The sequence below is a fragment of the Felis catus genome, chromosome B2 (genome assembly GCF_018350175.1).
Source record: "Felis catus isolate Fca126 chromosome B2, F.catus_Fca126_mat1.0, whole genome shotgun sequence".
NCBI classification, from domain to species: domain Eukaryota; kingdom Metazoa; phylum Chordata; class Mammalia; order Carnivora; family Felidae; genus Felis; species Felis catus.
The window spans coordinates 114,300,600-114,444,778 of NC_058372.1; the positions used below are offsets into that span (position 1 = coordinate 114,300,600).

Below are 144,179 nucleotides of genomic sequence, written 5' to 3' on the forward strand. Positions count from 1 at the left end.
CTCTCTCTCTTTCAAACGTAAATAATCATTAAAACAATTTTTTTGAAAGAAAAATAACAGGACAATCTTAGAGAACAAGGAAGATAATAAAACTAGAATCAATTTGTGTAAGAAAAAAAGATACAAACCAGAGAATCAAGTAAACCAAAAAAATCTTTTTGAAAAAGATTGGTGGGAGAGACAGAGGAAGAGAGAGAAAAAGGGAGGGGAGGATGAGGAGAGAAAGAGTGTTGTGGTAAATCAGCTCTCTCTGGAATGGGGGTAGGCCCCAGTTTGTGAGATTTCTGATTTCCATAGTGTAAATATTGACACTATTGCTGATTTTAATCTACCAACACAATGTCACTGTACACAGATTGGGAAAAGATGCATAGAGTTGGCTCTGGAGAACTACTACAAGCCAGCTCTAGCACACCACTAGAGAGAAGTCACAAACAAATAATATTAGGACTGGAAAATAGGACACAATGCAGGAAAATTTTTAAATATTATAAGAGAACGTCTTGAATAATTCTTTCAACATTAATGAAAACTTGGAAAAAATAGATAATTTCTTAAAGAGCTATCCCTTTCCAAATAGACCTAAAAGCAAACTAGACGAGAACTAGGGCATGAAGATCGTGAATTGATAGTTTAAAATTTATCCATTAGTTAAGAAAACAAAAGAAACAACTTGGCTTATCAGGCTTTATAAATAAGATTTACCAACTATATAGACCAGTGCTCCTTAAAGTCTAGCCCTCAGAACAAAAGCATCAGCATCATCTGGGAACCTGTCAGAAATGCACATTCTCACGTTTCTCTTCCTACTTCCTAAATTAGAAATTCTGGGTGTGAGGTCACTGAATCTGTATAGTGATGCATGCTGAAGTTTGAGAATGATTGTTTTAGGGAAAAGATCAACCTAAAGTACTACAAACTTTTTCAGAGGATAGAAAAAGAAATTCCTGTAGAGGCTGATATAGCCTTCAGTCCAGGATCAGGCATAAATACTATAAGAAAAAATATGAGCTGATGTCACAGGGAATATAAACCTTCTAGCCAAGGTATTAACAATGGAATCCACTAGCGCTTGTGTGTGTTTGTCTCTGTCTGTATGGCCATGACTAAGTTGGGAATATTCCAGGAACCAAAAGATGTTTTTGTATCTGGAAATCGGTTACTGTATTTGCCACGTTAATAAATTAAAGGAGAAAAGCCATATGATGATCTGTATTGGTACAAAAAGTATTTTTGGTAAGTTTAAGTAACCACTCATGATAATATTTTATTATGATTATTAACTCTTAGCAAACTAGAAATAGTAAAAGTTTAACCTGATCAAAACTATCATTAAAACCTTTAACAACCATACTATGCTGATAAAATAATAGATCTATTCCTTGGAACAAGACAAAGATACCTGCTATTACCACTTCTGTTCAGCCTTGTATTGGGAGCCCCAGTCTGTGCAGTAAAAAATAAAAGAAGTAAAAGGGTATCAGTCAGAAGAAAGAAAGTTCATTCTTTTCTCAGTGATATTGTGAAGAAATATACAGAAATTCAAGACACTTTATAGACAAATTAATAAAGTTCAAGAAGATTGTTCAATAGGAGATCACTGTATAAACATCAGTGGGATTCCTCTGCAATAACAGTAGATCTCATTCACAATAACCTTAAAATTTTTAAGTCACTTAGGAATAAATCTAACAAAATAAGCAGGATATACAACCCTAATTACTTAGTGATATAAATGCTAACTAGATGGAGACTACAGAGTGTTTGTGAAAAGGGTGACTCGGTATTTTAAAGATATTTCTTCCTAAATCAGGGTTGCCAGATTTCGCAAATAAAAAATAGAGAATACTCAGAATAATTCTTATGTATAAGTATCTCTCAAATATTATATGGGACATACTTACAGTAAAAAACGTATTGCATGCAGCGCCTGGTGTCAGACAGTTAAGCGTTGGATGTTGGAGTTAGCCTCGGGTTATGATCGCACAGTTTGTGAGATCCAGCCCCACATCAGTCTCTGCACTGACAGCATGGAGCTTGCTTGAGATTTTCTCTCTTCCTCTCTTTCTCTTTCTGCCTCTCCCCCACTCACACGCACTCCTTTGCCATTATCCCCTTCAGTTTCAATTAATTTGCTAGAGTAGCTCACAGAACTCAGGAAAACAGTTTACTTGTTTACCCATTTATTATAAAAGGATATGATAACGAATACAAATGAACATCCAGATGTGAAAGATGCATAAGGGAAGTTATATGGGAGGGGCACTGAGACCCTATGCCCGCTCCAGGTATGCCACTTTTCCGACACTTCAGTGTGTTCAACGGCCCGGAAGCTCTCTGAACCTGATACCTTTGGGACTCTTATAGAGGCTTCATCATGTAGGCGTGATCATAATTTACTCCATTTCCAACTCCCTCCCCCCTTCCTGAAGGATAGGTGATGGGGCTGAAAGTTCCAAGCTTCTAATTATGTCTTGGTCTTTCTGGTGACCAGTCCCCATCCTGGAGTCCACTATGAAACACCTCATTACAACAAAAAACAGTGCTATCACCCAAGAAATTCCAAGGGATTTAGAAACTCTGTGTCAGGAACAAGGGCCAAATATAAAATATTAGAACAAAAGATGTTCCTAGTGTTCTTATCACTTAGGATATTACAAGGATTTTAGGAGCTTTGTACCAGGTGTGTGTGTGTGTGTATATATATATATATGTGTGTGTGTATATATATATATATGTATATGTATATATATATGTATATATGTATATATATATATATATACACACACATACACACATATATATACATGTATATATATGTATATATGTATATATGTATATATGTATATATGTATATATATGTATATATATATATATTGTGTGTATATATATGTATATATATATTCATTCACAGGTTTTTGCCTTAGATCTATATGATTAAAGAGACATTTTTAAGAAGTCTGATAGAAAACAAGGGAATGTCTTCCTCAAAGATAAATTCAGTCTTTTTACCCCAAAACTCAGAAACCTCAGCCTCAATTATACCTGCATTGGCCTATTCACTCCTTCCCGGTGGCAACAAGAGGGGAAAGGAGAACCCCCCACATCACTGTCATTGCTTTCATTTATTCTCTTCTCTTCCCATCAGGAATTCAAAGACTGCTTTTGATTTGTAGCAATAAAAAGCAAAAATGAAAGTATTATAATTAGAGAGTAAGTCATGACAGTCATTTGACCTCAATAACCATATTACAGGTGCGATCTGATCTTAGCCCCATTTTGTGAATAGATCCAGCAACTCAAGAGAAAAGTAGACCAGATGGAAGAATGGTGTCAGTAAGATCAATTTGGAATTCTCCTCATAGATAGATGCACCCAAGTAACAGGAAATTTGGAGAAAAATCATACTTACATAAAAATGCAACCATGAATAGAACTTGTATCATTTGGGATTCTTTAAGTACAAGAAACAAAAATCAATGCAGCCTAAGAAGCACAGGGGAATATATGGAGGATTGAAGACTATGGGACATCTTTACACAATCTCAGAGTCACTCTTGGAAAAGTGAGGAGTCAAAGTATCTATGGGGAAATAGACAGGAACAGCCAGTCACAGCCAGATGGGATTGATCATCCCTTACTGCTTTTTCCACCTTTCTCCACATTCCATGTGAGCTTCAAATTCCAAGGAGAGGAAAGAATCTGACTGGTATAGCTTGGGTCACATGTCCATCCCTTGGCCAGGGGAAATGGGGACATCTTGATCGATAACTCCATGGTTGTATCTAATAGTGAAGGAGTGGTTTTCCCAATGTAAGTTCAGGGCACCATTTCAAAAGAAGAGGAAATGGATTTTTGGCAGCCATGAACACCAGATGTCCACTGCATGACCAAATAACACAGGTTTTGGGAAATGTACCAATGTAAAACAATGACATTGTAATTGTCAGTTGAAACTTGGTGCAAGACTGTGGTTTTTTTTTATATATATAAGAGAAAGGATTTTTCTCAAGATTACCCATTCTAGGCAGTGGTTAATAGGAGAGTAGAAAATGAGTAGGACCCCTGTCTAGGAAAGGAAGGGAACCTTCTTCACTCTCCAGGGCTGGAGGAATTATGCTGACCCCAAGGTTAGAACTACACCCGCCTATGGTGGCTGCTGGGAATCTCTGTTTGCTTTGTGAAATGAAACAGCAACAACAATGAAGAAAGGTAAGCTACCAGTATCCATGATGGTAGATGTAGAAACATCCCATGTCAAGGAAGGTACCTCTGAGTGAGTGGTCGATAACTGGTACATGGTGAAAACAAAACAAAACAAAACAAACAAACAAAAAGATGCCCTCTCCAGCAACAAAACAAAACACTCCAGTTATTTGGACCGCATGAGGTTTCTTTGCCTAAAATCAGGATGGAGTTTCCTCAGTGGCGATCTGTAGATGGTCTGTGGCCAGCAGAGAAACAGTCGAAAGATTCAGCAGCAGCAACACAGCATAGAAGCAAGATGAGCACGCCAGAGTGAAAGAATTTGCTTAGTGAAAGAATCTGCTTACTGCAGAGCAAGCATGTGTATCTACCCATCTAGTGAAAATCCATGTAACCATTCTTGCATAATAAGGTAACATAGAAAAAGATAAGAAAACAGAAACACATGCACATATATATAAATATGTACATATGTGTACATATGTATATGTAATAAACATAATGTATATTTCACTTAGGAAATAATTGCTACTAATATTTCCAACACTTTTTCATTCTTTATTTAATTTGTTTAAGGTATTTTTGCTGTACAGAATTTTCCTATTTTTTGTGTATTTTTTTTATTTTTTTATTTTTTTTTCAGAAGTTTCCCATTTTGATGGCAGCAAATACTGTTCTTTTCCTCTATAATTTCTTCTATTTCTTTCATCCTTGGAAAGTCCTTCCCTGCAAAAGACCAATATTATGTGTCTATAATTCACATTAAAAGATACTGGCTTAAGGTGCCTGGGTGGCTCAGTCAGTTGAGCGACTGACTCTTGATTAAAGTTTAGGTCATAATCCCAGGGTCATAGGATCAAGCCCTGAGTCAGGCTCTGCACCTGAGCGTGGAGCCTTGCTTAAGATTCTCTTTCTTAAAAAAATTAAAAAAAAATAAAAATAATAAAAAATAAGTAAAAGATGCTGACATGGACATACCTGATGCTATCAGGTATGTGCTAACTTGCTTTAGGCTACATATTATGAGTAGTCACTTGCTGTAATCAGAATTTCCCATCTAAAGGGTGATCAGCTAGCATTCGGTCAGAAAGGCCACTCCCCTAAGACTATGTATGAGTGCTTCAGCTAGTTTCTGATCACCACCAGGAATTTTGCTAATCAACATACGAATGATAGACAAGGGTATCTGTTGGTGAGATGGATTCTTATTGATGAAATTAATGGCATTTAAGATAGGTACATGGGATAAAAATTTCAGAGACACCTTCTGCTCTTGGTTGAGCAGTATACAAAAATCAAGGGAAACCCTATATCTGTTTGCTCAGGGATGGCACTAAGACTTGACCCCTAAAAAGGTGATTTGCCTACTAATAACAATCTGATCAATGGCTGCATGTGTGGAAGAATCTGAACTGAAAATTGCATTCTTTATAAACTGAGAGAGGTTGTTGAGGAAGTAATTAATCTTCACCCGCCTCTAGCCCTTGGAGACTACTATTAGCTAACAAAAATAACTGAAGAGTTGTACAAAATCACAAGAACCAGTTCAATACCTGTGTTTTCTTCTAATTTATTTCAAGATTTTATCTTTTATATCTAACACTTGACCCATCTGGAGTTTTTAATTTCAAATGCCTGCAGGACTGGAGCCATTCATATAGATTCATGAGACAAACTGGCATAAAACAGGAGGTAGAAAGAATTGTGCCAAATTGCAAGGCACCAGGGGGCCATTACTCTGTTCGTGCCAATTGCTGCCATCTGGGGATGTGAGTCCAGTAGTGCTAAATTTTCTCATTTACTTTTTCTTCGTGGCTTTTTTTTTAAAAACATTTATATTTTGTTGAAAAATTTTCTGGTTTTTAAAATACCATGCAACAAACAGTATAGTTTGTGGTCCAGTTACAGTACAAGGGTAGCCAGTTTGCAATATTTACTTTATCATATAAGAGTTGAATGTAATATATTTTTTCCTCCAGGTAGGCAATTTTCCCACAAAAGTGTTGAAAACATAGCTTTTCTTATTAAGTTCTTATTCTTCCTTTATCAAACCCTATACACTTGTATACTAGCAGCTGTCTATTATTTCCCACATTATTTGGGTAAATTTAAGAGTAACATCCACCTCCAATAACATCCAGATTCTGATCTGGAATTTTAATTACAAATTGAGTACTTTTTATTTCAAATAATTTTTAAAACAATATTAATATTTAATACAATATTTACTTTAATACTTTAATAAAAATATTTAAATTTTTATATATTTGTTTTGTTTCTAAATATTTCGCTTAAGGTTTTTCTAGTTGTAAGAATTTTAAAATTTATTCTTTTGGGTGTTTTAAATATGTAATTGAATAATTGGTCATCACTTTCTGGGCTAGCAAACATGTTATGTAACATGGAGAGTTTTTATTTATGAAAGTTTGCAAGGGCTCAACAGTAAAACTGTCATTTTTTTGAACTATTTTTTGAAGTAATTTCATGATTATTGGATAGGCCTTGTGATTCTAGTCATTTTTATTTTCCTAAAAAATTACTTTATTTGTTAAAAGTTTTCAATGGAGCTATTTTTTACTTTTCTAGTAATTCACTTTTGATTTTTATTTGGATATTTCATAATACTACATTTTCTGTAGAGAATAAGTAAGACTTTCATTGATATCAACTATGTACCTCTGTTCTATGAGCCATGGGCTGTAAAGATGTTCAAGGCCCCTATTTTCTTTTTTTTTTTTTTTTTTTTTTTTTTTTTAAATTTTTTTTTCAACGTTTATTTATTTTTTGGGGGACAGAGAGAGACAGAGCATGAACGGGGGAGGGGCAGCGAGAGAGGGAGACACAGAATCAGAAACAGGCTCCAGGCTCTGAGCCATCAGCCCAGAGCCTGACGCGGGGCTCGAACTCACGGACCGCGAGATCGTGACCTGGCTGAAGTCGGACGCTTAACCGACTGCGCCACCCAGGCGCCCCTCATGGCCCCTATTTTCAAGAAACTTACATTCTCAGAAGTAAAGACAGATAATAAACCAAGAAATAAATTTTTACATTATCAACTAATAAAAAATATTCTGGTGACATTAAGAGTGTGATATGGTAGGGGCACCTGGGTGGTTCAGTCAGTTAAGTATCTGACTTTGGCTCAGGTCATGATCTCACAGCTTGTGGGTTCGAGCCCCACGTCCAGCTCTGTGCTGATAGCTGGGAGCCTGGAGCCTGCTTCACATTCTGTGTCTCCCTCTCTCTCTCTCTGCCCCTCTCCCGCTCACACTCTGTCTCTCTCTCTCTCTCTCTGTCTCTCTCTCTCAAAAAATAAATAAACATTAAAAAAAATTCTTTTTACAAGAGTGTGATATGGTAGGGAGTAACAGGCTGAGGGATGTTGAGGAATTATCGACAGCCAGGAAAAAAAAAAAAATCTGAGGAAGTAACCTTTAAGCTGAGACATCATCGACAAGAAGGAACCACCACAGATCCAGGGAGACTTGTCTTAGTCCACTGGGGCTGCTATAACAAAATACCACAGATGGGTAGCTCAGAAATTTAATACAGTTCTGGAGGCTGTAAGGCAAGATCAGGATACTGGCATGGTTCGGTGAGAACCTCTTCCAAGTCTCAGATCTCTCCACAAGCAAAAGGGCTGGGGAGTCCTGTGGGAATCTTTTACCAGAGCACTAATCCCATTCATGAGGGCTCTCCCCTCATGACCTAATCTTCTCCAAAGTCCCCACCTCCTAATACCATCACCTTTGGGAATTTAGGATTTCAACTTGAATCTTGCAGGGACACAAACCATAGCAGGTTCCCATGTAGAAGGCACAGTTAGTCCAAAGTATATGAAAAATTTATGTTCAAAGATTAGTATGTTCCAGGTTACTCATGTCACTGGAATTTTTTTTTTAATTTATTAGTATAGTGTTACTTAGTAATGTTATCTTCCTCTACATCCATGGCTGTTTTTCTTTTTCATTTTTAATATATATCTTTAGTTTATATCTTTTGTTAAAATTTGCCCAAGATTTATCTGTTCGATTGTGTATTTGTTTTTAAATCAAACAAAACTTTTGGATTATCAATTCTACTTTGATTATATTTAGGATTTTATTCCTCTACCCGTGTCCTTTTTAAAGATTCTGTATTTTTAGTAATAGAAAATTATAAGACTAAGAAATTTTCTCTGGTAAGTTTTGCCCACATTCAAAAAAAAAAAATGCTTATACATTGTGTTCTTGTTATTCTTGTTTTAAGATCATCTCAAATTAGGGGTGCCTGGGTGGCTCGGTTGGTTAAGTGTCCTACTTCAGCTCAGGTCATGATCTTGCAGTTTGTGAGTCTGAGCCCCACATTGGGCTCCGTGCCGACAGTTCAGAACCTGGAGCCTGCTTTGAATTCTGTGTCTCCCTCTCTCCGTCCCTCGCCAACTTGTGCTCTCTCTCAGAAATAATAAACTTAAAAAAAAAAAAAAAAGGTTGTCTCAAATTATAATACTGGTTTTATTGTTGGCCCAAGATTTAGAGACTTTAAACTTTGAAATGATAGGTAATTTTTTCCCATTTAAGATTTTATTAATACCCAGTTTCACTACATTAACAGCAAAAATATGACCTGAGAAATTTATTGAAATATTCTTTGTAGTCTAAGTACTTGAGTTTCTTTTTTTTCCTGTTTGGTAATGATTATATGGGCCCTTGAATATAAGGTATATTCTTCTCTTGTGGATATAAAGTTTATTGTATATCTATTGATCAACCTTAAAATATCATGCAATTTCTCCTTGTTCTCATTACCTTTTTAAACAATCTATGTACTTTATCAAAGCTTGAAAGATATCAGTTGTGCAAAACAGGTACTTTTTTTCAGGCCACCTATTTCTAATGGCTTAGCGTAGATAAGGAAGTGTGAGAGCCAGAAATACAAGTTTGTAGCTAAAGTATGGGACTGTTCATTGCCAGATCTAGGAACTGTATCATGTACCAGGATGTTTCTTACTGAAAATACTGCCCAAAAGTGAACTCAAGCTGACTAAAACAATAAAGGGGCCATATGAGCTTACATAATTGAGAAGTTCAGAGAAAAGGCAGCCTTTAAGTGCTTCAGTGAGGCCTCGGTCATTTTCTCAGCCCAGTTGTTCTCTCCCCATCAGTTTCATCCTCAGGCTGGTTTTCCTCAGAGTAACAATATGGATGAGGCAGCCGAAGGTGTGACCTCTGCACTTCATGCTATCCAAAAGAGGAGAGGGTCTGTGTCCCAAAGCTCTCTGCAAAAGTCCCAGAATTCCACACAGTAGTACTGTCTTAGGCAATAGCCTGGGGTTAGTATATACTCACCAACTTAGTCCAGTTTCATGCTCCATTTACAAGAATAGTGTAGTGTTTTCCAGAATCTCATGGACCTCTTATGGAAGGTTCATAGGACAATGAGGAAGAACAAGAGGGGAAACTCAATACTAGGTAGAGTGGAAGCAAATACCTTGTCTGTTGATGCCCAGCCTCACACTGGCACTTTTATATTCTGCTTGATATCTAAGGGGGCTGGAAAAAATAATTTTCCAGAATCCACTGACTGTTAGTTTCCTGGGTAATTGTACCAATGGAAGGCACTCAAATGCAAATAGGAGATGGAAGGGAGGTGATTCTGTCCTTGTTCCTGTCTCAGCAGTGGCAGGGGTAGGTAGGTAAGTCCTGGTGGTGATGAGTTCCTGGATCCCTGCAGCCTCGGTGAGCTTATGAGCTCCTGGCTTGCTATTGCAGCACTTCAGACAGACGTGCCCCAGCAGACTTGGGGAACATGTGAGTAGGTCTTGGGAACACCAGGAAGCCCTTTACTCCTTCGACCTTAGGAGAGCTAGCAACTTTCTAGTTACTGATTTCATCGTATCCTTATCTTCCTTCTTTCGCTCCTCCAGTTTTCTAAAACTTGCAACCAATTCACTGCATTATGTTCCCTTCCTTTGAAATATGTAATGTGGTTTCTATTTTACAAACAAGACCCTGACTGATATAGTGCTATGAAAAATATTTCAAGGTTCTAGGTTATAATTTTATTAAACTGATAATTGATATAATTCCATAAACAAACAAAATCCCAAATATGCATGATTATAAAACCATTTAACATTGATTTCCTAAACCCTAGCCATTCTGAGGAATATATGATATTGCAAAATATATTTGCTGCCTATATGACTATAAACTATTTCCTCTTATATAATAGGGCATATTGTTTAAGTTTCAGTTTTATTAAAATAATCATCTAGCTTTAAAATAATAAGTGATTCTGTCAAAAAATAAGAGCACTTATTCTTATTTTTTAATATTATCTTCAATGAGTGGTCATGTCATCCAATGAAACAAGCATGGACTTTGGAGATAATAGCTAATATTGTCAATATAAGACATCTAAAAATGAATACATACATCATGTGTACATACAACCAGAGTTAGGAAAGCCATGCCTCACTTTACAATCAAACTGTAAAATTGTGACTCAATGGCTATTTTGTGTTGTGTTATTTCCCAGGAATACAATTGTCATAATTCAGTTGTAACTTCTGGGGCTGCAGGAGGAACACGGAGAACTAGTCAAAGAGCAAGCACTGATTATCACATTAGGTAAAAGAAAAACACAAGTAAAACTGTCTACTATACTATTACTTACAAAGGAATTTCTACTGGGAGAGTATATATTATTTGATTACTGTAAGTAGGAACAACATCAAATGGTAGGACAGAGACCAAGCTATGTATCAGCTCTTGGAGCAAAATCTCCAATTGAGATGGAAAAGTTTGTGTTCCAAAACTTCCCCTTGGCTTTATTTGTATTCATCTGCTAGCTGTAATGCTGCGTTTCTGAATCTGGTTTGTCCTGTTTCCAGACATATGAAAGTTGCGTCCACAGATGATTGCTGGCATGTAGGAAGAAATCTAGCTTAGAGTGGGGAATTGGGCAATGAAATTGCCCGAGACCAGTGTTCTCAAACTTTTTGGTCTTAGGATCCTTTTATACTCTTAAAAATTATAGAAGACTCAAAATTAGCTGTTGTTTATATATGTTCCTTAGAAACTAAAATTGACAACTGTTTAAAATATTTATTGATTCATTTAAAAATAATAACCCTCTTAAGTATAAACATAACACATAAATATTTTCTGAAAAAACAAAAAAACAAAAACCCTCTATTTTCCCAGAAAAGGCTTAGGGCATTATCTTATGTTTTGCAAATCTCTTTTAGCCTGGCTTAATTGTTATAGTCAAATTCTAATATTTCCTTCTACATTTAATCTGTTGCTACATCACATATTATGTAACCTCTGGAAAACTTCACTGTACAAGGGGCCAGGGGTATGGGTTGGGGGGCGACTGAGTGAACCAGGAAGCTAGAGTCTTAGTATTATTATCAAAATAATTTTCACCTCTGGAACCCTCTGAGATCTCAAGGGGCCCCAGAGAATACTAGAAGACACTTTGAAAACCACTACCTTAGACTAGTTACATCAATGGTTTTCAACAAATTTTTCATTGTAACACATAATTTTCCCATGTGTGTTTTCATGGATGTCTTTAGATATTAACTAAACAAAATGAGTATTTTTATTATTAAACAAAGCAAATAACATCCAACAACTTTGAGTGTTGGGGCAATACTATGGGATGCCTATGGGGTGCCTGGTATTCATAAAAGTATTTTCTGCGCTCGTGGGAAACAGATAATGCATTAGGAATAATGAGCACTTCCTAACAGTCTGTTGCAACTCCTTTATCTCTGATTCAATGAAGCAAAATAGAATGCTAGTGACAGTAACATTATTACAGAGATACCCTGTATCTGTTAGGCTCTGATTTATTTCTTTAAATCACTTGAAAGTTTGGGTATTTTAACAAATACTGGAAACCAGTCACTTTCAAAACATTTCTGACCTCGGTAAGAGGTGCTGTACTGTATTATTCATAGATAGAAACCCACCACTATCTTTCAGGTGGCTGGTGGAAACTGGGTGAATAGTATTGTACACATCCAATTCTCTTTATATGCAATTGCTGACAAATAACAAGTTTGTATTCATTTATATATTATTTGAGATATAAATGTGTATCACATATTCATTCCTTCAACATATATTTAGAGAGAGTTTCTCTAATGTGTTAGGCTCTATTTTTAGCAGTTAGGATACAAAAGAAAACACAAATTCCTGCCCTGGAGAAATTTATTATCTAGTGTGCAGAGACACACAATAAAGATGAGTAAGCCAACTAAATCAGACTTTAAGTATTAGAAGGAAAAAAGTAAAGGAGGAGAATAAGAAATACTGGGAATGGGGGTGCCATGATTTAAAATAGGACAAATAAGAGAGAGGCAAACCATAAGAGACTCTTAAATACAGAGAACAAACTAAGGGTTGAGGGGGGTAGAGGCTGGGTTAAATGGGTGATGGGGATTAAGGAGAGCACTTGTTGGGATGAGCACTGGGTGTTATACGTAAGTGACGAATCACTGGGTTCTATTCCTGAAGCCAAGACTACAATGTACGTTAACTATTTTGAGAATAAAAAAAATAAAATAGGGTGGCAAGTAGAGGAGTGACTGAAAGGATGGCTTTGGGGAACAGAGAGAGGAAGGAGCACAAACGGGGGAGGGCTAGAGAGAGAGGGAGACACAGAATCCGAAGCAGGCTCCAGGCTCTGAGCTGTCAGCACAGAGCCCAACGCGGGGCTCGAACTCACGGACCGCGAGATCATGACCGAAGTCGGCCGCTTAACCGACTGAGGCACCCAGGCGCCCCTAGTTTTAGATTCTTACGCTGCTTAATCTCTCCCTCCAGCTCCCCTATGCTCTAATCTAAGAAAAGTGGGTCCAAAAGGAAATTAAGATCTATTTTTTTCTGATTAAATTGCTCAACCCTTCAGATGGTGAATAAAATAGAACATCTTAGAAGGCCCTTTTTGTTGTTATTGTTAAGAGAACAAGTAGTACTTTGCCAAATACTCTGTACCCCCAAATCCAGCTAGGCGCTCAACCGCTTTTTCTGGATCTTGCAGCGGGGTTTCAGAAAAGCACCACCTGCTGGTCCTACATGCGTCTTACTTCCTCGGCGCCAAACTCGTGGGCCTGCATTCTTTCAATCTTCAGCACCTAATTACAAGTAAAGTACAATACAAAGCAGTTAGAATGGCCAGGGCAGTGAAACTACAGGTCTCCAAAGGCAAGAAAAAGCAGGTATCTAACAGCTCGCTCCACGGTTGGGTCGTGGGGAAACAGGACGCAGAGGGGGTTGACACAGGCTCCCCGGTGCAAGGCGCTACTTCCGCCCCGCGCGGCCCCGCCCCCGCGACGCGACGGGAGGTCACGTGACAGCCGCGCGCGTTCCCGGCCGCTGCGGGCTCCGAGGCCGAAGAGAAAAGACTGCGAGACGGCCGCGGTTGTGGCTAGAGAGGTGGGAGTCGGGGTGAAGTCCTGGCGGGGAAGGGTGAAAGTCAGCCATTCCGGGATCCTAACCCGAGGAAAGGCATAAAGGCTTGCGGCGTCACCTCCAGCCGCGACGCTGTCCGGGTCGGCCCTTCGCTCCGGACCTGAGAGGGGCGGCGGCGGCGGGGTCAGGGGCCGGTACGTAGGTGGACGCCCTTGGGCCAGCGCGGCCGCGGGTCTCTGCACCCAGGCGAGATGGAGCAGTTCAGCCTTTCCCGCCGCCCCCACCTTGGCTGCTGTCACAGGCAAGAAGACTGTGACGGGCGCTGCGTAGTCCGCGGCCGTCGCAGCCCCTGCCCAGGGCGACGGCCCAGAGCTGGTCACGGTCCGGGTGCGAGAGGCGGAGCAGCGGCCATTACTGCGCAGCCTCTTCCGCCGGGGTCCTCTTCTCCGCCTTTGGTGGCAGCCAGGTTTCTCTTCTCTCCCCTTGGCGGTGGTGTCAGGCCTCTACGGGGGACCTTTTGGCCTCAAGATTTAGGGGCGGCGATGGTTTGAAGGGTTTCCTGCTCCCTGTTTCCCGTGTGGAGGCCTCTACCCTGGCCCTGGGTCAGATCGCAGCCAGGGCGTAGAGTCCCTGCATTTTGTCTTTTTCCGGAGTGTGTTTTGCGGCTTCCTTCTCTTCCCTCTCTCCTCCTCCTGCTCAGTGTCTGGGTCTTGCCTAATAGGAAGAGCATTCCCTCCACCTTGCCTTGGTTAAACCCAGCGCTGCATAGTTTTCGTTGTTTTGATGGTTATTAAAGCATCAGAACAATGAAGAGATCTCTTGATACCCGTGAAGCCAAAACAATAACAACAACAACAACAACAACAACAACAACAGAAAACCTCAGGGCATCTTAAAAGCGGAGGCTGTTGGCTTTGTTCTGGTTGGTGGGTGCGAGTTCTCTCTCTATCCCCCAACCCGTCTAAGAATAGGGGTCTTCCATTGTTGTCGCTATTTTATTTGCCGTAGGCGTCTAGAGAAGGTTGCAAAATTGTTTTCAGTTTACACATACATTTTGGCAACTAAAGCTTTCTCTTGTTAACCATTTCGTATATGGTTTTTTTTCCCTTCCCTGCGTGCCATTTTAGTGACAGTCTTCAACTTTCGAAAGTACTTACATTTTTAAATAATATTTTTGTAGTGTTGGAACAGGGTGGAATTGACGGAAGAAGAAAGCCAAGAAATGATAGAAAAAGCGTTGTCTTTGTAGCTTGACATTTCAGGTGCATCGCCACACTCCTTCCCCTCCAGTGTGTATACTTTTTAAATAGGATGTGAAAGTATAACATTGGCATTGAAAGCAGTGTATAATTACAGAAATTGGAGGAGTTAGGATTTTTGTCTTTTGAGAAATGAATCTATATTTAGACTCTTAAAAAGACGTGGAATATAGGACACCTGAAGAAAATGACTCGCAGAAATAACAGGACTTGTAATGTTGGCTTTGCTGTTTTCATGACCAGCAAATATTTTCTTGAGTGTCCGAGTTTCTAAAAACACATGAAAACAGGTCAAGTAATTCTCTTTTTAAAGAGAAAACCAGGAAAGTGAAAGCCATACTAGAAATAGATTTTGGATGTGTTTGTTTTAGCCTTGTGTATCTTAAACTGGAGCATTTTGTTAAGCCTGCTCTTTGATTTAGAATTTATGTTTCAAATGGGCCAATATTAGTTGTGGGCAAAATGAAAATAATAGTAAACATTTGAAGGTTTTTGTTATTTACTGGTTGTTAAAAACTTGGTAGATTATAATAACCAAGGAAACTATCTTTCCAAATAGCTGGTCATTATTAGAAGGAAGAAAAAGGAAATGGCGTTTTTTCTTTTAGGAGACAAGTATTAACTGGTAAGGTATTTTTCAGTTTCCACCAATTTGAATGGTCAGAAGAATAGGAAAGATTTTTTTAAAGGATCCAGAAATTATTTTTTGACTGAGTATAAAAGAAAAAGGTTGTATTCCATGTTTGTTTGTTTGTTTTGCAAATACTAATGTATTTAGAGAATATTATTTTATGTATTAGCACTTGACTAGCATGAAATGCCTTGACACACTGTCAGGTGGATATTTGAATTTTTTTTTTTTCCAGTGTCAGTAACAGAGGGTGCTGACCCTTCTTTCCATTCCCCCTGCTTGGTACCTGGTTGTGTCTAAGGAACCTGCATGTGTGAAACAACAGGCTGGATTAGGAATAATCTTTGTGGGTATGAAAACCATTTTACTAACATTCTACTGCAGCCACCTGTGCTTATTTATGGACTATTGAGTGTGGCTTATTACCTTTTGGATTAATTAAAATAAAACCCGTTAAATGCCTGTTAATTATTTAGAATTACAAAAAAAAAAAGATTAGGGTGAAATAACTAAAACAATGGAGTTATGACTTGACCAAGGTCACGCGTATAATTAGCAACAGTGCCTTTCTCATTTACAAAATGGCTGCAGGCTATGAAGCTTCTGTTTGATAAGATTAAAAGAACATATTTGTTCACATTCATATTTCATGTTTTGTTTAAATTAAAATGCAAAGCTCACATTTGGCTGGGGAGGAATATAAAAATTGAATGCTTGACTGTGAAGATTGTGAAGGTCATAGGTTGCCATACAGAGATGTTTTAAGGGAAGTGCTTAACAATAAGGGAAATGATTCTTTAAAATAGTGTAGAGTCAAGTATTAGCCCCCATTTGGTAGAAATGAGTTTTGACTGAAGACTTTTGTTTCCCAGTATGACCTGTGCTTTCTGTAAGCTCAGTTTTAGCAGGCCGATGAGAGGGAAAGCTAAAAATGGAAACATTAGGGCATTTAGTTACCTCTCTCAATTTGAGACTCTTAAATATGAAGATGTAGCTGCTAAATTTCCACACTATTCCTTCTTTTACTGGTTTTTGCTTTTCCTTGCTTTTTTTTAAATTTGTATACCAAAAGTTGGGAGGTTTGAAGTATTTTTTTCTGTCACTGTTAGCTTTTATATAGAACATTTCCTGTTTTGTGTATTTTGCATAAAAAGGAGTAAAAATATTTTATTAAACATTAGCTCTTAGTAATTGGAAAAATACAGGAAGTCTTCAAATCTTTGGTTAAAATACCAAATACAGTTAATGTGCTTATCTTTTTCTTTGATTAGTTATTTAAAAAGACAGTCATTTATTTGAATCTATTATGTGGGGGGAAAAATGTGTTTTTTTGACTTTGTGACTGACTTGAGAAAATGGAATTGTAATCCTAAAATATTTTCAGAGAAGATAACCGCATATGCAAATAAGGAGTGTGAATTTGTTGAGTGGTCACAAATTATAAATAGTATGGTATTACTTCATTTTCAGTTATACTTATTTACTATCTGGTTGAGTGGGTAAATAATTTAAATTCACTGACAATCCTAAATTCTTACATATTTTTAAATTTAGTGTGTCACCTTTTTTTTTCCAGAATTGTTAAGAGATGGGAATATGTAACATAGTTTCAAATCTTTTCTTTCTTTATGTTTCCTTTCTAATAATTCTTTTCTGTATAAATTTTCACCTAGAGAAAGAACCTTAACCCATTAACTAATTGGTATTTGCATATTAGAATACTGTGGTAAATTTTACTGTAGTAATTCATAAATTATATTGAGTTTGGCATATAATTTACAAATCATTCATTGCAGTGAGATTTATGTATGTTTGAATTATTTATGTTTGCCAAATTAATTCTGGCGTATAGTTAGAATTACACTATTCAATCTTACATGTTTAACTGAAAGTAAAATCCTCCCCCGCCCCTCATTTAAAAAAAGTCTTTGGTTTCAAATGTAGAAGTTTTCTGAGGACTACTACACATGACTATTCTGAATATTACATGCTGTGCCCTATGTTGTGCCCATTTGGCATTATAATTCTGAGGTTATAGTGGATGGATCAGTTTGGCAGAATTATTGTCACTGAAACCAGTCAATTTTGATTACAACAAACTATGCAATTTTCTTTTTTATCTGTACCAGCAGAGGTGTGGGTAAACTAATATGGAGTTATTTTCTTTATTCAATGATTCTGATAGTAAATTACCAGTTTTGTATTTTTAAAAATTGTTAAAAAGCAAAACATTCTAAATCGGCATTGCCTAGTTATGGTACCCACTAGCCCCATGGAGCTGTTGAGCACTAGATACATGATTAGTTTGAGTTGTGCTAGAATTTTAAAATATGCACCAAATTACAAAGAATATACACACACATAACAATGTAAAAAACACATGAATAACTTCTTTATATTGAATACATGTGGAAATGGTAATGTTTTAAATATATTGAGTTAAATAAAATATATTATTTAAATGAATTTTACTTGTTTCCTTTTTCTGTCCTTAATGTAGCTAATAGAAAATTTGTAATCACACAAATGTGGCTTGCATCATATTGTTATCTAACAGCATTATCTAATGCTATTCTAGACCTTTTCTCTGAGATATAGTACACTGAAGAAAAGATTTTTTTAAAGGTACCCTTGGGAATGAATTGCAGCTCCCCAGTATTGATAGCTTTGTGATTTGGGATTAATCCTTACGTGCTTGGGTTTCCTCATGTATAAAATGTGTATAGTCCTATCTCACAGTTGTTTTGAGGATATCTAGAGCTTCATGAACTTTAGTATGCATATGAGCCACCTGGAGATCTGATTCTGTAGGTATGGAATGGGGCTCCAGATTTTTCATTTTAAGGGACTCCCAGGTAAATGCTAGTATCGTTGGTTGGGAACACAGTTTGCATAGCTAGGATCTAGAATACTACATAGATTTTAGTTTATTTCCCTTCTCCCAAGCATTATTATCCATTTAGAGTCCACCTGGAAAATTATCCATGGGATATAGGAATTGGAAAAGTCACTGTAGCTTGCAAGATTTACTTAAACTGGTTTTATTCTTGGGTTTTTATCTGCATTCTGGAGATTCATTGACAGTGAACAAAGCCTAGGTAAACGGTGTGCTTGGCAAAAGATATAAAGATGATTCTAATCTTAAATTTGTAAATGTAACTTCCCTGTGTTATGTTTTAAGTTCTTGAAAGAAATGATTAGAACTTGGGTATCTTTATATTTTTTGTGGCTGGATGCCTTGTTCACAGAATTGAAATGTTGTGCTACGTGAATTAATTTAGTTTTTCAATATTTTATTTCTCTCAGTGGTTGTTTTAGGAAGTTTTTCCTTCATCCAAGAAATAATCACTTCAAGTCAACAAAAACTGATTGGCAGATTACTAGCCATTCAGAGATAGAAAACAGTCTTTATCATTAGGGGGCTCATGGTTTAATAGAACAGTCGAAAGCAAACAAATAATTTCAGTGTATATATGAAAAGTTTGGTAATAGAAGAATGTACAAAATATCGTGGAGGGAACCATTTTGGGGACATAGTCAGAAAAAATGGTAGTAGCATTCATAAGCTATAAAAGAGATAGATTATACCAGAGGAGGAAGTACACAACTACAAAGGGAGGTTTAGAGAAATATGAATAATTTGGTGTAACTATATTATTAATCTGTGAGAGTGGTGGTGAGAGAGACGACTAAAGAGAGATTGAGGTTTCAGGTCATTAAAGCCTTTGAATGCCGTTCTTAGGAGCTTTGCCTTTATGGTATAGGCTGGAGAGCTAGTATAGGGTTTTGTGTATGGGAGGCCCATTTTGCCTTTTTAGTATATCAATCAGAGGCTTAGTGAATACATTTGAGGGGTTTTACTGAAGCAAAATAATCAGGCTGAACAGTCGTTCAAGTAAGAGATGATATATGTCTAAACCAGGGCACTAGCAATGGCAAGAGAGTAGAGGATTCCGAAGGTGTTTGGGATAGAAGTTGACAGAATTTGGTGCAGTTAGTTGGATAGAGGATGAGGAAAAGAATTTTCTGTTTTTCTTCCTCCCGTCAGCATTTGTTGGTTAAACCATGGAAGCTGAGATGTCACTTTAAGATTCATTCAGAAAAGGGGTTTGTAGAGAATGTGCAGATGAGAGATGTGAGAGAGCCAAGGATTCTGTTAATAAGTTAAAATGGTGGAGCTCCAGAATGGGCAGGAAAGGAATTGAGACTGGCACCTGGATAAAGAAAAGGAGGCTGGCAAGAAACTGGAGGTCCTTGTGAAATTAAAGAACAGGTGTGGGAATGAGAGCATAAGTTAGCTGGGAACACGTGAGTTTCTGATCCAAGAGTGAGATTAAGATTTTAGAGAGGCAGCAGTTTAGGTGGCATCCAGTTCCAAATGTTACACATCATACTTCGTCGCTGGAGGGACAAGGAGGTGAAGTTCATTGAATGTAAGATTTTAGGATTTGAAAACAGAACAGTGTTTCTCACTGTTCTACCTGTATTCGAGGGACTACCTGCATCACTGTCACTTGACATGGGATTCTTGGGCTTAAACCCTTCCATGTCTACTGGCAAAGAGGATGATGAACAGTGAAAATTAAGTCAGTGCCTTAAAGGTTAAGGAGAACTGCTGTTAGGGGATTGTATAGTCAGTGGTAGAGACTTCAAAGAGATAATGTTTTCATTAAGAGTGATGATGATAGAATGTTAGAATGTTTCTTCCTGTCCTGTGTGTGCAAATGGGCAGTTTCTGTTTTTAGTAGCCTGCAAGAGAGACACGGAGTCTCCTGTGGTGCCATGAAAGTTGTAGGCACCTAGAAAGTAAAGTGAAAGGGTTGGGGGGTAGGAGTGGTGATCAGGACAATGGAGTCCATTTAATTTAAAGACTCAGTTTCCAAAGTCTGTAAAACAAAAAGTCAGGTAATTTAGGAACTATTTTTTAACAGTTGAAAATCCTCTGGTTCTGAAAAGATTATTGTTCTGTTAAACATTTGGTGGGACAAGCTGGCTTGTATTTAAAGGCTATGTATTAAAAATATTTGTCTTCAAACACTTAAACTCCTCTGTACTATGAAAGGCACATGGAACTGAAAGAATTCAATTCTTCATTGTGAGGTTTACCTAACTCTTTCGTCATCATGTATACTTGATTTTGAGTTCTGTGTAGTATGATGTGCCTCCTGCACTGGGTATTGTGAAGTGGAATGAGCACTTACTAAATGAGAAGGAAGAGGATTAATAGCTGAGATGATGTTTTGTTTGTTTCTTCTGGATTCCCTGCATAAGTTTGGCTTAATGTTTGTAAAGTTGGATATACGTAGAAGCAGCAGGAGGTCCTGGTTAATGTGATGGCCTAGTCTCTTCACACATGACTTCCTTGGAAAAAGGCAATGGCTATGGAATAAATTCCATATGGACTTTTTTGTCCATATAGAACTTGTCTCCCTTTAAAAATTTTTTTATTGTGGTAAAATATAAATAACGTATACAAGTCAGTACACTTTTAAGTGTACAAGTCAGTGCCATTAATTACATTTACAGTGTTGTACAACCATGACCACTGTATATTTCCACAACTTTGTCATCATTTCAAACAAATTCTGTATCTATTAAGCAATAACTCTCCCATTTGTAGCCCCTGGTAACTTCTCTACTGTCTGTGTCTGACTAATTTCAATATTTCATGTTAGTGGAATCACAGCATTTGTCCTTTTGTGTCTGGCTTATTTCACTTAACATAATATTTTCAAGGCTTATCCATATTATAGTATGTATGAGAACTTCATTTCTTTCTGTAGTTGAATAATATTCCATTGTATTTGTACCACATTTTGTTTATCCATTCTTCTGTTGTTGGGCACTTGGGTTGTTTCCAGCTTTTAACTTTTGTGAGTAATTCTGCAGTGAACGTTGGTGTACAAGTATGTGTTTCAGTCCCTGTTTTCAATTATTTGGGGTATATACCTGGGAGTGGAATTGCTGAATTATATGGTAGTTCTGTTATATGGTAAAACTTTTTTGAGGAACCAGCAAACTTCACAGTGGCTCCACTATTTCCCATTCCCATCAACAGTGTACAAGGGTTCCAGTTTCTTCATATTCTCACCAATGTTTATTTCCTTTTTTTTAAATTTGTAGCCATCCTCATGCATGTGAAGTGGCAATACTTGTGGTTTTGATTTACATTTCCCTAATAACTAATGCTGAGCATCTTTTCATGTATTTATTGGCCATTTTGATATCTTCTTTGATGAAATGTCTGTTCAAGTCTTTTGTCCATTAAAAATATTTTTTTCTTTGTTGAGTTGTAGGCATTTTTTTTTATATATTGCGGATATTAAACCCTTATCAGTATATGATTTGTAAAGATTCTCTCCCATTCTGTAGGTTGAATTTTAACTTGCTTGACAATGTCCTTGTATGCCCCAAAGTTTTAATTTTGATGAGGTCCACAATTTATCTTTCATTTATGTATCTGTTTTTTTTTTATTGCTCATGCTTTTGGTGTCATTCATATCTAGGGATCCATTATTAAACCCCAGGTCATAGATATATATCACTCTATTTTCTTCTAAGGGTTGTATGGTTTCACCTCGTATATTTAGATTGTTGGTCCATTTTGAGTCAGTTTGTGTATATGGTATGAAGTAGGGGTCCAACTTCCTTCTTTTGCATGTGGTAAATCACTTGTCCTAGCATGTGTTAAAGAGACCATTCTTTCCCCCTTGAATGGACTTGGCACCTCTTTAAAAATCAGTTAGGCATAGGTGTGCCTGGGTGGCTCAATCAGTTAAGGGTCTGACTTCAGCTCAGGTCATGATCTCACAGTCTGAGTTTGAGCCCCACATCAGGCTCTGTGCTGACAGCTCAGAGCCTGGAGCCTGCTTCAGATTCTGTGTCTTCCTCTCTCTCTGCACCTCCCCTGTTCACATTCTTATCTCTCTGTCTCCGTCTCTCTCAAAAATAAACATTAAAAAAAAATTTTTTTTTAAATCAATTAGCCATAGAAGTATGAGTTTGTTCTGGACTGTCTCTTCTATTGGTATATTTGCCTTGTTCTTATGCCAATACCACATGGACTTTGTTACTGTTAGCTTTGTAGTAAGTTTTGAAATTGGCGTGTGTGAGTTCTCCAACTTTGTTCTTTTTTAAGATTGTTTTGGGTTATTTTAGGCCTCTCACAATTTCATATAAATTTGAGGATTGGCTTTTCCATTTCTGCAAAAAAGGCTGTTCGAATTGCCATAAGAATTATGTTGAATCTCTGGGCACCTGGGTGGCTCAGTCAGTTAAGTGTCCATCTTTGGCTCAGGTCATGATCTCACAGTCTGTGAGTTCAAGCCCCACGTCGGGCTCTGTGCTAACAGCTCAGAAGAGCCTGGAGCTTGCTTTCGATTCTGTGTCTCCCTCTCTGCACCTCCCCTGCTGGCTTGCACACACGTTCCCCCCCCCCCGACTAAATATTTTTTAAAAATTAAAAAAAAAGAATTATCTTGAATCTATAGATCAGTTTGGGCAGTATTGTCATCTTCAATCTTCCAATCTGTTATAGTTGTCTTTCCATTTATTTAGCTCTCCTTTAATTTCTTTCTGCAGTGTTTTGTAGTTTTCAGTGTACAAATCTTTCCCCTCCTTGGTTAAGTTGATGCCTAGGCATTTTATTCTTTTAGATGCTTATAAATGGAAGTCTTGAGCATTCTGTAAAATGCTTTTTTGATTTCCTTTTTGGATTGTTGACTGCTAGATACAGAAACACAGCTGACTTGTATATTGAAGTTGTAACCTGCAGCTTTGCTAAATTTTTTATTAACTCTAGTAGTTTTCTTGAGGATTCTTTGGAGTTTTCTATATAGGAAATAGAAATAGTTTTACTATCTCTGCAAATAGAAATAATTTTACTTCTTCCTTACCAATTTGTTTGCCTTGCATATCTTTTTCTGGTCTTAATTGCTCTGTCTAGCACTTCCAATGCTGTGTTGAATAGCAGTGGTAAAAGCAGGCATCCTTGTCTTGAAATTTCTTCATTTTTAAGATAAGATTTGCCACTGAATTTTGTTAAATGAAAGGATCATATGTAAGTGACTAATTTTATTGATCTTAATCTTTATAGAAGTTGATGAAATAATTTCTTTTGCAGCACAGAATGAACCCACAGTGGAAGAAAAAATACTACAAACTGTTTGACTGCTGGTGAAGATGGTCTTTTATTTTTGTGACAGACAACTGTGGGATCTGTAATAGAAATGTAAGTGTGGCATCGTGGTTTTTCCCAAGGATGCAGTAAATTAAATGGACTAATAAAATGTACTAAGCCAAGTATATGTCATATTTAGTTCTAATTATTAAAAAAAGAGCATTTTGTATTGACTTTTAGATATTTTATTGAGGTAACAATTTTTTTCTCATTAAATTATTGCTAATGTAGATATCCAGAAATCTCATCAGGAAAAATTTCTGTAAAAGTGAATGAAACTGAAGACAAAAGAATTTGCTTATAGAATGCTAAAAAATTTGGAAAGATCTCCAGGTCTTTTAGGTTCTACTTCTTCTTTACATAGTACAGTATAAAACCTTGGTTTGCGAGCATAATTTGTTCTGGAAACGTGTTTGTAATCCAAAGCACTTGTATATCAAAACGAATTTCCCCATAAGAAATAATGGAAACTCAAGATGATTGGTTCCACAAGCCAAAAATATTCATATGAAAATGATCACAATACTGTAATATAATACAAAATAATAAAATACAAAATATAAAGAAAAATAAATTAACCTGCACTTACCTTTGAAAACTTCCATGTCTGGTGTGAGAGAGACGAGAGAGGAGGGTTATTGTGTAGGATGACTTTCACTGTCACTGATGGAATCACTGCTATCTATTGGCTCAGTGGAATCTTTTTTACAGTACAGTATTAATACACTCTCGTCATATACTGTGTTTAATGTAACTGGCAATAAGGCAGCAGAGGAAAGGGTCTATATCTGCAGGCAGCCTGACCTAGAATGAGGCAAAGCATTCCTAAGCTTACTCTTGTATGGAAAAGCAAAAGGACTGTCCATAGATGCTTTGAAGTGACAAAAAATACACTAGTGCTAGTTGTGGGCACCTTCTAATGTTTTGAAAAATCACTTCTGCCAAACACCAAGCCTGGGACCAAGCATGGGAGATAATCACCCACAATCCTGCAGTGAGAGAGAACTATTGGCTCAGTTGTGATCGTGTGACATTAGGCATCACGTACTAATATTGCAAGACATTGTTCATTTATAAAGATTTATTAGAAATGTTTGCTTGTCTTTTATATCTTTTTATATTTTTTATTTAATCCTGTTTATATGTTATCTGTCTATATACATATAATATTTTTTAATCTTGTAGGTCAAATATTGTAGGTGCTGGCCATCAAGGAACTAGACTATGGTCTAATAAGTGAGACATAATTTTATAATTATTAATTATAAATTATAATTATTAATTAAACAGTGAGAAAAATGCCATATTGAGGTAACAATAAAATGCTTTTGGAACTTAGAGGATTTAGTCCACCTGAAGGGCTCAGAGTAAGCAAAAGAACTTTTGGCTTGGTCTTTTAAAGAATAAATAGAACTTTAACAAGCTGAGAAAATTAGGAAGTATTTTTCAAGCCAAGGGAATGAGGGAGGGGCACAGTTGCCCAAATATCAGGGCATCTTAGGAGAGTCAGGAAGCAATCCTGTGTGGCAAAGTGGGGTGGGGTGGGGAGAAAGAGACTTCAAAGTTAGTAAAGGGAGTGAATGTTTATTTAGTCCCTACTATTTTGCTAGGCGCTTATTGGGTATTTTACTTGGATTATTAGATTTAATCATTATGAAAAATGGTAGTAGCTCATTTACTGGTGAAGACGTAGAATTAGAGAGATGAAGTCATTTGCCATGGCTTGGCATTTTCCAAATTTCTCTGAGAATTACCTCCTGGAGCACTTGTTAAACACACAGATTTTTAGGCTTTAACTCAAATCTGTACAAATTCACCAGCTAATTCTTACTTTCATGGAAGAGTTTGAGATATGCTCTTCTAGGTTAGTGTAGTGAGAAGAAATGACAGAGCCAGGATTTTAACTAAGTCTGTTTTACTCTAAAGATTATGTCAGTGTATTTGAAAGCCAGTGCTTAGGAATTTGGATTTGATTATGTAGGCAGTAGAAAACTATTGAAGATTGGAAAGAAAACTAATTTGACATGGTTGAACTGAGAAAAGATAAGGAGAAAGGATTGAAGTCTGAGAGACCACTTGAAAGGTTAATATTTTGTACAAGCATGTGTCCAAGAGGCCAGAATTAGGGTTATAGGCTTTGGGAATGAAGGGGACACTTTTTTTTTTTTTTTTTTTTAATATACAGCGCAATGTTGTTTTCAGGAATAGATTCATACAGCGCCCAGTGCTCATCACCACAAGGGCCCTCCTTAATACCCATCACCCATCTAGTCCATCTCCACCTGCCTCCCTCAGTTTGTTCTCTATCGTTGAGTCTCTTGTGGTTTGTGTCCGTCTCTTCTCTCCCCCCACTTTTCCATATGTTCATCTGTTTTGTTTACTTAAATTCCACACAGGAGTGAAATCATATGGTACGTCTTTCTCCTATTGACTTACATCACTTAGCATAATACATTCTAGCTCCAACCATGTCATTGCAAATGGCAAGATGTCATTCTTTTTGATGGCTGGGTAATACTCCATTGTATGTATATGTACACCACATCTTTATCTTTTCATCAGTTGATGGACATTTGGGCTTTCAGTAGTTTAGCTATGGTTGATAATGCTGCTGTAAGCACTGTGGTGCATGTATTCCTTCAAATCTGTATTTTTTGTATACTTTGTGTAAACACCTAGTACAATTGCTGGATTGTAGGGCAGTTCTATTTTTAGTTTTTTGAGAAACCTCCATACTGTTCCCCAGAGTAGTTGCACCAGTTTGCATTTGAAGGGGACACATTCTAAATAAGTTTCTGTCATGGAGAAGTGAAGTGGCCAAGGAATAAGGGAGCATTGAGGATGGATCTAAGTTTTGTCCAAGATCGAAAACAAAGGACAAGGACCCAGATTTAGGTGAACAGATAACTGGTTTTAGTCATGTTTGATATCAGGTCCTTGGAGAATATTGAGGTAGATTTTTTGAATACAGATTGGAATATAGTCGGAATGGTTCTGGATATTAGATTTTGAGAATCATGGTGGTATATCTATAATTTTGAAATCTTAAGTAGATTCTAGACATAGAATGCAATGGGGAAATGGGGCCACCCATAGAACCTTTGTGAAGAATACTGGTACTTAAGGGCAGCTGGAGAAGATAGAAAACAATGAAACAGAAAGGAGAATTGGGAGAGAGTACCATCAAGGAAATGAATAGTATAAAGTTTTAGAAAAATAGTTGCTGGTCATTATCGTTCAGTGCAATGGAATCAAATACATTGAGACCAAAAGAGACCATTAGACTAAAAGCATGGTAGTTGATTTTGAAATTTAAGGATAGAGAATATTAACCAAAATCTTGAGGGAATTGGGATGGTATTAACAGAAGTTGAGGAGTCAACTTTGAAAACAACTAACTATACCCCAACCTGAGCCAAGAGGAATGATGACAAGGTAGAGTGAAGATAAAGATAAACTGTAAGGATTCACTCTTACCTAATTTCTTAATGATAAAGGAATCTGGGACATTTCTTAAGAGATTGGAGAAAGTTGTCTACAGTCTTTGGGAATAGGGGAAATAAAGTTGTTTTGACTGAGTAAAAAATTATTGATAGGAGGCTTGATAGTCTCTGGGAAATCAAAATAGCTAATTGTGTGTGGTGCTCACAACTTTTGCACCATACATTTCACTATAAAAGTAGAAATATGCCATGAGTTTAATAGTTAACTTTTTTTAAGTCCTCTCCTTGGTTGACCCTTGTTTTAGGCAAGTGTCTCCCTTGTGGCTTTTGTGGTGGTGGTGGTCTCTTTATTCCCCATCTCTCTCTGACATTTCTTAACATCTTTTGCAGGCTCTTTTGCCTCACTTGTAAATACTGAAATACTCCAAGGTTCTGTGGTTGGCCCTTCTGTCTGCTCTCCCTACAAGTTTAATTTGGGTGTTCATTCATTTTCATGTCTTCAAGAATATATACTTTTTCTTTTCCTAAGTAGTGATGAGTATTAGCCCATTTCTCCATTTTGTCTTATGAATAGAATCAAAATGGATGGATGACTTTCTTTTTTGTTGGGTTTTTGGGTTTTGGGGGGTTTTTTGTTTTGTTTTTGTTTTTGTTTGGTTTTTTTTTTTTTTTTCAACGTTTATTTATTTTTGGGACAGAGAGAGACAGAGCATGAACGGGGGAGGGGCAGAGAGAGAGGGAGACACAGAATCAGAAACAGGCTCCAGGCTCTGAGCCATCAGCCCAGAGCCTGACACAGAGTTCGAGCGGGGTTCGAACTCACGGACCACGAGATCGTGACCTGGCTGAAGTCGGACGCTTAACCAACTGCGCCACCCAGGCGCCCCTGTTTTTGTTTGTTTTGAGAGAAAGCCTGTGTGTGCATGAGCAGAAGATGAGCAGAAGGAGAGAGAATCTTACAGAACCCAAGCCTGACACTGGACTTGCTCCCATGAACCATGAGTTCATAACCTGAGCCAAAATCAAGAGTCAGACGCTCAACTGACTGAGCCACCCAGACACCCCTGTTTTCTTTTTCTTAATGAGGCTTTAAATAAATATGGAAATATAAAAAAAAAATTCAAGAATTTCATTGACAACTAGGGCGCCTGGTGGCTCAGTCAGTTAAGTGTCTGACTTTGGCTCAGTTCACGATCTCACAGTGAGTTCGAGCCCTATATCGGGCTCTCTGCTGACAGCTGAGAGCCTGGAGCCTGCTTTGGATTCTGTGTCTCCATCTCTTTCCGCCCCTCCATCACTCATACACTCTCTCTCTCTCCCTCTCTACCCCCTCTCTCTCTGTCTCAAATAAACATTTAAAAATTTAAAAAAAGAATTTCACTGACAACTAATTTCTTTAACCTAAATTGAAAGGGATGTAAGAAGATACATATTATTGTTCTTCCATTCTGTAGCTAATTTTAATTGTTTTTGTTACCAAAAAGTTAAGTGTAGCAATAGGACCTGATGAATTAAAAGAGGTTTTCAAATACAGTTTTATGCTTTCATTTAATGTATTCACTTTATAATAATTTTGAATTGAACATGAATTATCCCCGTTTTACTAAGGAGAAAGCTGAAGATTCAGAAGCATAGCGTGAGTATGATTTTTTAAAAACCTCTTACAGGTACATTAGGTGCAGGTTATATTTGGTAGAATTGAAAGTAATGTACATAGACTCTTACCAAAGTGTAAGGTTACCTGGAGCAGATAAAAGTATTCTCATTCTTTTGCCAAATGTAATTGAAATATGTGGTACTCTGTCTCTCACTACTTTGGGAAGTACTAAGATATTTTGTATTTAAGAAATACATATGAGTTGTGGAGAGCCTAACAAGATGTGGTATGCACAGTCAGTTCTTTTTAGGGGAAATAGGTGAGGAGCATTAATTGACCAGTTGAGAAGCAGGAGCTTTCACTTACAGTTTAGATTGTTAAGTTACAAGGTCTTTGAAGGTGAGAGTGAGAAGAAGAGAGTGAGAAGGTGAGAGACACATATGAAGAGTTCATATTTGGTAGAACTTACCATAGGTTGGGGAAAAGTTGTACTTTATGTAACTAGAGTTTCTGGTAAAGGAGTTGATTGGAAATGTAATTAAAAGTTGAAACCAAGTTTGGAAATCAGATATTTCATAGTGATCATTTCTTTCTATTGAGCTTATGTGTTGCTTCCTTTTCTATTTAAGTACGGTCTTTTCAACAACTTGCTGTCATTTTGAACCTTGCCTATTGAGGAACCAAGGACACAGAAAAGCAATAAGAGAATGGATTGTTGGACAGATAGGATGTGATGAAAGTCTAGGAGCATTGTTTTTGAAGTTTTGATGAGCATAAACATTTTTAATGACTACTCTTGTAACCACTGTGCCCTTTTTTGAATGCTTGATTTTGGAAAAAAGCATAGATCCATATGGTGATAAAATTTGAAATATTCCTTGTTTAAAACACAGAATCAAATGATGGAGATTGTCACTCATTTTAAGCAGCAGTTAATTAATGGTTGCCAATCACTGTGAGATCTTTTACCTCTATTTCTGTTTACTAACTACTGGTCTACTCCCTCTATCATTTTCTCTCCTCTTTGAAATATCTATGGTTTCCTAGTACCATGGGATAAAATAAAATCAGATGTTTCCTTAGCAGGGCACAAAAAGATTTTCATGTTTGGCTTCTGATTACTTTTACAGCTTCATTTTACGCTTCAGTTGCTTATTTGACTCGGTGTTGTGCACATGTCTCTGCCTTTAATCTTTTCCACTGCTCTGCACTCCAAACTTTCTGGCCTATATCCATCTTCTCATCTGCCTCTTGTTATTACTTTTAATAAGTATCTAACACTTTACTTCAAGAATTAGGCCATATTGTGATTATTGCTTGCTTGCATTAATGTTTTTTATTTAACAAAGTAGGTGTGTTTCTTTAGATCCATCAAATACTCAGCATTATAAATGGACTGTAATAGTTTTTAAATAAATGCTCATCTGAATAAGGCAGAAATTAACAAATTTTATGTCAGTATTTAAGCCCTATACATCCAGTTTGAAAAATCTCCCTTTTTTCCCCCCTCTCCTGCTTTAGGACAACAATATTCAAGTCGTTTTCTCTTGGCTTTAACATTTGTGGAGCTTTAGTGAATGAAGCTTTAGTGAACACTTAGTAAAGTGTTTTGTGGGGTCTTTTTGGAGTTTTTTTTAGCTATTCTCACCTAATTTTTATAAACTGATTTGTAGGTAAGGAAATTTAGACTGTGGGTTTAACTGAGTGCTGAAGAGTACAAAATAAGGGAGAGGGAGACTCAGGTTTTTAGAGTTCTTATCTAGGTTGGTTTCATTGTATAACAGTTGCCTTAATTCAAGTTATCCTTTCTCCCTTGGCCATCTGCAATTTTTCATTATAGGGCTGATCTTTAAGTGTACTAACAGAATTTTTATACATTCCTAAGGTATACACAAGTAAATGCTTTAAAAAAAAGTTTATCAATCAGATGGTTTAACTTAATGTTATTTAAAGTAAAATAAAACCCCAAAACATGTTTTATAATATGGTGTATTATATTCTTCTTTGAAAAACCTATTCGTTTCCTTAGCTAATATTTGAGTGTTCTCTATCTGCCTGGTCTTGTATGAGAATACAGAGATGAGCCAACAGTGACCTGTTTCCTGCCCTTAAAAAGCCCACCTGCTTATGGGGAAGACTGACATTAACAAAATAGTCACACACATAAATGTAACATTGCAATTCTGATAAGCGCTGGGAATGAGAAATACATGCTAATAAGCAGTTAAAAAGAAATAGGGTGATTTGACCTAGTCATGGAGGGTTTCTCAGGAGGGCTATAAGATGAGTAGTAGTTGGTCCATGGGGGATATGGGAGGCAGGAAGTGAAGAAATGTTCATACAGAGAAAAAAAACCTTTTATTGGAGGGAGTAGCCATTGTGGCTAGAAGCTTGATCAAGGAGAAGTTTAATATATGAGGCTGGTGGTGGGGTGGGGACCATTGCACATAGATCCTGGTCTTTATCCTAAAATCAGCTTTTTAAGCAAAAGAGGTAAGGCTGGACCAATTACAAGGCATATTCAGTAATTTCATAAACATTGTTTACTGGGTGGTGAGGGAAGGGTAGAAATGTAGATGGATTCAGGAGATGCTTAGGATAAAATTGATAAGACCTGCTGATGTTTTGGATGAGAAGACGTGGCGAAGGGCAGTTTGAGTGATGAATTTCTGGCTTAAAAAAGCAGATGAATAATGGTGTCATCAGGAGTGGGGAGCTTTTAGGGAGTAAATAAGCAAGGCACAGATCATGTGTTCAGGGGTTTTTTGCCCTCAAAACATCCAGGAAGAATTCTAAAATAGACAATTAGAAATCTAGATCTAGGGCTGAAAGGAGACCTGGGCTGGTGATACCAATTACTGAGTCATTTGTTTATAAGTAACTGTTGAAGCCATGGGTGTAGATGAGATCATCTTGAACGAGTAAGCAAGAGCATATGGTTTAGAAAAAGGCAACAAGGAAAGGCCATCACAAGAAGAGTGCTTGATGGAGGGGAAATGAAATGACTGGTTTACCAGTGTTTTTAAATATACAGCAGGAGTAGAGAAGTTCTAGGATTTCAGTTTTAATCTTAATTTCATATGGTCTACTTGTCAGGTACCAAAGTATGTTAATATATGGCAGCATTTGCAAAGCTACCACTTAGTAATATTGTAAAGGGCTACAAAATTGTCACCATCTATAATTGTAATCTAAATTACTTTTAGCCACTTTCTCTGTGCTTTCTACACTGATTGGAAAAGTCAGTCTAGAATGGAATTTACATTTTTAAATCTTTGCATTTACTTATATCTCATAAGTTCTGTGACTGAATAGAAAGGTATATTTATTTAAAATCTATACTTTGGTTGTATTTATTTTTGGCTTAACATTTACTTGTGTGCCCCTTTGTCCCCGCCCCCCCCCCCCGCCAGTGTAAAAATTAATGACCTAACAAAATCAAAAAGTTTTTTTCTACACAAGTTAGATTTTTTCTCTTTTATTTTGTGCCTCATTGTCTGGTATGTAGTACACATATACAGTAGGTGTTTAATAAGTGTTTTTCTGAATTGTTGAATTACAATATTAGAAGAGTTGAAACACAGTTTTAATATCACATGTATTTTCTCTCATTTTCTTAGGATGGCTGGCTGTGGTGAAATTGATCACTCAATAAACATGCTTCCTACGAACAGGAAAGCGAATGAGTCCTGTTCTAATACTGCACCTTCTCTAACTGTCCCTGAATGTGCCATTTGTCTGCAAACATGTGTTCACCCAGTCAGTCTGCCTTGTAAGCATGTTTTCTGCTATCTGTGCGTAAAGGGAGCTTCATGGCTTGGAAAGCGATGTGCCCTCTGTCGACAAGAAATTCCTGAAGATTTCCTTGACAAGCCAACCTTATTGTCACCAGAAGAACTCAAGGCAGCGAGTAGAGGAAATGGTGAATATGCATGGTATTATGAAGGAAGAAATGGGTGGTGGCAGTATGATGAGCGCACTAGTAGAGAGTTGGAAGATGCTTTTTCCAAAGGTAAAAAGAGCACTGAAATGTTAATTGCCGGGTTTCTGTATGTTGCTGATCTTGAAAATATGGTTCAATACAGGAGAAATGAACATGGACGTCGCAGGAAGATTAAGCGGGATATAATAGATATACCAAAGAAGGGAGTAGCCGGACTTAGGCTGGACTGTGACGCTAATACTGTAAACCTAGCGAGAGAGAGCTCTGCAGATGGAGCGGACAGTCTATCAGCACAGAGTGGAGCTTCTGTTCAGCCTCTAGTGTCTTCTGTAAGGCCCATAACATCAGTAGATGGTCAGTTAACAAGCCCTGCAACACCATCCCCTGATGCAAGCACTTCTCTGGAAGACTCTTTTGCTCATTTACAACTCAGTGGAGACAGCATAGCTGAAAGGAGTCATAGGGGGGAAGGAGAAGAAGATCATGAATCACCATCTTCAGGCAGGGTACCAGCACCAGATACCTCCATTGAAGAAACTGAATCAGATGCCAGTAGTGATAGTGAGGATGTATCTGCGCTTGTTGCACAACACTCCTTGACCCAACAGAGACTTTTGGTTCCTAATGCAAACCAGACAGTATCTGATCATTCAGGAACTGATCTGTCAGTAGCAGGGGGTGGAACAGTGAGTGCTGGTGTCAGATCTAGAAGGCCTGATGGACAGTGCACAGTAACTGAAGTTTAAATAAAAAACTCTTCAAGGTTAAAATGGTTATCTGTAAATTTATGCCCACATAACATTATACTCATCCCTAGTAGTGCATTTTGGGAGTTGGGGTGGGAAGGGGTATGGGGAGGACAGACCTGTAATAAAAATGTTTAACATGTCTCTGTTGAGGAATTTATTTAATATAAGGAACTCGGGCGTTAATAGTTGAGAGTTGTTTAGTAATAACCCAGTTTTTTTTGAGGTCTGTTTTATAGGTTTTTAAAATTTCTTCAGTTCTTTTGGCCAGTGTGTGTGTATTATCTGTGCATTAACAGTCCTCATCTTATTCTTGCATTGTGTCTTATTTTCCTGCATGGATTGACGTAAAACCATTACTAAAATTTGGCACCTATGAGATGTCTGGTATCAGTATGAACAGGAAGCTTAATTAATATGAAAATAGATGTGAATTTGGAATTTTAAAATAGATGAATAACAACTATTAAATAGTAAAGTTACTGAAATGGAAATGTAAAGAAAACAGTTAATAACTTATGTTTCAGAATCTTGTAACATACTTCATGGCGTTTCCCATAGGCTTTGCTGTCTAGTCCTTGTAGTTTGAGGCTCCTCTTGATCTGCATTTTTCTTTTTGATTACAGAATTTATAATTTAATAAATACTAGAGTTTATCAAAAATAATTTGTCTGTTGTTTGAGTCTGGAAAGAGGATGGAAACATTTTGACATTAGTGGCCAAAGGTTAATAAACAGGTGATGGTTTGGAGTGGTGGTATTCAGCTTAGTCACCTGCTTGAAGTTTGATTTATTCATAAAGAATAAACAGAATCTACAAGCAATTGCACGGTATAAGTGTGTATGGAATTAAATCTACAGCCCGTGAGACTTAAATTTCTTACATAACTGGTAGTGGAGACCATACTAGATTTTCCTTGCCAGTCTTCATTAGTGGCCTGACACTAATGGATCAAATTGTATTATTTGTAAACAGCATTAGTAGACACAAATTCACTTCACACAAAATGTAGACTCTATGGCAAGATAGGAAGTCCTGGGTTAACTTGGAAATCCAGAATTTGGTTCTGAAAAAAGGTAGTGTGAGTTTTAGTGTTTTAACTCAAAACAGTAGGATCATGTTGAAGCCTATGCACGTTACTTTTAATATGTTTTTCAAGGGGCGCCTGGGTGGCGCAGTCGGTTAAGCGTCCGACTTCAGCCAGGTCACGATCTCGCGGTCCATGAGTTCGAGCCCCGTGTCGGGCTCTGGGCTGATGGCTCAGAGCCTGGAGCCTGTTTCCGATTCTGTGTCTCCCCCTCTCTCTGCCCCTCCCCCGTTCATGCTCTGTGTCTCTCTGTCCCAAAAATAAATAAACATTGAAAAAAAAATTTTTTAATATGTTTTTCAAGTATGAATTGAATGTTACAAGAGCAAATAAAAACTGCCACTACTTTGAAATTATCTTTTATCCCTTGCTGTGATAGGTTAGAACTGGGACTTCATTCTTTGACTTACTTTTAAAGCCTGTGTCATTGAGATCATAAAAGTTTGAGCTGTGCATTTTTATTAAGTGTACTTTCAAAATAGAGCTAGTTCTAAAAAAGAAAGGTTAGCCACTTTTCAGAAAAAAATAGAAATCTGATATAAAATGCGAAGGTAACAGTGATGCATCATGAGTCCTTTTGAAGTCAGGACGTTTTGATGTAAAGTTAAATTGTATTACTGTGTAAACTAAACAGTACTACTTACTAGTTCGGAAATCCCAGGGCATACAAATGCATGGCTAATTTTGTAGAGTCAATAGACTTTCCACGTGATGGCTATGGTTGTTTAGATCATTTAAAATAGAAACTACTAAAATATGCAGTAAGGCTCCAAATTTTGTAGGGTGGTAAGGTGGGGAGCATTTTTATTTAAAAGAGCCATAGAAAAAAGCCATTCCCCAAATTTTATTTTTTTATTTAAAAAAAAATTTAACGTTTATTATTGAGAGACAGATCGTGAACAGGAGAGGGGCAGAGAGAGGGAGACACAGAATCAGAAGCAGGCTCCAGGCTCTAAGCTGTCAGCACAGAGCCTGACACAGGGCTTGAACTCACAAACTGCAAGATCATGACCTGAGCCAAAGTCGGACGCTTAACCGAGTGAGCCACCCAGGTGCCCCAATTCCCCAAATTTTTTAAGTTTATTTATTTATTTTGAGAGAGGGAGAGAGAATCCCAAGCAGGCTCTTTGTGGACAGGGGGCTCAACCTCAAGAACTATGAGATCATGGCCTGAGCTGAAATCAAGAGTTGGATGCTCAACCGACTGAGCTACCCAGGCATTCCTCCAGTTATTTTTAAACATTCTTTTATTTTTTAAGTAATCTCTATATCCAACATGGGGCTCAAACTCACAACTCCAAGATCAAGAGTCACATGCTTCACTAACAGAGCCAGCCAAGCACCTCTCCCCAATTCTTTACCTATTACCGCTGATTAAGGCAGAAGAAAATGATCATACCTTTTCTTATCTTGTTCCCTGACCCCTCTTCCACTTTTGTTCTTTAGTGCAAATTTCACTGTTATTTTTGTAAATTATTTCCAGATAAGACTGAACAGACACCATGAAAAATAACCCAGGAATAGGTTCTGTGGAGAGGTTTTTTCCTCTCAAAAACTGGTCTTTTGTTACAGGCTAAGAACTACTATGGAATTGATAATTTTTAAGCCAAAAGTGTTGTATATTTTAACCAAATGTTCTACATTACTTGATAATTACCCAAATATACTGAAAACTAGGTCAATGAGTTCAGATATTAAAAAATTATTAAATCAAATACTAAGTGTAGCCTTCCAAGTAATTCTGGTATTCCTAGTTAATATTTAACTTTATAATTATTAATTTATTGGAGTTTTTCTTGTAGTACGTCATATTTTAAAAAATTATTTATCAAATTTTCGTCTCCTAGCAATAGCCTCTTTATTTGCAGGTCCCCCCCAAACTGTTCCTAAAAGGTCTCTTTCATTCTGTAATGCGTCCTCAAAACAAAGCTCTTTACCTGAAGCAACAGATTTTTTCAAAGCTCTAATTACTTCTGGTGGCCCTTTGATAAACTGCTTTAGCCACTCTTGTGCCTCTTCTAGACATTCAGTTTCACCTGAAGACTGCAAGACCTCGTCAACCATTCCTATGTCTAAAGCTTTTTTTGAATCCAGTTTGAGGGCCCCACTTAATACTTTGAGAGCTTGTCTACTGCCGATTATTTCAGCTAGTCGGGTAGCACCGCCCCAGCTTGGTATTATACCCATCTCTTTGTGGACAAATCTTATCTCACTCTCTGGCGTCATTAATCTGCAAAAGAAAAAAGAAAAACTTAAATGTAACTAAGTATATGTAACTGTAAGTATATGTGCTTTACTCAAAGTATTATTCATTATCTGATCTGAAATGTCCATGGATCTTTATAGGTCGGTAGATCTGTTATATTAAAAACTAAAAGTTCAAACTATCTGGATAAGTATACAGTTCAATTTACTACATAGTACTGAATATTTCCCTTTGAAAATAGTATCAGCAGTTTCACTGTGCTTGCTTATCCTTTACTTTGCAAAATAAGAATTTAGTTTTTATTTCTAAAAGCCCAAATTATCTTTTAAAAGTGAATAGTGGCCTAATGAGAAAACCTGGATTAAGTAAAAATACTGGAGTAGGAAATGTCAGGGTCATACCATGGGAAAAAGAAAAAAAAAAAAGGTGCATAATAAAAGTAAGGTCAGTAGTTGTCAGGAAAATATTGGTTCTTAACCCAGCATCTGTATACAGCCTTTGAGCAAGTATTTACTAAGCACCACCTATGGCAGGTTGTCTAGGTGTGGGACTACAACAATGACCAAAATAAAACCCTGTACTGAGTTTACATTCCTGTTAGGAGAGAAAGATACTGAACGATATAGAACCAGTGGGGATAAGTGCTATAAGGAAAAAATGGGGCAAGGGACTACACAATGAGGATATGGATGGGAAAAGTATATGAGGTACAGTAATATCCATTTTACAGAGGGAAAACTGAAGCCACCTAGAGATGAAATAAATAGCTCACTCAAGGCCATGCCACTGTAACAGCCAAAATTTAAACACAGGAAGGTTAGCTCACTATGTGTGCTCTTAACCTCACAGTACACAGGGAAACGAGACTAGGACGGAAACAGATGCCATTAAGAAAGCTGACAGTGGCTTGGGTTGAGTAGTGATTTCCTATAGCAGGGATGCATTTTCCCCAAATGGGGTTTTTATGAATTGGGTGATTAAGAAACAAAGTGGAACAAGAAAGGGAAGTATTAACACAAATCAGTGGACACAGTAAAAGGCTTCATGTTTGCCAATTAATTATGTGTACATTAGCAGAATGCACAAAGCTATACTACATAGGAAATGCTGTATGTGAGTTTTATTTTGACTGCATACTTCAATGAGCTTTCACTGTTAAAACCTCTAATTTGGAACAAAGATCATGTCTGAATTGTAATTTTTTAAGAAAAATTATTGCTTTCAAACTACTCCCTACATAAAAGAAGACCTTACATTAGTTCTGCTTTCCAAAGTGTAAATGCTCAGCTGCAGGTGTTCTGGTTCTATTAGCACCAAGAACAACAGACTCTTAGTCTTTGACTCTTTCATCAGGAAAAATATTCCAGTAAATTCTCACAAAAGCCTATTTAGTAACCCACTGGGAAAGAGAACTTTCTCTTCACAGCTGTGAATTCCTACAATCTGCCTCAATTATGAACAATTGCTTTTAGAGGCAAACAGCCCTGAAAATAGTTTTCAATGAATTTAAATGGGAAGAAGGAACAAATCTCCTAAGAATCTGAATCTAACCCCAAAACTGAGTACTTGCCTTGTTGTAATAAACAGAAAACAATGTCAAAAATTAAAATGGAATAGAAATCATAGGAATAATGTCTAATAGTCTTAGAGATAGGAATGCTGTTAATCCTGAACACAACTCGGGGCACTTGGATGGCTCAGTCGGTTGGGCGTCTGACTTCAGCTCAGGTCATGATCTCACAGCTTGTGAGTTCGAGCCCCTCATCGGGCTCTGTGCTGACAGCCTGCAGCCTGCTTTGGATCCTGTGTCTCCCTCTCTCTGCCCCTCCCCCGCTTATGCTCTGTCTCTTTCCTTCAAAAATAAACATTAAATTAAAAAATTTTTTTAAAAATACTGAACACAACTCGATAAAACTTTTCACAGCATAAATTGAGTACGTCATGGTTCTAAATTATATCCTAGAATTGACACGGATGTTGGCTCAACTGTGCCTACAATACAGAAAAGGATTATGTCGGAAATAAATTCATTTAGATTCAGCTGAACATATAAAAGTTGGTTAAAGCCTGAATGTTAGGAAAATGTAGATGAGTTTATGACAATAAAAGTTATTATCTATGTAAGCTTGCTTATATTTGGAATTCTCTGCTTCTAAAGAAGAATCCAACTTTATACCATGCATTTTTTTTTTCCTTTGCCGTATCTTACAAGGTGAGGTATGCCATTTTGAATCATATTTTACAACTCTTAACAAATCTTGAGGTAATCTTTGTAAAACCTACCTGTTGTGATCAAACTCTGACATCCACTTAAAAAAAATTTTTTTTTAATGGTTATTTTTTGAGAGAGACACAGTGTGAACGGGGTAGGGGCAGAAAGCAGGAGACACAGAATCCGAAAATAGGCTCCAGCCTCTGAGCTGTCAGCACAGAGGCTGAGGCGGGGCTCAAACTCACAAACCATGAGATAATGACCTGAGCCAAAGTTGGAGGCTTAACTGACTAAGCCACCCAGGCGCCCCAATATCCATTTTTTACGTATGCCTAGGATGTGTTTGTGTACTGATATACATTTGAAGTTTATTTATTTAGAGAAAGCACAAGAGCACGTGCAAGCAGGGTAGGGACAGAGAGAGAGAGGGAGAGAGAGAATTTCAAGTGGGCTCTAACAGCACAGAACCCAAGGTGGGGCTTGAACTCATGAGCAGTAGGATCATGACCAGAGCAGAGATCAAGAGTTGGATGCTTAACCAACTGAGCCACCCAGGTGCCCCAACATTTAATATACATTAGTAAATACTACCAAAAAAATTATTGGCAAAAGAACACAAGGTAGTTTAACAGAGAAATACGGAACATTCAGATGATAACCTACACAAGACCATTAATCCAAAAATTAACGTTTAAACATAAAACTTTAAATGTTGATAACCATAACCTACAAAGAAAATGTCCAATCAACAAGATATATCCAAAAATAGAAACAGCTTCCTAATCAACCTTACAGGATTATACACTAATTAATTACTTCTAGAATGTAGATGCAGTTTTCCACCTGTTAATGCAATTTACTGCAGGGAATAATCTACATGGAAAACTGGAAGACCTAAATCTTAAAATTCTGATGAATTACAGCAGACTCAATTTATAAAATGACATTAAACTCCTTTATTTTGACAAAAGAATTAAAAATATCTTCTATTAGTATAATTATTATTGTCAATGTTCAAAATCTCCTGTGACACCTCAGACAGGAGATGAGGAAATTAATCAAATGTAGATACACTCCTCATTACTGTATGGCTGCAACAGTAAACTACCCGTAACGAGAAAAACTAACACCGGTGGCAGGTGTTACAAAGTCAGTCTTGACGCCTGAAAGGACTGTTCAATGTGCTAGTACTTTCTAATAAGTTGACTGTTAAGTTCCAGGCCTTTGAACAAATATATTCAAGAAAAACAATTTTAAAACAATTAAATTTTTCTTAAGTTTTTTAGTAAAAGTTATACATTTTAAGAACTGTTTGTTTCTAAATAACGGTACTTTTAGTGAACTCTGCAATAAAGAATTGAGAAACAAATAATTGTGTTGGGAGACAATTAGGCTTTGATGTGAAGTGCATAGACTTGAGCCAGACTGCAGGCTTTCCCAATAGACTGGTTGCATACTACACCCTGTAAAATACAGCACAGAAGTCACAGTATAAAAAGGATGAGGAAGATTAAATTACTTAAAATCCCTGGGCTTTGGTATGCTTGTTTATAAAATAGATATGATAATAGTACTTATGCCATAGAATTATTATGAATATTAAGTTAATATACGAAACGTGTTTACAATATGTATGCCACAATTCATTTAAATAAAGTCCTAGAGGAGTGACTATGTGATTTTTTTTTTAAGTTTATCCATTTTTTGAGAGAGCACACGAGCGGGGGGGGGGGGGGGGGGGGCGGGGAAGGGCAGAGAGAGAAGAGAGAAAGAGAGAGAAAGGCTTGATCCCACAAACCATGAGATCATGACCTGAGCCAAAATCAAGAGTCAGAAGCTCAATCAACTGAACCACCCAGGCACCCATATTTGTTTAAAAAAAAAAGTGTGACATCGGCCTCAGCCACATCCATAGTAGAGAACAGTATTATTTATACTTTAGAATATAAATGTTGTTTATATTTTGTAGCCTCACAGTGCCTGACATATATTAAACTCTATGTGTACTAGCTTTTATTAAGTTGGTTGCATTGATAGGTCACTACAAATGACAGTAGTGTTTCTGCTAGTAAAGTAGTATCATGTTTCCTGGATGAAAATGACTTGACCCTTAAAGTACTGAAAGTAAAAGAACTATACTTATACCATGAAGCCCAGCAAATGATGGTATACTATCCTTCCTCAAATCTGTTAACAAGACTACAAAATATATACAATTATTTTAAAGGTTTTATTTTTTTAAGTAATCTCTACACCCACTGTGGTGCTCCAACTCACAACCCCAAGATCAAGAGTCACACACTCCCACTGACCAAGCCAGCCAGGTGCCCCTATATTACAATTTTTATTTCCAGATAAAGGTAGAATAACTGTGTTCTACTATAGATAAGGCTGAAGCAAAAGACTCCAAGTTGATTTTTTTTTTTTAAATAGACATATATCTAAGATTAGCTTAAGGAATACTGTGTAATATAAGTAAAAGCATAAATATTTTAAAGTTTTAAAGAAAACATTCATATTACAAACTAACATGATGTCATAAATTTAAAGTTTGGAATCATCAATTTAAATAAATTTGGTCTAGTACCATAAACTGCTAGTCCTTTGACAGTGCATATTAAGAGCCAAAGCCAATAAAGCAAATTGTGGTGACATGTGGAAATGTGGTATGTAAAACGTATATAATTAGCAACAGCACCTCTGATCACAATACTTTAAAGTCCAGGCTTAACCATAAGCACTTGTTTGCACATGTACTTATCTTCCTGGCACCTTCTCCCTCCTACTTTCTACCTGATCTCACATCTCTTGACATATTATGGAAAAGAGAAGGCAAGAACCCAAAGATTCTCCCCTATTCTCAGGATTCCTACCCTCGGGTGACTGGCCTCATGAGGCTCCAATTATTTTATGCAGAGACGGCCTGAATAAGAAAGTATATGGTTGAGGGGCGCCTGGGTGGCGCAGTCGGTTAAGCGTCCGACTTCAGCCAGGTCACGATCTCGTGGTCCGTGAGTTTGAGCCCCGCGTCAGGCTCTGGGCTGATGGCTTGGAGCCTGGAGCCTGTTTCCGATTCTGTGTCTCCCTCTCTCTCTGCCCCTCCCCCGTTCATGCTCTGTCTCTCTCTGTCCCAAAAATAAATAAACGTTGAAAAAAAAAATTAAAAAAAAAAAAGTATATGGTTGAATGTGTGAATTTCTGTATTCATGTGTGTGAAAATATTTTGGGACATCAACTCTGATTTTAATATTCAGTCAGTAATCTTAGCCTGCTCAGAGGTGAATTTTCTTGATATTACAGGATCTAAAGAATTTCCACATAATAATGTTGGTAACTACAAAACAAGCTAACACAGGCAATGTGACTGCTTCCAGAGGTAGACATCTCATATTCAGAGAACAGGCACTGCCACATCAAAAATGGAGTTTGCTTTGTAATTATTCTGAGATCTGGGATATTGCGTGTGTGTGTGTGTCTATATGTGCATGCACACAAGCATGCACATTTGTCTCTTTGCAAGTGGGTGCATGTTATGTATAAATATTTTGCGTTTTATTTAAGAAAAGGGTTACTACCTACCTAGCTCCCTTGGGACAAGCATGCTTACAGCTCCCTTTCTTTGTAATACACCTTGAACTAATGGGTAGCAGCTAGAAATGCTAATACTTTGGGTTAAGGTTTATTTACATTCATGAAAACAATGTTAAAGAATGGAAACAAATTAGGCAGACTCTAAACTGCATAGGTGAGAATTTTATTTCACTAGGGAGATATAGGAATAAAAATGTTTTTCATTCTGTATAAACAGCTAAATCTTTGATCTTCCAAAGAAACCCAGGAAAAGAAAATGCAGACAATTCACACACACACACACACACACACACACACACACACACCAGTGAATGTGAAAATTTATGTATTACCAAAAACCTTTAAAATTGCAAATTCAAATAAAATTTAATTTTTGATTATCAAAATTAGAAAAGCTGTTTTAAAAGATTATATTCATGGGGCACCTGGGTGGCTCAGTCAGATAAGCGTCTGACTTAGGATTTCAGCTCAGGTCATGATCTCATGGAATCAAGCTCTGCATCATACTCTGCACTGACAACGTGGAGTCTGCTTAGGATTCTCTCTCTCCCTCTCTCTTTGCCCTCCCCTCCTCACTCTCTCTCAAAATAAATAAACTTAAAAAAAATTTATGAAAAATTAAAGATTATACTCCTATAAGGCAGGATGCTCTCAAACAGACACACATATACAGCTGGTATTAATATAAATTGGCAGAATCTTTCCTGAAGGATAACCTAGCATTTTGGATGAAAAAGTTAGAACATCTTCATATCCTTTGATTAAGTACTTGAACTATTTGCAGGATTTATTCTAAGGAAATAATCTGAAATGTGGAAAAGCATTATTTATAAGGTAATTATCATAGCATTAATCATAATGGAGAAAAGTTGGAAACAACCAAAGCAGAATATTTTAGTACATCCATATTGATGGAATATTTTACACTTATTAAATTCATGTTTTCAAGCATATTTAATAATACAGGAACACTACCATTTTATAAACTATATACCATGTGATCCTAATTTTTTTAATAGAAAATTAATGTCTATTTTAAAAAGACATGAAGAAATCACACCACAGCATTAATGCTAGTTACCTGTGGATGATAACTTTAATTTTTTACTCTACACATTACTATATTTTAAAGATAATCTAGGGGCGCCTGGGTGGCACAGTCGGTTAAGCGTCCGACTTCAGCCAGGTCACGATCTCGCGGTCTGTGAGTTCGAGCCCCACGTCAGGCTCTGGGCTGATGGCTCGGAGCCTGGAGCCTGTTTCCGATTCTGTGTCTCCCTCTCTCTCTGCCCCTCCCCCGTTCATGCTCTGTCTCTCTCTGTCCCAAAAATAAATAAACGTTGAAAAAAAAATTAAAAAAAAAAAAAAAGATGTTTAAAGATAATCTAGAATCTTGTTATTCAATGTGTGGTTGTGTGGGCCAGCAACATCAGCATCATCTCAAGGCTTAACCTCAGATCTATGAAAACAGAACTGTGTAGTTTAGTAAAATCCCCAGGTGATTCATATTTACTAGAATGAGCACCTATCCTGTTATAAACAGAAAGCACATTTTTAAAATATCATCACCTGTATTATTTACTATTGATGCTATAACACAAATTCAGTGGCTTAACACTAATTACCTCAATTCTATAGGTCAGAAGTCTGGGTAACCATGGCTCAACGAGGATCCACTGCTTAGTCTCACAAGGCTGAATCAACATGTAGGCAAGACTTGCTTTCCTTTCTGGTGTCTCTAGACACTAATATACTTCCAAACTTTGTCAGACTGTTGGCCAAATTAAGTTCCATGCAATTTTAGAACTAAGGCCCCTATTTCTGTGCTGGTTTTCAGCTGGGGAATTGTTATCTTCTAAACACAACCTGCATTTCCTTGGTTTGAGGTCCCCTTTCTCCATCTTCGAAGACTTTTCATGCCTCTCATCTCTCTGACTTTCCATTCTGCCTCATGTCTTTATTTTTTAAAGGCTCATATGATTAGATTGGGTCCACCCAGATAATCCAGAATAATCTCCTTGTTTTAGAGTCCAGAACCTTAATCACAGCCACAAGTTCTCTTCTGTCAAATGTTAATACATGAACAACATGGGTGTTAGGGGTGCTGACTTCACACAGTCAAAACTCTATGTATAACTTTTGACTCCCCCAAAACTTAACTCCTAATAGTCTACTGTTGACCAAAAGCCTTACCAATGACATAGTCAATTAACAAACATTTTGTATATGTATTATATATTTTCACAATGAAGTAAGCTAGAGAAAAGAAAATATTAAGAAAACCATAAGGAAGAGTACATATATTTACAGTACTGTGAAAAATCCAGGTATAAGTAGATCCATGTAATACAAACCCATGTTGTTCAAGGATCAACGTGTAACAAATTCTGAGGAAGAACAAAATGTGGGCAGACATCTTGTGGGGGGAGGTGCTGCTATTCTGTCCACTACATCACCTAAATGCATAATAGAAGTACTTAGCCTGACTTTCCTTTCATTCCACTGTGCTATTAATTTTCCAGCCCTCACACATTTTTCTTACAGCCCTGCAACAGGTGGCTCCCACCACCATCACCCACTTCTCACCTTTCACCTTCTTTTGCTAACTATCTAAGGATTCTTTTTGTTCCATTGTTCTAGTTGTTAGTGAGTAAAGACTCTATGGGGAAAACAGTCTCCATTACGAAGAAAAAATAAGGGGTTCCTAGGTGGCTCAGTTGGTTAAACGTCTGACTTCAGCTTAGGTCATGACCTTGCAGTTCATGAGTTCGAGCCCCGCAACGGGCTCTGTGCTGACAGCTCAGAGCCTGAAGCCTGCTCTGGATTCTGTGTCTCTTTTGCTCTCTCTCTCCCCCCCCCCCCCCCCCCCCTCGCTTGCTCGCTCTTTCTCTCTCTCTCAAAAATAAATAAATGTTAAATTCTTCTTTAAAAAAGGAAGAAAAAATGAGGATTTGCTGGAACTATAGCATTACTACTTTTAGGTGAATGTTAAAAGGACTCTAGGGGCGCCTGGGTGGTGCAGTCGGTTAAGCGTCCGACTTCAGCCAGGTCACGATCTCGTGGTCCGTGAGTTCGAGCCCCGCGTCAGGCTCTGGGCTGATGGCTCAGAGCCTGGAGCCTGTTTCCAATTCTGTGTCTCCCTCTCTCTCTGCCCCTCCCCCGTTCATGCTCTGTCTCTCTCTGTCCCAAAAATAAATAAACTTTGAAAAAAAAATTAAAAAAAAATAAAATAAAATAAAATAAAAGGACTCTAATACCTGTTAAGGAATCCAGATTTCAGAAATGAAGACACTACACCTACAAAGTTCCAGAACTCCAAACAAGACTTTTTTCTCCAATATTAACTTAGTGAAACCAGAATATAAAGGCATGATTGGTTCTCTGCTACCACTTTAAAGAACAACATGTTACAGAAATCTAATTAAGGCCTGACTGAATGTGGGGGAAAAAAGGTATATATCACAGTTAATGCAATATTAATTCCTGTACTCTGTTAAGAACTTTTTCTAATTACAAAATATTTCAAATACACAGAAAATAACACACTCATGTACCCACCACCCAGATTTTAAAGATGTTAACATTTTGCCACACTTATTTCTGAACTCTATTCTCATCCCTTTGCCTTCTCTTCCTGACTTCTTTCTGTCTCCAGCAGCAGCTAATATCCTGAAATTGGTGAGAATCATTTCCATGCACAATTGAACTTTTTTTTTGAGAGAGAGAAAGTGGGCATGTGAGGGAGAGGAGCAGAGAGAGTGGGAGAGAGAGAATCTCAAGCAGGCTCCACACTGTGCAGAGCCCAACATGGGAGCTTGAACCCACAAACCATGAGATCATGACCTGAGCTGAAACCAAGAGTCAGCACTTAACCAACTGAGCCACCCAGGTGCGCCACAATTTAAATTTTAATAAATACTCTATATATTAATCAAATAGTAAACTTCTGCATGAAGTAATATTTCCATTTTATGTCTAGTATCTCAAAATACAGTGCACCCTGACTACCCAACACTGGTCTTAAATTGGTCAATATCACTTTGGCAGGTAATTTCTATATTGAAAATGAATTCATCAGACTATCACATTGTGATTATATGAACCATTAAGATATTTCAATTAACTCTGTCTACTCTGATTTCTCCCTTCCATTTGATGAAGGATCTTTAGGACTGTTTCCTATTTTTAGCTATTATGAATGGTACTGCTATGAACATTCTAGTATGTGTCTGTAAACAACTGTAGGCATTTCTACTGCATTTATACTACATTAGTTATCTATTGCAGTTCTGTAGGTTAAAGTCCAACAAGACTCACTAGTTTAACATCAAGATTTCAGTAGGACTACATTCCTTTTGGAGGCTCTAGGGGAGAGTCCATTTCCTTGCCTTTTCTAGTTTCTAGAGCCTGATCACAATTCTTGGCTCATGGCCATCCTCCTCCATCTTCAAAGGTTGCCCTGATGGGTTAAACCCTTCTCACACTGCATCAACTCTGATCTTGCTTCTGTCAGTAAACCTCCTTTTCTGACTTAGAACTTTTCAGCTTCCCTCTAGCATTTTAAGGAACTTTGTGGTTATACTGGGCCCAGTCCCCCAGGATAATCCCCCTATTTTAAGGTCAGCTGAGTATCAACCTTAAGTCCATAATCCATCAGCAACTTAATTCCCCCTTGACATATAATGTAATATAATCACAGGTTCCAAGGGTTAGGATATAGACATTTAGGGAAGGCCATAATTTCTATCAACCACATATACACAGAAATAGAATTACTGTGACATAGGGTATGTGACATTCAACTTTAGTAGATACTGGGCATTTTCCATTGTACCAACTTACACTCCCATCAGTAGTTTCTGAGAGTTGCAATTGATATATTCCATCTTTTTCATTTTAGCTTTTCTTATGGGAACACAGTGAAAAGTAGTGATTCTAATTCAGTTCTTTAATGGCTAATGAAGTTCAGTGCTTTTTAACCTATTTTTTTTTTTTTTTGGCTATTCAGATATCCTCTGAAAAGTCAGTTCAAGTTTCCTGTCCATTTATTTTAACTGGGTTGTCTTTTTTTTTTTTAATGTTTATTTATATTTGAAGGGGTGGGAGAGAGAAGACGGAGAGACAGAGACAGAATCTGAAGCAGGCTACAGGCTCTGAGCTGTCAGCACAGAGCCAGACGTGAGGCTTGAACTCACAGCTGTGAGATTATGACCCAAGCTGAATGAAGTAGGACGATTAACAGACTGAACCCAGGTGCCCCTGGATTGTCTCTCTTATTGCTTTGAAGGGGTTCTTTACATATTCTAGCTATGTCTTTTGTAAGATATAAATATTGAGATAATCTCTCACTCTGCAGGTTGCATTTTCATCCTCTTCGATATGTTTTTGATAGAAGTTATGTTTTTGATTAACTTTAATACAGTCTAATTCATCAATCTTTTTCTTTATGGTTAGTGATTATTGTGTCTTGTTTTAGAAATCTTTGACTACTTCAAGACCAAATATTCTCCTGTATTCTTTCAAATAGCTTCACTGTTTTACCTTTCACTTTTCTACCTGCAATTCATCTTGAATTGATTGTACACATATATATACACTCACTAAAGGGACCATTCCTTCCTTTTTTTTAATTTTTTTTTTTTTTTTTGAGACCATTCTTTCCTAACGCACTAAAAGTGTAACATTCCTCTTTGATTAAATAACCATATATTTTGGATCTGTTTCTGAACTCTACTGGTCAATTTTTCTACCCTTGTATGTACAAATAGCAGACTGTTTAAATTACTTTAGTTTCATAACAGGTAGTTTAAACTTTGCTCTCTGGTATTTTAAACCTTCCAACTTTGTTCTTCATGACCACTTTAGTTCTTCTTTGTACTCTGCATTTGCATATGAATTTTAGAGGCTGTCCATTCACATACACACACACACACACACACACACACACACACACTCTCTCTCTCTCTCTCTCTCTCTCTCTCTCTCTCACACACACACCAATTTGCTGGAATTTTTACTGGAACTACATTATGTGGATTATTTTGGCAGAGAACTGAATCTTTACAACATTGAGTCTTTTATTCCATGGACATGGTATATTTCTATTTCACCATTTAGGTCTTAATTTCTCTCAGTAATGTTTTCTAGCTCTCAATGCAGAATTCTGACATACCTTTTGTTTTTATTTGTTCCTAGGCGTTAGGTTTTTTTTTTCCTAATGCTACTTTGAATGGTATTATTTTTTAAATTTTGTTGTTTATTTGTTTGCTACTTGGCATATAGAAATGCTTTGATTTTTATTGACCTTGAAGCCAACAAACTTACAAAATTGACTAATTCTAATACATTAGCTATATATTCATTTGGATCACAATGATGTCATATGTGAATAAGATTTTATTTCTTATAATCCAATCCTTACAACTTCTTTAATTTGCCTTAGTGAACTGTCTAGGATACCTAGTATAATGATGACCAGAAGTGGTGACAGTACTGTCCTTGTTTCTGATGTCAGAGGGAAAGCTTTCAATATTTTTATCATTATGAGATGTTTGCTGTAGGATTTTTGTAAATGTCCTTTATTAGACTAAGAAAGTTCCTACCTAGGGTGCTAAGAGTTTCTATCATGAACAGATGTTGAAATCTGTGAAATGCTTTTTCTGCATCTGTCAGATTGTAATGATCTGTGTCCCTTTGTTGTTGTTGTTGTTGTTGTTGTTGTTGTTAATATGGCATATTAAACCAACCTTGCATTTTGGGAATAAACCCCTTGTAGTCATGATGCATTATCATTTTTATCATTTGACTAAATTTTTTAATATTCTGTTTGGGATTTTTACATTTACGTTTATGAAATTGACCTATAATTTGCTTTCTTATAATGTCATTTCTAGGTTTTGGAATAAATGCTACACTCATTAAAAGAGATAGGAATTATAACTTCTTCTTTTCAGTGAAAGAATGTATGTAATATTGATGTTATTTCTTTCCTAAATGTTTGGAAAACTCTACTGATAAATCTGCTAAGTTTTAAAAACTAAAATTTCAGGAGTTGGTCTGGAAGATAAATGGCTGCCAAGTGATTCCTAATCTCTCCACACATCCTCCCCCAAATTACAAAATTAGCAAGGAGTGAAAGAAAACCATGCCAACAGGATTACTCAGAGACAGAGAATACTACATCTTTGATATTATCAGGTACGGAAATAAACACCAAATTACAAAAATGATTTCCTGCTGCCATTGAAAGCTGATGGGCACAAAGTGATAAAGAGGGGGCTTAAGAAATCCATGTACAACAGGAGAGGGACATGGAAGACTTTGAGGAAGTACAGTCAAAATCACCCCCAGAATGAGAAAATCTAACACTATGTTCTAAAATACTGAGTACAACTTGGGGATTTGGTGGTTCACAGGACTGGCTATAGAAAAGGAATCTGAAAGTGAGAAAGGCTAAAATTGATAGTTTGAATAAGCACAGCTTCCAAAGAAGACCCAGATAAGTAGAGAAGAGGTGAAACCCTCAGAGAAATAAAAGAAAAAAATTAGAGGGGAAAAATAAAGATTCTGTAAAAACAAAAGAGATACAAATCATGCCAACTCCTCTCCCATTTCCACTGTATCACTAATGCATCCATTCAAAACTAAACTGTGAGAAGCTGGCACTCTCAAATTAGGGATCCTAGCCACAAATTATTCAGAAATAGAAAATATCAAGCTAATTGTATAAAAAGCTACTGTAAGAATAAAGCAGAACATGTAAATTCAAACATTTCAGCTGATGAAAAGCACCTCTCTCCCTGAGAAAACCCATGAAAGAAAAATGGTCATTCCAAACTGAATTCAGTATCTTCAAGTAGCACAGTTGCATGAAAAAAGGAAATTTAAAAAACAGGACTAGAAATGGACCCACACACATACCAAAAAAAAAAAAAAAAAAAAAAAAAATTGGGGCTGGGAGATAAAATAAATGAAAGTTGATTGAACTCAAAAAAAGAAATAAAAGACAAGAATAAGCATAAATAAAAATTTAATACAGGACATTGAAGAAAAACAGGAAAACAACCAAGAGAATGAAATTCATTAAAAAAAGAAAAAGGAGTCAGAGAAATAGGCAAAGAAGACATACTATATGAATAACTGGAAATGAAACAACAAATATTTACCTATTGAAAGGGTTCATTCAATACCTGGGGAAACTGACTATAAAGAATCAATTCTAAGACTTATCCTAATAAAGCACTAGACTTCATAGACAGAGAACACTCAGGGCCTCCAAGCAAATAACAAAACTAAAGAACTTACAAGAACAAAAGAATTATAATGCCACTAGACTCATTGAAAGCAAAAAAGTACCAAACCCAGACAGTTTCACAGGAAGATTTTACCAAATCTTTACAAACCATGTAGTTCTGATGCCAAATATATTGTTTTTGAGATAGAAAATGAAGAAACACCCCAATTCTTTTAATGAAGTATAACACTGATACCTAAATCTGATATATATAGCACAAAAAAAATGAAATTAGACCAATATTATTTAGGTATATTATAGCAGGCAGTCTCTGTGATGATCCCTAATGATCACTGCCCCCCCCCCCCCCCGGTGTTTACACCCTTGTGTATGTAATCTTCTCCACTTGACTGGACTGGACCTAGTGACTCTCATCTAATAAACAATACAGTAAAGACATGGGATGTTCCTTTCCAGGATTAGGTTACAAAGACTGTGGGTTTCTATCTTATCTATTCTCTTTCTCTCAGAACCCTCAATTTGGAGGAAACAAACTTCCAGGTTGTAAGTAGCCCCATGGCAAGTCCAGGCAAGCCCAAGAAACTGATATCCCCAGCTAATAGTCAGTGAGGACCTGAGGCCTGCCAATAGCCACTTGAGTAAGCTTCAAATCAATCTTCCCTCAGTTGGTTCCTGGGTATCTTGATTATAGCTTCATGAGAGACCCTAGGCCAGAGGCACCCAATCAAGCCACACACATACTCCTGATCCCTAGAAATAATAAATGTTTATGTGTTAAGCTGTAAGTTTTAAGGAGATTTATTACTCAACAATAGATAACAAATACAACTATCAAAGCAAAAATCCTAACTATTATCAAATAGATTTGAACACCATATTAAGAAAATCATACACTCTAAAAGGGGCTTATACTTTAACTGGTTAGAAATCAATTACTATAATTAATCATATTAATAGGTATAAAAAGAACCATTATCTTCATAGATGCGGAAAAGTCCTTGGATGAAATTCAGTACCTCAAAACTCTTGAAAAACTAAAAACGGAAGGAAAATTCTTCAGCATGAATCTATATACAAATATAAACCTCAATCCTAAAGCTAGCATCTTACTTAAAGGGGATACAATAGAGGTATGTCCACAAAGGTCAGGAACAAAGCAAGAATGGCAAATCTCTCACTACTGTTTAATATTGTACTGTAGGTATTAACCATAACAATAAGAATAAAAAACTATCAGAGAAATAATAATTGGGACAAAGCAAAAGTATCTCTGTAGTACAATTAGAAAATTAAAGAATCAGGGACGCCTGGGTGGCTCAGTCGGTTGGGTGACTGACTTCACTCAGGTCACGATCGCACAGATTGTGAGTTCAAGCCCCATGTCAGGCTCTTTACTGACAGCTTAGACCCTGGAGCCTGCTTCGGATTCTCTGTCTCCCTCTCTCTCTGCCCCTCTCACATTCTATCTCTCTCCTTCAAAAATAAGCATTAAAAAAAAAAGAAAATTAAAGAATTGATAAAACCAAGTCAACAGAAAAATTCAGTTTGCAGCATATAAAATTAGCATAAAAATAACCTTCATCCAATAGACAAATGAGAAGTTAGATGACATAAAGGAAGAGAAAACTCAGTTTGCAATGGCAACAAGAGCAAAATACTTTGAAATATACTTACACTTAAATATTTTTTAAAATCTATTAAGAAAATTATAAAACTCCCCTAAGAGACATAAAAATGGACTTAAATATTAAGACATCTCCTGTTCTTAGTATGTGTCTCAACATTATCAAGATGTCAGTTCTCTCTAAATTAGTTGATAAATTTAATGTTAGTCGAATAAAAATATCAACACCTGTTTTTATTCTGGAGGTAGACAATTGATAGGACATGTCCAACAGAAAAAATAAACATGCAAGAATAGCAAGGAAAATAATGAAAAAAAAAAAAAACAAAAAAAAAAAGCTATGAGCAGGGACCAGCCCTGTTATCAGACATTAAAACATATTAAAAATAATTAAACATACTTAAAAATATATAAAAATAGTACATGAATCCTGGTACATGAATAGTCAAACAGACCAATGGAACAGAACAAATCTATTATCAACAGATGCAACTACAAGTGGAAATCTAGTATATGATAATATCTAGTATATAGCATAAGATCAATCCAGTATATAATAAGTATATGATATGACAGTTATATCCACAGAAGGCCTTTTTAAAGAAATAGTATTGAGACAAATGGATAGCTATATGGAAAAAAAGAGAAAATAAGATTCATTACTCACTCCATAAAAACAAACTAAAAAATGGATTAGATATATAAATATAAAACACAAAACTATACAATAGAAGAAAACATGAGTGAATTCTTCTATAGCCTGAACATACAGAAAGGCTTTTTAAAAAGTACTCAAATCCAAATGGAATAAAAAGATGGATAAACACGATGACAATAAACACTTGCATGGCAAAAACAAACAACAAAATATAAGCAAAGTCAAAAGACACAAAGACAAGCTGGACAACTATATAAAAAATATATCATCAAAAATAACAAATATCCTTAATATTAAAGAACTTAGGAATGCCTGGGTGGCTCAGCTGGTTAAGTGGCCAACTCTTGGTCTTGGCTCAAGTCATGATCTCACAGTTTGTGAGTTCAAGCCCCAGGTTGGGCTCTGTGCTGATGGTGTGGAGCCTGCTCAGGACTGTCTCTCCCTTTCTCTGTCCCTCCCCAGCTTGCTCTCTCAAAAATAAGTAAGTAAACTTAAAAAAAAAAAATAAAGAACTTATAAAATTAAGGGAGAAAAAGCCAAATATCCTGTAGAGAAATAAGCAAAACATGAATAATTCACAAAAAAGATATAAAAATGGTTCTTAACCATATGAAAATGTGACCAATTTAACTTTAAGAGAATTATGCACGTTAAAACTATGCTGAAATACTACCCTCACCCATTAGACTAACAAAAATTCAAAAGCTGTTTAACAGCAGCCTTTGCTGGCAAGGCTAAGTCAAACAGACTATAGAAAATGTAAGGATGGTCTATTCCCTATGGAAGTGAATTTGGCAATATCTAATGAAACTAAACATTCATTTAACCTTTGATTCAGCAGTACTTCTAGAATCTATCCTTAAGATATAACATTAATAACATCTAAAAAGTACACACAGTTATTCATTACAACAGAGTACATATTAAAAACATAAAATTCAATCAAGAAGGACAGGAAGAAAAAAAAAAACACTGAAAACTGAAAACAAAAACTAAATGAACTAACATTTCAAATGAATAACATAACCACATTGAAGAAGGAAAAACATCAGGGAACTAATTTAAGTAACTTCTGAACACAGTGCAGTGCTTTAGGTATCTGTGTATCTGTAGTCTAGGGAAAAAAAACAAAGAGGCAAATCTTGAACTCTTTTAGGTAGTTTCACTTTTCATAGTGGTATAGACACAACAATTCTAAAACTACCTCATATAATAAGATCAAGCAAATGAATAAATATGGTGATGTTACTGGGAGCCAGGGGACCAGTGGTGCAGGAGATACAATATGGAATGGGAGAAGACCAAACTTTGTGAGAACAGACTACACTGGGAGATATCAAGGATAAACTCATGATCTCTAAAAATAAATGGATTAATTAATGTATGTCCTAGCTTTGTTTGCTAAAAAAGTCCACAAAGATGCCAGTAGCAATGAGAACACCAGGCATCTAGATCTTGGTTTTTAAAAATTCTATTCCCTACTTTAAAGAACCAGTGCTGGGACGCCTGGGTGGCTCAGTTGGTGATCTCGCAGTCCGTGAGTTCGAGCCTTACATCGGGCTCTGTGCTGAACTCAGAGCCTGCAGCCTGCTTTGGATTCTGTGTCTCCCTCTCTCTCTGCCCCTCCCCTGCTCACTCGCTCTCTCTCTCTCAGAAATAAACACACACACACAAAAGTACCAATGCTAAAAGTAAGGAAAGAAGGAAGGAGGGGAAAGGAGGGGAAAGGAGGGGAGGGAAAGAGGAAGGGAGAAAAGTACTCCTATGAGACATGCCTGAATCTAGGGTCAGGTAGAGGAAGATATAAGATGCCTGTACTCAGAAAGTTAAGGAAGTACTCAAACCAATGAATGAATGAATGAATGAATGATGGAGCACATCAAAAGGATATGCGAGCCAGCTTAAAAAGCTCCCCGCTGGCCAAATCCGGGACAATTTAAGCATCAAAACAATCAAGGACAGTAATGAATCATAAACTGCTGAAAATGAGGAAATCTATTATCCCATACTGATGATAAATACACACACACAGACACACAACATACATGTAGAGAATGGGATAAAGGAGAGCTTTTCTTTAGAGTCAAATGACAACTGATACATACCAAGGGAGTGACAGGGTCAGAAAAATACAAATTAGCAACCATCATAGTAAAGATGGCTTGGGAAAGAGTAATCAGAGAACGCTAAATCTAGTGGAGAAAGTCTGGTGAAAAACACAGTATTAGACTTGTCTTAAAGCATCCCTCAAGGATTACTTATTAGCTTGCAAGGCAGGAAAGAGCCATCTATAGTGGAGAAACCAAACACTTTGGACAGTATGATCAAAGTCAGCATCACTAATGATGGGCAGAAAAACCACTTGTATGCATCTAGATGTGATACCCTGAGAATACAACATCACTTTTGCAGAGATAGTATCCAGGGACACATAACCTGAATCAAATGATGAGAAAATATCAGAAATCCTCAAGATGAAAAAACAATCTATTAAAAAACAAGAAGCAAAACCTGGCCTGTTTTCTTTAAAATGTCAATGTCGGGGTAGAGGGAAGATGGCGGCGTAGGAGGACGCTGGGCTCACCAGCAGGACGCTGGGTCCTGCTGATCACTTAGATTCCACCTACACCTGCCTAAATAACCCAAAAAACCGCCAGAGGATTAGCAGAACGGAGTCTCTGGAGCCAAGCGCAGACGAGAGGCCCACGGAAGAGGGTAGGAAGGGCAGCGAGGCGGTGCGCACTCCACAGACTGGCGGGAGGGAGCCGGGGTGGAGGGGCGGCTCGCCGGCCAAGCAGAGCCCCCGAGTCTGGCTTGCAAAAGTGGAGGGGCCTGACGGACTGTGTTCCGACAGCAAGCGCGACTTAGCGTCTGGGAGGTCATAAGTTAACAGCTCTGCTCAGAAAGCGGGAAGGCTGGAGGACAAAGGGAGGGAGAGCTGCTGAGCCCCTGGACAACAGAGCTCAGTTTGGTGGGGAACAAAGGCGCTCACCAGGGCCATCTCCCCCGCCCATCCCCCAGCCAAAATCCCAAAGGGAACCAGTTCCTGCCAGGGAACTTGCTCGCTCCGTGCAAACACCCAACTCTGTGCTTCTGCAGAGCCAAACCTCCGGCAGCGGATCTGACTCCCTCCCGCTGCCAAAGGGCCCCTCCTGAAGTGGATCACCTAAGGAGAAGCGAGCTAAGCCTGCCCCTCCTGCCCCCGTGCACCTTGCCTACCCACCCCAGCTAATACGCCAGATCCCCAGCATCACAGCCTGGCAGTGTGCAAGTAGCCCAGATGGGCCACACCACCCCACAGTGAATCCCGCCCCTAGGAGAGGGGAAGAGAAGGCACACACCAGTCTGACTGTGGCCCCAGCGGTGGGCTGGGGGCAGACATCAGGTCTGACTGCGGCCCCGCCCACCAACTCCAGTTATACACCACAGCACAGGGGAAGTGCCCTGCAGGTCCTCACCACGCCAGGGACCATCCAAAATGACCAAACGGAAGAATTCCCCTCAGAAGAATCTCCAGGAAATAACAACAGCTAATGAACTGATCAAAAAGGATTTAAATAATATAACAGAAAGTGAATTTAGAATAATAGTCATAAAATTAATCGCTGGGCTTGAAAACAGTATAGAGGACAGCAGAGAATCTCTTGCTACAGAGATCAAGGGACTAAGGAACAGTCACGAGGAGCTGAAAAACACTTTAAATGAAATGCAAAACAAAATGGAAACCACCACGGCTCGGATTGAAGAGGCAGAGGAGAGAATAGGTGAACTAGAAGATAAAGTTATGGAAAAAGAGGAAGCTGAGAGAAAGAGAGATAAAAAAATCCAGGAGTATGAGGGGGAAATTAGAGAACTAAGTGATACACTAAAAAGAAATAATCTACGCATAATTGGTATCCCAGAGGAGGAAGAGAGAGGGAAAGGTGCTGAAGGGGTACTTGAAGAAATAATAGCTGAGAACTTCCCTGAACTGGGGAAGGAAAAAGGCACTGAAATCCAAGAGGCACAGAGAACTCCCTTCAGACGTAACTTGAATCGATCTTCTGCACGACATATCATAGTGAAACTGGCAAAATACAAGGATAAAGAGAAAATTCTGAAAGCAGCAAGGGATAAACGTGCCCTCACATATAAAGGGAGACCTATAAGACTCGTGACTGATCTCTCTTTTGAAACTTGGCAGGCCAGAAAGAATTGGCATGAGATCTTCAGTGTGCTAAACAGAAAAAATATGTGGCCGAGAATCCTTTATCCAGCAAGTCTGTCATTTAGAATAGAAGGAGAGATAAAGGTCTTCCTAAACAAACAAAAACTGAAGGAATTTGTCACCACTAAACCAGCCCTACAAGAGATACTAAGGGGGACCCTGTGAGACAAAGTCCCAGAGACATCACTACAAGCATAAAACATACAGACATCACAATGACTCTAAACCCGTATCTTTCTATAATAACACTGAATGTAAATGGATTAAATGCGCCAACCAAAAGACATAGGGTATCAGAATGGATAAAAAAACAAGACCCATCTATTTGCTGTCTACAAGAGACTCATTTTAGACCTGAGGACACCTTTAGATTGAGAGTGAGGGGATGGAGAACTATTTATCATGCTACTGGAAGCCAAAAGAAAGCTGGAGTAGCCATACTTATATCAGACAAACTAGACTTTAAACTAAAGGCTGTAACAAGAGATGAAGAAGGGCATTATATAATAATTACAGGGTCTATCCATCAGGAAGAGCTAACAATTATAAATGTCTATGCGCCAAATACCGGAGCCCCCAAATATATAAAACAATTACTCATAAACATAAGCAACCTTATTGATAAGAATGTGGCAATTGCAGGGGACTTTAACACCCCACTTACAGAAATGGATAGATCATCTAGACACACGGTCAATAAAGAAACAAGGGCCCTGAATGATACACTGGATCAGAGGGACTTGACAGATATATTTAGAACTCTGCATCCCAAAGCAACAGAATATACTTTCTTCTCGAGTGCACATGGAACATTCTCCAAGATAGATCACATGCTGGGTCACAAAACAGCCCTTCATAAGTTTACAAGAATTGAAATTATACCATGCATACTTTCAGACCACAATGCTATGAAGCTCGAAATCAACCACAGAAAAAAGTCTGGAAAACCTCCAAAAGCATGGAGGTTAAAGAACACCCTACTAACGAATGAGTGGGTCAACCAGGCAATTAGAGAAGAAATTAAAAAATATATGGAAACAAACAAAAATGAAAATACAACAATCCAAACGCTTTGGGACGCAGCGAAGGCAGTCCTGAGAGGAAAATACATTGCAATCCAGGCCATCTCAAGAAACAAGAAAAATCCCAAATATAAAATCTAACAGCAGACCTAAAGGAAATAGAAGCAGAACAGCAAAGGCAGCCTAAACCCAGCAGAAGAAGAGAAATAATAAAGATCAGAGCAGAAATAAACAATATAGAGTCTAAAAAAACTGTAGAACAGATCAACGAAACCAAGAGTTGGTTTTTTGAAAAAATAAACAAAATTGACAAACCTCTAGCCAGGCTTCTCAAAAAGAAAAGGGAGATGGCCCAAATAGATAAAATCATGAATGAAAATGGAATTATTACAACCAATCCCTCAGAGATACAAACAATTGTCCGGGAATACTATGAAAAATTATATGCCAACAAATTGGACAACCTGGAAGAAATGGACAAATTCCTATACACCCACACTCTTCCAAAACTCAATCAGGAGGAAATAGAAAGCTTGAACAGACCCATAACCAGCGAAGAAATTGAATCGGTTATCAAAAATCTCCCAACAAATAAGAGTCCACGACCAGATGGCTTCCCAGGGGAGTTCTACCAGACGTTTAAAGCAGAGATAATACCTATCCTTCTCAAGCTATTCCAAGAAATAGAAGGGGAAGGAAAACTTCCAGACTCATTCTATGAAGCCAGTATTACTTTGATTCCTAAACCAGACAGAGACCCAGTAAAAAAAGAGAACTACAGGCCAATATCCCTGATGAATATGGATGCAAAAATTCTCAATAAGATACTAGCAAATCGAAGTCAACGGCATATAAAAAGAATTATTCACCATGACCAAGTGGGATTCATTCCTGGGATGCAGGGCTGGTTCAACATTCGCAAATCAATCAACGTGATACATCACATTAACAAAAAAAAAGAGAAGAACCATATGATCCTGTCAATCGATGCAGAAAAGGCCTTTGACAAAATCCAGCACCCTTTCTTAATAAAAGCCCTTGAGAAAGTCGGGATAGAAGGAACATACTTAAAGATCATAAAAGCCATTTATGAAAAGCCCACAGCTAACATCATCCTCAATGGGGAAAAACTGAGAGCTTTTTCCCTGACATCAGGAACACGACAGGGATGCCCACTCTCACCGCTGTTGTTTAACATAGTGCTGGAAGTTCTAGCATCAGCAATCAGACAACAAAAGGAAATCAAAGGCATCAAAATTGGCAAAGATGAAGTCAAGCTTTCGCTTTTTGCAGATGACATGATATTATACATGGAAAATCCGATAGACTCCACCAAAAGTCTGCTAGAACTGATACATGAATTCAGCAAAGTTGCAGGATACAAAAATCAATGTACAGAAATGAGTTGCATTCTTATACACTAACAATGAAGCAACAGAAAGACAAATAAAGAAACTGATCCCATTCACAATTGCACCAAGAAGCATAAAATACCTAGGAATAAATCTAACCAAAGATGTAAAAGATCTGTATGCTGAAAACTGTAGAAAACTTATGAAGGTAATTGAAGAAGATTTGAAGAAATGGAAAGACATTCCCTGCTCATGGACTGGAAGAATAAGTATTGTCAAAATGTCAATACTACCCAAAGCTATCTACACATTCAATGCAATCCCAATCAAAATTGCACCAGCATTCTTCTCGAACCTAGAACAAGCAATCCTAAAATTCATATGGAACCACAAAAGGCCCCGAATAGCCACAGGAATTTTAAAGAAGACCAAAGCAGGAAGCATCACAATCCCAGACTTTAGCCTCTACTACAAAGCTGTAATCATCAAGACAGCATGGTATTGGCACAAAAACAGATACATAGACCAATGGAATAGAATAGAAACCCCAGAACTAGACCCACAAACGTATGGCCAACTCATCTTTGACAAAGCAGGAAAGAACATCCAATGGAAAAAAGACAGTCTCTTTAACAAATGGTGCTGGGAGAACTGGGCAGCAACATGCAGAAGGTTGAAACTAGACCACTTTCTCACACCATTCACAAAAATAAACTCAAAATGGATAAAGGACCTGAATGTGAGACAGGAAACCATCAAAACCTTAGAGGAGAAAGCAGGAAAAGACCTCTCTGACCTCAGCCGTAGCAATCTCTTACTCGACACATCCCCAAAGGCAAGGGAATTAAAAGCAAAAGTGAATTACTGGGACCTTATGAAGATAAAAAGCTTCTGCACAGCAAAGGAAACAACCAACAAAACTAAAAGGCAACCAACGGAATGGGAAAAGATATTCGCAAATGACATATCGGACAAAGGGCTAGTATCCGAAATCTATAAAGAGCTCACCAAACTCCACACCTGAAAAACAAATAACCCAGTGAAGAAATGGGCAGAAAACATGAATAGACACTTCTCTAAAGAAGACATCCGGATGGCCAACAGGCACATGAAAAGATGTTCAACGTCACTCCTTATCAGGGAAATACAAATCAAAACCACACTCAGATATCACCTCACGCCAGTCAGAGTGGCCAAAATGAACAAATCAGGAGACTATAGATGCTGGAGAGGATGTGGAGAAATGGGAACCCTCTTGCACTGTTGGTGGGAATGCAAATTGGTGCAGCCGCTCTGGAAAGCAGTGTGGAGGTTCCTCAGAAAATTAAAAATAGACCTACCCTATGACCCAGCAATAGCACTGCTAGGAATTTATCCAAGGGATACAGGAGTACTGATGCATAGGGCCACTTGTACCCCAATGTTTATAGCAGCACTCTCAACAATAGCCAAATTATGGGAAGAGCCTAAATGTCCATCAACTGATGAATGGATAAAGAAATTGTGGTTTATATACACAATGGAATACTACGTGGCAATGAGAAAGAATGAAATATGGCCTTTTGTAGCAACGTGGATGGAACTGGAGAGTGTGATGCTAAGTGAAATAAGCCATACAGAGAAAGACAGATACCATATGGTTTCACTCTTATGTGGATCCTGAGAAACTTAACAGGAACCCATGGGGGAGGGGAAGGAAAAAAAAAAAAAAAGAGGTTAGAGTGGGAGAGAGCCAAAGCATAAGAGACTCTTAAAAACTGAGAACAAACTGAGGGTTGATGGGGGGTGGGAGGGAGGGGAGGGTGGGTGATGGTTATTGAGGAGGGCACCTTTTGGGATGAGCACTGGGTGTTGTATGGAAACCAATTTGACAATAAATTTCATATATTAAAAAAATAAATAAATAAATAAAATGTCAATGTCATGAAAGACAAAGGCACGCTACAGAACTCTTCCAGATTAAAGGAAAGTGATGAGATCTTGACAACTAGCTGCAGTACATGAACCTGCAATGGAGGAAAACAATGCTACACTGGACATTATTGTCAGATTGACAAAATCAGTGTATAGATAGTATATTAGATAAAAGTATTGCATCAAGGTTAAATTTCCTGCCTTTGACAACAGTACTGTTGTTATGTAAGACCGTATTCTTGTTCTTAACAATATATACAGAGTTATGTGTGTGTCTCTGTGTGTGTATGTGTGTAAAGGATTAAAAGGGCAAGATATTTGTAACCTACTCTCAAATTTCTCAGGAAAAATATGCACACATACATATATATATAAACATACATACTCATATAGGAGAGATAGAAAATAAAAACAAAACATTAAGATGTCAAAAATTGGTAAATCTAAGTGAATGATATAGGGAAATTCTTGGTATCACTCCTGAACTTTTTCTGTAAGTTTGTCATTATTTCCAAACCAGAAAAAACAAACAACAAAAAACCCAATTCTAGTTTCTGTCTTGCACCAAATTCAATAACAAAAATTCAATATTAGACATGTCATTAAAATATTTACATGCTTACTTGATAAAAATTGATGCTAAAAGCCAAGCAGTTGGACTTTGTCATTTTCTCTTTTCTAGGGTAGTTTTGAGGGATTTTTTCTTTTCTCTTTCTCCTTTCCACCCTTTTTTGAATGAGGTGGAATAAGACACAAAGTAGAATAAAGGAATGAGTGTTCTAAGTACCTCCTAAAACACATTCTGGAATCTTGAGCTTAAAACCAGTCTAAGAAACCATATTATAATTACACTTAAAATAATGTTTGTATAAGTGAAACTTTATCAGTTTGTCACATATAGGAACTATCATTATTAAAGTTTTCTAAAAAGTTTCTAAACAAAAGTTTAAAAACTAAAAAGTTTACAAAGGTAACTAAGAATAACAAGGTTACCAATTTTCATTGGTCCTCAAAGAGGTGAAAGGTGAGAACTATATTCTCTATTCCAAGCCAATATGTTGTAGGCAGAATGATCCCACAAAGATGTCCATGCCCGAATCCCTGGAACCGGTGCATGTGTACTTTACACAAGAAAAGAGACTTTGCAGATGTAATTAAGATTACATACATTAAAAGAGGGAGGTTATCTGAATGGGCTCTTAATTTAACCACATGAACTCTTAAAAGCAGAGAACTTTCTCCAACTGGAGTAAGGTAAATGAGAAAAATTCAAAGTATGAGAGAAACTCAACCCTCCACTGCTGCAGGGAGCCACATGGAAAACATGAGAAGGAATGCAGAATGCAGACATCCTTTAGGAGTAAAGACCAGTCCCTGGCTGATAGTCAGCAAGGAAAACAGGGACATGGGTCCTACAAGTGCACAGAACTGAAATCTGCCAGTTGTGATCAGGATGAGCCTGGAAGTGGATTCTCCCAGAGTCTCCAGTCTAGCCAACATCCTGATTTGGGCCTTGTGTGACCAGCTTTACAGAAACTAGTTGAGCCTAGCTGGACTTCAGGCTTCTACATTTGTGAGATGACAAACCGATGCTGTTTTAAGCCACTAAATCAGTAGTAATTTGTTATGGCTGCAATAGAAAACTAATAACGCAAATAAGTATTTTCTTAATTTATATTGCAATGTAAATATTTTAATTAGTCAAGACAGATTAAAAAATTAGAAGCAAATCATTTTATCACAGTTCTAGCTTTTTATTCCCTACATCAATTTTGTAACTAAAAAAGAAACATAATCTCTGAATGACCAGATTCCAAGCACTGAGGAATGCCAATTTTTAATTCATAATGCTTTGCTTTTAAAAATGTTTTTAAGGGGTACCTGGGTGGCTCAGTTGGTTAAATGTCTGACTTTTGATTTTGGCTCATGTCATGATATCACGGTTCGTGAGATCAAGCCCCACATCAGGTTCTGCGCTGATAGTGCAGAACCTGCTTAGGATTCTCTCTCCTCCCTCATTGCCCTCCCCCCCTCAAAGTAAATAAATGAACATTTTTTAAGATGCTTTTTAAAAGCCATTTTTTCTAAGAATGTTTTATATGAAAATTATGACTCAGTTGAGTGCAATTTAATATAAGGGTCTACATATGCCAAGTAGACCTGAATGTTTCTGAACTATTCTGAAATATTAATTTGTTATAAGTATCAGCAATGGGTGCTTACAGGGTTGGGAGCAGAGGGCAGGATAATGCTAGAATGCTGCATGAGCTAATTTCTTTGGAGTGTTCAAATCCAGTGTATCTCTCATCTTCTGAAATATTTCCCATGGTAATAACAGCAACAGGGACGAAAATCTTAGTTGAGTGAATTCTAGGCAATTCTCCAAGGTAAGAAAGTTAAACAAGCTAAACATATAACCCTAAGGAAGGAACTTATCTTTTAAAAGAATGCTATGAAAGCTTTTGGTGTTCTTTTGGAACACATAGATATTTTTAGAATAATAATTAAAGCAATTTGTCATACAGAATAACTGACAAGGGTCTGATAAAGTTGGGAGGAAAATCAGCTATACACTTATACTGACTTACGGCTTCCTTGTAACTGTGGCCAGTAAGGTAATTCAGTATGCAATACTCTCTATTAGCCTCTAACCTTTAAGAACTTTTGTTCTCGGTGTGTAGGTTAAAAGGGGCTGAACAGCTGAAGACAATGCTTTTCAAAATTCTATTGTGAAGGATCAGTTTCTACCATTTGTTTTTTAACTCCTTGTCAACTGTGAATCAACAATTTTGTAAAATGAGGTAAAACTACATTACTAGAAAAATGAAACAAAATCCTAAGGCATACAAGTTTCTTGGATGCTAAACATGTGTAATGAATGACTCAAATGAATGCAATTTGATATGAGGGCCTGTATATACCAAGTAGTTGATCCACAAATGAACATGTCTTCATTGGCAAGGTGAATGTAGCAGGTATATTACTAGATTTATCTGATGAGGGCAAGACCCCAGGACACAGAACACTTCATTTAGGGGACAGCAAACAAGGCGAACTAGCAGTACTAAAGGACTAAATAGTCTGTGATTGTTTTCCCTGTGATTTTGCCTTTTGTCCTAAACCCTAACTACACCCAAACACAGATCAGGAATGACTATGAAGGATAATGCAAAAGTCTAAAAAATGCTTAAAGATGAACACCAGGCTCTACATGAAAGAGTGCACTATTTCCAGAGGACATCTATAAAGTTTAATTTGTACTTACTTTTACGTAAAGGCTTTTTAAGTATAATAATGCACATTCACATATAGCTTAGAATTCCTTAAATGTATTAAATTATATATTTAAACATGTACTTTTAAATATGTTATGTATATTATATAATTACATATTTGAATTATGTATTACACAAATACCTGTATTTCAGGATAAAGTGAGAAAAGTATTTAATCCTTTCACACATAGAACATTTTAAATTAATCTCACGTTGTCCTTTATAAAGCCAAGACCCTTCCTCCTACAGAATCAAATGTAGTATCCTAATGCAATCTGCACTGATGACAGCAGAGGGCACTGTCATACAAAATGGCCATTTTTCACAGTACACACGATTCCTCCCCAAACAACTGCTAGTTTTCAAAGAGGCTAAGATCTTTATAAATTGTCTTATACACCAAAACTATTTTAATATATATATTTATGTGAATACAAAGTGATCTATTTCAACCGATAAATTGGAACCTGAGTCATGAATTATAAAAAAGAAGAAAAACTAAATAATTTAATACTTTACATAAATAAACTTACTCTTTCCTAATACTATTTCTATTACTATACGATGCCATTTATACTAAGTTCAAGAAGAAAATAAAATAGAACATATCAGCTACAGAAGAGTTAATTTCCTTAGGAAATAAGGAAGGTATGAAGTAATTTGATTAAAAAAGAGAAAATAATTATAATAAATATAAATAAAATATATATTTATTTATATTTTTATATATTTATATATAATATATATTATATAATATATTATTGATTGATTTATATATTAATTATATATTTATTTTTATTTATTTATATAAATATATAAATAAAACTTAGGGTAACTGTTGCCCCTACATGGAAATGAGGGGGCTGTAACTTAGAAGGGGCATGCAGGAGAGTTCAGGAGTGCTGACAATGTTCCCATTCTTGACCTATATCATGGTTACATAGTTTTCCATTTTATAATAAGTCATTAAACTCAATATTATGTTTTATATAAACAAACTCAAAATATGTGAAGGCCTTACCAAAATTACATCAGTAGTCAGAAGAAATATACAACACAGGTAATGATAAAGTGAACAGCATACCTGTAGAAATATATACTTCAAAAACAGGGGTTCTAAACCAAGGATCCATGGATGAGATTTTATGCAAAATTTCCTCAAAGATAGGGTTCCTGGCTTTCATTACATTCTCAAAAAACTAGAAGAACAATGTGCAATGTGTAAATATCATCTGGGTATGAATACAGACCCAGTTATTTTATAAGCAATTAAGTTCTGAAACTATTCAAATGACACAGAATAAAATATATCTAATATAGGAGAATTTCTGGTTAAAGAAACAATTTTCTTCATTCATGAAGTTAAAAATTCAGATGTGCTTAAACGCATAATAATTTGTGAAGTTATGATACGTAGAAGCAAAATGCATGACAACAATAGCGTGAGGACAGGAGAAGGAAATAGGAGTATATTAGTATTCTAGTATTTGATGTAAGGTAGCATAATACTATTTGAAGGTGGACTATAAGTTCAAAATGCATCATATTAACTCTAAGCCAACCAGTAAAAAAAAATGTATATATGTATGCATATGTATTTGTGTGCATGTACAAAAAAAGAGAAAATATTTTTCAGTATTTTAGAAATATATATATTCCTATATATGACAGACACTACAATTCAAGAAATTCCTATGTCTTGGTTTTCTGTTTCATTTTTCTAATAATATATTTTACTAGGTATTTATATTTATATATATTTGTATAGGTATATGTTTATATATAGGCATATCTTATTTTATTATGTTTTAACTGCACCTTGCAGATACTGTGACCTTTACAATTTGAAGCTTTATAGCAAACTTGCCATCCAGCAAGTCTATCAGCTCTGTTTTTCCAACAGCTTTGCTGACTTTACATCTCTGTGTTGCATTCTGGTAATTCTTGCAGTATTTCAACTTTTTATTCATTACTGTATTTGTTATGGCAATCTGTGATCAGTGATTTATGTTGCTACTGTAATTATTTTGGGGTGCCACGAATCATGCCCATATAAGACCGCAAACTAATTGATAAATACTATGTGATCTGACTACCCACGGGCCATTCCCCAGACTCTCTCCGTCTCCTTGGGCCTCCCCATTCCCAGAGAGACAATTGCTAATTAATAATCCTGCAATGGCCTCTAAGTGTTCAAGTGAAAAGAAAGAGTCTCATGTCTTTCATTTTATATCAAAAGTTAGAAAGCTTAGTAAGAAAGGCATATCAAAATCTGAGATAAGATGACAGCCTTTTACAGCAGTTAGCCAAGTTATGAATGCAAAGGAAAAGTTCTGCAAGGAAATTAAAAGTGCTACTTACTGAAAACACAAAGATAAGAAAGCAAAACAGCCTTATTGTTGATATAGACAAAGGGTTTTTTTTTTTTTTTTAATTTTTAATTTTATTTGAGAGTGAGCCAAAGCAGGGGAGAGGGGCAGAAGGTGAGGGGACAGAGGGAGAGGCAGAGAGGCAAAGAGAGAGAGAGAGAGAGAGAGAGAGAGAGAGAGAGAGAGAGAGGAAAGAGAGAGAGGAAAGAGAGAGAGAGAGAGAGAGAGGAGAGAGAGAGAGAGGAGAGAGAGAGAGAGAGGAAAGAGAGAGAGGAAAGAGAGAGAGAGAGAGAGAGAGAAAGGAAAGAGAGAGAGAGGGAGGAAAGAGAGAGAGAGGGAGGAAAGAGAGAGAGAGGAAAGAGAGAGAGAGAGGAAAGAGAGAGGAGAGAGAGAGAGAGAGAGAGAGAGAATGAATGAATCTCAAGCAGGCTCCACACTCAGCACAGAGCCTGACACAGGGCTCGATCCCACAACCCTGGGATCATGACCTGAGCTGACATCAAGAGTCCAACGCTCAACCAACTGAGCGACCCAGGCACCCCAAGATAGATAAAGCTTTAGTAGTCAGGATAAAGATCAAACCAAACACAACACTCCCTTAATCCAAAGCCTAACCCAGAGCAAGGCCCTAACTCTCTTCAATTCTAAGAGGTTTGACAGAAGGGAGAAAGCTACAGAGGAAAAGTCTGAAACTAGCAGCAATTGGTTCATGAGGTTTAAGGAAAAGCCATCTCCATAGCATACAAATGTAAGATGAAGCATCAAGAGCTGATGTAAAAACTGAAGCAAGTTAGAAGATCTAGCTAAGATAATTAATGGAGGTGGCTACATTAAAACAATTTTCAATGTAGATGAAACAGCCTTTTATTGGAAGAAGATGCCATATAGGGCTTTCGAACCTAAAGAGCTTCAGAACTTCAAAACTTCGAAGGACAGGCTGACTCACTTGTTAGGGGTTAATGGAGCTGGTGACTCTAATCTGAAGCCAATGCTTCACCATTGGCATTGGTGGCCAATGGTACCACACCATTACCACACCAAAAATCCTAGGGCCCTGAAGAATTATGCTAAATCTACTCTGCCTGTGCTCTATGAATGGAGTAAGGAAGCTTGGCTGATGGCACATCTATTTACACCACAGTTTAATGAATATTTTAAAACCCACTGTTGAGACCTACTTCTCAGGAAAGAAGATCCCTCTCAAAACATTACTGCTCATTGACAAATACAGCCGGTCGTCCAAGAACTCTGATGGAAATTATGGGATTAATGATTTCATGCCTACTAACCCAACATCAATTCTGCAGCCTATGGATCAAGAAGTCATTTTGACTTTCAAGTCTTATTATTTAAGAAATACATTTCATACATAAAATCTAATGCTGCCATAGACAGTGATTCTTCTGATAGAGCGTGGCAGAGTAAATTGAAAACCTGGAAAGCATCCACCATTCTACATGCCATAAAGAACATTAATGATTCATGGGAAGAGGTCAAAATGCCAACATTAACAGGCTTTTGGAAGACATTAATTCCAAACTTCATGGATGACTTCAGTGGACGAAGTCACTGCAGATGTGGTGCAAACAGCAAGAAGACTAGAATTAGAAGTGAAGCCTAAAGATGAATTGCTGCAACTCATGATAAAAAAAAACTTGAACAGATGAGGAGCTGATTCTTACAGATGAGCAGAGAAAGTGGTTTCTTGAGATTGAACCTATTCCTGGTGAAGATGCTTTGAAGACTGCTGAAATGGTATAGTGATTATTAGAGATAAAATAGGAATATAAAAAATAATCTAGAATGAGGCAGAAAAGTAAGAAAGATGGGACAAACAGAAAACAAACACCAAGATGATAGATTTAAACACAATTATATCAATAACAATGAATATATATGGTGTAAACACTCCAATTAAAAGACAGAGATTGTCAGACTGGATAAAAAAAAAAAAACAACACTCAAATATATAATGTCTACTAACTACATATAGCATAGGTTAAAACGAAAGGAAACTGGGGGGTATGCCCGGGTGGCTCAGTGGGTTAAATGTCTTGAATTCTGCTCAGGTCATGATCTCACAGTCCATGAGATTGAGTCCTGTGTCAGGCTCTGTGTTGACAGCTCAGAGCCTAGAGCCTGCTTCAGATTGTGTTTCCCTTTCTTTCTGCCCCTCCCCTACTTGTGTGCACACTCTCTCTCTTAAAAATAAACGTAAAATAGATAAATAAATAAATAAATAAATACAATACAATACAATACAATACAATACAATACAATACAATACAATACAGGAAAGCCTGGGTGGCTCAGTTGGTTAACTTTCAGACTCTTGGTTTCAGCTCAGGTTGTGATTTCACAGTTCATGGGTTTGAGTCCCACATCGGGCTCCACACTGGCAGTGCAAAGCCCGTTTTAAGATTCTGTCTCCCTCTCTCTCTGCCCCCCCCCCACTTGTTCTCTATCTCTTTCTCTCAAAATAAATAAACATTTAAAAGTAAATGAACAGGGGCGCTTGGGTGGCTCAGTCAGTTAAGCATCCAACTTCGACTCAGGTCATGATCTCACGGTATGTGAGTTCGAGCCCCGCATTGGGCTCTGTACTAAGCCTGGAGGCTGCTTCGGATTCTGTGTCTCCCTCTCTCTCTGCCCTTCCCCCACTCATGCTCTGTCTCTCAAAAATAAATAAATGTTAAAAAATAAATAGATAGATAAAATGAAACGACAGAAAAAGATATACCACAGAAATGTTAATCATAAGAAGGCTGGGATGACTATATTTACATCAAACAAAATAGATGCCTGATTAGATCCTGGACTTGAAAAAAGACATTAGTACGACAATTGAAAAACTTCGAATGAGGTCTATAGATGAGTAAAAAGTTTTGTAACAATATCAATTTCCTGGTTTAATAATTGTACTGTGGTTATGTATGATATTAACATCTGGAAAAACTGAGTCAAAGTTATATAGGAATTATCTACGTAAATTTTGCAACTTTTACATAAGTCTGTAATTATTACAAACTGAGAGTTAAAAATATTTTAGAAATTAAAAATCTCAGCTCTTTGAAAAACACTAATAACAAAATAAAAAGGCTGAAAGAATATTCACAATACATCTATTTGACAAAAATATGCTATATATTTGACTTATATAGACTTTTACCTATAATATATAGTAATAATAATACATAATATGCATAGAAAGCCATACTACTGAGCAACAAAATGAATAAACCACCAATAATATGGAATAACACAGGTGAATCTTGAAAACAAACTGTAGTGGGCGCCTGAGTGGCTCAGTTGGTTAAGTGTCAGACTCTTGGTTTTGGCTCAGGTCATGATCTCACGGTTTTGTGAGTTCAGGCTCCATGTCGGGCTCTGCACTGGCAGCATGGAGCTTGCTTGGGATTCTCTGTCTCTCCTTCTCTCTCTGCCCCTCCCTGACTCATACTGTCTCTGTCTCTCTCAAAATAAATATATAAGCTTAAAAAAAAACAAAAAAGAAAAGAAAACAAGCTGTAGTATATCCATGCAATAAAAAGCTTTTCAACATTAAAAAGGAATGATGTAGGGGCGCCTGGGTGGCTCAGTCGGTTAAGCGTCCGACTTTGGCTCAGGTCACGATCTCGCGGTTCGTGAGTTCAAGCCCTGCGTCGGGCTCTGTGCTGATGGCTCAGAGCCTGGAGCCTGTTTCGGATTCTGTGCCTCCCTCTCTCTCTGACCCTCCCCCGTTCATGCTCTGTCTCTGTCTCAAAAATAAAGGTTAAAAAAAAAAAATTAAAAAAAAAAGGAATGATGTAGTGATACATGATACATAACTGATAAATCTCAAGATAATTACGCTGAATGAAGGAAGCCTGACACACACGCAAGCATACTAAATGAACCTATTTATATAAAATGCTAAAAATAAACCAAAAAAACAAATCTAATTTAGAGTAAAAAGGTGATCAGTGTTTGCCTTGGACTAAGGTGCTAACTTACTGGGAAATGGTACATGCAAACACGTGGGGTTGGTAAAAATGTTCTATATCTGGATTGTAGAGATGGTTACACAGTATAGAATGGAAATTATGCCACAACAAAAGTGATTTAAAACTTCTTAAAATGAAGGTTAAAAAAGTCTTTGATTAAAAAATATACATCTTTAGGTATTTTTAATTATAGGTTTTTTCTTTTTGATGAGTATCTTTTATATTACCATGACTATTTTCATAGCATTTTAGTACAGTAGATAGATTATAAGATTTAGCTTATATACTTTAAGAATCTGAACTTTGAAAAAAAATAAATAAAAATATATTTTTTTAAATTTTTTAAAAAATCTGCACTTTAGGGGCACCTAGATGGCTCAGTCAGTTATGTTTCCAACTTCAGCTCAGGTCACGATCTCGTGCCCTGCGTCGGGCTCTGTGCTGACAGCTCGGAGCCTGGAGCCTGCTTCAGATTGTGTGTCTCCCTCAGTTCTGCCCATCCCCTGCTCACACTCTGTTTCTCTCACTCTCTCAAAAATAAATAAACATTTAAAAAAACTTAAAAAAAAAAAAAAGGAATCTGAACTATGAAAACATGAAAATTTGTGATTCAAAGAAACAGAACTGAAATGGAACAAAAGATCTGAATTAGTCACCTCAACTATTTTTCCTCTAGTCTACCACACCACGTGCCAGGGGACAATGCTTTTTCTTTAGTATCTGAAAGGGAAGTAAAAATTTTAAACAATGAAAGTCTCCTCTTAGTGTATGAGCCAACATTTTCCTTCCAGCATCAAGTGTATAATGAATAAGAAAAAAGGAGTAAGGCCAGGATTAGCCTTACGGCTAAAAAGCATCCCTAGTGAAAAGAGAATTAGTAAGTTTAAAACTATGCCAAAATATTCCTACACTGGCATTTCTGTAAAAGTATCAGAGTAGTAGGGTAATCTTATCTATAATCTAATCAATATCATGTGTACATCAATGTGTACCTAGGTTAAGTTTATGCTAAACATCTATATATTAAATCATTTATAGATATTTAGCAGAGATTATTTGTATTTTATAAAGAAACTGAGACTTAGACAAACTAGTTATTTATTTAAAGTCAAATACAGTTGAACCTTGAACAATGTGAGGGTTAGGAGCATTTACTCCCCATGCAGTCAAAAATCTGTGTAGAACTTTAACTCCCCCAAAACTTAACTACTAATAGCCTACTGTTGACCAAAAGCCTTATCAATAACATAAGCAGTCAACTGACATATACTTTGAATGTTATATGTATGATATACTGTATTGTTACAATAAAGTAGGCCAGGGAATAGAAAATGCTACTAAGAAAATCATAAGGAAGAGAAAATACATTTACAATACTGTTCTGTATTTATTGAAAAAAAAACCCTGTATAAGTGGACCCGTGCATCAAACTCAGGTTATTCAAGGGTCAACTATAGAAAAAAGTGGGAAACTGGGATTGAACCTAAGTCTATCTGACTCCAGTGCTCGGGTTCTTTACTGTTTTGCCATTTTATCCCCAATTATGCTTGCTATATAAGCTATATATACTGCCTTCCATATTTGTACAGATCAAAGAACACTATAATGGTTCTCCTTATAGCTCAGCTAGCAGGTCTTAGGAATAGTAACTAAGAACATAGTTTCAAGCACAAGTAAAGCATTAGATTCTACAGAACATCATTCCTATAAAATATAGCTATCCGATATTAAAAAAGAATTCTGGAAACTGAGGGCTATTGGTCCCAAATAATTTTCTCTAATTTCATTCCCTAACCAGTCCAAAAGTTCCACAAAGTTACTACACATCACCAAAAGGAGAACCTCCCTCTACTGGTAAGAGGACTATTGGAAAAAGCAGTGTCTCTTTCTCCATTCTGTTTTCTCTTTTTTAGTGTTTTATTTTTCTCTGTATAATTCTTTTGAATCTTAAAGTTTCATACATTTCATTGACTTCCTTCCCTAGGAATTTTGCTAACATGGATTTCATTTGCTCAAAATCATTTGTTAACTTTTTGAAATGTATAGTAATAAAGTAATGATAGTTATTATTATACTAGATTGACTAAAATTATCTACTTTAATAATAGACAAAAGAAAATATTCACTAACTGATCATCTTGTTTAAGAATATATACAATATTTATATTCAAGCAAAATATAAATTTGAGCATGTTTATTATATTTGTGGAGGGAGTAAAGCAATTTTCACCTTACCTGAAATCACATGCTGTAGTAAATTCTGCTCCTCCACCCAATGCCCGACCTTGAACCAGTGCAACACTTATTAAAGGGAGTCTGTTTATTGAAGGAAAAAGGAAAAATGGATGCTAATATTTTTCATTTCAATATTAATTTACAAATATTATTTTTGAAAAACTTGAACTACAGTAGAAACAAATTATTGAACTATGTTTGTAACACACCTCAAAGGATAGTGGAACCTTGAGCCTGTATATCATGACAAATAAAGCAGTCTAATTCTTAAGATATAATAATTCATACTAAATGCTATGTAAGTTTATCATACTACCTCCCTCATTATATAGTTTAAGCTATTAACTATATTTTATACATATTACACATATATAATATGTAATATAAATAAAATTTATAAAGTATAATATATACTATACATGATATATATACTTTATATTTTTTGTACATTACTGTATTTTGTAACTATATATCATGACTTCCTTCCAAATGAATTTTTTAAATATAATATACAGTTTCTACAACTTCTCAGCAGCTGGCAATCAGGAGTAATTCAATGGGACCTTATCTTACTGCATTTGTATTGATGTCAAGTTTTAGATGGCAAAATTTAAGGCTATATCCAAAGGGAGGAAATGTGGTAGAGAAGACTGAGCTCCAAAACTGTATTATAAAGATTCTTACCAAAAGTCTTTTTATTACTCAGTGAAATGATTAATATCTAATCCTATGGAAAGGAATGGGTAAAAAGAAATCTCTTCACCTTTTCTCTTTGCAAAGAACCACTCCTGGAGGAATATATATTACAACATAAATCTAAAATGCCTTGAAAGAAAAAAAAATTTTTTTTAAATAAATAAATAAATAAAATGCCTTGAAAGTATGGAATATTCTGTAGGTTCTAACCAAAACACAAATCTGCAGGCCTAAAGTAATGGGAAATTTATTAACAGATTATGTTTCTAAATACAAAGGATTAAAAACACTTTTAAGATTTCTCTAAGAAAAATTCAAATCATAGCGAAGGGAAGGTGAAGTGGTACAAAAACTATGAAAAAACCAAATATAGACTGATGCCCCACTAGTACATATGCTAAATAACATGAATTTCCTTATTTTTTATAATTTTTAAATTAGTTACATTTGGAATACAGAAGTAGAAAGCTAATTAGCCAAAACGTCATAGTTTGTAACCCCAAATGCATAGTGATAAGCCAAGAAGAATTTTCTGCCTTTTCTTCTTCATCTAGATGCAAAGTGAATCCATTTTCCTCAGGAATCGGTAAAAGCCATCACCAATCGATAGGGCTTTTCCTCTCTCTTCTGGATATACACCACTTCACCATACGTTCTACTAATTTTGAATATGAGGTAATCTTTATGTGTCATCTCCTGAACAGTGTCCTTATTCTGCTCTAATATCAGTATTTAACTTTCCCATGGCTATGCCTAAATATAGCTAGTAATATAAGCTCTTCAGGAAAAGTGCTATGTCTTAAATTCTTTTTATCTCTCCCTTCTCTTATCTTTTAAGTAACTGTGCATACTTCACCAACATTTAATTAAATGGCTCTCCTTGATGGCACAAATAAATAGTTCATCATTAAAATAAATATAATTTAAAAATCAAGTATTTTTTAACTGGTGCAAAACAGAACAAATAAGAGCTATTTTTGTTTTTTTTTTTTTTAGAAATCATAAAGAAAGATACGTTACCTCATAAATCTTGTTAAGGTGTTCTGCATGAACATACATAAGGTCATTCCATCCTTTAAATAAGAATAAGCATAAACACATTATAATGTAAATGTATTATATATGAAATACTTAGCAACAAAGCCAAAAATATACCCAACTTTTTTTTTATGAGGTTTTCATTTAAAATTCTTTGATGCTGTTAGAAATGCAAATGATGTAGTATTTGATTTTGTTGACTTTCTAGGGCTCCTTGAGCTCTGCATGAGATATTAGCAAAGACTTGGACATGAGAGTCATATTACATACCCCAGAAGAGTGTGAAGTTCTACTCAAGGTAATTTGGGGGAAAGAAGTATAAGATACACCACCTGTTATCCCAAATTCTGATCTCCTAAGAATATATAAAAAACAAATTTCTGGGGCGCCTGGGTGGCTCAGTCGGTTGAGCGTCCAACTTCAGCTCAGGTCACGATCTCGCGTCAGGCTCTGGGCTGATGGCTCAGAGCCTGGAGCCTGCTTCCGATTCTGTGTCTCCCTCTCTCTCTGCCCCTCCCCCATTCATGTTCCGTCTCTCTCTGTCTCAAAAATAAATAAACATTAAAAAAAATTTAAAAAATTCTTAAAAGTACAGTTGACCCTTGAACAACACAGGTTTGAATGGCATGGGTCCACTTATATGTGGATTTTTTATAGTCCAGTACTGTAAATATGTATTCTCTTATGATTTTATTTTTTTTACCCTAGAGAGAGACAGCATGCCCAAGCAGGGTGAGGTGGAAGGGGCAAAGGGAGAGAGAGACAGAATCTCAAGCACAATCCACATTCAATTCAAGCAGGCTCCACACTCAGCACGGAGCCCAACACAGGGCTCAATCTCACAACCCTAGGATCGTGACCTGAGTCAAAAGCTAAAGTCGGATGCTCAACCAATTGAGCCACCACCCAGGTGCCCCATTATGATTTTCCTAATAACGCTTTTTTTCTGTAACTTACTTTATTGTAAGAATACAGTATATAATAACTATAACATAGAAAACATGTTAATCTACTGTTTGTTATTGGTAAAGCTTCCCATTCAACAATAAGCTATTAGAAGTTAAGTTATTGGAGTCAAGTTATATGCAGATTATCAACTGCACAGAGGTTGATGGCCCTAACCTCTCAAAAGACTCCCCTCAAAAGTTTCTAATAATCTTCTATTTGTGAAATGGCTTTTTCCTTATCCTTATGTTCCTGTCTCCATTAACACATGGTAGCTTGCTTTGACCAAATTCTGTATTTTGAAATCCTTTTAGTTTCTAGCAATATTTCCCACTCCTGATTCTCTTCCTATTTCTTTGATTTTTCCTTTTCAGTTTTCTTTTCTCATTCAGCTAATCCAGTAAATGCATGTATTCCCCAAAATCAAATCCATGATTCTCTTTCTCTTCTTTATCTAACTTCCTTGAAAATTTCATTTATCCCCAATGCTTCAGCTAAAATAAGATTTAGAAAGATTGAGTGATTTTTCTAATCACTTACCCAGAAAGTGTTGAAACCAGCATTCAAATCCAAGTCTTATAAAAATTACCAAAAGAGAGCTCTTTCCTCACATTTTTATGCAAATACAGATCATATACTACACAGAGCAGTATGAGTTGTAGAACAACATTAAAACATCATTACAGGGACGCCTGGGTGGCTCGGTGGGTTAAGCGTCCGACTTCAGCTCAGGTCGATCTCTTGGTCCGTGAGTTCAAGCCCCGCATCAGGCTCCGGGCTAATGGCTCAGAGCCTGGAGCCTGCTTCCAGTTCTGTGTCTCCCTCTCTCTCTGCCCTTCCCCCGTTCATGCTCTGTCTCTCTCTGCCTCAAAAATAAATTAAACGTTAAAATAAAAAATAAATAAATAAATAAATAAATAAATAAATAAATAAAAAACATCATTACCTATATACAGCCCAAACCTATAATTAAATGGCAATGATTAAATTTTTCCTTTTCCTTCCTCCCCCCCACACCTTTTTTTTTTTTTTTTTTAACCTAGGAGATATGGGTGGAAGTTCCTAGGTTCCTTGAAAGATAATGGAAGATGATTAGGATTCCTTTTTTTTTTTTTTTTAATTTTTTTTTTTCAACGTTTATTTATCTTTGGGACAGAGAGAGACAGAGCATGAACGGGGGAGGGGCAGAGAGAGAGGGAGACACAGAATCGGAAACAGGCTCCAGGCTCTGAGCCATCAGCCCAGAGCCCGACGCGGGGCTCGAACTCAACAGACCACCAGATCGTGACCTAGCTGAAGTCGGACGCTTAACCGACTGCGCCACCCAGGCGCCCCTAGGATTCCTTTTCTATCAGCGCAGTTCAAAAGCAAATGTTTTAATCATTACCATTTGTTGAAGCCTACTACATGCCAAAGCATTGCTGGGTACTTTATATATGTACCTCATATAAAATTCCTCATCATGAGATGCTAAGGGTCTTCCACTTAAAAGAATTCAAATTCCTGCTGGTTTTAATGGGCTTTAGTGATTGCTAATCTTCTTGCCCTTCCTTTTCTTCCCCTCCATTACTTTACAATATTGCAACCTAATCTATAAGAAGAAAACTAAAACCTCTGACCCTTGGAAGCCTCTTAATATTATCCTGATTATTATGATGATAGCTATCATAATAACCAATGTAAAACATCAATGTCTCAGTGATAAATATCTGACACGCATGTGGAATCTAGTGCACAATTCATAGAATACTTGCCTCTGGAGTCCCTAGTGCTTTCACAGCATTCAAATCAGATCCTGAGGAGAAAGTATTTTTTGCCCCACGGACAATGAGACCTTTCCCCTCTGTCCAATTTTCCAATTCAATCACTTTTTCCAGAAGTTGTAGAAACATAACTCCTGCCACAGAGAAGAAGACAAATCAAAGTACATAAGATACCAAAAAAACAGAAATAATTTAAAGCCATCAGGCATCAAACATGACTCTTAGATCCTACATTTGATAGATATTTACTAAATATCTATCAAATGCCTATTGTGTTGGTACCATGGGGTATACACAAAAGAGGTATACATGACAGCCCCTGCTTTCAAAGTTTACAATGTTAGTAATCTTTCTCTGTCTGAATTAAGAAATCACACAAATACATAGCTAGGTAGAAAATGAGAATATATCATACATGTCCTAGGAATAAGAAAATTAAATAAATAAGGGTATGGTGGTAAGAAAAAATTATTCCTTAGGTAAAAATCAAATACAGTCCTGGGGCGACTGGGTGGTTCAGTCGGTTGAGCCTCCGACTTCGGCTCAGGTCACGATCTCACGGTCTGTGAGTTCAAGCCCCGCGTTGGGCTCTGTGCTGACAGCTCGGAGCCTGGAGCCTGCTTCAGATTCTGTGTCTCCCTCTCTCTCTGGCCCTCCCCCATTCATGCTCTGTCTCTCTGTCTCAAAAATAAATAAACATTAAAAAAAAAAATTTTTTTTTTAAATCAAATATAGTCCTGACTTCACAATAGTACACGTTGTCTTAGGCAACAAGCTCAACAAGCATTATTAAAATCAACAAGCTCATAACAAGAGTTATGCCTGTATTCCTAACTCAAATATAGTTCTGCCCAGAAGACTGAGATCTTACAATCTATTGGGTATATGGTATACAAAACAAAGTATAATATTCCTACTCTACTCACATGAGAACTATTATAATAGATGTTAGTTCAGGAAAGGGATAGTACATAGCATCTTGTTCCACACCTGACAGACTATGCTCTGAGTAGCCCAAGGCATACTCTGAAAGTACTTCATAGGCTGCCAATAAGATGCCTACCAACCATCAATGCTATGATTTATAGATTACATTTTTACCTTGATATCATTCCGAAATTCTACTGGAGTTTCTTTATAATGAACAAATTTTAAATGGGAATAGGAAGGACTATAATTCTTTTTTTTTTTTTTTCCAACGTTTTTTATTTATTTTTTGGGACAGAGAGAGACAGAGCATGAACGGGGGAGGGGCAGAGAGAGAGGGAGACACAGAATCGGAAGCAGGCTCCAGGCTCTGAGGCATCAGCCCAGAGCCTGACACGGGGCTCGAACTCATGGACGGCGAGATCGTGACCTGGCTGAAGTCGGACGCTTAACCGACTGCGCCACCCAGGCGCCCCAGGACTATAATTCTTATCTGTGGTGGTCTTCCAAGTTCATAAAGTTCATAATGCTGTCAACATGATTAAGTTTACTCTTTGTAAGAAAATATTTTAGAAGCCAATATAAAGATCATAACAGAAGGTTAAAACTGGCAAAGACTCTCTGTATCACAAGGTTCCAAAACTTACTATACAGGCCCCATTACACTATGTATACTATTCTGGAACATAAACCCCAGGATATCAAGAACTATTATTTTCTTTGCCATTTTCTGAAGTAACCAGTAAGGAAGTAGTTCCACAATAAATGTTAATGTTATTGATTCACAAGTAGATTCCACATGTATAGAAAGTTAGAATCCTTTCCAACTGCTAAATTATGACCTAACTAAAATAGTAGCCCTTCCCAAGGATGTTCTAGGTGTTTTATAAATATAGTTCTTGCTCTCAAAATTTATACAGTCCAGTAGCATTTAACAAAAAAAATAAAAATAAAAATAAATAATTTAAAAAACACAGTCGTTTAGCACAAGAATAAATCTATATAGATAAATATGGACCTTCAATCATCCCTAATATTTAAGCTTCTAAAAAAATGGCCTTAAGTATGAGACATCTATACCAGTAGTTAATCTTGAACTCATCTTTTTCTACTCTGGTAAACTAAGCATTAAGTGTTAGAAGAAACCTTAAAGAGTAGCTGGTTGGGTAATTTTCAAACCAGAGCCTTGAGGTTTGAAAATTGTGTGGTGTGGGACTCACTCAACTTCTCCCAGACCAAGTCAACCAAACACCATTACCCAAGTCAAAGCATCTCTGCTTGCATTCATTTTAAACATCAGCCATCAAATTAGTATTTGTTTCCATTTGAATAAAAATCTTTACTAATATAAATTATTTGTACCTATTCAGTAGTAAATTAGACTATTAATCTAGTCTAATTTTCTAGAGCAGTCTTTTCTAATTTTATTTTTCCTAGGTTAATATTAAAATTGGCTTTTATTCTCTGAACCAATTGAGGGTATGGAGTTGCATGGTCCAATAAAGTAGCCACCATCCATATCTAGCTACTGAGCACCTGAAATGTGGCTAGTCTAAACTGAGATGTGCGTTTATGTGTAAAGTACACACCACATTCAAAAAGTTGGTATAAAAAAAGGGAAAACAACATATAAATAATTTCTCATATGAGTCACATGTTGAACTATTAATATACTGGGATAATAAAGTACTTTATTAAAACTAATTTCACCTGTTTCCTTTTACTTTTTAAAAATATGGCTACCGTGGGGCGCCTGGGTGGCTCAGTCGGTTAAGCGTCCGACTTCGGCTCAGGTCATGATCTCACGTTCCGTGAGTTCAAGCCCCGCATCGGGCTCTGTGCTGACAGCTCAGAGCCCGGAGCCTGTTTCAGATTCTGTGTCTCCCTCTCTCTGACCCTCCCCCGTTCATGCTCTGTCTCTGTCTCAAAAATAAATAAACATTAAAAAAAATTAAAAAATTAATAAAAATATGGCTACTAGAAAATTTAAATTTACATATGTGGTTCACATCTGTGTATACTTCTACTGGATAGCACTAAGAGAGAGAGAGACATCTCTGAATTATGATAAGAGAAAAGAAAAGTTATCTTGCGTTTTAAAGACCCACCATGACTAACTTACAAAGTTTACAGTCTACTAAATTAGGTCTCAAGGTATGAAAATTTATAGAGGTATTTTTAAGCTCAGTATTTCAAATACTACAGAATATAATTTACCCTCCATGACGGGCATAACAGGCAAATTGCCGAAGTCACCTTGACTGGGCAGTCAGCAAGGTTATTTATTAGCTCTGTACAACATCATTAACAACCAACAAGGTACACAAGGTACATCACTGACAGACAAATTGCCAAAATCATCTTGAAGCAGGGAGAAATGCTAGAGAGTCAGCAGTGTTACTCACTCAGCTCTTGTGTAACATCACAATAGCATAGTTCAAATTTGAGCTTTGGCACAAAATTACAAATTACCACATGTCCTGGACTTTCAGGTCCCTTAAACAGGAAATTCTTACATGCCCAAGAATGCTGCTTGGCAAACAGAAGGTATTTACCAGTATCTAAGAGTCAGGAAATGCTGCAATACATTGGCAAGTGCAAGATTAATTTCCAAGTTTCCTTTTTATCAACATCGGTATTCATGGATTTTTTAAAAAGATTAAAATATTCACAATTAATAAAAAATGTTCCTGGTTCAAGTGATGGTTTGGGTTTTCAGTGTGAGTGTATGTGTTCCAAGAGTACCACAACATTCAAGAATTGTCACTAGAGATAAAAATATGTGATAGCAGCTTAGATTTAGTGTCATTCTTTAGCAAAAGAAAGATCTCTATACCTGAGAAGGCATTCATTTTACTTGGATTGTTCAGGGTAAGAATGCCAATACCACTATCTTCCTTCTGAAGGTCAACGGATCCACCAGGAAACTGCTCAAGTTTTTTTTTTACTTCTTCTTCATGGAAGCCATGGGATGTATTATAAAGTGACAATCCCGTTTGATGTAGTAATTTTGTCCTCACAGATAAAGATGATGTCTTCAAAAGACTTCTTGCCATTTCTGGAAAACAGAAAGAAGTACGCAGTGGTCCAGATGAACACTTTTCCAATATTGTATGTTAATAGGTTTTAGTGATAGACCTTTCTGTTTCATTGGGAGTACTTTCCCACTCGTAAAAGCACTCTGAGGAGATGGTCGGTATGGAAATCCTTCTGTTTTGCCTCCTCAAACCAAATAATTCACAAAGTATATCATTTCAGTATATCACTGAGAGATGATGATATAGTTACAGTGCACTGACTGGGATCCAATACACTAGGAAGATTTAGAAAAATGTTGCTGTTCTGTGTTTAGCACCATCTCCTGCTTCCTGGTAAGTCCTTCTCATGATAGTAGTTCTTCCTCCAACTCTTTGACTTTTGCAAAATCTAAGAATAAACTGTCCAATGTCTCCTTGGAAACAGTCTCTATGCAGAAATGCTACAAGGGCAATCCCATTCTCTAACAGAAGTTTCATTCTTAGCATTATCCTTACCTTATGCAAAGCTTTCATAGGAAAAACTGAGGAAAATGGGGAAAGAAATAGGAATATGTGCATGGTTTCTTTGTTCCTCAGCATTCTGTCACTCTTCTCACTTTATATATACATCCTGGGCAATCTCACCTTAGCCCATAGGTTTTTTTGCCCTACGTAAGCATTTTTGTTGACCTAAAACATACATTCAGAACAGTAAACAAGTCATAGGATACAGCTCAAATCATAAATTTCATAAAGTAAAAACACTTAAGTCAATAATACCCAGACCAAGAAACAGAACATGAAACTCAGGTCTGTTGTGTCCTCTCTCAGTCACAACTCCAAACAAAGATAACAACTATCCTGACTTCTAATACCCTAGATTCGTTTTTCTATTTTTGAATTTTATATATATTCAATAGTATATATTATTTTGTGCCTTTTCAACTATGTTTGTGACATCCATTATTATGTGTATTTACAGTCTAAACAGTCCATTACTCTTTGTATTTTATATGAATACACCTCAATCTATCTATTCTAATGTATGCATTCTGTTGGCTCTATCTAAAAATGGAATTATTTGGTTGGGCTGCAGCTGACTTATACTGATTGCTAAACACTGCAATAAAATTATTGGGCAAATAGCCTGGGTGGCTCAGTCAGTTAAGCTTCCAACTTCGGCTCAGGTCATGATCTTGATCAGGTCATGATCTCACAGCTTGTAGGTAAGAGCCTCGCATCGGGCTCTGGGCTGACAGCTCAGAGCCTGGAGACTTCTTCCAATTCTGTGTCTCCCTCTCTCTCTCTGTCCCTCTCCCCTTCACGCTCTGTCTCCTTCTCTCAAAAGTAAATAAACATTAAAAAAAAATTTTTTAAAGAAAAGAACACCGCAATCCAGGTATAAGTCTAGAGGCCAGTGGTACTTGTAGAAAAAACAAATTCCGGGTCACCTGTGTGGCTCAGTCGGTTAAGTGTCCAACCTTGGCTTAAGTCATGATCTTGTGGCTCATGAGTTCAAGACTGGCATCAGGCTGAGTGCTGACAGCTCAGAGCCTGGAGCCTGCTTCTGATTCTGTGTGTCCCTCTTTCTCTGCCCCTCCCCCACTCATGCTCTCCCTCTGCCTCAGAAATAAACATTAAAAAAAAAAAAAAAAAAAGCCAAAATAACTTCCTAAAGCATGTGAAGGAAAATGATCAGAAAAAGAAGGAAGCCAAAGGGAAAGATACTTGGGTTCAACTCAAGGGCTAGCCTGCTCCACCCAGAGAAGCACATTTGGTGAGAACCAATGAAAAGGAGCCTGAGCTGCTGGAACCTATTCTCTGTGAATTTAGGGCTTGGTAAGTATAAAAGAAAAGAAAGAAAAAAAAAAAATCTCAAGAATGCAAAAGAAAAAAAGTTGTGAGGCATTCTTTGCTTTTCTAAAGACAAGTTTTGACAAGATTAGCAATTAAGATATTTTAAACCAAGATAGTATTCTTTTCCAGATTTAAAGTAGATAAAAAATAAAAAAGGGTTAGGGGCACATAAAGCATGTAACTCTGAATCTCAGGGTCATGAGTTCAAGCCCCACAATGAGCATGGAGCCTACTCTAAAAAAAAAAGAAAAGGAAAAAAAAAAAGGCCGGAGTGGGGGCAGGGGTGGGCAGTAGTTGAATAGTTTCTTTGCAATGAGGGCCATTATGGAAACCACACTCATGTGAAGGTTTTAATGGCCAAGAAGTTCATAGATTGGTGGGGGTGGGGAGGGTACCTGGCTGGCTTAGTCAGAACAGCATGCAACTCTTGACCTCCAAGTTTCAGGGTCATGAGTTCAAGCCCTATTGTTGGGTGTAGAGATTACTTAAATAAAAACCTAAGGGACACCTGGGTAGCTTAGTCAGTTGAGCATCCAATTCTTGATTTCGGCTCAGGTCATGGTCTCAGTCCATGGGATTGAGCCCCACATCAGGCACTACACAGACAGCATGGGGCCTGCTTGAGGTTCTCACTCTCTCCCTCTTTCTCTGCCCCTCCCCTGAACATGCACAGAACTCTCTTTCTCTCTCAACATAAATAAATAAACTTAAAAAAAAAAAAAAAAACTTAAAAATTAAAATGAAACAAAAAGAAATTCATAGACTGGAATCCTAATGTATAAACACATACATATGATAAAAGCATTTGGTAAAGTATAATTAGTAATGATTAAATGGGTATTTACTGAGTTACTAATGATCTCCCCTTTGCTAACTGTTTCAAAGAGAAAAAAAAGTAACTTCACCCTCAAAAATTTTTTAGTTTTGTCAAGGAAACAAAATACGCACATAAAAAGCAAAATTAATTCAACTAATTGAAAACAGAACAAAGTCCCTCTTTTCATTAAGCTCTATTAGAGATTTACATCAAACTTAAAATATAGTCTTAACTTCATAAAAGCGTTTTTCTTCTTCACCAGTAAACTTTTAGTATGAAATATAAGGATTTTCTATAGGCAAAAATGGATCAAAAAATATTAAATATAAATAAAATATTATGATATTTTACTTCACTTCATTCTAAGTTTTAAAATTCTAAGCAGAAGCACAACAGAAATCAGGCAATATCCCAATTTTGCTGGGGAGTAACCAAAAGAAAATATAAACCAGCTTTTCTTTGCAGTGTCTTATGGCCAAAATATTGGCAGAGGGAGCCACCTTTAAAATACTCTCATTCTGGGGCGCCTGGGTGGCGCAGTCGGTTAAGCGTCCGACTTCAGCCAGGTCACGATCTCACAGTCCGTGAGTTCGAGCCCCGCGTCCGGCTCTGGGCTGAGGGCTCGGAGCCTGGAGCCTGCTTCCGATTCTGTGTCTCCCTCTCTCTCTGCCCCTCCCCCATTCATGCTCTGTCTCTCTCTGTCCCAAAAATAAAATAAAAAAAAAAAAAATACTCTCATTTTACATATTTTCAGAGTATCATTTCTTCAGAAGATTATGTTACTACTAAACTGTTAGCATAAAAATTGTATAGTTCCACTTCTCTCCGCAAAACAAATCTAGAAAAAAACAAAACAGGGCCCACATTTCCTTTTCACAATTAAAGTTTACCTTTTGTCAAATTTTGAAAACAACACAAAAGTTCTCAAAGTTCTCTACTTTTGTTTCAAATACATATACATTTTTAATGAATTGTCAATTTATAAAAACCTTTAAAACTTCAGACATTATTTCATGTAACTCCATAGATAGAAACACAAGCCTTTTGAATGGACAAGAACATATTTTATATATAGGCTATCTGATTAAATCAAATATTTATGAGATGGTTATGAAATTGTGCAATTTTGTTCATGTTATTTCCATAAAAGATTATTTTTGTTTCATGATTTGAAATTCAAGTTGTATTATAGTTGGTAAGAGTAAAAATAAATGAAAACATTAAAAAATGAAGAAAGTTATTGCCTGAGTCACCTAACACATACTAAAAAAGTTAGGTCTCAGAACATGGGTTTTTTTTTTTTTTTCTTTTTGTTTTTTTTTTTTTTTATTAACGTTTTTATTTATTTTTGGGACAGGGAGAGACAGAGCATGAACGGGGGAGGGACAGAGAGAGAGGGAGACACAGAATCGGAAACAGGCTCCAGGCTCTGAGCCATCAGCCCAGAGCCCGCCGCGGGGCTCGAACTCACGGACCGCGAGATCGTGACCTGGCTGAAGTCGGACACTTAATCGACTGCGCCACCCAGGCGCCCGGGTTTTTTTTTTTCTTAACCTAAGTAATGGGTACGTAGGTATCCATCTTCTGTTGTTGTTCTTTAAACTCTTTTTATGTATTTTTCACTATATGCATGTATGCTACATTTCTCAATAAACTTTTTTAACTGAAGGATATCATTCCAAACTTTGGGGCTGTCTCTGGTTTTACCAGTAATTTCTCCCAATCTTCTAAACTGCCAATTTCGAAACTAGTTTCTTAAATACTCTAGTTCTTTACATAGAAGATACTACACAAAGAACACAAGTATTGCATCAGCAACCACATAGGTGTGTCTGGTCTCTGGCCGGTTTGGCAATTAATAAAGTATCCTTATTAAAGATAGTGATATTTCTTAAAAATCAATGTATAACCAGAAACTACATAATAAAGAGTTAGAAATGCAGCTCCTGCCTCCAGTAAATAAAAAAATTCTTATGGGCAGGACTGCATATTATTCATAGCCTTTAGCACACAGAGGCTTACATTTAATATTTGTGGAACTAAATGACCCCTAATGTGGTTATTACTGTGTAGGGATGACAATACCTAACCATCATTTTCTAAACTAAATATAAGATCTCTGTCTGCAAAATAGAAAAAGTTTATTTCACTGGTTTTCTAGGAAATGCCAAGTCCAGGATATGTAGTTACAAATGCGCAAAGGTATGATTTTCTTTTCATGTTTACAAAATGGGTTTGCATACAACACAATTTCTATTGTTTCATTAATAAAAATATTAACTTTTTAATAAGTGAAGTTAAGTAATAAATAGTAAGACATTACCTATCAATAATATGCGCAGTTGGTAATACATATCTTACAAGGAGCTCGTTAGCAACAGCCTTCATTCTTTAACTATGTAACAAGATTTCTCTCACAAGAGGAATCTTAAGACAGGCTTGGCCTGTTACATTCTCTTTCTCAGGATGAGAGGCAATTTACCCAGTGATACTGAAGTGAATACTTAGTAACTATTTGTGGCAAACTTAAATGGGGAACCTGAGATTTGACCTATTTTGCCTCACCTTCCCTTCTTCACCTTCCAAAGGAGGGTATTGGTTTTCAGTGTGCTATATAGCTCTGTGTACCAGGCAACAAAGTGAAACTATCTGCCCTGGGGCTGCTATTTTGGATTTGCTTAGTTCTTTCTATTCTCCCTTCTTTTGCACACACACGCACCCTGCGCCCTCTCGCGCGCGCACGCGCGCTCTCTCTCTCTCTCTCTCTCTCAGAGGTTGATGTGATAAAAGGAACCTGGGATTTTGCCTTTATCTTGTCCCATTTGAAGAAGATCAAATACAGTAGGGCTCAGGGTTCCTTGGGCCTGCCTCCAGTCTAGGGAAAATAAGCTCATAAGATCACTTGTCAGGTCAGTTCACAAAACTGAAAGGCCTACATAAGACAGTCAGAGTCAAATACAATATATCCAGTTTGCTCTATGCATGCTTTGCTCCTGGGGATGTCAGATACAGAACAGAAACCCAATGGCAAATTCAACTGAGGCAAAGGTCCTGATCTTTTCCATATTTACCATGACTTCAGCATTTTAAAAAGTGCCCCCCCAAAACTTGATAAGGACTTCAATGGCTATTTTCAAAAACTAAATTTGCCTGTATTTTCCACAATATTCTGTTTAGGGAAAAGAACAAAGAGTTAAACTAGAAAATAAGGAATAAGGCTTACAAAATCATTAGCATTTTTAATTATTCTTGTGGGATAATAAAATCAATAAACAATATATCTTCTCTCTTGTAAGGAGCCTGTTCTATTCTCATCTATTACCTCTCCAATATCTAACAACACAAAGGCAATTGACATAGATGCCATGAGATCTATTATCTCCTTACTTTAAATCATTACAAAATTAAACATACATATGACTAACATTTTTTCTCTCCTTCCCCATTCCTATCCTTCTTCCACTACTAACTCTCCCTTCTTTTCTCTCCTCTCTTCACATTTCCTTGTCTGTGCCACAGAAGAGTACCACAAAAACTCGAGGGCACTGCTTAAGCCTACTAGGTTTGCTGACCTCAAGTTTAGAAATCATATTCTAGAAAGTTGGTAATAGCCTATTATGTATACGTCATCCCAATTCTAAATTCTAAGACCAAATTAGACAAGAGTTCAATGCTAAGGAGATGATAAAGTATCAGCCACTATGAAAATACTATAGTGTCTGAAAGTAGATGTGTACGAACAAGGGTTGAGATTCAGGTTCTGTGTAAGGATGTAGTTAAACAGTCAGCATTTTGGATCTGTTCCAGAATCGTAAGGCAATGGAAAAGTTCTGAGGAATTTACGATTTTATAAACTGTATTCATGACAAAACGTATGTTTAAAACTTGTTGTAAAGGATATTTTGCTGTCCTGCCAGAGTTAGACCAGTGGAATGAGCTCATAACCAAGCCACTGGAAAAGGGAAAGAGAAGAAAGGTCCTGACATCCAAGATCAAATGTGTTACTCTCTCCAATTGTTTTTTTAAAGTTCTGCAAAGGATCAAATAGTTTCCCTCCCTGCACAGGAAATAAGCTAGCTTTTCTCTTAAAAGCCATATGTAACCCGTTTTACCATCTGCTGGATTTAATACAGAAAATTAACACAAATGCATACTTAATAAGAAAACAATTAGCCCGAGGGAGGTGGTAAACAACAAAAAAAAGTCAGAAAGATTCTATTTAAGACTGTCCAAACATGACTTGATTTTCAAGTTTTGGTTTCTCTTGAGACTGTAACCTACCTTTCGAGCTTTATCACATGCCACCATACACACACCTCTTCATACAGCCAAAATGAACTTTTAGTTTCTCAAATCCTTCAGGTTTTTCTCTTTGTTCCTCACGTCTATATATGTGACCCCTCACCTGTTACACTTTTCTCTTCCGCAGAGTAACTCCTAGTCATCTCCTTTAATACTTAGGCTACATAAAATACTCTTATTGTTTGCTTGCACAGCATTTATATTCTTTTTCCCCCCACGTAATTACTCGTTTAACCGACGTTGCCACAGGATTTTGGAAAGCAAGGCCTTTGCAACGCTTAGAATGGTGTTTGACAAATAATGTAAGACAATAATAATTTGGCAAGCAAGTGTTAAGAATCCATAATGCCTTAGGAGGCTTCAGAATCTGTCCACAAAAGAACTATCCACTTTCTTATTCCCGTCACTCACCCTGTTTCAACTCCATTCTTGCAAGCCGGTTTCTCTTCCTGAAATGCAACTATTAACTACTTCTCTTTCAGATCCCGCAAGGGGAGATCAATAAAGGATCTTGATATGCTCCTCCCTCTCCGAGTAGACTTCACGATTACATCTTCCCCCGAAGCTTATTTCCTCCAATAGAGTGCAAAGTTTCACAAAAGGGGTCCTCTGTTATGCTTGCCCAGGCCATTTATCTCTATATCTCTAGCACCTAGAGCCAACAGTTGGTAAACAGGAGGTTCTCAGAGTTGGAAAAGAAAGGGAGTTGGGGAGGTTGATACACTTTTTTTCTCAAGGTCCCATAAGCCCTTTAAATACGTAATTTAAGTAACCAGTGGTTTTAATCCCCTACATTTGTGACCCTGGTGTGTGGTGTAGCATTAAAAGGATTCTCGAGGCTCAAAAGTATTTTAGAATTAAAGAGCCCTTACCAAAAATGATTTGGACATTTTTCTGTTGTTACTGAAAAGTCGGCTGGATGAAACAAAGGTCTTAATTAAGCAAAATAATTTAATACACAGGACAAATCTAGAAGTCCTAGGGAACATCACCCACCCTGTCTATGCCTGAAAAGTATTTAAACTAGTGCGTTGAAATCATGTCTCCCCGTTCTTTTGAAAATGCCAATGTAGGCTATTTTGCCACAACCCTTAGAAAAGTTTTACTCTTTTCCCAAGGGCCCTCCTTCACCTCGCAAAGTCCGTCAGCGGCGCTCGGCACTGCGTCCCCACGCCCAGCAGAGGGCAGTGGACCTCCGCGATGGCGTCACTAGGAACGCGCCGGTGAGCCCGGGCGGGTCCCCGCTTGTAATTCGTACCGAGAAGCGTTAATGCCCATGACACAGCGACAAGCTAGAGTCCTGTCCTAGATGACACTTAAAGGGCAGCCCCTACAGCCACGCAGTGGCTGTGCTCCTCGAAGCAGGTAACCTCCTTTTCCGCTCCCCCACGACCCTCTTCCGCTTTCCGCCCCCTTTATCCGCTCCCCCGCGACCCTTTCCCTCTTGCCGGAACCTCCCCTTGGTTCCGCCTCAGGCCCTCTCTTTACCGCCGTCCTTCCTCTTCTCGTTTTCTTTAGGCTCTTCCGCATCCCTTCTCTCTCACGCGCGCCTTTTTCCATTTTCCTGCGGGAGAATCCCGGAAATCCCGCCCCGCCAGGAAGCGCCCCATTTTCCCGGCGTGGTGGCGGGCTTGAATGGGCCCTCTCTTAGGTCTTGAGCGAGCCGGAGGCTAATGGACCTGCTACGCGCTTTCGGTTCCGAGACACAGCGTTAAGAGTTGGTGCAGCTGAGGGGCGCCCGGTGGCTCAGTCGGTTAAGCGACCGACTTCAGCTCGGGTCATGATCTCGCCATCTGTGAGTTCGAGTCCCGCGTCGGGCTTTGTGCTGACCGCTCAGAACCTGGAGCCTGTTTCAGATTCTGTCTCCCTCTTCCTCTGTTCCTCCCCTGCTCACGTTCTGTCTTTGAAAAATAATAAACCTTGAAAAAAATTAAAAAAAAAAAGTTGGTGCAGCCCAGTCCACAAACTCCACATTTTCAGTCTCCCATAGGCATGGGAAGAGTGGAAGAGAAAGAAAGCCGGTTTAGGGAATTTGGAAAGAAGGGGAGAGAGAGGAAGGTACCAAAAGGTGTTACTTCTTAAACATCTTTTATGGGTTATTGAGCGGGGAAAACGTTTCTGTTCTTTTTTTTTAATGAATACTCAACATATGCCCTGCTCGTGACATCGCCTTCATAAAGCCCAACAAATTTAGCATTCTGTGCTATTACCTGTCATATGGCCCAGACAGGATGTTCTTTGGAAGACACCTTAAAAGGAAAGTCATTTTTCACCCGGATAGGGATCATTTTGTCAAACAGGAGGAACTGAAGGTAGATCTTAGTAAATAAGGGAACAGTCTGGTGAACGGAACAGAATGTACGAAGAAGCCGAGAAGATAAGCAAGTTTTAAGGTATGGAGATGTGGAGGTAGGGAAGAAGTGGGAACCCAGGTTTGGACTGATGGGAAGAAGTCCAAATATTGAAAGTATTTAATTCCAGTTTAATATGAAATGAGCAACTTAAGCCATTGCACTTTGTCGAACAAGAGATTTGCTTGATTAAATGGTGATTTGGAAGAAATAGTTTGTAGAGTGGGGATAATTAGATATTAGATATAGGTGCTGTTTATGCCATAAATGTGCATGTGGGTATGTGGTACTGCCCAAGTTCTGTATATGGATGCATGGTACTGCAGCCTTGCAAGGCTGGCAGCTGTGGCTAAGAGGTTTGGCCTCTGGACATTTCTGTATAGATTCACTGATGGTATCTTTCTTAAGTTAAAACAAATTTAGTCACTTGCCATTTCTCAGAATTTACCAACAAGTTGAGAGAAGAATGATTTAAAGTTTTTAAACCTTGGGAATTTGGAGGAGGGAAAAAAGGTTGGCAACTAGTGAAGATTCAAGGAAGTTGGCATAAAAAGATGGCATCTATGCACTTTCAGTACCAATGACTAATATGCTAACAAGTAAAACAGCCTGTTTTCTGACTGTGCTTAGCTAGTGTTTTTTTACTCACAGCTACAGGAGTGTAATAGAAGAAAATGGGAATTTGCAGCCAGGTGTCCAGTGTTGTTTGGTAGTGTAATTGAGCCAATAGGAGTTTGCTCTTTGGTGAGTCAGAAACTGCACCAGGTTGAGTTGTGGCACAAAGAAAGCTTTTATTTGCAGGGAGTCAAGAGATCCTGGGGAATGGCTTCCAAAGCTGTACCTCCCCAAGATAGAGTGAACGGATTCCTTTTGTTTAGGGTTAAAATGAATATTTAGATAGGGAAGCCTAAGGTCAAACTTGTGCCTTAAGGAAAGGAGGCTTGCATTACAAGGATCCTTGTATGTTATGTAAATGAAGTTAAGACTCTTCCTTGGGTGGAGATTTTAGTATTATAATGAGGTAAAGGCAATTGTGGGTCATTCCAGAGAGATCATCTCACGGTCCTTCTGAGCAGGCATGAGTCAGGTTTAGCTTAAATGGTCTGGGTGGTCTGGGCCAGTGGGAGGTCTTGTCAGGGCAGTCTCCATCACCTGGGGGTGGTTTCATGTTTCATTTGCCTGAGTAAAGAGGAAAGCTGCCAAGAAGAGCTTAGGGGAAAATATAAAACAAAGGTTAGTGAGTACAATCAGGTGAGCAGTAAAGGCCAGGTCTTGGGGTATAGCTGGTGACAGTAATAGGTACATACCCCGTATGTGTACATTTGTGATTGGTCCTGATAAATTGGAATCTACTTTGAGGCTAAACTACAAAAAAAGAAGTTATTTCAGTGTCCTGAGAGGACAGGAAGGAGGGAGCTGGAAGAGCTGAGACCAAAATATCTGGTACCTGCTTCCCATATCCTATAAAAAAGGGAAAGTTTTCTACCTCAAGGTTTAGTCTTCCTCATTTTTTTTTTTATTTTCCAGTAGTATTCTGATTGCTCATCAGTATGTATAGCATTTCAATGTACTTGCATGTACAACTTAGTGTAAAAATACATTTCACTACAACAATGGTTTTGCCAAACCACTAACAAAAATGTAGTGTCCTGTAATATTAGCATGTTGGTACCTAGTTATTTTTCTAACTGCTGGCTCAACCAACAAATATTGGATGATAATTTCTTTAGTCATCTGTTTTCATAAAATACATATCCAGTTATTCTTCCCCTCCACTTGACTGTTAAACTGTTTTCTTCCCTTTGCCCCATATCATGTTTTACAATCAATACTTTTAGTACAGATAATTACCCACTATCTAAAAACACCTTTACCATGGTGCCTGGGTGGCTCAGTGGGTTAAGCCTCTGACTCTTCATTTAGGCTCAAGTCACAATCTCAAGGTTCATGAGTTTGAGCCCTGTGTTGGGCTCAGAACAGAGCCTGCTTGGAATTCTCTCTCTCTCTCTCTCTCTCTCTCTCTCTGTCCCTCCCCTGCTCATGCTTTCTGTCTCAAAATAAAACTTTTAAATAACAACAACAAAAAAATAGAGCTTTATCATGAAACCTTTCGTAAGCCAAAATGACAATACCATTAATTTGTGAAAAAAGTTTTAGCATCCCCAGACCCCAAAAATAACCTCTTTTATAGGCTTTTCTGATACCTAGAACACATCTTGTTAACAGATGCACAAAATAAATTAAAATTAAGCACCTAGATTTTTGTTCCCTCTCTCTCTCCCCTCTATCTGCCTAGAAAGCTAAAGCTTCTGTGTTTTGTCTTTTCAGGTCTTTGGTTACTTAAGAAAGTTAAAACTTCTCAGTGTTAAAGGAGCTAAGTTTTGCTAACAACTATATAACTCTCTGTAGAATCCCTTATTGCCACCATTGTTAAAAATATAAATATTAAATTTATAATGATCTGTAATCCTATTTAGGCATGTGCTTTAAAACTTTGAGTTTTTTAACAAACTTCCTAAGATTTAAATGGTAAATAGAGTCTTTTTGACTAATTAGTCTTACTTGGTGTGTTAAGCACTATCAAGCCAATGATGATAAACCATTGGTTATATTATATAGGTAAATGCTATAACTATTCAAGAAAATATATAAAATTCCTGAAGTTTTAATATGTCCTAACATAAGGTCATCACTTGATATTCTGATTATTGAAGTCTTATGTATCACAGAACCATATTTCTGTCAGCTGCATTATAATGAACTCTTCATATCAGTCTTAAGCCATGTCCATTTCTGACGTTCTTTTGTCATTTATAGTTATTGCTCTGAAGCTCTTGCCCAGTGAGTTTTGTCTTCAAGGAGACTCATGTAAATGACTTTTTTTTTTTTTTTTTTTAGTATAGGTATTTGATATGTTTAACATAATAAAACTGAACTGGGTTAAATTTCTTGAACTAATGGGACAGCTACATGTGACCTGAACAAAAATTACTAACATAAGACTAAATGAATTAAGAAAGATGATTATAGTTTTTATGACTCTTGTTTGAAACATTGCTGGTTCTCTAATGTATTCTCTTCCAGAATAAGGAAGTTTTCTCTTATGATACCTGTGACGTATAGAAATATGATAAAATATTCCTTTGCAAACAAATTGAAACCTCTAACTTGTCTCCCTACATGAACCCTCCAGAATTCAGAAACTCTCAGTGAGTATTCTTTCTTCTGTAGCAATTACAGTTATTTGCATAAGTTCAGTGAGAATCTACTCTCCTAGTAACAGGACACCATTTGGAAACATTGGTTATATTACCGAGGCTTTGACAGGAATGTCATATTTGAGAGAGGCGTGCGTAGATTCAGATATGACCAGACAGCCTTAAGGAACTAAGGTTGACTTTGTGGAGCCAATAGAACCCCCTTTGAAATGTCAGCCCGATACCTTACTTACAGAGTTCCTAGGAGCCTTACCAGGTGAGTAAAGAATGGCACTTCCTGGCAAGTGCAGAAACCTCAAGATATTTAGGGGACCTCAAGAAAAGGAATGAATACACCCAAATCTATAGGTATTGCAGACAAGTCTGACAAGTATTTGGCTTGGCTCCGGCCTTAGGAGTCTATTGAAAGTTCAATCTAGAGATTCCTTATAAAAGATTCCCAGCAATACATATTTTAAAGGATCTGTCTGATCAACCACTATTCTTGCTGAGCTTATGTAAATAATTAGGTCAAGTTTGTTAAAAGTGGACTTGTTTTGGGGTGCCTGGGTGGCTCGGTTGAGCATCCGACTTGGGCTCAGATCATGATCTTGCAGCTTGGGGGTTCGAGCCCCGCATCAGGCTCTGTGCTGACAGCTCGGAGCCTGGAGCCTGCTTCAGATTCTGTCTCCCTTTCTCTCTGCCCATCCCCCACTTGTGCTCTCTCTCTCTCTCTCTCTCTCTCTCTGTCTCTGTCTCTGTCTCTGTCTCTGTCTCTCAAATATAAATAAACATTTAAAAAATTTAAAGTGGATTTGTTTTACAAATTAGTTTTGATTTGGTTATCTCTGGAAATAAGGGTAAATTTAGAGAAAAGTGTTTCAATAACACATCCTTATGAATGTTAGATTCTAGTTTTGATTAAATAGTGTAAGCTAGACAACTTGAGATAAACTTCAGAGATTGCCATAATAGCTCATATATAGATAGTCTTCCTGCTTGTTACTCTGTGGGAATAATAAAAGGGACCCTATGGGCATGGGGTTATTTAAATAGCTGGACAATGGGATGGACTCTCCAATAATTGTGCAACTTCACTGTCACCTTGATTAATTCTACGTGGCTGGGATAACAAAATCGCTCCTTAAAAGCCAGAGCATACCCCACTCCACTGCGTTAACTAGGGACTTTGGAAAAAATAGATGACCTCAGCCTCCTAATATTTGGATTGGATAATACACTTGGGGATGTCCTTATCTCCTGGAACAGATCATCTCCCACTTGCCCGTGATTCCTCATAATTAGAATATTGTTAAGATTAGACATCAGAGAAAGAAGGCTTCTTACTGGTTTTATCCTTTAATCATATCTGTCCTGAGAGCCACCTCTGTTGATGTCAAATTACAAGTAGAGGTTAAAGCCAAACATATAGCGGCCACCTTTATCCAAACCCAAAATGAAGTCAGCCACAAATTCGAAAAGTGGCCCCCCAAAACTTAATGGCCCTTGATATCCTGAATGCAAGTCAAAGAAAAAGTTATTATGCTAATATTGAGACTAAATGTGTGTATATCCCAGATGACTCTGCTAATGTATCCAAAGTTTTAGCCCACATGTATACCATAAATAAATGGTAACTCTTTACAGTGGACACATCATGGTAAGCTACAAAACCAGTCTTCATGCTAGATTTGTGGCTTATTGCACACATCAAGCACTTCAGACCTCCCTTGGTGGGTTTCTCCATTACAAGGTACAGATTGGCCTCATTTATATCAATACATAGCCAATATGACAGATCACTCCAATACCAGGACATAAAAGGATACTTCTATTACTAAAAAAAAAAAAAAAAAAAAAAAGTTTCTTGCTGACCTATGATAAATGTTACATGGGACTCTCCAGGCCATAAGAGTCCTTTTTCTTATCCTCAAACTATCAAAATTTTAACTGAAAATGCCAACCCACAGATGGGCTCACGACAATGCTGGACAAGATCCACGTTCCATTGGTGTGACCATCTGACATCTATTTTTCTTCCATCAGTACATTTAGAAGATGTCATACGGCACATGGAGGCCCTTGATAAATACACATTAAGGCCTTAAATGACTCCCAATATAGCATTATGTTATTAAACACTAAAGTAACTCTAATGCATAAATCGATTCTACAAAATAGAATGACATTAGATATCTTAGCACGAGGAGGAACGTCTGCCATTGTTAAAGAAGAATATTGTGTCTGTATTCTAGATTATAACTAAAATGTAACAGGTTTACTTACTGATACAAAGAATCAAATTGGTGCTCCTAATGACTGCATTGTCACTTGATAATTGGTTACATTCCTGGTCAGGAGGTGGGCTATCATCCACCTCATTGCTCCTCTTATTTTTAATTTTAATAATAATTCTAATGTGTTGTCTCTTTTGCTTGGTTCTCTCGTATTGCCAAGCAAGCAGTTCCTGACTCCTTCGATCCTACTCAAAACAAATTCATCCCGATGTCCCCTCTGGGCTCTACAGTAATGGCCCACCATAACAGTTTCTTGTAGGGTAAGAGAGTAACTAATTTCAGTCCCTGAGTAGGGACATCTCTACGACCCCTATCAACTTGAGGAAGTTACAGAAGATGAACCCTTTGCCTTTCAACAATCTTAAAGATGTAAGGACTGAAAAACTGGTCAGGGAGGAAATGATGAAGAACAGAAGCAGAAAAATGTTCACCTGTAGCATAGAAGACTATATAGCCTGACAATATAGGTCCAATAAGAGTCAATTATGTACTGGTTGTTACATTCTCTCATGACTGCCTGTACATCTCACCAATAGTTAATATTGAGCTGAATGATAAAGCACCAGAGAAATCTTGCAAAAGTAGTTTTATGAGTAGAAATTCGAACAAGATATCTATTATCTAATACTCCCTGCGCATGTCCCCTGCCCCTTGAGCACTGCGTATATAACCATCAGATTCATACAGCAAAAATGCAGCTTTTTCTGCTCACGGGTCCTGTCCCTGTGCTGTAATAAAAGCAGCTTTTTATTTTGCACCAAAAACGTCTCAATAATTCTGTCTTGACCGTTTGCTCATGCCCCACATCAGCACAGGTATTCACAGATACGGTTCAAAGATAGCAATTTGACGCTAAGATGCTGAGTGTGGTTCCCAGGGACAGAGCTTGGCAGTGTGACTCAGACCGCATGCTTCCTCTAGGAGGCTCGCTGTAAAACCAATGCTGAATGCCATTTTTACCTTTCACCGTTTTTTGGTAAAAGCAAAAATCCTCTTAATTTTTTGGTTTGTTTGTTTTGGGGTTATTTCCTTAGTAGTTGCTCTAGGGTTTGCCATATATATTTTAACTTATCAGAGTCTACTGCAGATTTATACAAACTTAATTCCAGTACCATATAGATATATTACTCTTATATAGTTCTTTTTCCTGCCTTGTGGTGCCATTATTATACATATTACATCTATAAATGTTACAAACCCAACAATACATTGTTATAAGTGTTAATTTACATAATTGTATGCCTTTTAGAGAAGCTGGGAGAAGAAAAGTCATAACCTTACTCCAATACAAATTTATTCCCCAATCTCCTCTTTGCTGTTATCAGCAAATGTATTACATTTCTATATGTAATAGGCCTAACAATACACACACACACACACACACACACACTTATATATAATTTTATATAACTACCTTTTAAATCAATTAAGAAGAGAAAGAAGTAATATACATGTATGCAAAGTTTTATAATTACATAATTATTTCACCAGTACTCTACTTCTTTGCTATTTTTCATATGGTTTCGAATTACTGTCTGAGGTCACTTGTTTTCAGCCTGAAGAATTTCTTTAAGTATTTCTTGATAGTTGGGTTCTCTTACAGTGAATTCTTTTAATCTCTATTTATCTGACATTGCCTTTATTTAAGCTTCATTGTGCTACTTCATATTTCCTCTTTAGATAAAGATGTCTTTTAGACAAAAACGTCTTTCAGCGTTTGACTCCGGTGTTTCTGGGTATATCTCTCTTTGTGTTTTCCCTACTTGGAGTTTGTTGAGCCTTTTGGATGTGTTGATTAATGTTCTTCATCAGATATGGGAAATTTGGGCATTATTTTTTAGAACAAGTTTTTGTGGTTTTTGTTTGCTTGCTTTTTCCTCTCCCCTCTCCTGGTAATTCCAATACAAGTATGTTGGTGAGATTAATGTGTCATACATTACTCTGAGGCTCTGTTCACTTTTCCTTCATTCTTTTTGTTCTCTCATTTTTTTTTAATTGTGTAATCTATTAGCTTTTCTTTATATTTGCTGATTCTTTCTTCTACCAGTTCAGCTGGTTGAGCTCTGTAGTGATTTTTTTTTCTTGGTTATTTTACTTGCAACTTTAGAATTTCCATCTTTTTTTTTTTTTTTAAATAATGTCTTTCTCCTTTTTGATATTGTCTCTTTGATGAGACATTATCATCATGCTTTCTTTAAATTTTTAAACATAGTTTCCTTTCGTTCTTTGGATATATTTATGATAGCTGCTTTGAAGTCTTTGTCAGCTATGGTCAACATCTGGGCCCCCTCAAAGTTCTATTGCTTGCTTTTTTTTTTTTTTTTAACTGTGTGTGGGCAACTTTCTTATTTCTTTGCATATCATATGTATAATTTTTTTTTTAATTTTAGGTAATATATTGTAGCAACTCTGGATATGATTCTCCCCTACCCATTTGGTGCTTATTATTGTAGTTTGCTTGTTTATTTAACTACTGGTCGCACTATTTTAGTTTAAATAGTGCGATGTTGCTGATGTTGCTCCTGAGAGGTCACATCTTTTGTGGTTACCTGGAATGAAAATGGTTTTACAAGGGCTTTCTTTGACTGCCTCTTTCTTTGATCACACTCAGATGTTTGACTCCTTTCATTGCTAGCTGATCCACTTTATTGTTTTTACCATTCCCTCGGACATAAATTGCTACACAGTTTTGACACGATTAAAGCTGGGCCTCATTTAAGAGGTGGTTCTGAAGGCAGTTTATGATGATTGCTCTGACCCCAGATTGATTTTCTTAGGTATCTCTTTTCTTGTTTCTCTCTGGCATCAACAATGCCTACCACACAAGGGAGTTTTTCAAACCAGTTCACCTGTGCTCTTCTCTCCTCAGCCACTACCGCAAATTCTGATCACCTCTGTATATGGCAGTATTGAGAAAAGTCGCATATAGACATGTCATAAGGATGCCCCAGGAATTAATAGACTCAGCGTGTTAAAGACCACAGAAGTTAAATGAGATAAAGTTTCCACTGAGGCCATTGTGGGACTGGGAGACTAGGGAGGGAGAGAAAAACACTTTTTAAGGTTTCTATAGGGAACATGATTATGTGTCCACAAGAAATGAATTAAAAGTTTCCTGAAATTGAGATGAAAATTACAAGATTTTGAATAGATCCAGTCAGCACAATCTTGGCATCCAGTAACATTAGACGTTGTAAGGAAAAGAAGTGAAGAGTGCAAGTATGACAATAATCAAGGGTTATGAATTGATTTTGTAAGTCAGTGGAAGGTTAAGGAGCCTAGGGACTCAAAGATGCTAGACAGAAGAGCAGAGCTGAAAGGAGCATGGGATTAGGCTAACCAGAGAGATTAAAAAAAAAAAGCCAAAGTACACCCCAATGTGTTGAAAGACACCAAAAGGGAAAGGGAAACCAGTGGTTATCTGATGGCAAGGCTTAAGTGCAACAAATGTGGGAGGAAACAGAGCTGGAAGAAAGAATCTACATAGAGGTAAAGCCTTGGGATTTAGTCTTCAAAGTGAAGAAATTCAGAGCTATCAGACCGACTGAAATAAAATGGAGATAAAAGGTTTTGGAAATAATGGAGCTTGAGAAATTATAAAACAAGGCTTTCTGATGAGTCATTTTTGATCTTATGAAATTGTTGTAATGGCAAGAGATCAAAGACAAAATTCTCAGCCTAGTATTAGAGTTACAAAAAGATGATGTGGGATGCTTTGTAACTGGGAGGTCTGGAAAGGAAGACATAATTTTCAAAATTATGCATTACATGTAGAAATTATTTCAACATTTGACACAAAGATATAATGTTTCATTTAGTATTAAAATTTTAGTCTTTCTGATTCACACAGAAGAAACATAGCCAAGAAGAAATTCTTATTTAGTGTCAACCATTAGTTTAAGATTTGCCTATTGGAATGATAACTTTTTGAATTTTATAGTAAGCTCCCATTCAGTAGAATTAGACTGTCACCTGAGGAATTCAGTTGAGAGTTGACCAGTCACCCAGTGAACATTCTGTTTGCATAAAGCCTTTGCTCTAATGTGGAGATGGTAGCTTCAGTCTTCCATCTATAAAGGCATGTTGGGAAGCAATTGTTAAATTTTGAACTGTAGCTATCAGCAACTTAATTATTTCAGAATTATCTGTTGAGCAATCAATTACTAAAGTGAAGCCAGTATCTCAACACGATTTTAGCACCTTTCATGTCCTAGGAGGCTCTGTCCTGACCACTGAGAATCCAGTGGTGAAAAAAGACATGATTGCAATTGTTTAGGAGGAGGATATGACAAACTGAACCAAGTTGTCTAGAAGGAGGACATGACAGACTAAACCAAGGAGTCAGGGATTTTTTTCCTATGTAACTTTTTAGTTTAACAGTAAATAGATGAATGTGACGATTAAGATGACAATACAAATAATTTTCCTTTCAACATGTACCTTAATTCCAAATGAATAAACTACACACAAAGGTTTACTTAATGATTTATAAACATAAGAAAAGTAACTGTTCACTGAGCACCTACTGTGTCCCCAAGTGGTTAACATACATTAATTCTAATTGGTGACAGTAGCAAAGTGGGCAATGGCTGCTTCTCATGCAAACTTGAGTATAAGCCCACCCTCCTTCCCCCCCCCCCAATAACCTCTAAGTCTCTTTGGAAATCCTCACAACACATCTCAAGGGAGATATTACTGACTTCATTTTATAGATAAGGAAACTGAGGTCAGATTGATTAAATAAATTGCCTATGGCCTCCCAGCTTCTAAATGTAAAAGTTATCGTTTGAACCAAAATCTTGTGGGTTGTTTTCTACACAGTGCTTCAGTAAAGCCTATGTTTCTTCTTCGTATCTATATGGAATACTAAGACATACTTTAAAAAAAATTCTTCATTTGATTTCTTATACCACTTTGAGAGTTTCTTCTACCTCACTTTATTTTCTTTGCTCAGATTTATGTCTGATTAAAAAGAAGAAAGGGTATTTTAAGACTGCCAGCAAACATTTCTGACTGTGTGGCTAGATAGGCAGGCTGATGAAGAGGTAGGAAGTGAGTGGAGGTTTCAAAACTGATATTCCCAGCATTACTTTAGATACTCTTAATTCCTATTTTATATTCCTTATAAAGGTCCTGGGCCAATTTGTCCTCAAATTCCTTTCTTGGTCTGGCTCTAGTTTACAGAAGAAAGAATTCCCCTGACAGTTGTTTTATTGCCAGGGTCAAATCCTGGGGAGAACTGAAGGGTGAGGGGAAGATGGAAGGCAAACTTTGTGCCATCCCCTCAACAGCAGTGCCTTGACTGGTAGCCTGATGTGGTTCCACACTGGCCCCTGTGCTCTGATAATGCTGCCTTCTGCTTTTGTCCCTTCAGGCTGGGATAAGGGAGATAATGGTTTGCTATTGTTGCTAGCCTCTGGATGCCCTGGGTGTCCTGTTGGGGTTCTCAGTCTTTCAGCACCTGTGTAACCGTGCCCACGCAACAAAATCCTGCTGTTTTAGGGGAGCCTAGGTGGCTCAGCTGGTTGAGTATCTGGCTTCAGATCAGGTCATGATCTCATAGTTTGTGAGTTTGAGCCCCGCATTGGACTTGCCACTGTCAGTGCAGAGCCCGCTTGGGATTCTCTTTGCCCTTCTGCTGTGTGCTCTTTCTCTCGCTCAAAAATAAATAAACGTTTTTTTTTTAATCCTGATGTTTTAAAAACTCAGGTGGTTTTTCATATGATTTCACTTACATGTGGAGCCTAAAAAAAAAGCAAATGAATAAGCAAACCAAAAGCAGAAATGGAATCATAAATACGGAGAACCAACTGATGGTTGCTAGAGGGGAGAGCTGTGGGGGCATAGGTAAAATGGGTGAGGGGAGTGGGAGACACAGGCTTCTAGTTCTGCAAGGAATAAGTCAAGGAGATAAAATGCACAGAACAAGGAGTAGAGCCCATGGTATTATAACAACATTGTATTATGGTGTCCGATGGTAGCTACCACACTTGTGGTACGCATAGCATAACATACAGAGTTGTTGAATCACTCCCTGTGTTGTACACCTGGAACTAAGGTAACACTGAGCATGAACTGTAGTAAGTTGAAAAAGAATTCAGGTGGTTTTTGTTTTCCTGATTAGATCTTGACACACACCCAAAATACTTTAGACTTCCTTATGAAGCTCAGTGCACTTGTGAATGTATATTTAATAATTGTCTTCTTAGCCAAAGTCTAAGTCTCATAAGGGCAGAGACCATGTCTGTCTCCTTCACCCCTATATTGCAGTAATTGCCAGATAAAAAGGGTTTAATAATTATATGTTGAATGAATGAATGAATGGATGGATGGATGAATAAGATGTGCCATCAAGTTTTTCTCTCCTCAAAGCATCTGTCACCTCCTCACTTCTTATTCTTGCCCATCGGATCTGGGCATCTTGAGGGCAGAATAAATATGTATCACATGAATGAAAAAGCTGTTTCAAAATTCGTTACTTTCCAGACTAACCAACTTTGATACCCACAGCCAAAATGAACAGCAGAATATAATGGACATTTAGTTATCTCAGGGGCGCCTGGGTGGCGCAGTCGGTTAAGCGTCCGACTTCAGCCAGGTCACGATCTCGCAGTCCGTGAGTTCGAGCCCCGCGTCGGGCTCTGGGCTGATGGCTCAGAGCCTGGAGCCTGTTTCCGATTCTGTGTCTCCCTCTCTCTCTGCCCCTCCCCCGTTCATGCTCTGTCTCTCTCTGTCCCAAAAATAAATAAACGTTGAAAAAAAAAAAAATACTTGCCCTCATTCTTTCCCTACCCTATCCTGCCTCCGTTTCTGTTTTTGTTTATCTAGTATTCTTTTTCTCCTCCTCTTTTTGCTTTTCTTCCTGTCCATCTCCACTCCATCTCCTGCTCCATCTTTCCACTTCTACTCTAAATTAATGATGATGTATAGTGTATTGATTTTGCCAACTCTATGCTCCTTAATTTACACATCCAATGTATGTATGAAGCATTAATTTCCTTCTATAAACATAGATCAAACTAAATTAAATTCCTTTCAAAAATTGGTTTGGACGTTCAATTGATCTTCACTTATGAAGTCATTGCATCTTAACCTAAAAACTTTCATCCCCTCAATATGTCACTGTCAAATTTCTCATAGGTTTTCTATTTTTACTTGTGGTTAGATTTTATGAAGAACAAGCTATCCTAATTTAATATGTGCTTGAGCTTATTATGCTTTTAATTTCAAGTCTCTTCAGATCACATACTGGAGCAATTTGTAGGCCATTAAACAACACTGCTGTGTCTCCATTTTCAATGCTCATCTTTTTTTTTTTTTTTTTCTTTTTTTTTTGGTGGAATTTAAACAATGATGTTGAGGAATTGACACAAAAGAAAAATAAAAAAGCTCAGCACTGGGCCCAGGTGATATAGTTAATGGCAGGAAGGAAGGAAGGAAGGAAGGAAGGAAAGAAGGAAGGAAAGAAGGAAGGATGGAAGCAGGAAGGGAAAGAAAGGAGGGAAGGGGAGAAAGAAGGAGGGAAGAAGAAAAAAAAGATATAAATCTAAAAGCTGTTACTTATCAGGATGATGTAAACATGAAAGAAGTGAATAAGGACTGTTACAAGAAAACAAGGAGGCCCCAGTCCCATTTGCCTCAGAACCATGAGACAGAAACAGGAACACAGGTAAGGACAGCCTACAATGCAGTGGGGGTGGGGGTACAAACAGCATTTGGGTTCATCAAGTAGGCAGTCCGTGTGAAGGTGACAAATATAAAACTTCTGAATCCACGTACACTTGTTATTTCCAACTTATTTATGGCTTTTGGACATGAAAGATGATGTGGGGAAAAACATAAATAACTTAAAAACTTTACATACCAGAATGGTTTAGGAAGACAAAAGACACAGTTGAACAGTATGAAAATTTCAGTCTACCATCGCCACATACTTTGAGATTTTTTTTTAAGTTTATTCATTTTGAGAGAAAGAGCAAGAGAGAGCATGTGTGTGCAAGCAGGGGGAGGGGCAGAGAAAAAGGGAAAGAGAAAATCTCAAGCAGGCTCTGCACTGTCAGTGTGTGGCGCCTGATGGGGGCTTGATCTCATGGTTCATGAGGTCATGACCTGAACTGAAATTAACAGACAGTTAACTGACTGAGCCACCCAGGCTCCCCAAGAGCTCTTGATTAGGGTAAAATATTTCCTAAAATCTGGAGAAAGTTTTTGTATTGTTTTGTTTGTTCTGTACATTGGTTTTTTGAACATTCAATGGGCCTAGCTCTTGTTTGTTTCTTTCTTTCTTTTGCACATATTCCTCTGTGGAAAGCCTGTGGTACTCGCCGCATTAGGAAAGGGAAAGGCAGAACTGTTCATCCTTCAACAGTAACACTTGCTTCTTTTAAAGACCTGCTTCTCTGATCTTCCCATATTTAGTAAAGCAAGGAATAACAGAGGGAGATGCATTAATAACACTGGCAGTTTTATGCAGCAATGCCTAAAAGTAAAAAAAAAAAAAAAGAAAGAAATTTAGATATAGCATGCATTTTATAGATCAGAGGAAACTTTCCAGATGTTCTATCTGCAATATTTAGGTAATTTTTTTTTCAACGTTTAACAGAGGGAGATGCATTAATAACACTGGCAGTTTTATGCAGCAATGCCTAAAAGTAAAAAAAAAAAAGAAAGAAATTTAGATATAGCATGCATTTTATAGATCAGAGGAAACTTTCTAGATGTTCTATCTGGAATATTTAGGTAATTTTTTTTTTCAACGTTTATTTATTTTTGGGACAGAGAGAGACAGAGCATGAACAGGGGAGGGGCAGAGAGAGAGGGAGACACAGAATCGGAAACAGGCTCCAGGCTCTGAGCCATCAGGCCAGAGCCCGACGCCGGGCTCGAACTCACGGACCGCGAGATCGTGACCTGGCTGAAGTCGGACGCTTAACCGACTGCGCCACCCAGGCGCCCCTTAGGTAATTTTTTTAAATGTACTGCTGACAGTGGTGAATATCAGTTTCCATTGTACGAGACTTGTGACTCGATCTGTCTCAGATCTGTGTGGCAGGCTTGGGTTTATTCTGGCATCTTGAAATGTCTTCAGATTATGGGGTGAACATTTTTCTTGCCCCTCTCTTGAGCACGGTGGGCGGAGGGGAGTGTGCGCTGCTTTACTTCAGTGAAGTACATGCCTTACATTTCCTCTTATCTGAGTGGAGAGACTTGTGGCCATCATGCAGAGTGTCCAGGTGGGATTCAGAAGGGAACTCAGGTGAGCTCACCTCACAACCCAGAGCCAAATAACTCAGCAGTATCATTGTACCGCATATCTCTCATGCACTTTGTATTTTTAACCAGCTTTTCTAGCTGTCTTGGTTAAGAGGGCTAGTCTACAATAAAATACTTTGCTAATACCAGATATGGGAATGCTATATAGATACTAATAAATATATACAGAAAATAACTTTTTATTTTATTGTGAAGAGTTTCATCAGAATGGGTATTGAACTTTACTGAATTTTGTTAGATTTGTAGTGAGATAATGATATATTTTTGGCTTTGATTTATTGATTGAATTAATTATATGAATATACATTCTAATATTAATCTAGTATTTCTTAATTAGAGCCACTTAAAATAATAAGTGTATTACTTTTGGCATGTGACTGAATTCATTTTGTGTAATTTTTATTTAAGGGTTTAAGAATGTATGTTCATAAAGAATCACAACTTTTAATTTTAATTTTATTCTTAAATTTTTATTTAAATTCTAGTTAGTTAACATACATGGCAATATTAGCTTCAGAAGTAGAATTCAGTGACTCATCACTTACATACAATACCCAGTGCTCATCATAACAAGTGCCTTCCTTAATACCCATCATCCATCTAGCCCATCCCCCACCCACCACCCTCCATCGACCCTCAGTTTGCTCTCTATTGTTAATTTTTAAGTGCAAGTTTTGTTTCTTCTTGGATGAAAAATGTTATGAATATTCAGAGTTTACAATTTTTAAGTGATATTTTTTGTTCATATTTTTATTATTACATTGGTTTTATTGCATCGTATTCAGAGAATATGGCCTATGCCATTTATGTTTTTTGTAATTTGAAACTTCCTTTGTGGCCCAGTAATCAATTTTTCTAAATTTTCCATGGTTATTAAAAAATGAGTAGTATTATTGGTAGGGTGCAAATTTGGGGAAATTAATAAATTTTATTAATTATATTATCAGAATATCTACAGTTCTAATTTCTGTCTACTTCATCCAACAAAGACTGAAAAGTATGTTTATATTTTCTTAGTATAGTGTTTGGGTAATTTTTCCTTTCAATTAAAATAGTTTTTTTTAAATCTTTAAAAAATTTTTTAAAGTTTATCCATTTATTTTGAGAGAGATAGAATGAGCATGAGCGGGGGAGAGACAAGGAGAGAGAGGGAGAGAGAATCCCAAGCAGGCTCCGTACTGTCAGCACAAAGCCCAAAAGGGCTTGAACTCATAAACCGTGAGATTATAACCTGAGCCAAAATCAAGAGTCAGATGCTTAATCAACTGAGCCACCTAAGTGCCCCTCAATTAAAATAGTTTTGATATCGTATGTTCTGATGCAATATTTTTTAGTACATGCAGATTACTCCATAACTGATAAACACACACACTGTTCATTGTGAATTTCATCAACAAAGAATGACTGTCTTCATCCCACTAAATGCAATTTCCTTTAATTTCTTCCTCCTTGCTAATTATGCAATCAATTCTGCTTAAGAAATTATATTCATTTAATATATCATTTATGAAAAACCCATCTGGGTGTTTATAGAAAAATTTGGAAAAACTCTGATATAGATTCTTTGTAGCTCAAACTTCCTTCTATTCAGTAGGAATTCAAGTATTTTTTATTAAATTTTTAATGCTCATTCCTACACTTTGAAACCTGGAACACTGAAAGTTAGATGATAATACATTGATAATCAAATTTGAAATCCATATCCAAGAAACATCTCTTTATGATGAATTAAGTAAACTAATGGCAATACCAAACGCTTAGGTGATTATAGGATGATCTTTGTTGAAAGATAAAGAGTTCTGAGCAATAATTTTAGGTTACTTTAATAAAATTACAATGAAAAGTAAAAAGTCTCTGATTACCCCTCCTTAGACTTAAACCAAATTAAGCATAGTAACATTAATTGTATTTTATAGCAAATTAAACTGATAACCACAATGCCTTAAGTGGAGGAGAAAAAAGAAAATAAACCAAACGAACAAGGATTGATGAGATTTCCTGGCAGCGCAAACTTAGCATTTGTGAGGTTTTCTTTTGATTAATCATAAATTACTTCTTCAAATTGCCATGTAACTGAGAGTGCACTATTTACAAGATTTGTGATGTTGGTTGGTGCTTATGTTGTACCTTGGACCACCTAGGATTCTTGTCCTCCAAAGTCTTAGTACATATTTACACTTCTACCATCAGCATATTGGCTTCCTACTTATCCACATCCTTGCCAACACTTTATATTATCAAATTCTAACTTTTGTGTATCTCATAGTTGTGAAAATTTTAAATATCTTTAATATGTTTACAGCCCGTTCTTCTTTCTGTCAACTGTTTTGTATTCTTTCCCCATTTCCTAATTTTTTCTTTTACTGCTTTGTAGGAAAGCATTTTATATTCTGGTACTAACCATTTATCAGTATGGTTATCAGTATGGTATTGTCAGGAGCTCAGCTGAGCTCAGAGAGAGAGTGAGCTGAGCTATCAGATATCAGAGTAGCCAATTAAAACAAGAACCCCAAAATGAGAAAGACGGGCATTTAGTGACTTACTGCTGTGATATAAGCAAGAGATTACAACTGGAGAAAGCACTGGCTCCTCACTCACCTTCTATTTTTTCCCAGACAAAAGTGCATCAGTTAAGGGTCAGGTAGATCCACCTAGACATGGGTGTTGTCCTCCTGTGGAGAGAGAATCAAACAAAGGCTCCAGCAGTTTTATGAATCTTGGGATGGACAGAGGCTTATGGGGAAGAGCTAGAACAAGTGTCTTCTTGGTTTTCCCTCCTCTCCCTGACAAGGTGACTCAGCAGAAGCACCTGAAGAAGTCCTCCACCCAGTGCCTCGGATACTGAGACCTAGGAATGAAGGCAAATATTCAGGGAGCTCCACTCAGCGGGGCCTGAGTGCTTGACTGCAGCTCCCTTCAGAGGCCACAACGAGCTAGGTGCACACATCTGGTATGGGGAAGGCAGGTTTCTCCATGAGGCGTGTCAGGAAAAGTCTTGGTGATTGCCTGTGGTCAGGCCTGAATAATCACACATAGGGTTTTAACCAGGACCTGGGCTCCTCTTACGCTGAAAATGTCTTGTCCCTGTGTGTGGTTTATTTTTTCATTCCTTAAATAAGTCAAACTTCTTTAAACATTCTTTTTTGTCCCAAAGTCATAAAGTAGTCTCTTATCATTCTTAAAATCCTTATGCTTTTCCTTATCATATTTAGGAGTTTATATGACATGTGGACATAACTTATTTTTCCATATTTGTAACCAATTGTATAGCACCATTTATTGAATTGTCTATATTGTCTCTATTGATTAACAATGACATTTGTCATATGTGAAGTTTGTATTTATGTGTGGTTCTGTTTCTAGGCTTACTCTTCTGTTCCTCTGGTCTTTTGTTTCCTTCTGAGGCCACACAATATTGTCTCAATTATTATTGCTTTATAATAAGCATTGTTTATAATTGGGCAAATCCTTCCATCCTGTTTTTTTTTTTTTTTTTTTTTTTTTTCAAATTTATCTTGGCTGTTCTTGCCATTAGCTGCTACATGTACATTTTCACACCAGTTTGTGAAGTTGCATAACAAACTTGGGTATGATTTTGAAAGGAGTTCACATTAAATGTATAGGTTAGGATATGCACTAATCATCTATGCTGAAACACCTGGCTGGCTTAGTTGGTAGAGCATCCAACTCCTAATATCAAGGTCGTAAGTTCAAGCTCCATGTTATGGGTAGAGTTCACTTAAAAATAAACAGCTTTAGTATATCAGAGTCTCTTCCTCGTGTACTTGATTTATTTCTTTAATATCTTCCAATAAAGTGTTCTTAATTAATTAATATTAAATTTAATATTAATGTATATTAAATATATATTTATAATAATATATAATAATTATATATTAAAGACTATATATACTCTCATATCCAGTTACTGTGCTTTTATCTGATTAAATCAAATGATTTTCAGTGGATTCTTTTTTTTATACAAACATTTTCAAATATGATGATTTGGTTCATTTTTTTAATGTTTATTTTGAGACAGAGAGTGCACGCACAAATGGAGGAGGAGCAGAGCGAGAAGAAGAGAGAGAATCCCAAGCAGGCTCCATGCTGTCAGTGCCAAGTCCAACGGAGGGCTCAGTCCTATGAACCATGAGATCATGACCTGAGCCAGAAATCAAGAGTTGGACACCCAACCGACTGAGCCACCCAGATGCCCCACAATTTGTTTAATTTTCCCTTTATTTCTTTCATTTGTCTAACTGCACTACTATGGTTTTCTTTATGTTATTCAATATAGTAATGATAGTGAGCATAGTTGTCTCAATCCTGATTTTAATATGAATTAACCTGACATTTCACTATCAGGTGTGGTAAATTTCTGTAAGCTTATGGTAGATTCTTTTTATCAGGAAAGAAGTTTTCTTCTATTCCTAAGTTGCTATGAATTGTGATAGTAAACGTTGGATTTCCCTAATGCTTTTTTCTCCATTTAAAGAGATGATCAGATAACTTTTTTCCTTCAATATATTAACATGCTAAACTCTATTAGTAAATTTCCCAATGCTAAAGTGTTCTTGCATTCTTGTCTGGGATTAATTCAATTAGATCACGACATATAAATTTTTAAATACATTGCTTATTCAGTTTCCTGATACTTCCACAGTGATTTTTGCATCTATGATTCATGAAAGGCCAGATTTCCATTCTTATTCTGTCCTTCACTGGTTTTCATATGCAATTTTTCCTATATTCTGCTTTCTGTATGTCTTGATTTTTATATTTCTCTTTTTTTCACCATTCTGAATTTCTTTTGGATTACTGTAGTTTTTAAAAAACTTCTATTGTTTTTCCCTCCCCACTGACTTGGAAATTCTAAATTCTATTTCTCTTTTTTTTATTATAATAAATGTTACATATAGCTAGCTCTGATTAACTTTTACTATATTGTCCACTTATTTTGCTATATCATCTTTTCTTGCTCCAAGTTAGACGTTATCGTTTTATGCAATTTTTTTTAAGAAAGATTTATCCTCTCCTTTATTTTTATCAGTTTCTTCATCATGACTCCTTCCCTTATCTGGAACCATTTTTGTGAGACTGTTTTCCTTTTTTTGAAATATACTTTGGAATTTCCTTTATTGAGGGTTTATTGGTTGTTGTTCTAAAATGCTTTTATTTTGTTCACATTCCTGAATAGTAGTTTATCTATGTATATAATTACAGGTTGAAATTAATCTGTGGCAGTACTTTGAAAATTTTCTGGTTTCCATTGTTGAAATTGAGAAGTCCGCGGTGAATCTAATTGTTATTTCTTTGTAGGTAATCTTTTTCTTCTCACTGTTTCCAATATCATCTCTTTGTTTTTGCTTTTCTTTATTTTTACTATGATATACTGTGGAAGAATATTCCTTTATTTATTCTGATTATGAGGTTTGTCTTTTATTAATTATAAAATTTTGTTAACTATTATCTCTTCAAATATTTCCTGTTCCTTTTTCTATTTGCTTCTTTCTTCTAGAACACCATATAAATCCATATATATAAGTGTGTATATGTATATATGTATGTGTATAATATACGTAACACATGTACATGTGTATATATTCTTACATACATATATTTTTTTCATTTGATTCTTCATGTGCCTTAATCTCTCTCATATTCATTCTTTTGTGTGAAATTTTAGTGTAAAATCTTTTAGAAAATTAATTTGAATCTGTCTTCCAGTTCCCCAATTTTTCTTATAAATTACATCTAATCTGTTATTCAAACCACATTGAATGCTTAAATTCAATGATTACATGTTTTCTACAACTTCCGTTGGTTTACTTTTCAAATCTGCCAATATTTGAAGCAAAATATCTTGTTAATTGCTTAGTTTTTATTTCTTTCTATTTCTTCAAGCATTTAAACATTCTAATTTTGTGAGTTTTATAATTCTGAGATGTAAGTTCCCATGTTTGGCCTGGTTTGATATGCTTGTTTTTTAGGCTTCAGAGAGCTTAAAGTTAAGCCCTTTAGGGAGAATACTCTGCCAGGTACCCGGAGCTCTGCCAGTGGGGACAGCTGTAATTTATTTCTCAGCTTGGCACTTCCTATGCCACATAAGTGGCTTAACTTAAATTCCTAAGACTACTCAAATCATGCCTGTGTTTACAAATTCTCAAGGGAGAATTTTTCCTGACTCATAGCACAGTTAAGATAGATACAGTTTCTGACTGTACAAATTTGGCCTCATTTATCATTTTACAGAAAGCATTGCCCTCCAAAGACCACAGTTTTGTGTGAGAGAGGGAGGGCAGGACTCCAATTTAATTTTCTACCTGAAACGATTCCAGGTGTTATTTACTTTTTGTGTCCTGTCCTTAAAACCCAAACCTCTTGATAACCCAGACCACCAAATACTTTAGGGGCTGTTTCAACTCACCATTGTAAAGCACAAACAACAGGCCTGCAGATAGCAAACATTAAATGTAAATACACATTAAATAAATAATAGAATATGTCACATAGGAAATGACTAGTGGGACCAGGAATGTTTAACTTGGAGAAGATTGACATTTTGATAGGGTTGAGGATGAATAGGCAGATCATCTGGTAGCTCTCTCTACTCATTTCAAATATTTGAATGGCAGAGAAGTTCAAATAGATTTGCTCTGTGTGACCTAAATGAATAGTATTAATGTTGATCCATCAATAAATATAGAAGCCATTGTTGTCTGGCAGTGGAAAATTTAAAGAACTGCAATACTATCATTTGATTTGTTTTGTTTTTTACAAACCGTAATGGTCACATATGTAAAATACTCATTTTTCAAAAATTTAACATTAAATCATAACCTTTAAAAATAATATTTAAAAGTTTTCAAAACATGATTGTTGGCCTCACAATATTTTATAATGTGAAAATGGCATGATTTATTTAATCATTCTCTTGTAGAGTGAGCTTTTGCTCTTAAGAGTAAAATTAAAATCTTAAGAGTAAAAAACATCCATACTATCTTTTTAAAAGATCTCTAATAAGTTCCTTAGATTGCTAAAAGTGTCCAAAGGTCATGAATAAGTTTTAAAGGCATATGATATTTATTACTTAAACTACAAATGTTGCCCATAAAATATACACTATATGTGTGTTAAATGTGTTAAATATGATAAATAGTTGCCAAATTGATTAATATACAGGTATTATTGTTATCATAACTTATCATATCCTCCTTCTGCTACTTCTATTGAACTGTCCCCTGATTTCTTTTGCCTAAAGGAGTCTACTAATGGTTCCATATGGGATATGTTTGAAACCTGTGTGGTTTTAGATACCACCTATAATTAACTTTTGCAGCAGTAGACATTGAATCTAAAAGTCAATCCATTTTAGATTCTTTCTTATATGACGTTTTCTCTTCCTACACAGCATGAAGTCCTTGATATCTAAGAAATGATGCTTATTAAAGGCCAGAGACTATAATCTTGAGAATTTGAGTGATCCTGTGATTTATTGCTATTCCACACTGACATATACTATGCAGACTTTCCCTGGGCAAAGAGAGTATTAACTGGCATGGCTGAATCAACCTCATTCATTTATACCTTGAAGTAAACTTAAACCAACTCCGTATGTTGCACAAAGCATCTTCATTTAAATTCTTTCTTTCTTTTTCTTTCTTTCTTTCTTTCTTTCTTTCTTTCTTTCTTTCTTTCTTTCTTTCTTTCTTTCCTTCCTTCCTTCCTTCCTTCCTTCCTTCCTTCCTTCCTTCCTTCCTTCCTTCCTTCCTTCTTTCTTTCTTTCTTTCTTTCTTTCTTTCTTTCTTTCTTTCTTTCTTTTAAAATAAAAGTCTCCTTCCTCTGTCAGGGTATCAGGAGTCAGTCTAGATAAAGGAGTTGATTTAGGTGACAGGCATCCTTCCTGTTATCCCTGAAGGAACATTGCATAAGCAGCTACTGACTCCTCACGCGAGTACTACATGGTCTCTTGACCTTGTGGCTAGATCATATTTGGACACACAAGCCATAAGCAACTAGAACTCATTTACTTTTAGAATAGAGCTCAGAGATCAATATGATGAAACATGGGTGTTTTATTTCTCATCATTTATATTTTAGAAATGCTTCTTGTGAAATCTTCAAAAATTGAATTTCAGAAAAGAAAATATCATACCTGGAAAAAAGCCATATTTATAGGGAAAATATGTCTGCCATCTGCCTTTAAATTAATCAAGTGCTTTTGTCTAGGTAAATGTAGTAAAAACTTATGTGTTAGACAGCAGGACAGAAACAGAAAATATAACTGCCACCCTCTTTGAAAATTAATTAAGTGAAATATTATCCTTTATGATCTTTCAGAAGCCTGAAGTTCAGGGTCTTTTTTCTTTTTAGCCTCCAAGACTTTAACTTAAGTTACATGGCTGCAGAACTGAGGCTGTTAACCACTGTGTAATGCTAGTACCCACTCTCCTCCATCCCTCTTGCCTGGTTTATAGTGGCTCATGATTTCTCATTCCATGATATACTTCTCAGGGAGACCACTCCCTTTCTTTCCTCTTTCCTGCACAATCTCTGCTCATCCTGTTCTTCCACACAGAGAAGTCTGCCATCTTTTCACTATCCATTGAAATGCTACACTGTCAGACTAATGCCAAGTTGTGCCCTGAAATTTTACTTAATATGTACGCAGAAACTTCTCTATCTTGCGTCTATCACAGACCATTGCATGTAGAATGATATTCAAATTGTGCATTTTGTTTGCTTTTCATCTTGACTGTTTTGAACATATTTATTAATCACTTTGTTAAATACATAATATCTAGTACAAATTTGGATATCGTAGGCTCTTAATAAATACTTGTTGCCTAGAAATAAATCATCATAGTTCGTTGTAAAATAGGTACATTTTGCAATGATGAAGGAGTGGAACCATTATCAAGATAAAAAGTTACAAATGGGATAATAATGACCACAAAAACATAATTTTCTCTCTTGGCTATTGGTAACCTTTTATAATTCTTTTTTAACAAAGACTAATAAAAGATACTAATGTACACTTTTTGGGTATAATTTTCCCAAGGATGGATAAGTGTAGAAATACAAGTGGGAATGGTAGACAGAGAAAGGAGAGTTTCTTGCTACCTGTAGTGTTTAATATATATGTGTAAGAAAAACACAACAGAGCATACCTCCACCGGGAAGCAAGTTGACCATATAAGTATCTGCAAACTCTTCAGAGACTGAGCCTCTGTCACAGTGAACTTTGTAGCCCCAGGGCTGAAGATGGCTTCTCTATAACAAAGTACTTATTTTTGATTGAACTAAACTGATCTTGCCCGTAGCGTTGAGGCAACAACTATTTCTCCTATCTGGCACATTAATTTGAGGGTTTTTTTTAAAAAGTCTTTGTTTAAATTCCAGTCAGTGAACATACAGTGTAATATTAGTTTCCAGTGCACAATAAAGTGATTCAACACTTCCACACATCACCCAGTGCTCATCATCACAAGTACACTCCCAACCCCCACCATCTATTTCACTCATCCTCCACCTCCTCCCCTTTGGTAACCACCAGTTTGTTCTCCATAGTTAAGAGTCTGTTTCTTGGTTTGCCTCTCTCTGTCTCTTTTTTCCCCTTTGCTTATGTGTTTTGTTTCTTAAATCCCACATATGAGTGAAATCATATGGTATTTTTCTTTCTCTGACTGACTTATTTCACTTAGCATTATATTTCAAAGCTGCAGTAATCAAAACATTATGGTACTGGCACAACAAAATTGACATATAGATCAACAGAATACAATAGAAAACCCATAATCAACCCATAATTTATGGTCAATTAATCTTCGACAAAGCAAGAAAGAATATGCATTGGGAAAAAGACGATCTCTTCAACAAATGGTGTTGGGAAAATTGGACAGCAACATGCAAGAGAATGAAACTGGATAACTTTCTTACACCATCCCCCCAGATGAATTCAAAAGGTATTAGAGGCCTAAATATGAGAACTGAGACCACAAAAATCCTAAAAGAGAACACAGGCAGTAACTTCTTTGACATTGGCCATATCAATATTTTTCTAGATGTATTGCTTGAAGCAAGGGAAAGAAAAAAAAATAAGCTATCGGGACTGCACCAAAATGAAAATCTTCTGCACAGAGAAGGAAACAATCAACAAAACAAAATTCAACCTATGGAATGGGAGAAGATATTTGCAAATGATATATCCAATAAAGGGTTAGTATCCAAAATATATAAAGAATATAGAACTCACTGCCCAAAACTCAATCCAATTAAAATATGGGCAGAAGGCATGGGCAGACATCTTTGTAAAGAAGACATACAAATGGCCAACAGACACATGAAAAGATGTTCAACATCACTCATTATCAGGGAAATGCAAATCAAATATGTGAAATGCCACCTCATACTTGTCCAAATGGCTAAAATAAAAAACACAAGAAACAACAGGTGATGGCAAGGATGTAGAGAAAGGGGAATGCACTGTTGGTGGGAATGCAAACTGGTACAGTCACTCTGGAAAACAGAATGGAGGATCCTCAAAATATTAAAAATAGGATTACCATATAATCCAGTAATTCTACTACTGGGTATTTACCTAAAGAATATGAAAATGATAAAAATATATATGCACCCCTATATTTAATTTATTGCAACATTATTTATAATAGCCAAATTATGGAAGCAAACTAAGTGTTCATTGATAGATAAATAGGTACAGAAGTGATATCTATGTCTATATCCAGATATAGAATGGAATATTACTCAGCCATAAAAAAGAATGAACTCTTGCCATTTGCAATGACATGGATAGATCCAGAGTATATAACACTAAGGGAAATAAGTCAATCAGACAAATATTGTTTTGCTCATATTCACTCAAACAATGTATTGTTTCACTCCCTGTGCAATTTAAGAAACAAAATAAACAAACAAAAGAGAGACAAACAAAAAAACCCAAACCAAATATAGAGAAGAAACTGGTGGTCACCAGATGGGAGGTTGGGGGGGATGGGTGAAATAGGTGAAGGGGATTAAGAGTACACTTATCATAATGAGCACAGAGTAATATATAGAACTGTTAAATCAATATATTGTACACCTGAAACTAATATATCACTATGTTTTTTTGTTGTTGTTGCATTGTTGAATTTATTTATTTATTTATTTATTTATTTATTTATTTATTTATTTTTTATATGAAATTTACTGTCAAATTAGTTCCCATACAACACCCAATGCTCATCCCAAAAGATGCCCTCTTCAATGCCCATCACCTATCCTCCCCTCCCTCCCACACCCCCATCAACCCTCAGTTCTCAGTTTTTAAGAGTCTTTTATGCTTTGGCTCTCTCTCCCACTCTAACCTCTTTTTTTTCTTTTTTTTTCCTTCCCCTCCCCCATGGGCTTCTGTTAAGTTTCTCAGGATCCACATAAGAGATAATCACTGTATGTTAATTATACTGCAATTAAACACACACATACACACCCACAAAATATGTCTCTGTTAGAATATTAATCTTTATTTTTTAATGCATTGTTTTTCCCCTTTTTATTTTATTTTATTTATTTATTTATTTATTTTTAATTTATATCCAAGTTAGTTAGCATATAGTGCAACAATGATTTCAGGAGTAGATTCCTTAATGCCCCTTACCCATTTAGCCCATCTCCCCCACCCACAACCCCTCCAGTAGCCCTCTGTTCTCCGTATTTAAGAGTCTCTTGTGTTTTGTCCCCCTCCCTGTTTTTATATTATTTTTCCTTCCATTCTCTTATGTTCACCTGTTTTGTATCTTTAAGTCCTCATATGAGTGAAGTCATATGATACTTGTCTTTCTCTGACTAATTTTGCTTAGCATAATACCCTCCAGTTCCATCCACGTAGTTGCAAATGGCAAGATTTCATTCTTTTGGATTGCCGAGTAATACTCCATTGTAATACATATACCACATCCTCTTTATCCATTCATCCATCAATGGACATCTGGGATTTTTCCATAGTTTGGCTATTGTTGATAGTGCTGCTATAAATATTGGGGTGTGTGTGTCCCCTCAAAACAGCATACCTGTATCCCTTGGATAAATACCAACTGGTGCAATTGCTGGGTCATAGGGTAGTTTTATTTTTTAATTTTTTTGAAGAACCCCTATACTGTTTTCCAGAGTGGCTGCACCAGTTTGCATTGCCACCAGCAGTGCAAAAGAGCTCCTCTTTCTCTGCATCCTCGCCAACATCTGTTGTTGCCTGAGTTGTTAATATTAGCCATTCTGACAGGTGTGAGGTGGTATCTCATTGTGGTTTTGATTTATATTTCCCTGATGATGAGTGATGTTGAGCCTGTTTTCATGTGTCGGTTGGCCATCTGGATGTCTTCTTTGGAGAAGGGTCTATTCATGTCTTTTGCCCGTTTCTTCACTGGATTATTTGTTTTCTGCGTGTTGAGTTTGAAAAGCGCTTTATAGATTTTGGATATTAACCCTTTATCTGATATGTCATTTGCAAATATCTTCTCCCATTCCAATGTTGCCTTTAAGTTTTGCTGATTGTTTCCTTCACTGTGCAGAGAAGCTTTTTATTTTGATGAGGTCCCAATAGTTCATTTTTGCTTTTGTTTCCCTTGCCTTTGGAGACGTGTTGAGTAAGAAGTTGCTGCGGCCAAGGTCAAAGAGATTTTTGCCTGCTTTTTCCTCAGGGATTTTGAAGGCTTCCTGTCTTACATTCAGGTCTTTGATCCATTTTGAGTTTATTTTTATGTATGGTGTAAGAAAGTGGTCCACGTTCATTCTTCTGCATGTCGCTGTCCAGTTTTCCCAGCACCACGTGCTGAAAAGACTGTCTTTATTCCATTGGATATTCTTTCCTGCTTTGTCAAAGATTAGTTTGCCATACGTTTATGGGTCCATTTCTGGGTTCTCTATTCTGTTCCATTGATCTGAGTGTCTGTTTTTGTGCCAGTACCATAGTGTCTTGATGATGACAGCTTTGTAATACAGCTTGAAGTCTGGGGTTGTGATGCCTCCAGCTTTGGTTTTCTTTTTCCAAATTGCTTTGGCTATTCTGGGTCTTTTCTGGTTCCATGCAAATTTTAGGATTGTTTGTTCTAGCTCTGTGAAGAATGCTGGTGTTATTTTATAGGTATGGCATAGAATATGTAGATTGCCTTGGGTAGTATTGACATTTTAAAAATAGTTTTTCTTCCTATGCAAGAGCATGGGATATTTTTCCATTTTTTAGACTATTAACCTTTAGAGGGTAGGGTTAATCTTTTTGTGTCCAATTTGTGTCACAAGACACTTCATAAATGTTAGTTTTATAAATGGATAGAAGTATGCATGTGTTGGTAAATGAAACCAAACTCCATAATGGGCTGAGATATGTGATAAACACTCTGTGAGGAGAATCAGTGGTGTGCTGGAGTTTATGAGAGCTAATTGATTAATAGTAGTTTTATGAGCTAGTTGATATCATATTGATATCTGGAAAATGTCCATGATTGAAGCAATATACAAAATGGAAATCAGCAAATATTATAATCAGGGTGTTCATTTTTGTCTCTTCATTCACCAGCCAAAAAGCAGTTGTAAACATTTACCATCACTCACATTCAGAACCCTTATCCTTAGTTCCGATATTTACATATGTTATATCTTGGAAGGAAAGAGACATTTATACATAAGCAAAGAAGGATCCAGTCACTCCACAGCTGTTGTAATACAGACCCACATCACTCACCAGACAAAAACCTCACTGATGCCTTTCAGCCAAGCCCATGATGATGTGAGATTACTGATTCTAATACTTTGCGAACTGCATTAATTATACTAGATGCCTTCCAACAGACAACTGGTTTCCCACTGACTGAGAGGTTCAGATGCAGAGGGTCCTCCCTTCTTTTTCACATGGAGGAATAGACCAGAGGGAATAATTTGTTGGATTGGCTGTAGTTCAAGTTACATTTTCGTTATTTTTGTTAGTCTACACTTTATTTTCTTCATTTTTCATGTTTGAAACTCAGCTTCTGAGTAAAGTCCTGATCTTATGCTCACAATAATGGGTTCAGAATGAATTTAGCCTTATGAAACAAAGGAGTTGGCTTAGGTTTAAGATTTATTAGAAGAAAATTGTAAGACGATATAAATGGAAGCCCTAAAATAAATAAAGATAAAATAGGGGCGCCTGGGTGGCTTAGTCAGTTAGTTAAGCATCTGACTTTGTCTCAGGTCATGATCTCACGGCTCAGGAATTCGAGTCTTGCTTGCATTGGGTTCTGTGCTGACAGCTCAGAGCCTGGAGCCTGCTTTAGATTCTGTGTCTCCCTCTCTCTCTGCCACTCCCCAGCTCCTGCTCTGTCTGTCTGTCTGTCTCTCTCTCTCTCTCAAAAATAAATAAACATTAAAAAATTTTTAATAAAGATAAAATAGTAGTTATATGGTGCAATATAAAATGAACTTAGCCCAATGTAATATGGTAAGGATGACAAGGTATCTAGCTTATTAAGTGCTTTATTCAACAAGATTGGCACAGCTAGCAAATGTCAGGCCTCATGCTAAGTGCATGGGATTTATTGGTGTGCAAATCAGTAATGTTCCATTTCTTCATGAGGCTACTGGTCTAGTGAGGGATCTGATAGTGAAACAATCAAAATATTCCAATAGAATAGTATACAATGACTGGCTCAAGCTTCCACTGAAAAATAGAGAACGTTAATTCTACCGTGCAACCTCCAAGGAATGTATCTTTCTTTTACATCAAGTTATCTCAATTGTAACATCATACATAAGTTTCTTTTGGCTGGGAGCAGCAGGAACCAATTCTGACTAGAATAAGCAAACCAGAGAGTTTGTTGGAAGACAATGAACATATCTGAGAAAATCAAACAGAAAAATCAGAATACAAGAAAGGAGGGAAGAAGGCAGCTCCAGGAATCCAGTAGCAGTGGACTATTAAAGATTTTGTCCAAATCCTCTCTGCCATTTAAAGCATTCAGCTGGGGGTGCTTCAGTGGCTCACTGGATTAAGAATCTGACTCTTTATTTCGGCTCAGGTCATGATCTCATGGTTTGTGGATTCGAGCCCTATGTCAGTCTCTGTGCTAATACCATGGAGTCTGCTTGGAATTCTCTCTCTCTCTCTTTCTCTCTACCCCTCCTTGCTTGTGCACATGCACGTGCACACTCTCTCTCTCTCTCTGTCTCTGTCTCTTTCTCTCTCTCATAAATAAACTCAAATACATACATACATACATACATACATACATACATGCATACATGCATACAGCATTCAGTGCAACTCCTAGGCTTCTCTCCCCTCTTCTGATTAACCAGTTGTCTTGTGCCAGTCCCAGCCTATCAATAACCAATGTGTGGCTGGACCAGCCCTGTATTTCTTACTACGATTGCAAGATGCCCTTCAATAATAACTGTCAGGAAACTTCGGGGGGAAAAAGTTTATTACTCATAAGTCCTGGATAGCACATGGCATGCCTGGGGACACATGGTGAGGTTGTGGGGAAGGAGGGAGAGAGAGAGAGAGATTGGGTGGGGGGCGGCGGGGACGGAAAGAAGTCACAGGCCTGGGGTTATAGTTTTACTGGGATCAAGGATAGAGACCTAGGGGTTTCACTGGATCACTCCTTATTGGTGAAAAAAAAGTTAAGAGAGAATTTAAAGCATGGGAAAAGAAAAGAAAAAAACAAAAGCAAGAGGCCCACATGGTCAGTTATTGAAATCAACCAAGATCTCTACTAAAAGAAAGGAGGTTCAGTGGGGGTAGGGGGCCTGATATATTACCTAGTTGTCTAGCTGGAGGTATCCCTACTTGAAGTGGATGCTTCCTCAATCAAAGCTTAGGTCACGCACTTACATTACAAAAAAGAAAAATAAAACACAACTATCAGGGTTTACCCTACAATCTACTTTGTGATGCCATAGCTTCAGAGTTCATGATGAGGAGGCTAACTGCCTGGATAGTTAATATACTAAATGACACGGGTAGGGCTCTACCAGAAAGTATCTGCAACATCTGTTGCAAACCAGAAATTGCACATCTAATCCAGATTAAAGTAGCAAATCCTGTAATAATTCCGTAGGCCTGAAATCCAGTCCATAGCTGTAAAAAGGTGTCAGTGATCTCAGGGACCTTGGGAAATATATTACGAAATATTTTAACACCTTGGGACTCCCAGCAGAGGCAGGTTTGAACCTCTCCTGAGTTGGTAGATTGCTCATCTAAGGAGCAACTAAGGGAACCAATCTCTTAGTCCTGAGAATAGGCCAGTTCAGTTCAAGAATTGTGTCTGATTTCAGGAGGTGACAATGCAAGTGACTTTCCCAAATTAGGCGTATGTGGTGCAAGGACTTGTATCAGATATTTAATAAGAGGCATCATGTATTAACAAGAATTTCTATGGAGGGATGTCTAGCTGGCTCAGTAGGTTGAGTATCTGATTTCAGCTCAGGCCATGATCTTATGGTTGGTGAGTTTGAGCCCCACATAAGGCTCACAGCTGTCAGCACAGAACCTACTTTGGATCATCTGTCTCCTTCTCTCTCTCTCTCTCTCTCTCTCTCTCTCTCTCTCTCTCTCTGTCCCTCCCCTGCTGGTTCTCTTTCTCTATCAAAATAGGTAAATAAACTTTAAAAAAAGAAAAGAGTTTCTGTGGAAACAAACAAAAAACAAAGGTTGGTGATTGGAGCACATTGTAATCCCAGTTTCTACGTTCTGAAGGCAGCCTGTTTATAAGATTTCTAGATGTGACAAAGTGGCCTAGGTCAAAGTGGCACATTTTAGAGCAGCCTGACCTTGGCCACTGAGGAAGTTTTGGTGTGATGGTGGGTTGGTCTGGAGCCAACCACCAGGAAAGAATTCTTACAGATGTCTTTGGTGCAAAAGGTGATTTTGCTAAAGTATGGGGACAAGACCCGTGGGCAGAAGAGCTGCACTGAGGTTATGAAGAGTGACTGGTTTTATACTATGAAGTTGGGGAGGTAAAGTCAAATGGGAGGCCTCCAGAGGGAATTTGATATGCCAAAGAGGACTCCTAAGATACCTGAGGCCTTGTTGTTGTCAAGCTAAGGTTGTTTTTCACCTCTAGCAAAGCATTAACATTAGGACAGTGGGAGGTTTCTGGAGAAATGTTATACTCTGTATTTGCCTCAAGTATTTGTCAATGGGCTGCAGGTTATAAGGAAATTTAATTTTACCTGCCATTTCCTTCTTGCCTTTGTTCCCCATATCATTATGGAGAGATGATGTTGGGGCTCTAGGAAACTGAGTCTATGTGTTTCTGGAGCTTAGGCTATTGATAAGATTGCCTTTTTCTTGTAATTTATTAAGATATTTGTAAACTGATGGAGACCCATGTCCTGTATAACTGTGATCTGTATCAGTTGCTCATTTGTTTGCTTTCCTTTCCTTTGTCCTTGGGCAGCCTGAAGTGCCTGAGAAATATCAGACATAACTCACCAGGGGAGGGGGAGGTGTGCTCTAGCTTGCATTTTGTACTCAGCCCGCCCCCTCCCCCATCATACATAACATATATCTTCAGACATACATAAACACACAGACACAGAGACTCTATAACTTCCAGATTTTAGCCAGGAATCAGGTACAACAATATATAAGTCACTAGTTTATAAATAACAGTTGAATTCAAATTTTGTCTCTGGCAGATGGAACTCGTTAAGCTTACCTACTCCAATGGCTAAAGCTTTTTAAAATATAACTGAGGGGCAGACTTTCGTATCTGTCACTGACAAGTAACCTTACAGAGTCTGTGGACTAGATTTTGGGCAAGAGCTTTTACAGCACTTTGTATTTTAACAGTCCTCTTCCCACCCTCCCCACCCCCCTTTTCTCTTTAGTCTCAGGTGATTGAGGGCAGTGTTTAGTTTCTTGCTGGTGTGTTTACATTTTGAAGACATGGTAAGATTTACATATTCAAAAGTCAGAAAAAGAATGTGAGTTTTCGCCAAGAGCTTTAGTGCCTCTGGGTTCGTTTAGACAGTTCCCATAAAATGTAGTTGTGCTGCCCTGTAATTAGGAAAAACACTCTGTAAAACTAATTTTTTGGACTCAGGGTCAAATGGGGCCTCTTCAGGGTTGGAAATGAAGAAGGTGTCATTCGGGTCACTGTGGTCATGGAAGTGATAAACCCACTGGACTGTGCCAATTTTGTGCAGCAAGAAATGGGTCTCATCCTAATGTTTTCCATGCACTGTGAACCTAGCAGTGACCGTGATGGAGGAATGGACACAGTGCCAGGCATTAAATATCCAAGTGAGGAAAGGGAAGGCCTTGGTACAAATATTGTCCTAGGTGCTTTTGCCTTTCCATTTCCCTTGTCTTCCCCACTGGAGATCCTCAATAACCCTGTCGGCTTTTCCTTGGTGACTGAGACACTTCTTAAGGCATGTTTCTTAGCTCTGCCCCTTTCAGAAGAAAGTGGAAGCAACTGAGGAGCTCTGGTATCTTGGAGGCAACAAACATCTTGCCTGGGAGGATCTATAAGAAAGTTATGGGTTTGAGGTGCCTGGGTGCTCAGTCTGTTATGCATCCGACTTCGGCTCAAGTCATGATCTTGCGGTTCATGAATTCCAGCCCCGTATTAGGCTCTGTGCTGACAGCTCAGAGCCTGGAGCCTGCTTCCAATTTTGTGTCTCCCTTTCTCTGCCCCTCCCTTGCTCATGCTCTGTCTCTCTTTCTCTCAAAAATAAACAAATATTTAAAAAAATTTTTAAAAAAAGAAAATTATGGATTTGAAGGTCTGTAGAGATACTGGCCAGTTGACATTTTGGCAGCCATGTGCAACAGTTCAGAGCCTTTTCCAAACCAACCAAGTGAAACCCTACAAGGCATGAGCCCAAGGCATGAGGTAAAAAACATGAGCCCACTTTGGGTGAGCCTTGCTTCTCTCTCTCTCTCTCTTTCTCTCTACCCCTCCTGGGATTCTCACTCTCTCCCTCTCTCTCTCTCTCTCTCTCTCTCTCTGCCCTTCCCATTGCACAGAGCTAGTAAGGAACAAACCTAGAGATACCTGATTTTAAAAGTCATGTTCTTTCTACCATGTACCTTTCTTATAAGATTTGTGTCTTAGTTTTCATTTCAGTTTCTTTTTTATTGTATTATTATTTTTTTAAGTAGGCTCTACACACAATGTGGGGCTTAAACTCTTGACCCCGAGATCAAGAGCCACTTGCTCAACTGACTGAGCTTCCAGGTCCCTCATTCTTGGTTTCTTTTCAAAACTGAAAACTCACTTAAAATTAATCCTCAGAGTTTGTAAATTACCAACTAACTAGGAATTTCCTACATGAGGTAAATGAAAATTAAGAAAGCAGTGTTTATAAGAGCTGCATTCTAATATCATCAGTGGCATAATTTATTAAAAATGGGGAGAAAACTTGAACCTATCAGTTTTTTAAGATGTTGAAGAAAGAAATATATGGCAGAACATATTCCTATAATATTTCCATCCTCTAAGAATGTACTAACAACACTTCTCTTAGAATTTAATTCAGTGTGTCAGACAGATTTCAATACTCTGTCTCCACTAGAACTAATAAAATAACTTAACTTGAAATACCTTTTGTGAGAAGAGAGCAGAGACAAGCCAGAAATCATCTTTCAATGAGAACACACACTTTATAGGGCCAAGAAACCTCTGGACACTTTAACGTGACTGAATAAGGAATAGAAGGCACTAACTATAGTGTGGGGTAGAGCGTATCACACATTTTTGCAATGCTGTAGCTATTTCCATGCCTAAGAATGTGATGTCTCAGAGCCATCACACAGCCAGGAACCCCTCATGTACAGTCTAATTGGCAGGACAAGGGTGCACTGCATCCCAGTGACCGCCCGCTATGTTAGGTGAAAACTCCATAGCAGGAGGGTAATGACAATGCAATCCCCACTCACAGACAACCTGTTGACTACCCTGTCTCCCAGAGCTCATACTTACCTATGAGTGGGTTCATCTCTGAAAAAACCTGAGACCACATCTGTGTAATGACCAGAATGCTCTGTGTCGATGTGCAACTTTCTGTCAAATGTATAGCTATTTGCCTGTATAACATCAAGTGAATAGGCTTTCATTAATTTTCCCATTCGTTTATCACAAAGTTTTCTTTTCTCATTTGGATGCTTAATATCCTTTAAATATGATCCAGAACTCATTTAGAAATTAAAAATTCTCCTTTCTTATACAGCTCCAATAACCAGCATGATATCACCACCACCTGGCTATAAATAACAGAGTGTCAATGATCCTGCGGCCTCCCTCACACAGGGCGGATGACAAACTCCTACCTCTTTTCTCCAGAGGAAGCTCATGTTTTGTTATTTCCAGTTTATGGTTTATAAAAGATCTAATCCACAATGTTCTTCTATTTTTACATCTGCAAAAACTGAGTCTGGGAGACATAGGAGCTATTTAGGATATTTTAGTTCTGCTGGCCATGTTGACTCAAGGGCATTTGAGAGGCCCAGTCTCCAGCAGAAAAGCTAGGCTCACTGCTTGTTTCTGACACTGCTGCCTGCATAAGCCAGGTGGCTCACTAGTGTGGCTTCTCTCAGCTCAACCACTATAAAAGTCATCTTGAGGGGTGCCTGGGTGGCTCAGTCAGTTAAGCATCCGGCTTCCACTCAGGTCATGATCTTCTGGTTTGTGAGTTCGGGGCCATGTGGGGCTCTGTGCTGACAGCTCAGAGCCTGGAGCCTGCTTCGGATTCTGTGTCTCCCTCTCTCTCTGCCCCTCCCCTGTCACACTCTGTCTCTCTCTCTCTCAAATATAAATAAACATTTAAAAAAAATTTTTTTAAGTCATCTTGAGTTATGTCGCTATCAATCTCAGAGACCTTCATCCATGGTACAGGCTAGTAATTTTCACTGGCAACTCACCAAATAATCTGTGTTATTGGTATCATCTCCATATTACCATTATCAATATTAGAATCACATACTTCTAGAGCTAGAAAGATGCTTCTGGATCATTGGTTCTTCTCCCTAATTTTAGATAGAAGAAAAAAGAGGTCTGATCAGGTGTTGGTGGAGACACAAGGCTCTCCCATGAACCAAGGTGAGGTTGTAGGATTTCATACAGAGTAAGACCATGAAATTCTTGGGTACATGACATGAAGTGCTAGGCAAGGAATGATAGAGACAGGTGGTCTGCACCATAAAAATGCATGAAAACTAAGAATTGTCATAGGCCAAAAGGTAGCTCACAGTGAGTTGCTGAGCAAGAGGGGTGTCATCTTTGAGGGCAGGCTTTTCCTGGCAGGACCTGGCTAGGTGATTTCACCTGGTAAACCAAGACTTTCAGGCCTTCTTTCTGACATTGATTTGATACATTCCTAAGTTTGATCTCAGAACTTTCTTCTAGACCCCAGGGAACTTCTATTCAAAAACAAGAAGAGTATAAGTATATACATTGATATTCTGTAAATAGGGACTTAATTAGAAGTGTGGTCCACCTTTCTAGTATTGTCCATTTTTTATTTATTTTTTTTTAATTTTTTTTTCAACGTTTATTTATTTTTGCGACAGAGAGAGACAGAGCATGAACGGGGGAGGGTCAGAGAGAGGGAGACACAGAATCGGAAACAGGCTCCAGGCTCTGAGCCATCAGCCCAGAGCCTGACGCGGGGCTCGAACTCCCGGACCGCGAGATCGTGAACTGGCTGAAGTCGGACGCTTAACCGACTGCGCCACCCAGGCGCCCCTGTCCATTTTTTAATTAATTGAAGCAGTTACACACATAACTTGAAATACTAGTTATTAAAATAATTGAAATTAGAATGGAATCAGATTTATAAGGCCTGAAGAAAGTAGGAAAATACATATTACAAATACATTAGATCACGATTGAGGAAATAAAGCCAACATATTTTTTGAAGGTAACTGATCTATATCAGTAAACAATTTGATTTTCTGCTAATTTGGTTCAAATGTCTATTGTTCTATGAATGTATCTATGTAATCTATTATAAAGTTCTATGAGGGGCACCTGGGTGACTCAGTTGGTTAAGCCTCCAACTTCAGCTCAGGTCATGATCTCGCAGTTTGTGAGATCAAGCCCCATGTCGGGCTCTGTTCTCTGTGCTGACAGCTCAGAGCCTAGAGCCCCCTTCAGATTCTATGTCTCCCTCTCTTTCTGTTCCTCCCCCACTCACGCTGTCTCTCCCTCTCTCAAAAATAAAGATTAAAAAAAATTTCTATGAATTATTGGAATAGAATAGCATAGTATTTTCTTATATGTTCTTTTCTAACTTTTTATTTTAAAATATTTCCAAATTTGTACAAAAGTTGCAGGAAAAATGTAAATAACTTACATTACCACAGTATAGTTAACAAATTCAGTAAATTTAGCTCTGATACAATAGTTTTATCAAATCCACAATCTGTATTACAATTTTGATAATTTTCCCATAAAATTCATGGTATTTTTTTCCCTTTAGTACAAGACCAGTCTAGGATCATATATTGTAGGAAGTTGTCGTGTTTCTGTGTTCTATCATCTGGAATAGTTCTCTGCTTATGACATTGGTATTTTGAAGAACACAGGCAGGTTATTTCATAGAATATTCCGGAATTTTTAATTGTTTGATATTTTCTGATAATCAGATTCAGGTAATGGCTTCCTGACCAGAATGCTACAGAAGTGATATTATGTCCTTTTCAGAGTTTCGTACCTGGAGGCACATGAAGCCTGCCTACCCCTCCTTGCTCCTTGGTGACTTCTGATCCCTGGTCAGTGTGTTGTATGGTTTCCCCACTATGTAGTTATTAGTCTCCCCCTGGAAACTGATAAACAATCTGTGGAGGGACACTCTGAAATCAAATCATCCCCTACCCCTGGCTTCATATCTGTGCATTGATTATTTTTGTCCGAGCCAGTATATACTACAATGGAAGCAAAATGATGATTTTACAACTCCTGCATTCCGTTCAAGTTTATTAGTTCTTATTTGGCTCTAAGGAAGAGCCCTTTACTCTCCTCAACTTCTCTCTCCATGTGGACCCATAGATTTCCATTTCATTTGATGATATTACTGTCTTTATTTACTTAGATAATTAGAATAGCTCAGGTTGCCAAAGAGGCAGCTTAATTTGTGGCACAGAGGTGGGTTCCAGGCACATCTTGTTCCTTCCTTGCTGCAACCCTGGAATCCGTCATCTCATCTAATTAGCTTTATGGAGCCATTTTAAAGAGTTTACATTTTAACATTTAACACAAAATGCAAAGACTTATTCTGGCATTCTGGATATAGTCCTTGTTATTGCTTGCTGTGCTAATGAGAAAAAATATTAAAGCGTTCTCTTTTTAACAAATGTGCAGCTCTTTAAAAAAAAGTTAATCATACTTCTATGGATTAAAAATAATCAACATGAGGAAATTTGTAATAGAACTTGTAAATTAGAGAATACTATGCTGGATGAGAGCATTTCCCTTGGTCTCTAGGGCATGTTCATAAGGAATGATGTGCTAACTATACAATTAAGTATTGCTGAACTGGTGGAAACAATAAAATCTGTACTTACCTGCCCAATATCTACTGCTCAGTACACCTATCACTTCTGGGGACAGCTCTTCGCATTCTGCCACAACCTGTCAGCAATACAAGTTTGCTTTCATCACTGATTCTTAAGCAATCTGAAGTACTGCATGTTATCTTTCTTAATTAAACCTTTTAATCCTATGATCCAATATTGAATTTCTGTTTCTCCAAATAAAACACTATATATTCATCAATCAAGACTATGTTGTTAAGTTATATTACAATACAAAGATGGGACAAGTTTAGGAATAGATTAAATGGATCTCGATTCTGAGACAGGCTATTACCCAATGAAATGAAATTGCCGTCAGACCAATTTTATTTCTTTAGTGCATTTGCAAATTATAGAAATCACTGTAGTACTTTAAGTACTTTAAGTAATGCAAATAGCCTGAGAGGCACATCTGAATAAAATCCTATGGTGAAAAAGGAGCAATTTTGAAATGAGTGTTGAGTTTTATGTGAGTAGTATTTTTCTTTCTAGAAGAACTTTTGTCTTTCTGGACCTGTTTCAGAGAAAGCAAAGGCCAAGAATTCTCTTATTTCCTTTGTAGTATTTTAACCAGTATTTCTAAGGAAGCAAGTATGACATGGTATGGTATGGTGTGATATGGTAAATATTGTATACTCTTCAAAGCCTTTTCCAAGCTTTTGATGTGGTGTGGCATCAGCATCTCTGGAGCTAGTTTAGGAGACCCAGGGCCTCTACCTCACCGGTTGAGTTATAAGGTGAGTGAGGGTTGACTGACTGTATATATAGTGGTTTTCAGGGTTACCTTCCAGATTATTCCAACATGTGAGAACTTGTTTTGTGATAGAGCATGTCCCAGCATGCTATTGGGCAGAGAGCATAGGATTAGGAACCAAATGGATCTCTATTTGAGTTTTGATCACTCCAAAGCTGTGTGAATTTAGGACACTTAAACTCACAAATTTCACTCTTCTAGAGTATTAAGTGGGGGCTGAGAGTAACCACCTCATAAGATTATTTTGAGGTTTAACTGAGATAAAATAATAAAAGTGCTTTGAATATTTTGAAGTGTTACATATGCTGCTTCTTTTTACTATAATAATAATTGTTATTAATGTTAACATTATAGGTGTGTCTTCATCTTTTCTGGATGGTCAATAAATAACTTGGAATCAATGCACTTGGACAAATACTGAACAAATGAAAACCACAATAAAACACCTCGACTAAGAACCTTATTACATCAAGCACTATCAACATACTCTTATAAATATCCATTTATTGTTAACGATCCTATAAATTATAAGTTATTCCCATTTTGCAAATGAGAAAAATTGGGAGTGGACATATTCAATAATGTGCCCAAAGTCTTTAAGTGACAAAGCTAGGATTTGAAGTTACATCTGCTGGACTATGTCTTCATCAAATGTTGTGTTCAATATTAACTTTGTTATGTGTCTTGCTAACTTACGTTGACAACAGGAAGAAAGCTGAGATGTTATAAGAGGAAAGAATTTTCCGTGGGCTATAATAAACTCTGAGTGGGGTTGGGAGTGCTCATCAGGTGAACATGATTGTGAACAACTGAGAATATCATCAAAGATGATCACCATGAAAGAAGAAGGGCAAAGGAGAGGCTGAAAGAGAGTTTGCTTTTTGCTTTATCAGATGGAGGACTGTGCCCTAGAAAGAATTGTGGGAGGAAGCTCTGGAAAGTATTTTTTCTTTTAAAGATCAGTGAGGTAGTGCAGCTTTTCTTTTTTCATCTTGTAAATTAAAACAAACAAAAAAAAAAAGCACCAACCAACAATATACCCTAGAACCAAACAGGTACAACTTATTCTGAAAAGAAAAGAATTGGATTACCTGAAATCTAGGATATTATGACGCTTATTAAGGGAATGAAACACAGGGGTGCCTGGCTAGTTCAGCTGTTTAAGTGTTCAACTCTCGATTTTGGCTCAGGTCATGATCTCACAGTTCAAGCCCCATGTCGGGTTCTGCACTGACAGCACTGAGCCTGCTTGAAATTCTCTGTCTCCCTCTCTCTCTGCCCCTCCCCTGCTCTCTCTCTCTCTCTCTCTCTCTCTCTCTCATAAATAAAAATAAAAATATATAAGTAAATAAATATGTGAAAAACAAAATGAGATTAATACATTAATTTAGAATTTTATTACTGTTGCATACTATGATGACTTAAAGACACTTATCAGGGTCAGACAAGGAATAGAGCAACACACATGGTTATGGTGGGATTTGCCTTACTTGCTTTTGTTCATTTTTTTCCCTTACGTGTAAAATTTTAATTTATTGACTATATGTGTTGGATTTTGCTTCATGGCCAATTGCACCCAAACTTAGTGTCTTAAAGCAACAAATGCTTATTTGGCTCCTGAAATTTTGTTTGTTTTTCACTGGTTGGAGGTGAGGCCTTCCTTACTCAGGTGTCTGCAGGGAACCCAGGTTGGCCTCAGCTGGCATGGCTTACCTCTTGTCTGTGCCATCTGTCATGTTTGACCTGACCAGCCACATGAGCTTGTTCACCGGGGCAAGCTACAATCCACAAGTGCCTGTCAAGCTTCTTCTCCTCATGTCTCCCTCACTAAAGCTCAAATCAAAGGTGAAAAAATAGATTACACCCTCTGATAGGAGGATCTGTAAAGCCAAATTGCAATGACATGGGTTTAGGGAGAGAAAGAATTTGTAGCCAGTTTTAGAATCCATCCCATTGATCTACACTTAAATATAAATAACATAAAATTAGAAATAAATGATTAATTATAAATACTTATTCTTTGGCATAAATATAGATAATAGTCTCCCCACAGTTCGAAGTTTTCTTGAACCAAAGCCTACATATGCCTGTATCTTGTAGTCTATTATAGCGCTTAACTAAAGAAACACTCTGCATCATGGTAAAGTGAAGGTGTTGGACATCTGTTATTTTTTGCAGATGTCCCCTCGTCAATTTTTCTGATGTCTGTTAATGGCAGCTTGCTCTTCTTTTTGGAAATTGTTCCTTCCTCATTCCAAATTCAAAGGGGTAGACAGGCAAGCAATACATGTTTTTCAAACTGTACCAATTACCATCTCTTAAAATCTAAATCTGAATTTAAATCACACAAGCACAAAAAGCAGGGCCCTACCTAAAAAGACTTGAGAGTTTCTGCAGCTGACACCCCCAGAGATATCCTAGTTCCTGTATTTCTTGGAATCTGATTGTTTAGCATTTAGCATCTGATTGTAAAGGATTTTGCTTTAAATAAATACATTTACATATTTAAAGTGTATATATAATTTGCTCCATTATATGTAAATATATATAAATTATATGTAAAGTAGAACATTTATGAAAAGATAAACATTTATATATTAAAGAAATATACTTAAGTTTGCTGGAAATTTTGACTTTTTTCAGCCACTGTATGCTTAATAATAAATTAACATAACTCATTCTAAAAAGGGATGTTACAAGCCCTGAATCCCAAAACCTCCCTAAGGGGCAGTACATTCTTTCATTCAACAAATATCTACTGATTACAAACCATGCCAGGCCCTGTTATGTGATTAGGATATATCAGTGGACATAGCAGACAGGAATCCCTAACCCCCTAGAGCGAATATTCTGAAAGGATACGATATGGTTGCAATGACTCTAAAAATTCATGGGATGTAGGTCACTGAACCTTAAAATGCTCAAGGAAGTCTTCATTGAGGAAGTAATGGTGACCTGTGCATTCAACTAAGATTTAGATAACCAGAAGGAAGAAACAACACTATAGTAAATGTATGCCTGGAATTTGGTATGCATTTTTATGAATTAAAACACTAGTGTGTTAGTTGGTATTGGTAACAAAAAAATCTAAAATCTGCATTTAAAAAAATGTAAATAAGGTCGATCTCAATTTAAATTCTTCAGATGGTTTTCCAGTGCTTACAGGGTAAGATCTAATATCCTCAATAGGCTTCCTCAAGATCTGGTTCAAGCATACCTATAAAGCTCCTTCTTTAACCTTTCTTCTCCTTGGTTAATAAAACTCTAGACACACTGACCTACTTTAACTCTTATAGCTTATTAATCTTCATGCCAAGCTTTGCCTATGAAGCCCTTTACCCACCAATTTTGCTTAACTAACTCCTACTCATCCTTTACTTCTCAAACATTTTCTCAGAAAGCCTTTAGTGATGTCCCAATTACATAAGATTCCTTGTTACATACTCTCAACATTCTGTATTTTTCCTTCAGAGCAGTTAATAGAATATAATTAAATAATTATCTGTGTTAATTATGGTTTAATATGTGTTCTCCCACTTGATCATAAACATTTTTGAGGACTTTCAATATTTGTTAAATAAGTTAATGAATACCATGAAGGTGTTGTGCCTGTTGAGACCCTTTCTTGTCCCAGGAGTGTTTACTGTAGGGATTACTCTTGTCTGGGAACAAATGACACTAGATAGTCTCACAATGAGATTTGCCAACAAGGGACTTTCCAGCAGAGAGTATAATCTTTTCAATCTCCCTGTCTAGGTTAGAGACTGCAAGAGAGGTTGCTTTTTTAGGGTGAAAATTCTCCTTCCTCCTTACATCTGTCCCTTCTCATAGGATGACTACCCACCCACCCAGTTGGATGCTTGCTGAGCTGCAGGATCTTCTGTCCCATCCTGTGCCTCTGGGGTGTGCAGAAATATCTTTACAGCGAGGTGGCATTGTGAATATATAGGGAGCAATCAAAAAATTAACCGATTTAAAATATTAATCAAATTCACAGTGGTGAGTGAGATCCCCTGGAAAATTATAAAAAAGTATAAAAAGAAGAGAACTAAAAATCTCAGGGCATTTACATTTAAGGGAAGATTTGAGGAAGAGAAACAGCATACTGAATGGGAGAAGCCAGCGGTCTGGAAAGAAAACATGGAAGCTGTATGTCATGGAGGCCAGGAAAGAGAATCATTCAAGATGAAGGACAGCCAGTGCTTTAAATGCTGCAAAAACAGGGCAGGGGTGCCTGGGTGGCTCAGTTGGTTGAGTGTCTGACTTCGGTTCAGGTCATGATCTCACGGTTGTGAGTTTGAGCCTTGCATCCAGTTCACTGCTGTCAGTGCAGAGCCTGCTTTGGATCCTCTCTCCACCCCAACCCCCCAAATCCCCATCAAAAATAAATAAAACATTAAACAAATTTTTTTTAATAAAATAAATGCTGCAAGAGGGGTGGAGTATAATTTTAGAACTTTTCAAATTATTTCCAAAAAGGAGATCATTGATGACCCTGGGAAAAGATAATTTTATGGAGCTAATATGGCTTGGAGGCATGGGGCATATTGAGTTGGGATGTGTTTTAGAGCGAGTATATTTAAAGACTTGTGGGACAGAGATTATAAAGATGGAAAGATTTCAGATATATCAACAGGGAAGGAAAAGTCCCTAAGGGAGTAGGAGGAGATAGCATCTAAGACTCAGGAAAAAGCCAACATTTGAGGTAGGAGGGAATTAAGGTTGAGTGTCTGGCATGAGCATGGAGGGGAAACATGACCCTGTTCTTGCCAAATGATGTTTTTTTGTTTGTTTGTTTTCAGTTATAAATGAGGTGAGGTAAATTGTCAAAAACTAGGAGAGGGTGCGAAGTAGAGTCCTTGGGAAAAGTGGAGGACTGAAATTCATAGTGTAATGGAAGGGACATAACAAAAACCAGAGTAGTGCCTCAGTAGAAAAACTGAGACCCAGGTGAACTTGATGATTGCCCCATGTGGCAATATACAGACCAGCCTGGACTGATGTAGGACTTCCTTTCATTTGTTCAGCAGTCCCAATAGATGAGAGGAAAGAAACTATTGGATTGGTATAGATGTGGATTTTTCTAGGTGAATGGCTAGGTGCCATGACCAGGATACTTCTCTCTCCTATGATCATTATTTAAATTATAGAAGAAAATCCAAAATTTAGAAAACAGAGGAAAGAACATACCACATCAAAGAAACAAACACACCAGTGGCACTTTGATATGTCTTTTTGTCTTTTTATGTCTTTTTACTATGTGTTTTTATTTTTTATATAATGAAAATCAATACTATATAATGAGGACTTTTTTTTTAATTTAAAATAACCTTTTACAATGACAAAGTTATGTCTCAGGCATGGAAAATTCAAGTTAAGAATTCAAATTATGGGAATGATGGGTAGGTGAACTCTCATTTTTTTTTTTCATAATGTGCAGAGTAGCCTATATTCTCAATTACATACCTCTCTTATGGCTACTTGGATAATTATCAAGTATCTTTTGCCCAAACAGGACCTTGTAAATGCTTTTAGTAGTTTTCCAAATTGTTCTGTTAGGCTGGAATTTAAAAGCAAAATAAATAATCTCCATATTCAAAAACTACTCATGCAAATATCATCTCTTTTAGAAATGTTTGTTTAGAATTATTTTTACATGATATGGTAAGAAGATGAGTGGAAATTAGAAAGTTTGGTGTTTTAGTTTTTCATTGTGATCTAGTGAGAAGAAAAAGGCCAATGAACATCTGTTGATGTTTTTGTTACATTTAACTCAACTTTGGATGAGGTTCTTAAATCCCTCCTAATCTGATCTTTTTCCTCTCAATTGTCTCTACCTGCCTAGAGCTGCATATTGAATTTAATAGCTCAGGAAGAGGAGTCCTGCATCCCACCTGTTAGAAGGCCAATTGTATTATTCCTTTGTCTCCCACTTAGGCAAACAACATTCTCTTATACAGTTGGTCAGCAACTCACTGCCAGTAGGATTTCTCTCTCTCTGTTACTTCTTTGGCTGCTTGACCTCCTGGGCTCTGAGCTGGCCTGTTACAAAATCCCTGCCTGACTCCACTGAGCCCTGAATCTGATAACTCTGCTTTCAACATCTCTAGTCACCTCTTGTGGACTCCACCATGAGCTTTTCTTTAAGTACCTCATTACCACTGGGGCGCTTGGATGGCTTAGTCGGTTGAGGGACCGACTTCGGCTCAGGTCATGATCTCACGGTCGGTGGGTTCAAGCCCTGCGTCAGGCTCTGTGCTGACAGCTCAGAGCTTGGAGCCTGCTTCAGATTCTGTGTCCCCCCTCCCCCGCTTGCAGTCTGTCTCTCTTTCAAAAATAAATAAACATTAAAAAATAATAAGTACCTCATTACCACTTTTGTAAGGGCAAGGGGAAGTCCTCTCACCTATATCCTTTAGGGGAAAATAAAATTGTGTCTTGGATACAGTCCTGGCATTTAAACTCTCAGGAAGTACTTCTCCCATGAGCTGGGTGTGATATGTGTTTATGGATTGGAAGCGGGGGAGGGAAGACATTGAGAAAGAAAGTAGATTTCCCGCCTTTTCTCTTGTTATGACTTTACCTTCTCCCACTCAATGCTAATCTTACTCTGCTCTGAGGCCATGCAGACATGGAGAGAAGAGAATTTTATTTATATATTTATTTTTAATTGTTAAGTTAGCTAACATATAGCGTAGTCTTGGCTTCAGGAGTAGACTCCCATGATTCATCAGTCACGTACAACACCCAGTACTCATCCTAACAAGTGCCTTCCTCAGTGTCCATCACCCATTCTCCCCACCCCCCCAACCGCACACCCCCATCAACCTTCAACCTTTCTTCTTTCTGCTTCTCAACCTTCTCCATGAGAAAAACAGATGCCACACAGATTCCTCAGCATGTTTCCCTAAAGCCCTCTATTTCTGGCAGGGAGGCTTCACCTGCCTCTGTGATCAAACCTGAATATTCTAAATCCCTGGGTTGTTTCCATACTCTGAATAACACAGATTTTAAAGAGAGATTTACCTTTTTAAAGCTATATTTACTGAATTTGCTATTTTTACTTGAATTAGTGAGATAATAATTCATATCAGTGCTATGCTTACAGATATAGAATCTATCTGACAGACAATAAATCACTTACAATTACATTTCAATTCTAAGGGTATTTCTTCGAACTTTTAAGTCCTTGATTTCACAAGTTGCTCATTGACTCTTGTAAAACCTGAAATACAGGTTTTTTTTAATATGAAATTTATCATCAATTTGGTTTCCATGCAAAACCCAGTGCTCCTCCCAACAGGGGCCCTCCTCAATGCCCATCACCCAGGAAATACAGTTTTATGGGAGGTGGTTTGGATGCGGTTCCTTTCCTCCTGTGACTTTAGAAAGCAATTCTTTTTTTTTAATATAATTTATTGTCAAATGGTTTCCATACAACACCCAGTGGTCCTCCCAACAGGTGCCTTCCTCAGTGTCCATCACCCACTTTCCCCTCTCCCCCCCCAACCCCCATCAACCCTCAGTTTATTATCAATATTTAAGAGTCTCTTATGGTTTGCCTCCCTCCCTCTCTGTAACTTTTTTCCCCCTCCCCCTCCCCCTTGGTCTTCTGTTAAGTTAGAAAGCAATTCTTTCCAGGATCTCAAATTTCTGTGAGGAAGGAAGTATTTCTGGGTAAGGTTTTCTGGGGCTCTGGGGTCATGCCACGTTCAGGTGCTGTGGCCTCTTCCTGTTCACAAAGCCAATGTTGATTCAGATTCCTCCCCACCTCCCATTTACACAGTCTAAAAATCAAGCTCATGGTAACTGAGAGGGAGAAATCATGGCACAGCAAGCAAAAGGTGGACTTTGACTCACCTAACCCTCCTGATCATCAGCCAGGATCTTCTTGACCTCTAGGCTCATTCTTCTTATGTCTGTTCAAGAAAGAGATTGAAGGAGCAATGATCACTAAGAATGTTCTATTATCTGTCCTGCTGCAGAAATAAAATGAAAAGCGGTTGTCCCACATTAGCTTTAGCCTACCTAGTACCCAGGTTTATCTGAAACCTGTGAAAGTAAATGGGAGCTATATATTTTTTTTTAAATTTCAGTACTGTTTTACTTAATCCAATATATATTATAATATCAATAAGTAATCAGTGCCAACATGATTAATGAGATATTTAACATTCTTTTTTTGGTAACAAATCTTCAAATTCTGTGTGTGTTCTGTGTGCACATTATTAGTGGTTTTGTCAAAATGAAGGCAAGAAAAGTACGTGTAATAGAATCTATGATAATTTATTAATTGTGTTTGTCTGTATTTGTAACTATTTTTATTTTTAATTCCTTAAAGTTTATATATCTATTTAGAGAGACAGGGAGCAAGCAAGAGAGAGTGTGAGTGGGGGAGGGGCAGAGAGAGAGAGAGAGAGAGAGAGAGAGCGAGAGAGTCCCAAAGGCTCCCTGCACTTGGGGCCTGATCTCTTGCCCCCAAGCCCCATAAATGTTAGGGTTAGGTTTGATTACTCTCACCCTATGACCAGAATCCATGAGTATCAAGGACTCCTTCTGTGATAGCACTTACCACTGCGCTTCTCATTGCTAACTACCTTCCCACATTCCCCCTATTCTCCCTAACCTTTCCCTTGCAATGAAAGAAGTATTTACTGACTATGTAAATTAATGTGGTGTTTTTATATCTGCAATCTATAAGGACTTTCACATGCATCATCTAGGTGATACATAACATACTCTGGGAGGTAGGTAATAGCAGATAAAGAAATGGGCTGAGCAAGTTTAAGTGACATGACCAAAGTTTAGCAACTAGTCACCCACATTTTGATTTTTCTACTTCATTCTGTTGCTTCATTTTGAGTATCTTTTAGGAAACAGGAGAAAGGGGAATTCTGGAAGCATTTTAGGCAGAGCATACAGTATAAGCAAAGAACAGCTGCTCAGTTTGGCTAAAGTTCACTGTCCATGTTCAGGAAAAATAGAAAATGTGGTAAAGAACAGTGCTGTGTGGATGAAGCATTAGATGTCAGGTTTGGGAGTTTGCATTTTACTCTGATGAGGATGTGCTGTATATTTTTGTAAAGTACATTCTACACCCAATGTGGGGCTTGAACTTATAACCCCAAGATCAAGAGTCACTTAGTATGTGCTATATTTTTTAAAGAAAGTAATTGAAGTAAAGAAGTCTTACTTTTTATTAATAAATTCACTGTTTATTTGCTGTTAAGAGCAAATTGACTTTCCTCTTAGCAGGAGCAGGAGGAGAAATAAGAAATGCAATTTGCATGTGCCAGTAATAAGTTCCTGAGGCCCACATCTTCCTCTCATTCCACAGTGTGGGCAGGAAGCACATAATCTGCCAGCTGGCTCCTTGGTGTGCACAACCGGTCACAAGGGTGGCAAAGTTAGAGAGGGTGGATGGACCAGTTCCAACTTCACCACCATTTTTTAGCCATATACTTAAATGAGGATGAATCAGCCACATCTTTGTACAAAAGACACGACATTTTCCTTTTCAATTCATGTATAATACTTTTATGGATTCTCTATTTCCAAGGCAAAGGAGAATTACATGTTTAGACTTGTAATTCTCAGCACAGCAGTGAGAGAAACCCCTTTAAAACATGTGTAATGTCATGTTGTTCTTTTGCTTAAAACTCTATAATAGCTCTCTGTTCTACTTGGAGTGAAAGCATAATTTTTTAAAACATCTCAGAGGGTTTATACAACCTGGTTCTTCATTACCCTCCTAGTCTCTTCTCTCTCCCTCGCTCTCTCTCTCTCTCACACACACACACACTCTCACTCTTCTCTAGCCACATTGGACTTTTTCCTGTGCCTCCATCACACTAGACACACTGCTGTCTCAGGACATTTGCACGTGCTGTTCCCTTTGCCTAGACAATTCTTCCAAATGCCTATAAGCTCACCTCCAAACCTCCTTATGATCTTTGCTCAAGTATCTTCTTCTCAAAGAGGCCTCAATGGTCACTCTATTCTAATAGAATCCCCTTTCCTCTTTCCGTTTCATTTTTCAATATACTACTCATCACCACGTAGCATCTTATGTCTTTTATGTATATGTTTCTTTTGGGTCTCTCTTCAGCCACTAGACTGTTAGTACCAAGGGAAGAGACTTCATCACTTGTGCTTATGGTTATATTTTACAGGACCTATAACAGTGCCTGATACATACATGTGCCCAACAAATATTTGTTGAGTGAAAAAAATGAAGTCTTTTATTCTCCAGTGATTGAGCATAGAATTTCTTTGGATGTTTTCATTTGTTAAAGAAATTATAATCTTCTGATTAATCTCTATAAATCTCGATAAATTTCTTCATTCCCCTGAGCATTTTGGGTTGCAATATTAGAGGCTTCACTTATTTATTTATTTATTTTTTCCTTTTCAGGACTGGCAATATCAACAGGGTTTTAGTCTGACTAAATAAAAATGACTTATTACTTCTAGGTCATAGAATGGGCTTGTCAAAGCCTAAGGCTTTGAAAATAATTTCCATCTGCTGAATGAGACATAGATACTGTCTGCAGTCAGAAATATTATTCCCCAATCTGTCTAGTTTGTTATTTCTGCTCTGATTCTATTTTATGTGTGTGTATTGAATTTGTGCTATTGAATATTGAATATTGTTTTATGCTCACTGACTGCTAACTTTGGAAATGCTTCAAAGCATGTATGTTTTTGTTTATAACTAAGTTTTAATATTTGAGGATCAAAGATCAGGTTTCTATGATGTCTAAAATGGTGGTGTGCATAGAGGTTCAGTAAATATAGGTTGACTTGGTACAGTAATGATAGTCTTTTAACTATGAGAGTCAAATAATGCCATAGAAATTATAATCATCATCCATGAGTATCAATTATAGCAAGCTTTTCAAGATCTGTATAACAAATAAATCCTGTATGTCCTTAAAGTATCATGATGTGCGACATCAGAGAATGGAAAGAAAGGAATAAACAAAAAGATAGCTTTCTGTTTTATTGCTTCAATGTTTATCTTCAATTATTTAAACATTGAGAGCATTTTGAAAATGCTCACTAATTTTATTCATCCTGGTATGTCATGCTTCCATATTTTGTTATAAAATTGATTGGTATAATGCTCATAAGAACAATTTTAGTGAATCCTCCAAACCCATAGATTCCATGCTTCACCAACAAAGAATTTTATAAGAAGGGCAAAGTTCTATTAGAGAAAGTACCAGTGGTGAAGGCCTCTATTCTGTTGCCTCAGCAAAATGTAAGCTAACTGTTCAGCTCTGATCTGGAAGGGAAAGACATAGAAGCAATGTTCCCTACCCTAAATCTGAATCTATACTTAGGTTTTAAAACCTCACTGCATGGACTCCACACCAGTGTCACTGTGATGTCATTCACTCCCTTTCTGCCATGCCTTTCCTGTTTCTAGAAAATCTCAAGGCTTTTAAGAAACAACATTGTGCCTCAAAAAATGTTCTAAGTCCTTGAATCAAAGGCTATTTATTAGAGATGATAATGGCCCCAGTTTTCTCTTCAAAAAAATGATACTTAGAATATCTGGGCATTGTTACAAAGGAACAGTTGACCTACATGGGCATCTTTTAGCTAGTATCAAACAGACTGAAAGTATCTGTGAAGGGATTTTGACAGCCCAATGATATCTGTACAATTTTTGCCAATATTAAGTGGTCTGAGAATTTATTCTGTCATAGTATGGCAGTCCTGAGTTCCTAGAAATAATTCAATTAAAAAAAAGGAAACACCTTTAAACTCATGTACCTTATTGATGCCTATTGCCATTTTCTTCAAAGATAAAAGTCAATCCCTTATTCTAAAATTTTCATTTTCATTAGTTACCCATTGGTATACCTAATAAAGCATAGCCTTTACTTATAATAAAGTTTATAATAACTTTAGCCTTACCACTCCAGCCTCACCTGAAGCATCCCTCCAGCCAAGCTGTTTTACTCACTTTTCTCCAAATTCCAATGTAGGCCTCTAGAATTCCCATTGCCAGACCTTTGCAACAAACTTGTTTTGGACTTAACACGACCTATGTGCTTAGGTCCAGTCAAATCCAGCATCCATCATAAATGTTCCCCTGATAGGGCCATGCTCCAGTTTTGATCTTGTAGATATTTAATTGCCTTCAGAATCATGAATTATCTTTTACTGAAGTGGAATGATGGGCATGTCTCCCTAAATCCCATTTCTTCATCTGTTGAGTGGCATAATAATACCAAACTCACAGAGTTGTGAAGGTTAAAGTTTCTAAACCCTACGAAGTTATAAAAATATTAGGTCTATCATAATTTCTGTTCAGTATCATATATCATTTTTAGTTATCATTCTATGTGTAATTATCTTATTTATCCATCCAAAGCCTGAAATCTTTGAGAGTGCTGTATAGTTCTCATACTTTGTGTCCCTAACATGTCTGGCCAGGTATCCTTTTTGCTCTACGTGAACATAAACATTTGTCAACTGGTGGCCTGGATTTGATACGGTGATGAAATGCTGCCAGAGTAGCTCACATGTGGTATCTTATTCATTATATAGGGCTTAATTTATTTTTGTAATTGTTAATTACAGTGGATTTGGGATAATTTAAAACAATCATTGTGACAAAGAAAAGCTATGTTGTATACATTAGTAAAAATATTACATTCCCCTCCTTTTCATTTCTACTAGAAAACCAGGGCTGAATTTTATCAAAAGTCACCCGTTGTTCACTGTTTTAGTTGTTGTTTTTTTTTTTATTTTTTTAAAGTTTTTATTTATTTTTGAGACAGGGAGAGACAGAGCATGAACAGGGGAGGGTCAGAGAGAGGGAGACACAGAATCCGAAACAGGCTCCAGGCTCCGAGCTGTCAGCACAGAGCCCGACGCAGGGCTCGAACTCATGGACCGCTAGATCATGACCTGAGCCGAAGTCGGCCGCCTAACCTACTGAGCCGCCCAGGCGCCCCAACTGTTTTAGTTTTTAAAAGCCAGGACCCAGCCTTGAGTCTCTGTAGAACGACTTGTAATTCAGTCTTTTAGGGGCTGGCTATGTATAAAGACACAATGGCTTTAAATAGATCTTTTAAGCAGCTGATAAAAGTAGAAAAGTTTGGGGTGCCTGGGTGGCTCAGTTGGTTAAGTGTCTGACTTGCTTTTGGTTCAGGTCATGATCTCATGGTTCGTGGGTTAGTGTGGAGGAGCCTGTTTGGGATTTTTTTTTCTCTCTCTCTCCCTCTCTCCCCCTCCCTCCCTCTCTCTCTGCCCCTCCCCCACTCTCTCATTCAAAGTAAATAAATAAACATTTTAAAAAAAGTGGAAAAGCTTGAGATGGGGTAGAGAAAATGAGAAAAGATACTTTGTTTTAGGGATCTATTTTTCTTTTAATTTTAAATGTTTATTTTTGAGAGAAAGAGAGACTGAGTGCTATCAAGCAGGGAAGGGGTAGAGAAAGAGAGGGAGACACAGAATCTGAAGCAGGCTCGAGGCTCCAAGCTGTCAGCACAGAGGCCAACCGGGTTCAGGGTTCAAAGTTACAAACAGCAAGATCATGACCTGAGACAAAGCCAGATGCTTAACTGATTGAGCCACCCAGGCGCCCCCATATATATATATATATTTTTTTTAATCCATTGCTTACAGGATATCAGTGGCTGCTTCAGAGACTCAGGTTAGTGGAGTTGCCAGGATTTAATTTAGCAGGTCTCTAGGGGAAATGTGAGTCTGGAGCAGAGCAAGAAAAATATGTAACACAGCCAATATATTACTTAAAAGGCTACCTTTTGGTTATTAACACAAAGTTGAACAATCTGTTTCTCTATACATTATCACAGGTGTCCATTAAGGCTTTAAAGTTGAAGGCAGCCACAGATTCACCAAGTATTCCTTCTCCTCTTATGTTTGATGGCTTCTATCGGGTCATTGGTGATGGCTCACTGTGCTTCCAAGGATGGCAAAGAGGGTTGGGCTCTCCCTAAAAGGAGGGG

The 144,179-nt window shown here is 37.3% G+C and overlaps 2 protein-coding genes and 1 long non-coding RNA gene across 12 annotated transcripts; 2 read left to right on the plus strand and 1 right to left on the minus strand.

Annotated features, from left to right (window-relative positions):
• Positions 1-13,499: 13,499 nt before the first annotated feature.
• RNF146 (ring finger protein 146) lies at positions 13,500-34,077 on the plus strand. 6 transcript variants are annotated; one of them, XM_003986535.4, is made up of 3 exons: positions 13,500-13,637; positions 23,626-23,733; positions 32,343-34,077. In XM_003986535.4, coding segments are annotated over exons 2-3 (1,071 nt in total). In that variant the 5' UTR covers positions 13,500-13,637; positions 23,626-23,731; the 3' UTR covers positions 33,412-34,077. The 6 variants fall into 6 exon arrangements, with proteins under 6 accessions (XP_003986584.1, XP_006932045.1, XP_003986585.1 ...); XM_006931983.5 differs by having other exon boundaries at positions 13,526-13,637; positions 23,631-23,733; XM_003986536.4 differs by lacking the exon at positions 13,500-13,637 and adding an exon at positions 13,669-13,807.
• Positions 34,078-35,893: 1,816 nt separating this feature from the next.
• ECHDC1 (ethylmalonyl-CoA decarboxylase 1) lies at positions 35,894-90,503 on the minus strand. Of its 5 annotated transcripts, none has more exons than XM_045058010.1 (7): positions 90,251-90,503; positions 89,174-89,414; positions 81,606-81,827; positions 77,834-77,976; positions 75,117-75,169; positions 73,401-73,481; positions 35,894-36,728 (listed from the first exon to the last, which is right to left on the minus strand). In XM_045058010.1, exons 2-7 carry the CDS (start codon positions 89,187-89,189, stop codon positions 36,320-36,322), a joined length of 924 nt encoding a protein of 307 aa, XP_044913945.1. In that variant the 5' UTR covers positions 89,190-89,414; positions 90,251-90,503; the 3' UTR covers positions 35,894-36,319. The 5 variants fall into 5 exon arrangements, with proteins under 5 accessions (XP_044913945.1, XP_011280917.1, XP_011280919.1 ...); XM_011282615.3 differs by lacking the exon at positions 90,251-90,503 and adding an exon at positions 89,894-90,029; XM_011282617.4 differs by lacking the exon at positions 89,174-89,414 and having other exon boundaries at positions 90,251-90,502.
• Positions 89,992-113,354, plus strand: LOC102901051. Its single transcript, XR_440353.4, has 2 exons — positions 89,992-90,127; positions 109,920-113,354. It is a non-coding gene; the product is annotated as an uncharacterized LOC102901051 (long non-coding RNA).
• The last annotated feature ends 30,825 nt before the right edge of the window (positions 113,355-144,179 follow it).

Coding starts and splice junctions, on each gene's coding strand:
- ECHDC1 (XM_045058010.1), bottom strand. Junction 77,977..81,605: donor TAAAATGAATGCCTTCTCAG/GTATAGAGATCT, acceptor TCTCTGTGGCAG/GAGTTATGTTTCTACAACTT. Junction 75,170..77,833: donor AAGCACTAGGGACTCCAGAG/GCAAGTATTCTA, acceptor TCTTATTTAAAG/GATGGAATGACCTTATGTAT.